Here is a 144179-nt window from a genome sequence, read left to right on the forward strand (position 1 = left end):
CACAACTCATTTGTTATAAGATATTAAATAGATCCTACTGGACTCCTTCCAAATTAGCAAGACTGAAACTCAGAAACAGTGACAGATGTTGGAGATGTAATAGAAAGGTGGGAACTCTGGTGCATATGTTATATGATTGTGACAAAACTAATGACGTGGAATGAAATAATTTCGTTCTTGAATAAGATGTTTGGTATACTGTTGATCAAAAACCCTACATTGTGTCTTTTGGGATTACTACCAGATAATGTTCAAATGTCAAAACGCCTAAAATCATGGTGTCGTTTAGCTATGATAACAGGGTGTAGGATAACTTTACGCCACTGGAAATCTCCCACCTTTTCCACTTTTAAGGAATGGATAGAGGTACTAAGCTCAATGGCAAGCTATGAGCGGGTCACCTATAGGGTGGCTGGGAAGGAAGATCTATTTAATGAAGTATGGGGCCCATTCCTAGCTCAGCTGCTGGATATGAAAGGATGACACTACCTACCTCAGCATAATTTTTATTATTTGGTTCAGGTACAGGATGTGTATACTGTATGTAGACTTCCTAGGGTGTTTTGTTTTTGTTTTGTTTTTTGTTTTGTGGATTTATGTTCTGTGTTGGCTGTCTGACTTGATTTGTATGTTGTTGCTGCACTCCAGACTCCTTTTTATTTTTGTTTGTTTGTTAAGAAAAAAAAAAAGACTGGGCAGATACTGAACAAGGACACACTGTATGGTTATTCATGTAACTATAATAATGTAACAGTTATTTCTTTGTAATTGTCTGACCAAAACATTAATAAAAAAAAAAAATAGCAATAGTTGTGATGATGATATGATAATAATAATAACAGTAATAATAATAGTACTAATAATAATGTGTGAGATCAAGAAAAGAAAAACAGGAAAGAACAACAATAATATCTTCATTTAAGGGAATAAGTAACCAAGAAAGCGAAAAATAAATAGATGTGTGTGTGTGTGTGTGTGTGTGTGTGTGTGTGTGTGTGTGTGTGTGTGTGTGTGTGTGTGTTAAATTGTGATGTGTTTTGGGATGTTAGGAATATGTGCGGCACTAGCCCAGGCCCATCAAGGACAGGAATGGGGACCATCTTTCTGTGAAAACTGTTATTTTGTTGTTATTGCGAGCAGTGATTTTTTTCCATAGAGATGTATTCTGAGAGAAGATTGGTCCAGTGGTTGATGTTTATTGAGTTTTTTGATTTCCACTTTAAGAGAATTGTTTTCTTGGCAGCAGTTAGAGAAATGAGCAAGCTGTTCTTGTATTTGTTTGGTATGGTGATTACTGAAGTGTCCCGTAGTAAGCAGAGCTGTGGGCCTCCTTCCTCAGTATGACGGCCTAACTCAGCGGGTTCTTCCGTTGCCGCCACGACAGGCACTGCCAACCTTCTGACCACAGCTCCTAGCAGCCGCCTCCACAATGGAGGCTTGAACCACTAACCACCTAAACATGAACCACTCAGACTCCATGTCCCCAACCTCCCCTGGAATGCACGAAAAAATATTTCGGAGGTGGGAGTTGAAGACCCCACAGACAGGGGCCTCGGCCAGACGTTCCCAGTTCACCTTCACTGCATGTTTGGGTTTACCAGGTCTGTCCGGCAGCTTCCTCCGCTATCTAATCCAATTCACCATTAGGTGGTGATCAGTTGACAGCTCGGCTCCTCTCTTCACCTGAATGTCCAAGACACATGGCCTCAGATGTGATGATACAACCACAAGGTCGATCATCGATCTTTGGCCTAGGGTGTTGATTTCCAGTTTAAGAGAATTGTTCTCTTGGCAGCAGTTAGAGAAATGAGCAAGCTGTTCTTGTATTTGTTTGGTATGGTGATTACTGAAGTGTCTCGTAGTAGGCAGAGCTGTGGGCCTCCTTCCTCAGCATGATGGCCTAACTCAGCGGGTTCTTCTGTTGCCGCCACGACAGGCACCGCCAACCTTCTGACCACAGCTCCTAGCAGCCGCCTCCACAATGGAGGCTTTAAATCATCGATCTTTGGCCTAGGGTGTTCTGGTACCAGGTACACTTACGAACCTCCCTTTGCTCGAACATGGTGTTCGTTACGGCCAGTCCATGACAGACATGACATAGAAGTCCAATAACACAACACCACTTGGGTTCAGATCAGGCAGGCTGTCTCTCCAGGTTTCTCCGTCATTGCCCATGTGAGCGTTGAAGTCCCCCAGGAGAACTATGGAGTCCCCAGCCAGCACCACTTGCAGGACACCGCCAAGAGACTCCAAGAAGGCCGGGTACTCGACGCTGCCGTTCGGTGTATACCCACAAACAACAGTCAGAGACCGTTTCCTAGTAACCCACAGTCACATCGAGGTGACCGTCTCGTTCTCCAGGGAGAACCCCAACACAGTGGCGCTCAGCTGGGGGGTTGTTAGTATCCCCACACCCACCCGTTGCCTCGCACCCTGAGCAACTCTGGAAAAAGCGAGAGTCCAGCCCCTCTCCAGGAGTTTGGTTCCAGAACCAGTGCTGTGCGTGGAGGTGAGCCCAACTATATCTAGTCGGTACTGCTCCTCCTCCTGCACCGGCTCCGGCTCCTTCCCCACCAGAGAGGTGACATTCCACATTCCCAAGAGTCCGTGAAGCCAGGGATCAGCATGCCAGGGGCCCCGCCCCTGCCTGCCACCCAACACACAATGCACCTGACCCTGAGGTCTATCCCTGTGGCTGGTGGGCCCACAGGGCCACTGCTCCATGTTACCTCTTCAGGCTAAGCCCAACTGGGCCCTATGGCCTAAGGCCCGGCCACCAGATGCTTGCTGGCAAGGTGAGGTAGTTTGTCACCTGTGTATGGACAGTAGGCCAGATGGTCTTCAAAGACATTGACCAAATCATATAAGAACCCCATATTGTTTCGTGTGTTCTGTACCAGTTACTGAGGCTTGGTTTAACTCAGCAATCTCAGTAAAAATTATTAGGTATACAATATGCTGCCTGTTAGGGTTATTATTGTCCAAAGAACAGCTGCATGGTCCTTTAAGCTCACAAGAATTGATCCTTTATGTAGCTGTTTCAAATAACTTTGCTTTATTGCTGAACTATCTCAAATCTCTGTTCTGCATCCATCCTTCAAAATACAGCAGTTTAATATGAACCTGTATTCTGCTGACTTACTGGGATGTCATTGAAGGCCAGTATGTATCCAGCCCTGGCACATGCCTTCAGCTAGTTCATCAGCAACAAACGCTCATCATACTGGTATGGAACACGAGCAGCATGAGGTAACAAGAGTCAGCAGCATGACCTCAGGGATGCTGTCAGGGTCAAGCAGCTGTTTGGCCATCAGGCTGCTGATAAGTTTGCTTATCATGGGTCTGAGCTGATGATGCAGCCAGTGAAAGGTTCAGCTTTGTCAAGAAATTTTCTTTTTTTCTTTCTTTTTTTTTGTTAAAGATATTTTTATGGGCATTTTTGCCTTTAATCAATAGGAAAGCTGAGCATGAAGTGGGGAGAGAAAGGGGGAATGACATGGAGCAAAGGGACGTGGGTTGGAATCGCACCTGGGCCGCTGCAGAAACAGCCTTGTACATGGGGCGCCTACTATATCCACTAAGTCACAGATGCCCCAAGAAATTTTCTTTTAATTAACCTTTTATAACTTTTCATTTTCTGTTCACTGGCTGCTGTAAATGCCACCAAAATGATATAGTCTTTATCTTTAATCATAATTAGTTAATAAATGCGTATTTGACACTCAGCTTACAAGTCTTTGTCGCATGTCATGACAGTTGTCTAAAATTAAAAATGGAAATTATAAATATTAAATCAGCAATCAGTCTATTCAAATGCATCTCATAAATGCAAATAAAACTAGACTTGCAAGTAGGTGCATATGGGTCACAGCACCTGCCACAACTCTGAACTTACTTGTCTGGAGGGCCCTCCTGCAGCGCTATGATGTGCTCCATCCATGAAGAATGTGTCTCTGCCAAAACTGTCTCCAGTTCCCAGTATCCTTTTATCTCTTTAAAAAACGGATAAAGAATGGGAACAGATATTCACAGAAAATAACAAAACTACCAATTCCTTATATTTTTGCTTGGAAAATAAACATGAGATACTTCTTGACCCCCGAGATTTTTTGAAAATAGATCAAGCTCTTGGTGCTGGAGGAACTGTAAAGAAGATCATGTTAATGATTTACATGTTTTCTTCTCGTGTTAAGGAAATGGTGGATGGTGGAACAACCCAAGCAGCTGTGGAGAACAAAATCTAGTGAGTCCCGTGTTGTTAGCTGCAGGGTCTGAGGAAAATGGACGGCAAGGCGGGGGTCTTTGTGATGGCTGTGCCAACAATATTTCCTTCAGAGGACTTTTGTCCCAGCAGGATCTCGAAAAAAACACCATTTTCAATAGACTTGACAACTGTTACAGTGTCTTTACAGGTCTCACTAAACAATTGATCAGACAGTTGCAGCTGATTCAGAACGCTGCTGCTTGAGTCCTCACTTAGATCAAGAAAGTGGATTACACCACTCTAGTTCTAAGGTCCTTACACTGGCTTACTCTCTGTCAGAGAATCGATTTCAAAATACCACTGTTGGTAAATGTACACTGAATGGTTTATGGACCATATATATTTCTGACCTTCTCCTACAGTATGAACCATCCAGACCTCTCACGTCTTCTGGGACAGGTCTGTTTTGTGTCCCTAGAGTCAAGAATAAACATGGAGAAGTAGAGTTTAGTTTTGATGCACCACATGAGGAACAAACTCCCAGAAAACTGCGGGTCTGCACCAACTCGTTTAAATTGAGGCCGATGACTTTTCAGTTTGCTGCTGCCTTTATATTTATCAATTTCTTACACTGCGCTGTAACTTTTATTCCTGTATTTTAAACCTGTCTTAGTCTTGTTTTTATCTTCTATTCTCTATTATTTACTGGTGTATTTAATTGTACGTCCTTTGCACTTTGTCTCGATGCTTTTGATGTTTAATGTAAAGCACTCTGAATTGCCTTGTTGGAGAAATGTAATATATAGATAAACTTGAAATGCCTTGGGAAGGCTCAGTACTTTGATCCACCTTTAGTGTGTATATATTATTATATATATTATATACATATTTATAGAGAGAAAGGTAATCCACAGCTGAGGACCCTGACACCCTTAAAGCCTTTGAAAACTAACAGGTAACCGCTGCAGGGTGCCAAGATTTGTGGCATGGTCACTTAACAAAGGCCCATACTGAATCTGCGCCTGCAGAACTCCACAGATTTCAGAAATATAGATGCAGCTTGTAAAACGCATGTTGTCAGTCTCCTACACCTTGTGCATGTGTGTGACAATAATGTGTTGTATTCAGTTAGCATTAAAATCAGAAATGTAAAAAATAAAATTAGTTAATAGACTTAATAGATTGTCAAATTGATTTTTGTTCTCTTTGCTCCATATTGAGCCTTCCATTTTAATGGCCATGTGTTTTATATTTTAAGTGTTTAAGATCAAATCAAATTTATAATTCAAAGTTTCTACTAAATCTACTAAGTAGTTCTTTTAGCCTGCTCGAGGTAATTTTTGGTTTTAATGTATTGTGTGAGTTTATTTTTGTTCAAAAACAATTGTTATAATAAATGTCTATCACATTATGAGCAAAAAACATTATGCAGAATTCTTCAGATTTACATTTTGGATCACCACTGAAAACAATGAAAAAATCTGCAGATTCTATTTTGGCATAGTAATAAGTCAGAACACTCATATTACTTCAGGACTGCAAAATTAGTAAATATTGCGGATTTTTGATGTGAAGGGTCACTAGTACGTCATTTCAACTACCTGTACCATCAAGGCTTTTGCTATAGCCATGAGCTAAACTCTTCACTCAAAGTGCTAGACTCCTGTACAAATGTATGAAAGAAGTCAGGCTTTATAAGGTCTCTAAGATTTGACTTAAATTCCACCTGATCTCCAGGAGTGCATTTGATCCTTTACTGTTTTACCACTGGTGTAGTCAGGTGCTATTTGACTTGAATCACAGGGTGACATTATGAGGAGCCAAGATGACACAGACAAGGTATTTAATAAATTAACATAATACAAGTGATCAAAACTTTTTACATAACTAAAAAAAAACAACGCCAAGGTCCTTTCATTGCAGGCACTGCCTGTATGTGATACAGAGAAGACCATCACATCCAGTCTCAGCTGCACCAGCCAGCAGTGTGTTACAAATTAGAAATGTGGCAGATTATTGACGTGAAACCCTTCTGCTGAGACAGTGATGGTTAACAAGAGATCCTCCTGAGGGGGCATCCTCCTGAGGGGGCATCCTCCTGAGGGGGCATCCTTCTGAGGGGGCATCCTCTGCAGCTCTGTCACTTCAACAGGTGTCTCAGCTGGTCCTGCAGGTTTTTAGAGTGCTCCACACTGGAAGAAGGAAAAGGAGTCAGTGCATGTTATCGGTTTGTGTTATGACTGACTGTTGAGACAGTGATGTCAGCTGTTTCTACTGAAACATAAACACAGCGTAGTATTTAGACTTACTTCTTCTGGATGGCCTCCTGCCTAAGGGACAGACAGACACTCTTTAATATTAACTTCCAATCTGAGCAAAAGTGACACACTGAGTTTTAATGTTTGTTCTCCAAGACAGCAGGTTGATACTCACTGGTATTGTAGATGTGTGGTGATAATGGACATTTTTCTCAGACTCTGGGAAACAGATGATAATGATGTTGTATTGTGCCACATTGTAGATCATACAAACAAGAGCAGATAAAGTTACCACTCCATTTAGTTGTCTCAAGCATGAATTAGGAGGCCTATATGACAAAATTTAATTTCTTTGTTGTGATGCTGTTTGAGAGATGTTCATTTAACTTGTTTTTGGTACTGTTGTCCTTCTCAACACTGAATAGTATATTCAATATTTTGTCCTCCTGTGGCATATTATACGATTAGAGGTACACCGGTCAGCCAAAATATTAAACCACTGACAGGTGAAGTGAAAAACTTTGATTATTTTCATTCCAATGCATTGTTCTGCTGGGAAATCTTTGGTTCTGGCATTCATGTGGATACCACCTGACATGTTCACCCAACTCAAACACCGTTGCTGACCAAGTACCCCCCCACACACACACACACGGCAACAGTACTCCCCAATGGCAGTAGCCCCCCAGCAGGATAATGCACCATGCCACACTGCAAACATCGTTCAGGAATGGCCCAAAGAATGTGACAGACCTCAAAGTGTCAACCTGGCTTCCAAATTCCCCAGATCCCAATCTGAATGAGCATCTGTGGCACGTGCCATTAACCCATCTCACAACCCAGTGGCCTAAATGGATCTGCCGCTAATGCACTGCTGCCAGACACCGCAGGACACTCCCAGAGGTCCTGTGTCCACGCCTTCAATGGTATATTAGTGGGTGGAACATGTCAGGTGGTATCCACATGAATGCCAGAACCAAAAGTTTCCCAGCAGAACAATTCATTGGAACAAAATAATCAAAGTTATTCACTTCAGCTGTCAGTGGTTTATTGTTCTGGCTGATCAGTGTATACTGTGATACTTACATCCTCAGAGTGCAGGATGGCGTCCTCCTGAATGACCATATTTCTTGCTGCTTGACCAAGAAGCTGGCAGAGACATTAGCAACAATATGGCATTTAGGGCTGCAACTGATTATTTCATTACCAATTAATCTGCCAATGATTTTCTCCTCATATTATCAGTAAACAATAAAACAGTACCCATCTTGATTCCCTTAAAGTGGACCACGCCTAAATTAAAAACATGTTATTTCCACCGCCGAGAAAAGTTCTATCAGTGTTTGTGAACATAAAAGCCAGAGACAAGGTAGTCTTTCTAAAATAGTTTTGTTTCATTGCGAATCTTTCGTCTGAACTGGGCTTAATGCGTCGTTCACCAGTTACTGTCTCCAGAACAGCTCCAGACCTTATGCTCTAAAGCCCTATTCGGACGGGATTAGTTTTACATAGGTACGTGGGGTAAAGTAATAATTACCAGAGATTTTAGTCCCGTCCGAATATGCCATGTCAGTAATCATTACCGCACGATGTCAGTAAAGATTACCGCGACTTTTACCTTCTGTAAAAGGGTCCCGGACAATTACCTCAGGTAATACTAATCCCATGCGAACAGACCAGCAGTAAATATGTGTGTTAGGGCTGTCAAAAAAAAAGTGAAGTTAGAAATATATTCGAATATATTTATTTTTTATAAGTTCAAACCTATATTTGATAATTTGAATATCATTAATAATTAATTTATGCTATCAATAATGTTGTATATCATGGCGAATCCCATTCGGGCGAAGATGGCTCGTGCACAAGCCGGGCCAGAGAGGGACGCAGTGACGGAGGGAGAGGTGCCGATGGAGGAGCCCGCTGCACCAACACCGCCCACTGCGCTGTCCGCGATGTGTGACCTATTCGGGGAGACATACAGGGAGAGTGCTGCACCTGCTGCCTCCCTGCCTACCCTTTTTGAAGAAGAGATGAAATGTTACCAGAATGAGACACCACTACGAGCCAACCAGGATCCACTATTGTGATGGAAAACTAAAGTATCAAACATTGCTGTGGCCTCGTGCCTACGACCGAATCACAGCCGTGACGATATACAGTACAACATCACTCCCTCCTGTGTGATATTGCTTTTATACAACAGTTCAACAACAGCTTAAACAGCAATGCTGAGTAAGGAAATGTTAACAAAAGGTGATGAAATAAATTATTTAAGTATGTTATGGAGCTCCGCGAAAAAAACAGTTCCCCCAGTCTGTTGCCAGGCAACGCAGCACACACGCCAGGAACTCACAAGTTAGCCTACTTAGTATTTACATTGATCTGCAGCTGTGTAACTTCGGCCAGTTCGGCTGATGAAACGCTGGCAAACCTGGATGTTGGCATGGTTTCAGCTGATTCAGCTTCCACTCTCCCTCATCCTCATCAGTACCTCATCAGATGATCATTGATAATTCCTGACTGTGTTCGCTTCATTTTTGCTCCTCTCCAGTTTGTCGAGGTCGGCTGATGTTACACAAACACACCTGGAGGTCTGCACAGAAGAGTCCTGGCTTTCCTTTTCCTCGTCCTCTCATGACGACCACTCATAATTTAATTCAAATGTAATTTTGGAGAAAATATCCATCTTCTTGGTGTAACTATAGTGTCAGTTTGCGTCAATGTAGCGAGTGTGACAGTTGGTTAATTAACGGTTGATTTATATTTATAACACCTGTGAGCGGAGTGATTTTACTGTTACAAGTCCCAGTGATGCACTCTACATCAGCACTCACGGAATGCCTCTCGTCCAATCAAATTACTCGGTCGGAACTAACCGTTGTATAATAATATTTTTGAGTTTTCTCAGACCACAGGAACAACAGACATGAATATTGAAAATGGGCGCAGCTCTCCTTTAATATCTCAGAAAAGAATGAAGCTGCAAATTCTCAAAACTGCAAAGCTGGAACCAGGGAATCTAACGATGATTCATGATTAATAAACTCATGATTAATAAATTCATGATTAACAAAGCAGTTTCTGTCAAAGACTACTCATTTGATTGACAACTTGATTGCGCTCCAATGGTCAATTGCAACAAAAACTGTAACACGACAGCTTCTGTCTATGAAGCAGCAATGTTCATGATAACGTTACGAAGGTGTTGTTTTCCATTAATAAAATTACGCCAGTTAACGTACATTTTAATGCCTTTGCTAAGTATTATGTTCCTTTATCGAGGAAGCTTCCTGCTACCCTGTATAAGCAGCAGCAAGCCAGCTAAAATAAAAACTACATGTCTATTTTCACAATAAAATCCCTTCTGGTGGAGTCAAGTGTTGAGTATACTAGCAAAGCTTTTATTTTGAATTTAAAATGACTTTTTCCGTTTGTTCTCTACGTATTCGCGTTAGTTAACTGGTTAGTAGTGCGAGTAACGTCACGCCTATTCTGATAAAGCTGGTAGCGACAAGTAATAAGTAAGTCGTTTCATTTACCTCCTGACTGCGGGATCCCTTCAGCACTTGGCGAGTCAGGGCGATCACATCCCCGCTACATGAGCCCACTTTATCGGACAACAATCCTTTGACAGACTGGCCAAACCGCGGCTGGCTTTCAGTTGACGCCATTTTCTGTTTTGTTTAGCGATGGTGTGCGGGAAGAGTCAAAATACATAGCAACGCGTCCACGAGAACGATGTTAAGACTTTTTCTGACTTCGTAATTCTTCATCCCGCAAAGCCAAAACAAATGAGCCTACTGTGCTTTGTGTTTTATTATCACATGACTCTATCATAAAAGGCCATTCTAGAAGATCACAGTTTGACTCATTGTAGAAATACCACAGACAAACACTGCACTATAGTAGAAGCACTAAGTGTAAATACCACAGTATAGCAAATAGGTACTGCAGTACAAGTAGTCAACTAAATACCCTAGTTTAACAAATATAAGATAACAAGTAGTCAGTAAAGTAAAAATGGCCCCTGTGCAAAAAATACTGTACTAGCCAAGTAGTCAATAAAGTATCGACACCACTGTAACAAATACTGCAATATATGTAAAGTCGTGTAGTCAGTCTTTTTCTTGAAGTACAAATACAGCATAAATATCATTAAAAACTCTTTTAATCTTAAAGTGAGGTACTTTAAATTGCTCCTTTCACAGTGTTGCATTATTGTGTATCATATTTTTGTATATCATATTACTGCATTGTATGTAAGCAGCTGTTTTGGGTGGAGCTCATTTAGATACTGTACAGTGGTTGAATCATGTTTACCACTGTATTGTATTTTAATTCCTTTGAATTTCAATTTCATTTATAAAGCCCAGTATCACAAATCACAATTTGCCTCAGAGGGCTTTACAGCATATGACATCCCTCTATCCTCACAGCGGATAAGGAAATACTCCCCCCAAAACCCTTTATCGAGGATTAAAAATGGTAGAAACCTCAGGAAGAGCAACTGAGGAGGGATCCCTCTTCCAGGACGGACAGACGTGCAATAGATGTTGTACAGAACAGATCAACATAATAAATTTACAGTAATCACTATGACAAAATGACACATACATTTTAACCAATCATGTGTTTTGTGTGTAAATTGTTCATGAACAAAGTAAGCACTAACACAGCTGTCAGATAAATGGAGTTGGGGGGATGTTAAGTTGCAGAATACTGAATACCGTATGTAAAGTACAAATACCTTAGAACTATGCTTCAGTACAGAAATATACTTGGTTACCTTCCACCACTACTGACTGCACTTTTATAGTGTATGTGATACGTGGACATGTGTCATCATGGTCTCACTGATTCAGTGAATCAGGTGTCATGTTATCTTGTTGAAATTGTCCCGGCCTAAAATATTTAGAGTCAAGGATGTGGCATTGAAGGAGTTGTATAAAAGCATGTCCCTGCAGCAGCTCAGGGCCTACCTCCAGAGCTCCTCTCTGTGATGCTTTGCCTTCCCTCTGTCAGGACCCTCCTCTGTGGATATGACTTGGTTTCTGTGTCTGTGTGTGTTTTTGGCCGTGGGCCTGGCTTTGTTAGCATTGCAGTTGAAGCTCAGGATGTCCACACATGGCCCCCAGGAGCCCCCCCACCTCCCAGCGTTACCCGTTATCGGCAGTCTGCTGAGTCTGCGGAGCCCACACCCTCCTCATGTGCTTTTCAAAAATCTGCAGGAAAAGTATGGACAGACGTACTCTCTGATGATGGGCTCCCACTGTGTCATCGTCGTCAACCAGCACCCACATGCCAAAGAGGTCCTGCTTAAGAAGGGAAAGATATTTGCAGGAAGGCCCAGATCTGTGGGTATACCTCTTCGTCAGTCTTCCTCTTTGCAGCATCAGCAGTCATTTATGTTTTCTTCCATTTTCATTCCATCCTGTGTGTGATGAAGGTAACCACAGATGTTCTGACCAGAGATGGGAAAGACATCGCATTTGGAGACTACAGTGCTACCTGGAGATTCCACAGGAAAATAGTCCATGGAGCTCTGTGCATGTTTGGAGAGGGCTCTGCCTCCATCCAGAAGATCAGTGAGTACAGTTCACTCTATACTCCAACATGATTCTTTTTATTTAACACGAGGCTTATAAACTGTACCCACCTGACACCAGGCAATTGTGGCTTAGGAGTCAGTCAGTTTCTCAGTACTGTCTGACTTTTTGTCTCTTCTTCTCAGCTCTAAGCCCCTTGGTTCCTATTGAAGACATAAATCAGTATGTTGCATACAGAAAATGTCAGTTGGCACGCACCCAGTTTGGAGAAGCAGGCTGGAGACCGACATGGAAGCTGAGCAATGTACTGCTGTGGATGGGGCAGCAGCAAAATGTAATTTAGCCACCTAAAAAAGTCGTAAAAAAAAAAAATCAATATGAGTTTATGTGTACGCTATATTATAGTAGTGTATGTGGTGTATTTTCACAGCTTTACCATGCTGTCAGACAGTGATTTGCAGCCTTTATACAGTATCTCTCTTTTAAAAGCCAGACTGCATTGAGAAAAACAGTAGTTATCATTGCTGAACATAGTAGATGCTGGTCTACCGCTGCCTTGATCAGTTATTTTGTTTGTGTTATTGTGTGATTTTGGTGTTTAAAGTGTTTAGTTTGGAAGTCACACAATAACACAAACTAACTAACTGATCGAAGCAGCAGTAGACCAGCGACCACTGTTTTCAACGAGATAACATTACTGTTTTTCTCAAAGGAGTCTGGTGGCTTTGACAAGAGACACATACATTTAACAGCTTTCCTGTCGTAACAGGCTGTCTGATGGAAAGGTAAAGCAGTGAAAATTTTCTCAATATAGCGCACACTTTATCTGATATAGATTTTTTTAGGTGGGTCTTAAAGGGCTAAAAGATGTTCTGTTGTTGACCCCTCTACAGCAGTAGCTACATTCTTCTCCAAACTGGGGATGTGCTGACCGACATCTACTGTATGTAATACACTGACTATAAAAAAGTAAACCACACAACCCAGCTTCAAAAATTCAAAGCTATTCCTTTAATGTTACACATAAAAAATCATATTTGTACTATTTTCAGCAGTGGATTAATCCACATTTGGTGCTCTGGTTAGTATTTGTGGCAGCAGGATGTTGTATGTGGGACTGAGTCAAAATAATTCAGTGTGTTTGTGTTCATGGTAATGAAGGAACATGTCACCCAGTGCAATTGTGGGGCTCCCTGATGTGTTTTTAAAAACAATGGAAGTCTATGGCACAGAGGAAGAAGACATATCAGGTTATAAGCATTGCAAACATGTCAGTAAGTGAAGACAATCTGTTGCCTGTGTTTTGTTAAGTCTATGCAGAGGCACAGTCTCTGTGCTCCATCCTGTCTGAGACAGCAGCTGCTGGACTGGCCCTGGATCTGTCCCCTGAGCTGACTCGCTCTGTCACCAACGTCATCTGTTCGCTCTGCTTCAACTCCTCCTACCATAGAGGAGACAAAGAGTTTGAGGCCATGCTGCGCTACAGTCAGGGAATTGTGGACACTGTGGCAAAGGACAGCCTGGTGGACATCTTCCCCTGGTTACAGGTAGACACCATGGACACAACACTAGAGCAGAATATGAAAGTGGCACAAATAGCCTACAGTCATCAACAAGAAGGCACAGGAGCACACAGGATATATACAGTACAAGAACACAATTAAAGGTGCATCATGACTACTCATCATCATCACTGTGTTTAATTAGTACTCTTATACTTAATTATTATCGAAGTTTGCAGTGTGCCAATAAAAGCAATCACTAGCTGCTGTCTTAATAGTATAAGACCACATTTCCCATGAATACCATAAAGCCTGGTATACACTGTGCAACTGTGGGCTGTCCCAAATTAAAGATGACCAATGTGAAATAAATGTGGCAATATCTTTGGTTGTGGCTCTAAAATGGTGGTCCTACATCACACAGTGAGAGAGGGTCAAGGATGGCCGTTTTCAAGGTCTGCGATCCCAGACAACCTGGGATAAAATTCTGACAGTGTCAGAAATTTAGGATGAGTATCACTATGGGACTTCTGTTATGACCTACGTCTAAGCATGAAATGACGCACTGATCAGCATGACAATGCTAAATGCTAGTAGATGCTAATAAATACACTGACATGCCAGGTTGGAATCATTTCCTCAGTCACGACCAAGTCCACATTCTCCTTCTCCTCCTCATCTTCAGACTTTTGTTCTTGCTTACTGGAGGAGGTACATCGTAACTTGCGATTCAGTAGGCGCTGTCATCATATAGTCTGCATACACCGAACTTGATGTCCTACCCGAGTTTATTAGATCCATGTTGCACAGTATAGCTGCACTAAACTTATTGCTTGCTAAAATCTCACAGTCATGTAACTTCTGTGCTAAAGGAACAGACCTCTCTAAGCTAGAACTTGGCTTTGAAAATAAAATTTTGCTTTGAAAAGGAAACATTGTCACCGAAAACAGTTCCACTGAAAAATAAAACACAGGCATTAAAACTGATTTTTTTTTCTTCTAATTTTGATATTTTTGGCATTGTGATGTGGTTTCATTTTTTTTCCCCCTCATGTCATTCTTTTTCAGGGACATTGTGTGACATTTTCGGTTGTTTATTGGCAAAAATCGATGTATTCATAAATATGTCATCATTGGTGTACTATTTCCTCCACCAATAATCTGACTTATTCTCGTAAAAGGAGAATTTCAGATTTGTTTGTACATTTTGCGGGTAAATCATTTGGGGGGTTCCATAACGTTTCTTGAGAATACATCCGCTAGCAAGGGACATACAGCCCTGCCGATGGCGTTTTCGTTGAGAGCCAGGCCAGCACTGTGTGACTGAGAAGCCAAAGGAGAGGAGCAGAGGCGCTTTGCTACTACCCCAGCACTACTGCAGCATAACAAAGTCTCACTCTTTGAGCAAAATGCTGGATCATGCATATGCAGCATCACGGGAGACGGAATCCTCGTTGCCAAGGAAGTGCAAAAGGCAATCATAAAAGCAACGTGACTGGCGATTTCAAAAAATGAGGATCAACAGCAAGAGGTGATTGCATTATCTTTCTCTGTCAGCAGCTCTCTCCACCTGGGAAAGGTGGACTAGTCAAAATGACGTTGTAGATATCTGTAACTGAATTACAACTAGTCAAAATGACGTTGTAGATATCTACAACTTCATTTTCACTAGTCAAAATGACGTTGTAGATATCTACAACGTCATTTTCACTAGTCAAAATGACGTTGTAGATATCCGCAACTGAATTACAACTAGTCAAAATAGCGTTGTAGATATCTACAACTGAATTATGACTAGTCAAAATGACGTTGTAGATATCTCAAACTGGAATTATAGATAGTCATAATGTAATTGTAGATATCTATAATGACAAATCCCATACACATGAATGGCAAAAATAGTTTGAATCTTACTAGTCAAAACTGAATTACAGATATCTGCAACTGTAGTTTTGACTAGTCTGAATGACATTATAGATATCTACGACGCCATTTTGACTAGTCATAATTCGAATTCAGGATATCTACAACGTCATTCTGACTATCTGAAACTCATTTTAAGATATCTAGAAAGGACCATGTAGATATCTTCAATTGATGATAATTAAAGATATCTTGAACTTGAATTATGACTAGTCAAAATTAAATTGTAGATATCTCAAACTGGAATTACAGATATCCACAATTCAGTTGCAGATATCCGCAATAACAATTGCAGATATCCGCAACTACATTGGAGATATCTATAATGACAAACCCCATACACATGAATGGCAAAAATAGTTTGAATCTTACCAGTCAAAACTGAATTACAGATATCTGTAACTGTAGTTTTGACTAGGCAAAATCTAATTACAGATATCGTGAATAAGAGTTTTGACTAGGTAAAATTATGTTGCAGATATCAGTAATGAATATCCAGTCTAGTGATTAAATGTTAAAACGGCTTGCCATAGACACAAGTGACTTTTCTCTTTTTTTTAACAACTTTTTTAAGTAAAATTGCTTAACATAGCATCTATGAATTGATGAATTGTCCATTTATTTTACCTTTATTTAATCATACAAGTCAACTTTGTTTTTCGTTGTTTGTTTCTGACCACCAAGCGACGTTCAAACCATCAATAAAAGAAGCTGCGCTCAGTGGGCGCTCCTTCTATATTAATAGGTCGGGCCTTTCAAACTACAAATATTTCACCATTCAATGTGAGAAATCAATGCTAACATTCAAAAATAGTTGACTGTTACCCTATTTCGTGTGTAAGTGTGCACAATGAAGAGACAAAAGTCAGTTTGACAAACTTTATTTTCAAATTTCCACAAATAATATCTGATGGCCAGTCCGCTTCTCCTGGCAGCGTGCAAGAGACAGAAAAGACAATGAGCACGTAACTTCAAGAAACAAATCCCAACTTCACCACTATATTATTTTTTAGCATTTCAGCTGTCTTTTAGCCATATTGAAGGCTCTGGGTCCGTCACTCTGCTTAATTTAGTGTTGTAACGGCCTGACCTCTGCGGTCCTCTTCGCTCACCCACACTTGAGCATCCATCCAGGCCGCATAGGTCAGGCCCGGCGGGACCATAGGTGAGTGGATCCCAAGTCTCGAGCCCTGACCTCGCCACTCACCAGTGACCTCTTCTAAAGGTCACAGAATAAACAACATAGCTATTTTCTGCCAATTTATTCCAGTTAGCTTACCTGAAACCTACTGCGTTGAGATGCTGTGTCCTGCGAGCTCAGTTCCACACAAAGACCGTGACAATACTATCCAGCAAAACATGTCACTTCCGTCATGCCAGGGGCACTTCTGGCAAGCCATAGGCTTGTGTCACGTCAGGGGCTTCTGCTCCGGAGCTGCAGCTGGATGCTACTCGGATGACATGGTTACATGAGCGTTTTCATAGCTTTTTGGTACACAGCAGCTACTGTTGTTGCAATACGCGTTTGAAACAGTGAGACGCTAGAGTGCACTATCCGTTTGAATGCAATATATGATTTCAATGTTAGATGGGAGAAATTCCTACACAGCGTGGCTTTCAGGGTTGTTGTTGGGTTTTTTTTCACTTTTTTTTCTTAAACTTATTCCACTCTTTTTGGGTGGGTAGGAGGTGCTTGAAGGGAGTGGCAAAAACTTTCATATAATCTGAATACTAAGGACAGCATGTCTCTTCAGCACCTACAGTTCTCCAAGAGTGACATGAGAAACATCTTAAGATTGTCAATGAAAAACACACCAGAGTGCAAAAAATACTTTAATGCCTGTGATTTATGTTGCAGTGGAACTTTTTTCACTGCCAGAGTTTCCTACTTTAAAGCCAAATTTTATTTTTGATGCCAAAACTTGCAGTCACGTTCTAGCTCCACACTCATCATGCTGTTGTGGGCTTGTGGGCACATGATTGTGTAAAATGAGTCTTGTTTGTTTACGGCAGTTATACTGATTCAATTGCAGTCTTTATTGTTTGATGGTAAAAAATATTGAACCGAAGCAAAAGGGGATATTTAAACCTAATGGGACCATTCAACTCTAGATTCAAAGGACTGAGGAAACAAAAGAAGAGAATAAGAATAACAAGATATTGTTTATAGAGATTCTATTGGTCATATTTCTATGAAAATGTTTACAGAACATATATGTATGTATATATATATATATATATATATATATATATATATATATATATGTGTGTGTATACACACACAGATATTATACTGTACATAATATAGCACACTGTATATATGATGTCTGTCTCTTTTTCACAGATTTTTCCTAATGCAGATCTGCATCTTCTAAAGCAGTGTGTTTCAATCAGAGACCAACTTCTACAAAAGAAATATGACGAACACAAGGTACAGTTGGCCTCCTGCTAATAATATGCAAGTGATGTCACTTGTCAGGTAAAGATGGGTAAGATGTAAGAGTTGTTGGGACCTGACCTCGTAACATGTCTCCAAGTATCAAATTGGATATTAAAAATAATTAATAGTGACAAATTACAAATTATCTGTGGTCCAGTGAGTCCAAACAGAGTTATATAGTTCCTGGAAATTAATATGTAACATGTATGTCAATAATAATTGGGAAAACAGAGACAGTGGCATGCTTTCAATTAATTCAGATGAGTTGGTAGTGTGTGCTTCTTTTACTTAACTTAGATCAAAGCTTTCGCAAAGTTTAAGTCAGTGCAGAACAGGTCAGCTGAATATACTAATATATATAACTTGTCTTTCTGTGTGTTCTAAGTTACAGACAAGCATATAGCTCAACAAACATGAAGGATAAGGTTTTCAACAAGAAGTTTGTGATTAAGGTTGATTAAGGTTAAGGGTTTTTTTTAATTCTATTTTATTTATTTTTTGCCAAGGGGAGTCCTCTGGAAATCAACAACTGATTCTGACCTTTTCCCAGCAAGTTTGTAACTGCTATTTTATATCATTACCTTGCTCCTTTCTTTAAAAATTCCATAAACAGGTGGATGCTGTATCAGACCATTGTTCTCTGTGCAGTTAGTATCTAACTCCAATGATGTAACTTTATCCATTTTAAAGGGATAGTTTGGATTTTTTGCAGTAGTGTTGTATGGGGTACTTATCCATAGTCAGTGCATTACAAATAGAGATTTGACATTAGATAACATCAACATACATATTACCCATCAATCATGACTGCTTCTCTGACAAAAAAAACAAACAAAAATGTAAGAAATTAATCATATAATTGAATAGTTTTTATGGTATATTTCTAGATTATGTAGTTTATGTAGAAAAAGAATATCATTTTGTTCTAGATAGCTACTGACTTTTTGTTTTTTAATTGAAAGAAAAAAGAAAACCATGACATAGGTGGGTTTGCCTTTTTGAGGACATACAGTATATAGCAAATGGCACCATTTTTAAATTGACAGTATTCTTTTTTTATCATATATCTTTAAACACAGGTATATTTCCATGGTGGCAATCTGAATAACTTGGAAGGGCCCACTCTCTCTACGGGCCCCTCCACCCCAGGGGCCCCCGTGCAGCCGCACTGCCTGCACTGTTTGTATTTATACCCCTGAGTAGGTGTCAGTTGGCATGCTCCCAGTTTGGAGAAGCAGGCTGGAGTCTGACACAGAAGCTAAGGAATGTGCTGCTGTGGATAGGAGTCAGCAGCAAAACATATTTTAGCTACCTAAAAAAGTCCCACCCAAACAAAAAATCAGTGCCAATTTAAGTGTACACTATGTTTAAAATAATTTCGCTGCTGTATCTTTCCCTCAGACAGTGATTTCTGATGGGAAACTGAAGCTGTTATTTTTTTTCTTTCTTCAAAGCCAGAATGGTTAGTTCGGATTCATCAAAATCACACTGATCGTGGCAGCGATAGACCAGCAGCTCTCATGTTCAGAGAATCAAAATTACTGCTTGTGTCGATGGAGTCTGGTGGCTTTGAAGAGAGCATTGATGGGGAACTGAAGCCATTAACAGCTTCCCCGTTGAAACAAGCTGTCTGACAGAAAGGTAAATCAGTGAGAATACGCTCAATATACAGTAGCGTACACTTAATCTGTTATAAATCTTTTTAGGTGGAACTTCATTTTTACATTTTGTTGCTGACCCCATCTACAGCAGTACACTGATTAGCTTCCGTTGTAGAACTCCTGCTGCTGCTCAGAACTGGGGGTATACCTACAGACATATACTGTAGGTAATACATTGACTATGGATAAGTACCCCATACAACCCCACTTCAAAAAATCTGAACCATCCCTTTAACACAACTTCATTGTGACAGTCATTTGAAGTTCTGTCTGCTAAATGCAAACCCCATCAAATACAGTATACTGTATACTATGAGTGTGTGAGTACTGTCCATTGAAATTGTGCCCTCTCTCAGGCAGACTACAGTGACCATGTGCAGAGAGACCTGCTGGACGCTCTGCTGAGAGCCAAACACAGCGCTGAGAACAACAACACAGCAGAGATCGGTGCAGAGTCTGTGGGCCTCAGTGATGACCACCTCCTCATGACTGTGGGTGACATCTTTGGAGCCGGTGTGGAAACCACCACCACCGTGCTCAAATGGGCTGTCATCTACCTCATCCATCACCCACAGGTAAGGCTGAAGCAACAGGAGTGTGCACGAGAGTTGGGGGGTTTGCCTTGAGTGTAAAAAGTTTTTTTTCCCTCCCTGATACTTTGTCTGTTTGGATGATAGGATGATCTTGCTATATTGTACTTAAACTTCTGCGACCCTGCATCCTCCTCATATGAGCACATTACATTTTGGGTTTGCTCCACCTTACACTTAAGTTTGCTTAATTTAGACCTGTTGTCCTCCTTCATGGACACTTTTATGTGCCATCCAGTGGTAGCAAAAGCGCAATACACTAATCCATGTTAAAACAAGATAGTAGCCATCTCTGCCAAGTCCATCTACAACCGATCCTGACACAAAAGTGGACAAGGTGCAAAACCTGATCAAATTTTATAGCTGAAACTTATTTGTGCTAAATAATGTTTGTAGTTTGATATGGCATTCAAATTTGACCAACTTTAGCAATAGTAACAGGCTAAGACCCTGTTAATTATGAAGGACTCGTTTGAGGACATTGGGACTTTATCATTGTATTGTGGCAGCATTTCTCAGAGGCAGATTAGGTGTGACAGACTCTTCTGTGTATTCCGTGTAGTGTTAATTCTGTTGACGAAAACTATGGTGAAAATTCTTCCGTCAACGACCTTTTTTCCATGACAAAAACGAGACGGTGATGAGCTAAAAATAGATCTTGAAAATAAAAACTAATTCAACAGTATATAATCAGCTGTGTGTGTTAGCTGCTGAACAGCAGTGGAGCAAGCAGCCACCGGCCTCTGGACTCCACAGCTGATCCCAGCAGGACTCCACTCAGACCAGGACTTGATAAAGTTTCTGGTTTGATGCTGTTTGACAGACAGGTAGGAGGCTCAGTTATGTGTGTGAGTATAGCTGTGCTGTAACTGAACAGACTGAACTCAGATCGGTTTTCTCTGACACAGATGAAAGTTTAGTTTTTAATTACCAACTCTGTGAGAGGACAAGAGTTTAAACCTCCAGATCAACATGTTGCAGATTATGAAAGAATTCATGCTTTAATTAAGTTATTTTCCTGCTTCTTAACAGTGAGATGGATGAGTCAGAGTTTACAATGAATCTGGGTACAAATCCTAGTTGTCTCGGATTAGTTATTTGTGGTGTCAAAGTTTTTAAGCATAAAAAGAGAGATGTTGAGCTTTTTAAATGATGATCAGTAAGTGTGTGCTCGTAAATCACCCCATAAACCTGTCAAAACTGCTGGAGAAATGACAGTTTGTAAGTGTGTAAAAATTGTTTGTAGTGGTAGAAAAAAAATGTCTAAATAAAATTTTTATACAACCTGTCACCTTGATTCTAATTTCTGATACATGAATTAGTCTTACTGGATTAGTTTAATGATTAAAAAAACCTAGAAAACATAATGACTAAAAGTAATCACTAAAATATAATGAATGAAGCATTTTGAGTTTACGACAACTAAAATTGGACTTAAACTAAAAATGACTAAAATTAATAATCATTTTTGTCTCAAGAGTAATTCAAAAATAGCTGTCAAAATAAACAACGACAGAGTTATAACACAGACAATTCACAAGGCTTTATGGTTATTATTATTTGCAATTTTACTTTTGCACAGTCATGTTCAGGCATTGAAATTAGCAGTTTTGAACCATTTCAGACTTGAACGGTGACCATAACCCACAGAGTATAAACTATTGAACAAATCTTGCATCATTTGTAATTTTATTTTTGCACAACAAATTTCAGGCATTGAAATAAACTGTTTTGTACTTTATCAAACACTTGTGGCTATTGAAAATAAAGCCAACTTCCCTCTATGAGGACATAATTTTTTTCAATTTCATCATTTTGTACTTCTTTACTAAAATCTAGAGACGCCAATGTGAGGTGCCTTGAGCTGCAGTTCCTCAGAAATCCACTAGATGCTACACTGACTGTTGAAATGAGGAGAAAAGTTTTTTGTTGTGCTCTGACCAGTTAAGTTCCTTCTGCTTATGCAAGTCTTGGTAATGGTTTTTGGAACAGTATTTTTTTTAACCACGTGACCTTTAATGACAGATATTTCAGTCTGTCACAGTCAGCAGTTGTGGCTGCCTTCCCTTATTGCTGAATTACAATTTTTCAGAGCCCAGTGACTGATGAAAAACATGATGTACGATCAGTCTGAATTAAAGTCATGTCTTCAGAAGCCTGTGGCTGATGTCACAGATGCTACATCCTCAACAGCGTTACCACAACATGTCTATGAAAGTCTAGTTATCAGTGACTACAGTGAAAGAAGCCACCATTGCCTCATCAGTAAAATCAGAAGACCACACAGTCTGCTCTAAAAGTGCAGCTTATAAGGGAAAGACATCTTCAGGGAACACTCACTTTTGTGAATATGAAGTATGAAGTGTGAAGTTCAGTCCTGATAGATGAATGTAAGGCACAGAACCACAATGCCAACGTGAACCTTTGTTACATGCCATACCCCTCCAATTTGTCCACTATCCCATTAAGATTGAAAATGTGAAAAAGTGATATTTCTAAAAAGTGTGTAATTTATCCAAATCCAATGAGTAAGAATGAAAAAACTATGACTCGTGTGAATGTGATTCTGTGAAAGCTTTTCAAAGAACATTGATATTTCTGACTCTGTGTGTGAGTGTGTGTTCAGGTGCAGAGGCGTATCCAGGAGGAGCTAGACAGTAAGGTTGGGGGGGACCGGAACCCGCAGCTCAGTGACAGAGGCAGTCTGCCCTACCTGGAGGCCACCATCAGGGAGGTATTACGGATCCGCCCTGTGGCCCCTCTGCTCATCCCCCATGTGGCCCTCAGTGACACCAGGTACACTCAACACATTAACTGTTATCCACTTCACACAGGAGGATGAAAACAATGCAGCTGATCTACACAATCAATACAGCACCATGTCATACTGACTGGTATAACATAACTTCAATGATTCTGGAGAATTTTGCTCACGATTTTATCTTCACAAAGACATTTGTTTTATGCACAACCATGCCACACTGTTCTTCTCTGTCTCTGTGTTTCTCTGTAGCATCGGGGATTTCACAGTGAGAAAAGGAACTCGAGTCATCATCAACCTGTGGTCTCTGCACCATGATGAGAAGGAGTGGAAAAACCCTGAGCTCTTTGACCCTGGTGAGAGGAAAGAGCTCTGCAATGTGCCATATTTTATCCTGGAAAATGATGCACTGAAATATAATTTCACCTAAAAAGCCTTTTTTCACATGTCTGCTCGCGAAAATCTGCCTTCGACAGATCATATAAAGGGATAGTTCTGATGTTTTTTAAGAGGGGTTGTATGGGGTCATCCATAGACAGTATATTACATACAGTAGATGTATTACATACAGTAGATGTCAGTTGGCACGCCCCCAATTTGGAGAAGCAGGCTGGAGTCTGACATCGAAAGCTGAGCAATCTACTGATGTGGATGGGGGGTCAGCAAAAAACAAACAAACAAAAAAAATAAACAGATTAAAGCCATTAAAAAAGCCCTAAAAAAATCAATATCAGTTTAAGTGTAAACTATATTGAGGATATTTTCGGTGCTTTACCTTGATGTCAGACAGTGATTTCCAACTGGATAATGAAGCTATTATATCATTCTTCAAAGCCAGGCTTCACTGAGAAAACAGTGATAAAGCATTACCAAAAACAGGAGCTGCTGGTCAACCACTGCCTCAAACTGTTAGTTAGTTAGTTAGTGTTATTGTGTGGCACTGGCGTTTTAAAGGTTTAGTTTAGATTCACCAAAGTCACACAATAATACGAACTAACTTATTGAAGCCATGGTAGACCAGCATTTCATGTGCTGAGCAAGCCAGAATGACTGTTTTTGTCAATGAAGTCTGGTGCCTTTCACCAGCGCACAGATGGGTAACTGACACTCTCAAAGGCTTCTCAGTCAGAACAGGCTGTCTAAGGGAAAAATAAAGTGGTAAAAATACTCTTAGTATTGCATAAACTTAAACTGATATTGATTTTTTTAGGGGACTAAAATATGTTTTGTTGCTGACCCCCATCCACAGCAGGACATTGCTTAGCGTCTATGTCAGACTCCAGCCTGCTTCTCCTAACTGAGGGCGTGCAAACTGGCATCTGCTGTGGATAATACAGTAATACAGACTATGGATTCCTTATTCCACCCCATACAACCCCACTGCAAAAAATCCGAACTATCCCTAGATGTCAGTTTTTTACTGAACTCAACAAAGAACTGGATTAATGATGATACAAACGAATAAGCAATCCTTCTTATTGTTATCAAGAAGACAGGATGTAGAACGTGAACATCAACTGTCCATTGGCTATTATCCATGTCAGCCAGTTTAATTACACTGGGATTTATGATCTAATTGCAGCAAAAACATATTTGAATCCTGAGAAAATCTAAACTCTGGGCAACATGCGCAATATGTTGAGGGACAAACCAAGCTGGCAGATGAGGAGTAGAAGCATTTACCCTCCATTCCCATTCCTTTAAACTCTCTTTCGTCAAAGTTTATATATTATATTTATAAATGTAAATATACACATTTATCTCTCTGACTTTTTGCAACATCATCACCAAGCAACTGAATATATCTGAACTCCAAAGGAAATGGCATCTAAACCTGCAAAGCAGAGCAAAAGGGACCCAATATCTAAGACTGATATAGCCACTAGCAACATTAGCAAGGCCACGCTAACCACCTTGCTAGAGAGTCATAAGGTGGATTTATGCTCAGAATTTAAGACCATCTCTGTCCTTGAATCTAAGATTGACCTGGTGCAATCGACCTCATCTGATCACGGGAAGCATATTGCGTCGTTGGAGTCTAACGCAGACTTGGTCAGTGAATGGCTGCTTTCTTTAAAGACTATGTGTGCAGAGTTAGCCTCCAGCAATGTTAGGCTCAAGGCCAAAGCAGTGTACCTGGAGGTCCCTAGCTGCCACAGCAGCATCCCCATCATTGGACTCCCAGGGTCGATCGAGGGCCCTTGACCAACCACCTTCGTCTCCACACTGCTACCCCAGCTTCTGAGGAAGCAATATGTTAAGGAATTATGAAATCTAGTGAAAAGTGCTTGGCGATCAATAGTCCACCAAATTGAGAATGGATTTCCATTTTTGGTGCTCACAGCTTTAATATATAACAATCAGCAGTAACTGCAATGTGTCTTTCCCTTAAGATTGTTGCTGCTGGGAATAATTCAAACCTCACCTCATGGGCATGTTGTTTCTGGATCTACAAGCTGTTGTTGTTCGAATTCCATTCACCTTCTTTATGTTGGGATAGGCCTCAATTTTATTAGTCTCAAATACTGGACTAAAAAAAACAAAAAGAGAGGCTAGATCTCTTTTTGAAATTTAGATGAACTGACCCTTTAACATCGCTCTGGTGCTCAGTTACTCTCCAATGGAACTTAGGGTTCTTAGGGATTGTTTGTTATTAATGAGGGAGAAAGGGGTGGTGCAAAAAGGGGGGCATGTCAAATAATTATTTAAGCACTGGGGAGGGACTAGTGGTTTTTTTTGTTTTGTTTTGGTTTTTTTTGCTTTGGGAAGGGATATTCAACTTAATATACAACAGAGCTGTACGTCTCACATATAATGTATCCTAAAATAAACTGTTTGCATGAGCTAACCAGCATGCACAACAAGAGTGTAAAACAAAGACTTTTTCCAACTCCAGGATTTCATCTTCAGCTTTTAACTTTTTACTTTCAAACCTCATAGAGTCACTCATAGAGCTAATGACTAATTTATGGTGGAGAGAGGGTCATACATTTTCCACTAGTCACTCAGGGGGGCTCAAGGAAAAATATTTGTAGCTTTAGGAAAGGTGACCCCCCCCCAAAAAAACAAAAAAAACAGAAACGAGCAGTCCCAATGTTTTACATCAGTTGAACCCTGACTGTGAGTCTTGTAGTTTTGCTTGTGTGTGTTGGTTCTGATCCCAAGTCATTTTTCTGCAGGTCGGTTCTTGAACACTGAAGGAACAGGTCTGATCATCCCATCACCCAGCTACCTGCCGTTTGGTGCTGGGATCAGGGTGTGCCTGGGTGAGGCCTTGGCCAAGATGGAGCTCTTCCTCTTCTTGTCGTGGATCCTACAGCGCTTCACCCTCTCTGTCCCACCTGGCCACCCTCTGCCCAGTCTGGAGGGCAAGTTTGGTGTGGTCCTCCAGCCAGCCAAATACAAGGTGAATGCCGTGCCTAGACCAGGCTGGGAGAGAAACAAGTGCCAGGCATGTTGAGACTGGCTGCATGGTCTCAACAACACTGGCTCACATTTGTGACCTGAGAGTCTGTGGGTTTTTTTCAGATAGCCAAGCATACATGATGCAGGCAGATGATCAAAGATGTAGCAGTGAAGTGGACATGTGACAACATCTCTTTATGTGCATGACATCTATTATTATTATTATTATTATTATATCTTCACAATTAAGGGCGTCACAATATACTGGTATTGATGATAATGGGGATATTTGAAAATGAAATACTGATATCATGTTAATAATGTACTAATATACACCGAGTAGCCACAACATTAAAACCACTGACAGGTGAAGTGAGTAACATTGATTATCTTATTGCGATGCAATGTTCTGCCTGGAAACCTCGTCACCTGCCTCTTGACACATACCATCCAGCTGAACATCACTGCAGACCAAATATACCCCCTCATGGTAACAGCAGTCCCTGATGACTCCTTGTGGCTCATTGGTTTATATGATTACATTGTGTATATAATCCAGTGCCTCTTACATAATTTCCATTTAGTTACAATCTTGCTTTGTCGCACTCCCTAGCACCATCTGGTTTCCTTTTCACTGTCCATTAAGTGTAATTGCTCTTTTTGTACGCTTTTGTACAGTTCTGGTTACAGATCCTCTCTCCATCTCCCTCATATTTTTAGTGTAATTATTTGCCAAATAAACGAGATTAATATACAAATAAACAGTTTGAGATTAATCTGACAGAAAGCATCATTCTTATTTTTTTAATTTGTTCATTGTTGTTTGCGTTGTTGTTTTTTAAATTTTCCATAGATATCCTGATGATATTGCTAGGGTGACCATATTTGATTTCCAAAAAAGAGGACACTCAGCCGGCCACGACATAGCCTACTTAAATGATAGTCACAGTTTACTCAAAGATGCCTTATAATTTTTATATATATAAAATTTATATATGGATAGAAAATTCAGTTATATTACAAAATAATATCTCAAAGACAGAAATTCAGATAGGCCCCTATAGGGGACACATACACACACTAGAGTGTGGCGATCCGAGCCCAACAGTACCCGACGGGTCGGCCGGGTTTGGTCAGAAATGTATAAATTGTATTCGGGCTCGGGTCGGATTCGGTCAGCTTTCAGTGAAAATGTAGTGTACATACTGAACATAACACACACACACACACACACACACACACACACACACATTGGCTGTTTGTTTCTACCTCTCTCCTTGCTGGAAGTCTCGGACCTCCAGCCGCCCGCCTCCGCCTTGATTAAACGCTGAAAATAAAATAAAAGAGGGAGACAGGTTTTTCCTATTTTATCTTATTTTGTTTTATTTCTCCCTCTCCTCTCGCTGGAAGCGTCGGACCTCCTGCCTCCCGCTCCCGTCTCAAACACGGAGGTCTCCCTCTCCGCAGCTGAGCACCCACGGCGCACGCCCGGCCTGTTAAATAGCCTGTAACCACTGTGTGACACAAACTCAGTGCTTTGGTCATTAAATAATGTCGGGCTCGGTTCGGGTTCGGACAGAAATATGCAGCCCGTGCCGCACTCTAACACACACACACACGCACACACACACACACAAACACAAGGAAAACCGGACACTATCATCAGTTTATAAAACCCCCCCGGACGCCCCGGACGGGAAGTGAAAAGTGGACATGTCCGGGCAAAAGAGGACGTTTGGTCAGCCTAAATGTTATCGTGAACTCTTTTGGCCACGATAGTAGTGAGAATCCGATATTGTGCCTGCCCTACTCACAATGTAATGCCTGGTTCACACTACACAGTATCAGCCCGCTTCTAGCCCAACGCAGTGACGTACGGTGTCGGCATGGCTCGTGCATGACAATCAGTGTTATCTGTCCTTTCATCTCGTGCAGTGTGTCATAGTAGACGACAACCAGTGCCGAGTCCTGGACGCCTCGAACAGTTCTTCTGCCTTTCTGATGCTTTAATAGACTTATTCCTGGTTCAGGCAGCTACTGAAGAATGTTATAATTTAGGTCGGCTGCTTCCCTTCCAAGTCTTCGTTTACCGTTATAATTCATGTTAATAATGCAGATTTCGGTCCCCTTTTGATATACTCTAAGTGATCAGAGACTTTATTATTTCTTTATTTGTTCTTAATTAATACTTAACTTTGTCGCTTTCTTTTGTTTCTCTTAATGCCAGGGGTCTAAGACAGAATTGTAAACGCAAAGCACTTTTTCTATTTGCCAAACATCTTAATACTGACTTTTGTTACTTTCAAGAGAGCCATTCAACAACTGCAGAGCACAATTTCTGGAAATCACAATGGGGTAATGATATCTGGTTTTCTCACGGCACAGAGCACTCCGCTGGAGTCAGCACTCTTTAAAACTTTTTCAGTGGATCTGTTCTACATTCAGATAGTGATTCTTTAGGTCACTATATTTGCCTTGTGCTTAAGTACCTTGATGCTACCTTAATTACTGTTAACATATATGGATATAACACCAAACCTGAGAATGATAAACTTCTTAATTCCATAGAGAGGCGACTTGATTTTTGGTTATCGAGATTCCCAAATTCTATCCTCTTAATTGGTGGCGATTTCAATATTGCCTTAGATAATGCTGCTGATAGATGGCCCCCAGGACAGCCCTCCTCCCTTAATTCAAATCTTAAAGCATTCATGCAGAAATTTGATGTTATAGATGTATGGAGGAGAGAAATTTCCAGATGAAAGAACCTTTTCATGGAGCAACAGGTCAGGCTCAAGACAATCTCGTATTGATTTCTGGTTATTATCCAACTTTGTTGAGAAAGATAAAATCACAGTTAATTTCCTTGCTACACCCTTAACTGATCATAGAGCAATTCATATTAATATCCAATTTTCTACTACAGACGATGCGCCACACAGATCTTCCTACTGGAAATTAAACAACTCTTTGTTAGAGCATGATACAGTTAAAACTAAAATCCGTAAATTGATTTCACATTTTTGGAACAAGGCTGAAAGCGAAAACTTGTACAGCACCAATTGGGAATTGTTCAAATTTGAATCGGGTAAATTTTTAAGACAATATGGTTCGTCAATTTCTAAATCTAAAAGAGCAGAGGAAGAAGAAGTTATAACAAAAATCACTTTATTCTTTCAAAGACCCCCTGATGAAATCTCTGAAGAGGATAGACTAAATTTTTTAGACCTTCAAAAGAAATTAGATGACATTTATCGTCGCAAGGCGGAAGGTGCATTTGTTAGATCCAGAAAGAGGTGGTTAGAAGAAGGGGAACAAAATTCAGCGTATTTTTTTAGGCTTGAAAAACTGCGCGCTAAAACCAACTCCATCCATCAATTGAATATAAATGGCACCATAACTGATAATGCTAAACTAATTTCAAACTATTGCTGTAATTTTTATAGCAACTTATACAGCTCTAAGTACAACCAAGAGCATGCCTCTTTATTTTTAGACTCAATTAAAGACTTACGAACGCTTGATACTGTGGATAAGAACCTTTGTGACACCCCTTTTACTGTAAAAGAAGTCTCTGATGCCATTGCTGCTCTTAAGAATAATAAATCGCCAGGCACTGATGGATTAACCACAGAATTTTATAAATCCTTTTCAACACATTTAGCCCCCTTTCTTCTACAGGTTTTTTTTAGAAAGTATAGGAAAAAATGCCCTTCCTCCTAGTCTCACACAAGGTCTTATAACTTTAATTCCAAAATCTAAAAAAGATGTGCTGTTTCTCAATAATTGGAGACCCATTTGTTTACTCAACAATGACTACAAAATTATTGCCCTTATTCTTGCCAAAAGAATTAAAGAGGTCTTAGACACAATAATAGATGAGACTCAGTCGGGCTTTATGAGAAATAGACACATATCTAACAATATTAGACTTGTCCTAGACATCCTTGACTATTCTGAGTTGATTTTTGATGAAAGTCTTATCCTCTTCCTCGATTTCTATAAGGCCTTCGACACGCTTGAACACCAATTCATCTTTCACTGCCTAAAGAAGTTAGGCTTTGGCGAATTTTTCTGCACGGCTATTAAGACTTTGTATGCCAATGGCAATAGCTCAATCAAAATGAAAAATGGTACGACCCCAAGATTTAACTTGAAACGAGGCATCCGCCAGGGTTGCCCCATCTCCCCTTACCTCTTCTTACTCTGTACTCAAATTCTTACAAACCATATTACTAACAGTGCTGTGCAAGGAATCTCCATAGCTGATAAAAATGTTATCATTAGCCAACTGGCGGATGACACTACTCTCTTCTTAAAAAATGCTAATCAAGTCCCTGTTGCTCTCCATGTAATTACTGATTTTTCTAAGGCCTCTGGCCTATGCCTTAATTTGCATAAATGTGAGCTATTAGCTATTAAAAACAGTAACGCAAACTCCATTTGTAATATTCCTGTCAAAGAAGAAGTCACCTATTTAGGGCTCTTGATTTCTAAAGACCAGAACCTGAGATGTAATCTGAACTTTGACCCAATCATTCAAAAAACAAAAGTTAAATTAAATCAGTTGTTGCAGAGGGACCTGTCCCTTAAAGGCAGAGTCCTTCTTACTAAAGCTGAAGGCATTTCACAGCTCACCTATGCAGCTCTCTCCATACATGTGGATAATAAAACCACCAAAAATGTTGACCGTTTACTCTTTGATTTTATCTGGAAAAATCGTACACATTATATTAAGAAGGGAGTTGTTATGAATGACTATGAACATGGGGGGCTTAACTTCCTAGATTTTGCTACTCTTAATAATACATTTAAAATAAACTGGGCTCGACACTTTCTTAAAAATCCCGCCTCAATCTGGAATTTCATTCCTCAGTACATCTTCTCTCGCTTTGGTGGTTTAAACTTTATTTTCAGTTGTAATTATAATGTAGACAAACTCCCTGTAAAATTGTCAGCTTTTCATAGGCAAGTTCTCCTATCCTGGTCCCTAATTTACAAACATAACTTCTCACCTCACAGGTACTTAATATGGAATAACAGAGACATTCTTTTCAAGAATAAATCACTTTTTATGGAAAGATGGGTTCAGAACAAAATTCTTCTGGTACGTCAGCTGTTTAATGAAGAGGGACTTTTGCTTTCCTATAGAGAATTTTTATCTAAATATGATTTTCCTGTTACTCCTAAGGAATTTGCTATAGTGTTTGACGCTATCCCCTCAGGTACTCTAATACTTTTTAGAAATCTTCCTAACCCTCTCCCCTCAGTCTCCGTACCTAATCCAATTGATTCTCATATAGGAAAAATCTGTTTTTCGACCCTTTCTCGTAATAACAATAGACATACAGTACAGGCCAAAAGTTTGGACACACCTTCTCATTCAATGCGTTTTCTTTATTTTCATGACTATTTACATTGTAGATTCTCACTGAAGGCATCAAAACTATGAATGAACACATGTGGAGTTATGTACTTAACAAAAAAAGGTGAAATAACTGAAAACATGTTTTATATTCTAGTTTCTTCAAAATAGCCACCCTTTGCTCTGATTACTGCTTTGCACACTCTTGGCATTCTCTCCATGAGCTTCAAGAGGTAGTCACCTGAAATGGTTTCCACTTCACAGGTGTGCCTTATCAGGGTTAATTAGTGGAATTTCTTGCTTTATCAATGGGGTTGGGACCATCAGTTGTGTTGTGCAGAAGTCAGGTTAATACACAGCCGACAGCCCTATTGAACAACTGTTAAAATTCATATTATGGCAAGAACCAATCAGCTAACTAAAGAAAAACGAGTGGCCATCATTACTTTAAGAAATGAAGGTCAGTCAGTCCGGAAAATTGCAAAAACTTTAAATGTGTCCCCAAGTGGAGTCGCGAAAACCATCAAGCGCTACAACGAAACTGGCACACATGAGGACCGACCCAGGAAAGGAAGACCAAGAGTCACCTCTGCTTCTGAGGATAAGTTCATCCGAGTCACCAGCCTCAGAAATCGCAAATTAACAGCAGCTCAGATCAGAGAGCAGATGAATGCCACACAGAGTTCTAGCAGCAGACCCATCTCTAGAACAACTGTTAAGAGGAGACTGCGCGAATCAGGCCTTCATGGTCAAATAGCTGCTAGGAAACCACTGCTAAGGAGAGGCAACAAGCAGAAGAGATTTGTTTGGGCCAAGAAACACAAGGAATGGACATTAGACCAGTGGAAATCTGTGCTTTGGTCTGATGAGTCCAAATTTGAGATCTTTGGTTCCAACCGCCGTGTCTTTGTGAGACGCAGAAAAGGTGAACGGATGGATTCCACATGCCTGATTCCCACTGTGAAGCATGGAGGAGGAGGTGTGATGGTGTGGGGGTGTTTTGCTGGTGACACTGTTGGGGATTTATTCAAAATTGAAGGCACACTGAACCAGCATGGCTACCACAGCATCCTGCAGCGACATGCCATCCCATCCGGTTTGCGTTTAGTTGGACGATCATTTATTTTTCAACAGGACAATGACCCCAAACACACCTCCAGGCTGTGCAAGGGCTATTTGACCAAGAAGGAGAGTGATGGAGTGCTGCGGCAGATGACCTGGCCTCCACAGTCACCGGACCTGAACCCAATCGAGATGGTTTGGGGTGAGCTGGACCGCAGAGTGAAGGCAAAGGGGCCAACAAGTGCTAAACACCTCTGGGAACTCCTTCAAGACTGTTGGAAAACCATTTCAGGTGACTACCTCTTGAAGCTCATGGAGAGAATGCCAAGAGTGTGCAAAGCAGTAATCAGAGCAAAGGGTGGCTATTTTGAAGAAACTAGAATATAAAACATGTTTTCCGTTATTTCACCTTTTTTTGTTAAGTACATAACTCCACATGTGTTCATTCATAGTTTTGATGCCTTCAGTGAGAATCTACAATGTAAATAGTCCTGAAAATAAAGAAAACTCATTGAATGAGAAGGTGTGTCCAAACTTTTGGCCTGTACTGTATATACGTGCTTTATTCCAGAAAGATGTTGTCTCTGTTCCGCATGTTATCACATATTGGAATCGTTTTGTGAATGATATTGATTGGAACAAGGTTTGGATGATTCCACACAAGTATCTCATCACCAATAAGGTGAAGGAAGTTTCCTCCAGAATTATTCATAAATACTATTCTGCAAACCACTACATGGCAAAATTCAAAAGGGACATAAATGCAGACTGTTCTTTCTGTGAGGACCACCCAGAGACTGTGTTGCACCTATTTTGGCATTGCCCTCATACAAAAAAACTTTGGAAAGATTTCAGCAGATTCATTATAGACTATGTCTCCAAAGACTTTACCTTATCTTGGGAAAATGTTGTTTTCTGTTTTTACAAGTGCTCTAAGAAAGAGGAAAAGGTTTTTTTCTTATAAACTTGTTAATAATTTTGGCTAAATTTTTTATTCACAAATGTAAATACAGCAGCAAAAAACCTAATTTTATTCATTTTCTCAAAGATGTCAAACAATACATACAGCTTATTGATAGCTCTGACAACAAAAAAGCTGTCAAGACCTTAAACATATGCTCTGCTCTAGATGTTTTTGTGTAATGTAAGGACATATGGACATATCCCCTGGCTACTCTGTTCTTGTTCACTGCTTGTATACTGTTCTTGTATACTTTACTGTGTTTTTCAATAAATCTTTTGGAAAAAAAAAAAAAAAAAAAAAGTCCTGGACGCCTCATGACTTTGCAACAGAAAGTCTAATGCCAGGTTCACACTACATGACATTTCTGTCCATTCTGACAGTCACTATGTCACATGAGGTGATTGTGGAGTCATAAATTTGTGCCATGACTTGGCTGACAGACATGACACACTACATGATGGGCCACACCAATTATCCGTAGTCGTCTTTCACAAAGTGTGTGATGTCATTGGGTTATTCTCGTCCTTTTATTATTATTATTACTATTATTTCAGTCACTGTGTCTGTTCATGTGCCAGCTGAAATGTTGTGGTAACGTAAAATAGCGCCACCATATGGCAGGAGCTACATTAGAAGTACTGTAGGCAAACACGCAAGTCACTGAATCCTCCACAAGTTCCTACAAATGTTTCACAATTAAAGCCTTTTTTTTTAAATGAAGGGATTCTCTAAACCTAAGTTAAAATGGGCTTTTAATTTGACACAGATACAGGAAATGTTGCGTTTAAAATGACAATGCGATGCATTAACTTTATCAAGGCCACTATTTTTTAATTTTCTTAATTTATGTCCGTCTTCATTATGAAGAAATAACATTGTTTGCTAGCTTGATGCTAATGGCAGTACTCAGCAACATCCCTAACTGCTCCTAAAAGAAGTGGTCCTCACTGTCAACTCTTTGTTGTTGGGTAACCGGTGCATTTGCTTGTCTACCATCTGATTATGAAAATGAGTTCCACCTTTGTAGTTCCTACTTGATGCATGTCTGTAAACTGTATGATAGTCCTGCCATTGTGAGATGAGGGGAAAAATGATTCATAATATTGCGGGCCATTCACAGGCAACAGCTCTGGTGGACATTCCTGCAGTCAAGTATTCAATAACATGCTCCCTTGAAACTTGGGACATCTGTAGCATCATGATGTGTGATCAAACTCCACATTTTAAGTGGCCTTTTATTGTGACCATCCCAAGGCACACCTGTGTAGTAATGATGTGGTTTAATCATCATCTTGATATGCCACACCTGTCAGGTAGATGGATTATCTTGAGAAGAAGTGCTCACTTACACAGATCTTAACTTATTTGTGACCAAAATTTACAGAAATATATCTACTGAGTGCATAAACAAGTCTAAGATCTTTAACTTAAACGTATCAAACATGAGAGCAAAAACTAAAGTGTTGACATTAGAAACAGGAAGGCAGGATATCTGTACCTTATCTCAAACATTACACTTGTTCTGTCATCAGGACATTCTAAAAGAGACTGTTGCACCATGGATGGATTTGGAAAATCAGACTGTTTCACCACATACTCCCAGAGATTAATCTCATCACTACAATAGATCAAGAGGACACAATGTAGCTCATAGATGATTTAATTTAAGTTTTACATACTTACTCATAGTGGAGCTTGTTTTTAGTGCTAGATGGTGGTTCCAAAACCTCTGGGTTGGGCCCCTCTAACGGGCCACCAGATAAATTGGAGGGGGCAGGAAAAGAGTGAAGAGGCAGAAAGGACTTTTCTCTTGCTTTTTTTGTGAAATATTAAATCTTTAGACATCTTCAAGTCTCAAACAGTTGTTTAAATGAAACCCTGTAAGAAGGGGAAACTGTGGCAGAACTGCTAACTGTTCATAAGCATCTGAAATATGGCAAGAGGCAAAGGTTGGGAACCACTTCATTTCAGTCTTTAGAAGTGCATCTTTTTTGTTTATTTTTGTTTTTAGCTAAAAACTTTATCTGTTGAGTAATTAGTAACTGCTGCTGTCAGATAAATATACAGTAGTATAATGTAGTATATAAATAAAGAAATATTTTGTGAAATATGGTGTAGAGTGGCAGTATAAAGTAGGCCTAAGTTAAAGCAGAAATATTCAAGTAGACTAAAGTAGAAGTACCTCAAAATTTCACCGACAGTAGGCTACCTGAGTAAGTGTAGGCCTAATTACATCCCACCATTGTATAATAGCTCAGGAGCAGATTATCAGACAATGGGCTCCTGGGCACGAATATGCAAAAGGCAAGACCCACACACTTTATAGTAGTTGTTTTTTTGCATCTCTTTGCAGTCGGAATGCATCTTTTTGTGGTTTTAAATCTCGTTGTAGTCATTTTGTGTCTCTTTTAGCTAACTTAATGTCTTCTTTGGTCTTTTTTGTGTCTCTTTGTGGCTGTTTTGCATTTCTTGTGGTCTTTTTTGAATCTATTTCTTTTCAGTCCATGTTCATTTTAGTGACATTTTGAGGACCAGGGGCCACCTTAAACTGGACCTGTTCATGCTCTGAGTTAGTAATGCTGTTTTCATTCACTAAAACCCCTCTCCCACTGCACTAAAAAACACACTAAAAACACCTGCTAACGTCTTTATTTGTAATGCAATGGGAATGGTTTTAATCAGCATTTATACCCGGGTCAAATGACTGCAGTAGTCACAGGTATTTATCGCCTCCTGCTCCGATCGGCATTCATGGGAACCCAACACCTGGGTGAAGGCACTAATTTCAGCCCTTTAAGTGGTAGGATGCAATGGTGCGCCATCACAAAACATCGTCCATCTTCGCCCAAGCAACGCTCAAACATCGATCAAAATTAGTCTGCACTGAGTTTTAAAGAGAGACTGAGTAAGTAAGAGATAAAAAGAAGTAACTACCTAACGTTAATGTTGTCTACTGTTTGCCTGTTCTCTGGCCTTTCTGTGACGTAGATGTGACGAGTGTTGGGGTCATTACTCCAAAAAGTAATGTATTGCACATTACACATTACTTGGGGAAAAAAGTAATCCCTTACTTTACTTGATTATTCCCTGGAGAAAGTAATTAGTTACAATACTCGTTACATTAACTAGTTACTCTGTAAAATTGCTTGAAATGCATTGTTGCGTAATTTGCCAGTTAACGATATAGTATTAAACCTTACATATGTGTAACAATCCTAATGTAGGTATACTTAACTAGATGGATATACCCAGAGTCGGCTTCATGAGGGGGCACCAGGGGGCAGTGTCCCCCACTTCATTCACTGTGCCCCCTCACTTGTATAACAGCATATGTTTTCTCCCATCAGTGTAATTGTAGCGATGACTGAAATCCATTATGCTATTAGGCTGTTGCACGAGGTGTAAGGCCAGAGCATCTTGTCCATTGCACAGCTGGTTCACAAGGTAGGCCCCTAAGCAGACTTCCCTCTTTCTCTCCTTAAGTATTTGCAGGGTTTCCGCCAGAGAAGGCGGAACTGGCTTGACCTCAACTCTTCAAAAACTAAGGAAGTGGTTGTCGACTTCCGCAATAACCCCACCATCATCCCCACCCTGTCAGTTAATAACCAACTGATAGAGAGGGTTGAGTCATACAGATACCTCGGGACAATAATTGATCACAGACTCACCTTTCAATCAAATAGTGAAACCATCTTTTCCAAATGTCAGCAGCGTCTCTTCTTCTTGAGAAAGCTTCGCAGACTCCAGGTTCATCAGTCAGTCCTGACAGCTTTTTACAAATGCTTCATTGAATCTGTAATCGCCTTCAACATATCAGCCTGGTTCGGTTCACTATCTAACATCCATCGCAACCCACTAAACAAAATCATAACAATGAGCAGTAAAATAATCGGACTGGAGCAGGAATCACTCATCAACATTTACAACAGAAGGGTTAAACTAAAAGGTACACACATAGCCTCAGATATCACTCACACACTGCACAGCCACTACAGTCTGCTACCTTCAGGCCAGAGATACAGATCACTTGCATTCAGGACTAAGAGAGCCATGTCAAGCTTTGTACCCACATCCATCCGGCTCATGAATGCCTGACCTATGTGTGTACAGTACAGGCCAAAAGTTTGGACACACCTTCTCATTCAATGCGTTTTCTTTATTTTCATGACTATTTACATTGTAGATTCTCACTGAAGGCATCAAAACTATGAATGAACACATGTGGAGTTATGTACTTAACAAAAAAGGTGAAATAACTGAAAACATGTTTTATATTCTAGTTTCTTCAAAATAGCCACCCTTTGCTCTGATTACTGCTTTGCACACTCTTGGCATTCTCTCCATGAGCTTCAAGAGGTAGTCACCTGAAATGGTTTCCACTTCACAGGTGTGCCTTATCAGGGTTAATTAGTGGAATTTCTTGCTTTATCAATGGGGTTGGGACCATCAGTTGTGTTGTGCAGAAGTCAGGTTAATACACAGCCGACAGCCCTATTGGACAACTGTTAAAATTCATATTATGGCAAGAACCAATCAGCTAACTAAAGAAAAACCAGTGGCCATCATTACTTTAAGAAATGAAGGTCAGTCAGTCTGGAAAATTGCAAAACTTTAAATGTGTCCCCAAGTGGAGTCGCAAAACCATCAAGCGCTACAACGAAACTGGCACACATGAGGACTGACCCAGGAAAGGAAGACCAAGAGTCACCTCTGCTTCTGAGGATAAGTTCATCCGAGTCACCAGCCTCAGAAATCGCAAGTTAACAGCAGCTCAGATCAGAGAGCAGATGAATGCCACACAGAGTTCTAGCAGCAGACCCATCTCTAGAACAACTGTTAAGAGGAGACTGCGAATCAGGCCTTCATGGTCAAATAGCTGCTAGGAAACCACTGCTAAGGAGAGGCAACAAGCAGAAGAGATTTGTTTGGGCCAAGAAACACAAGGAATGGACATTAGACCAGTGGAAATCTGTGCTTTGGTCTGATGAGTCCAAATTTGAGATCTTTGGTTCCAACCGCCGTGTCTTTGTGAGACGCAGAAAAGGTGAACGGATGGATTCCACATGCCTGGTTCCCACTGTGAAGCATGGAGGAGGAGGTGTGATGGTGTGGGGGTGTTTTGCTGGTGACACTGTTGGGGATTTATTCAAAATTGAAGGCACACTGAACCAGCATGGCTACCACAGCATCCTGCAGCGACATGCCATCCCATCCGGTTTGCGTTTAGTTGGACGATCATTTATTTTTCAACAGGACAATGACCCCAAACACACCTCCAGGCTGTGTAAGGGCTATTTGACCAAGAAGGAGAGTGATGGAGTGCTGCGGCAGATGACCTGGCCTCCACAGTCACCGGACCTGAACCCAATCGAGATGGTTTGGGGTGAGCTGGACCGCAGAGTGAAGGCAAAGGGGCCAACAAGTGCTAAACACCTCTGGGAACTCCTTCAAGACTGTTGGAAAACCATTTCAGGTGACTACCTCTTGAAGCTCATCGAGAGAATGCCAAGAGTGTGCAAAGCAGTAATCAGAGCAAAGGGTGGCTATTTTGAAGAAACTAGAATATAAAACATGTTTTCAGTTATTTCACCTTTTTTTGTTAAGTACATAACTCCACATGTGTTCATTCATAGTTTTGATGTCTTCAGTGAGAATCTACAATGTAAATAGTCATGAAAATAAAGAAAACGCATTGAATCAGAAGGTGTGTCCAAACTTTTGGCCTGTACTGTATATGTGTATGTATGTGTACATGTAATTTGTATGTATATATATGTACATGGCTCATGAATGCCTGATTTATGTATGTACATGGTTGTTTACACCACTCCTTTAACTTGACCATGGATTGCTTTTATTTATTTATTTACTATCCATATTTTTAACAATTGTTTTTATCATTACCTATTCATCATGTACTCATTGTGCTGGCAAGCTTTCTTCTCTCCAATTTTTGACTGTCAATTGATGGTTGATTGTTGGTATTTGCTGATTGCATGCGGTATATTATGTTGTGTTGCTGGTTATGTGAACTGTCCACGCACTGATGCTCTGCACAAATGAAGTTCCTAACGGATAAATAAAGTTCTTTGAATTGAAACTTATGATTACCATGACCTGGATGCATGACTGAGAATCTTCACCGACCAGGCAGGGAGTGGTTACCGTGTGTAAAGGTGTTATGATTATATTACTTGCCCACTGCCCCACAGTCATTTAGTTCATTTTTGTATATCAGCGCCACGTTCATCAAATAAAAAAAACCCTGAATTTGTAAAATACTAAGCGTGTTATCAATATTTAGTAGGATAACGGATGTTACAATTATAAACTGAAAGTGTGTGTCTGTGAGACTCAAGTTGCAGCACAGAGTAGCAGAGTGAGATGTCTGTCCTCGCTCCTGCTATCTGCTGTAAACACATGAAGCTGCTCCCATGTCTTCCTGGGTCTCGGTGCTTGTTTGCGGCAGAAACTCTCCCATCCTCTGGCTTGTCCCCACACCTGTGTTCGCCGCTGACTGGCTGGACACGGAGGACGACCCGTTGGCAACAGCCTGAAGCCCGTCGTCACTAACTCTTAAGTAGCTAAGGGGAAGATCTAATGATGAATTTATGTAACACAAGTAACGACTTAAGTGTTTGATTAGTAACTGTAATGTGATTACTGCATTTAGGGACAGTGGTGCCTTACACAACTCATTACTGGAAAAAGCCATTTTTGGCGGTAACGCCTTACACCCAGCACTGGATGTGACACACCAAAAAAAAAAAATACTCTGTTCTACTGGCAATGGGAAAGTACAATGGGAAAGGAGTCTATATAGTCTATTTTTGTGGGTTTACTTGTGTTTTAAAAACGTGTGCACACATGCTAATTTTGGTGGAAATGGGGTAGGATTCCAGTTGCCTCTACTTCTTTCATTTAGTGGTGGTGTTAGCGTTAGTGCTGTGAAAGGGTACATTATGCTGAATTTATCAAGCCAAACATGGAGGATGAGTGGAGTTTGCATTTAAAGCAAATTCAAGAGCGGGTTCAGTTGGGACAGGGGGACAGTTGAAATAGTGTCTTCTTAGCAAGTTAGAGAGCTACTATGTTTATGCCATTCACCATGCTCATACTCAGCACCTCTTCACCTTCAGCTTCATAGTTCAACTCATAGCCTACTTTATTCGCAGTTTTGAAATCTATAGATTTTTTTTGGCTCTTTTGTTATTTTTCTTCTACTAAACTAAACTGTTTTTAGTTCTACTAAATACAAAAAACATAATGTTGTAAAGCAGATTTTCTGGCCTATCAGTTCATGCTAGCGTTAGCTGTCTGAATCTGTTGGTAGCTAGCACAGGACTCCAAAGCATGTCTACTGTCTACTCTCCCTGGAACGGTTGAGAGAGTTACCCAGTGGTGATTGGGACAGTAGGCTACTTAGCCTATAGGTCATACCTTGTTACAAATGAACAAAAAGTAGACAAAAACAATACACAGGCTTTTCCTAATTAAATAAGACTCACTGTTAAGTCACTGAATGAATGTTTACTGCATGAACTACTTCTTCTTCTTCTTCTTCTTCTTCTTCTTCCTCTTTTATTTTTACAAAACAAAACAAAGCCAGTAGCCTACATAAACCTATAAGCTAAATGTAGCCTATGGTAACCACTATGACTTGGAGTACAGCCAAATTCCATGACTCAGTAATTTGCAGAAATATCATAATTTTAAAAATGATATTTTTTTCCAGAGAAATGTGTGAACAAGTGTCATTGTAAATATAAAGGTGTTAAAATTAAGACTGCATTTTTTTTCCAATTTTAATTGTGGTTTTAAGCCCAGAGCAAAGTGTCCAAACTGTCCCAGGGAGGCAAAATTTTGGGGAAAATGCACTCCTTGTACGTTTTACAAAATTGTGCCTTTCACATTTGGGTTGGGCTGTAAAAAAAAAAACTTGATTTTTTACTTGACATTTTTAGCAGACACCTGTATCCGTTTGATCCAAAAATGTCCCAACAGACCCTGCTCTTAACTAGGCCTATCTCTGCGGTTAATAGGCCTACTGATACTGATCTTATGGTAATACATATAGACCTAGTCAAACTACTTTTGTTTCATTCTTATTAAAGGCAGAAATGCAAGATACCCTTTTGTGATTTGTTGTTGATTTTTACATTGTCCCACATTTACCATGCAAAATATTATCAGCAAACCTCAAGCTTAGTGTGCTTGTGTCCCTTTGATTTTCACTCAAGCGATAATTCTTCTCTCTGTGGTGCATTTGTGTTTCATGTTGAGGCTGTTGAGCCAAGGTAAGATTTTGCAGGCCAACAAGTGTGTGCCTGCAGCTCCAGCTTCAGCTCCAGCTCCAGCAGTGTGAAGTGCTCCATGCCTCTATAGTGAGAAGCTATCACCATTCATACACCTGTTTTGTTGGGGTATGCTGATTGACACGCAGAGCCCGCCCCCTGCACTTGTCCTTTCATTGTAATTGGTTCAACACTGTTGTGTATGGAAATTCCCCCGCGCGACCCTTGGCTCGCACCTGACCAGCCGGGGAATGCGCGAGGCCACAGGCGGACAGAGACACAGCCGCCCTCCGTTGTGAATCACAAACGAGCTCTCTCACACCACCGTCGTCAGCTGCTTCCTTTAAGCGGCGGCTGGAGAGCACCGTCACTCCGCAGCAACTCCCGTGAAGACGGCGACAACATGCCGCGGTCTTTCTTAGTAAAGAAACAACACAGCGCCAAGAGAGCAAACTATGGCAGACTGGAGTCACACACTGACGGTAAGACTCTATACTGGACACAAAATGACTGTGTTTGGAAAGGAAAGGATTGAAAGTAACAAAGTAAGCTACAATATTACATCTGCACTTTGAAGCAAGGACACTTAACTTGAGCCAATTTATTTATTTTTGGACTATTAGGCTACTACAAAACACAAATATTTAAACAGCATAAAGTACTAATTTCACTTTTCAGAGGGAAATGACTGTCTTGTAGATTTTTTTTGTTAAAGCAGGATAACATTTACATAGCCTATGTTTACAGATCACCATGTTTTGCTGTAACTAAGAAAAAAATGTCACAAGGGGAGAGAAACAGATAAACAAACCAAAACCAAAAAAAGGCAGCATAAAAGAAAAACGAGTAAATAAAATAAATAAAATAAAGGAGAAAAAAATGGGTGGGTGTGGGGGACTCATCAGGGAGTTAAACATTGTTATTTAATGCGATGAATGGGATAAAATGACCGGTTAAGGGGGCAATAGCATTTTTAAGAAAGGGGGACAGATTATACATGTCTTAAACAGGACCGAGATTTGATTTTTAATCTGGAGAGACTTCTTTTCCATTTTTTTTAATTTTTTGACCCTCCCCTAAGCTACAAATACTTTTCCTTGAGCCTCCCCAAATGATTGGCCGAAAACGCATTACCCTCCCTCTACCGTACAGTAGATTAGTTAATAGATTTTCAAAACTAACCCTGAGGTTTAAAAGTTGAAGACAAAATCCTAGACTTGAGAAAAGCCTCAGTTTCTAACACTTGTCGTGCATGCTGGTTAGTACTTGCAGACATTTTATTTTTGGCCAAATTTTAAATGAGACTTAAAATAAAGGGATTTGAGCTCAGATTTGGTTATGTTTTTTTCCTAATGGAAGCATTCATTGCACATGATGTGTCCCAGCACCATCTGAAATTTGAAAATCAAACAATAATCTTTGTTTTTACAGTTTCTGTCTATGATGATTGCTGTAAATCTGCAGTCTTTAAAAATCTGCGGTAAAATAAATACAAAATGCAACACTTTAAATGTATATGCCGATCCCCTAAGCCAAAAAAAAAAAAAAAAAATATTGAGACTTGAGACTTGGGAGTGGTCCTTTATCCCACTAAATGTTTTAAACAAGCACAACCTTTCCGATTTATGTAAGGTAAATAATGCTGCATAAAGGAACATGACATTTTGTCTGGCCACAAACAAAATGTAGATTTGTGTTTAGCAGGTGCAAAATCCCCAGGCCCTTGAGAGACCAGAAGGGCCCCATTAAGCAGCCTCAAGAGCCTATGTAGCGGCTTTCCAGGCTCCTCCTGACAAATCCCTCCTTCAACCTTTGTATTTGTCCCAATACAGCCCTTAAAGCGAGCTTGAGCCTTCCCCCTCGCCATCCCAATGTACTGATAAACTTCCATTATTGCCATCTGCATAGAGCCGAGGAAGAAGAACTGGTAATACAAAAATCATATTTGATTAACAAGAAAATATATAATATTCTAAGCTGTAAAAACTTGGTGAACTTTGTTGGATTTTCGGCTTCTAGAAAAGTTAGTTTCAAATCTAAAGTTTTCTCTTTAGCATTAATGTCCATGACTAAATAAGCAACATTCAGTGGTAAAGTTTGGAAAAGAACTAAAATGTTCACATTTCCAACACTATAGAGTAGAGTAGAGATACTATAGAGTATAGACTCCAGCATCAGCAGAATCAATGCTGGATCAGTGTCATGTTAGATCATGTTCTGGGAGCATTAACACTCTTCCTAGTGCTGCACTCTTTGCTTCTCTGCTGCTGGCGTGTGTATACAAACAGTGATCACCTCATTCCCTGCTGGCACCGGACATCAGAACATCGGTCTCTTATGCTGGACAGACTTATTATATATAATTTTAATTTTTTATATAATTTTGGTCAGAATGAAAATTGGTTTGATGATATATTAAATGTCTAACGACGTTAGAATTTCACGTTGTGTGGATATTAATATTATGGTGTTTTGCAAACGTTGGGTTTTGTTATCTATACCTTATGACTAAATGTCGGTATTCTACGTGAAGATGTAGTTAGCATGAGACTTTTAGAAGATGGTGGATTTTGTAACTTTGGTAACAACACAACTTAAAACCAGTGTTAATTTTGTTGACAGAAACTATGACGAAAATTTTTTATCAACAGCTCGTTGTCATCTCGATTTCATCATGTAAAAAAACATGGCGAAATCAAGATGATGACAAGCTAAAAATAGATCTTCACAGTTAAGACTAAGACAAAATTTGTGTTACATTTTCGTTGATGAGACGAGATGTGATGAAAATATTGGTGGTGGACTATTGGACATTTTAAGCAGCTGTGCTTGCAATTATCTTCAAATGCTGCCTGAGTGTCAGGCTGGTAAACACCAGTAAATACACGGCACCAGAATGTTTCGCTAGCCAACAAAAACATTCATACCAGAGCAGCATCAGCTGTTAGTGTGTATTGTGACCTGTAATTCAGCAGTGAATAAGCAGCCATGTGTGTCTTGCTGTGGATGGTGGAGCTGTTGATTCTGTGGAGTTTGTTAATTACAGCTGTTGTGGCTGTTAGCAGTTAGCTCCGCCTGTTAGCTTATTGTTGCTCTGCTGAATGGCAGTGGAGCAAGCAGCCACTGACTGCTGGACTTCACATCTGCTCCTACAGGACTCCACTCCATCTGGACTTGAAAAGGTTTCTGGTTTGATGCTGTTTGACAGGCAGGTGAGTGTCTCAGTTATCTGTGAGTGTAGCTGTGCTCTAAGTAAACAGTCTGAACTCAGATCAGTTTTCTCAGGTGAAAGTTTAGTTATAATCACCAACTCTGTGAAAGGAGATACGTTTAAACCTCCAGACCAACATGTTACAGATTAAGAAAGAATTCAGACTTTAATTAAAGGGCCAGTGTGTAATATTTGGCATGGTTTATTGTCAAATCTGAATCTGAATATTCTACCCATTAATATGTTTATTTAAGTGTGTAATCGCTATAAAATAAAATTCGTTTGGTTTTCGTAGCCTTATAATTATGCTTTTATATATATATATATATGTATATAGCAAGGGCCTTGCTTTAGAGAGGTCGCAAGGGCCTTGCTTTAGAGAGGTCGCCATCTTGCGCCGCCATGTATGTAAGGCAGCCCGAGCGGACACTCCAGCCAGCCAGAGAACGCATTTCGCGTGTATAAATAAACCAACGAAGACAGCGGAAGGAAGGAAGAAGGAGGAGGAAACAGCAGAGAGTGTTAGTAGTTCGTCGATAGAGAGTAGTGAAAAGTTTTTTTAGTTATAAAGTTTGCGAATGGACCACACTTACCACGCAACAGGAGAGAATTACCCCCGAACTGTCATCTGTGAGGAAAAGAAGACGCAACTTCACTCCTTGTGATGCACTCTCTGCGGCGCTTTTCCTCCTGATGATATATCTCCCCAACGATGGCAGCAGTAGCACCGAATCCCATTCTGTGCAGCCAAATGGGAGCGGAGGATTCAGCCTCTCGTCTCGCCCGCTCAGCATCCAAGTCCCTCATCTGTATGCTCCGGCTCAAACAGGTATGGCTCTGGGTCTGTGTCTGCACAAGAAACTCTTCAAAATCGCGTTCAAAGTCGTCCATTGCAGCTACTATAGTCCGGAGATATTGTTAGGCTAAATAAACAGCTGAGCTCTGTTTTACCGGCTACGCTGTCAGTCAGTGTGCGGGCTGGAGATTGGTGGAGCAGAGAGGGGAGGGGGCACCCGCTTGGTATTGTAAACGAGAATGTGTGTATGGAGTGTGTGTGTTACGCTGGAGTTTTTGGAGCGCTCAAATAAACGGGCCTTTTTCCCAAACGCTACTCTGGTCTCCTGCTCGTGAGGGATGCATTACAATATCGTAACATGGTTTAGATTTCTAAATAAACATTCACCTCGTCGCTGGATAGACCTACTCCTGAAAAACTCGTGTTTGCGCAAGGCTTTTTGTCCCTATGAGGCCACCATCATTTACCCGACGGGAGGGGTGAGCGAGTGAGCCCTGCAATCTAGAATTTGACCACTGATGTCACTGTTTTCAACGGTTTTCAACCCATTTTACACAGTGGCCCTTTAAGTTATTTTCCTGCTTCTTAACAGTGAGATGGATGAGTCAGAGTTTACAATGAATTTGGGTACAAATCCTAGTTGTCTTAGATTAGTTATTTGTGGTGTCAAAGGTTTTGAGAACATAAATAGAGATGTTGAGCTGTTCAAATGATGATCAGTATGTGCATGCTCATAAATCACCCCTTAAACCTGTTAAAACTGCTGTAGAAATGACAGTTTGTAAGTGTGTAGAAATTGTTTGTAGTTGTTGAAGAAAACTGTCTTAATGAAATTCTTATACAACCTATCACCTTGACTCTAATTTCTGATACAGGGCTTGACGCAAACTTTTTTCCCAAGGAGCACATGTACTCCTAAGTTGAAAAAGTAAGGAACGCACAAAGAACTTTAGGGGCACAATGTTAATTTTTCAAATAATGTGTTTTCTGTAATGATGCAAATAGACATTTACAAGCAAAATTATTTAATGAATTTGTTTACAAAATGTACATAAAGGTAAAATCATCAAGTTTTGAAAAAGTATTGCAATTTAATTTTGTCTTTAATGTTATTATCTTATTATCTTTGCAAAATGATTATCTTATATAATGTTATTACTATCCTAAAACATTCTCCAGGTCCTCTGAAACTCTGCAGGACTTATTTCCACCCTGCCCAGCAGCGGTACTGTGGTGAACGGTCCTTAACTGTGGGGAGAACGGAGCAGGCTTCCCCGGAGGTCCACCGCTTTTCCCGGTCCCTCGTCTCCGCCACACTTTGACTTATTTCCACCCTGCCGACAGTGGGACTTATATTCATTGTGCCGACAGTGGCTTGGAAAACTGCCCATAACCGTGTCACACGGGGAAGAGGGAAGGCGGCTGGAGTTCCTCCAACATTTGCGGTTAGATTATCATATTTTTTTTATTGACAAAAATATAGGCTGCTTTGGCTGATTTATTTATGCGCACATGTGCCCCTAAATATTTTTTACAGTTCGCACACACCTATTTTTAGTCGCAAATGCGAGTGAAATGCTTGCACTGTTGAGCGCTGTGATACATGAATTAGCATAACTGGATTAGTTTAATGGTTAAAAACATATCAAAAACATAATAACTAAAAGTTGACTAAAACATTTAGAATTTTCATTGTCTAAAACTATGAAGGATAAAAATGACTAAAATGTGAGTTTAACGAATTAGCATTTTCATCTCAAGACTTAAACTGAATCTAAAACAGCTGTCAAAATTAACACTGGTCAAAACCAACAAAATATCACTCAATACGTTCACATGACATTAGAGAAAATGGATTTATTGTGTTAGTCCAACTAAAACCAAACTTTCAAAATACATGTAAACATTAGTCTGACTCAAATTGTACTAAATGGAATTTCTAAATCGGACTAACACACCCAGATAATGTGATTGGGACACAAATTACTCCCGCATATATACAGTCAATGGGACCCAAACTGGCCTAGGCACCCGGCGCATGCCAAATAGCATTAAATGTGTAACAGAAGAAGAAGCTGGTAACAACAGCCAAGTGGATTTGGACAGATGTGGAGACACAGTTCATGCTGTATCAGCTGGTTGTAAGAAATGTCAGGTGCACTGGTGTGACCAATGAAAATGTTTAGTTGCACTTGATTTTTGGTCGCATACACACTCTGGAGCCCTGTGAAGTCAACTAACTTATTCTAACTTCCAAAAAAGTGTGTTCATGTAGGAAGGTGATTGAGAAAATAGCTTGTCAGGGTCTTATAAGTTAAGCTCAGTTTAGGGTTAGGGTAAAAGGGAGATAAGCTCAATTCATATTTTATAGAGACACTCCCACTATAAACTGGGACTTGGGTTAAATTTGTGTGTGATAGTACACACTATCACAGTATCACACAGTGCTAGAATATTATACTCAAATAAAAGTATTGTTTCTTTATACTCTGGGCAGTAAAGAAAAAAGCTTATAATTCTACACTGTTCTTATATTAAAGAACACATTTAGGCTACAAATTAAATTGCATTAAATGTCTATGCATACACTCACTGGATACCCAACTTATGGCCCACGGGCCAAATCTGGCCCTTGATAGAGCGTTGAGTTGCCTGCTGACTTTTTTCTTGTTCACAATGAAAATAAGTAGATTCACACTGGGAATTTCTTTTTTTCAATTTTAAATGCAATAAGATGGCATGCATAAAAAACATCAAATTAAAGCTTGGTTGCTATAAAAAAAAATAAATAAATAAAGTGCCAGGGAGAGGATGTGACAAAGGGTCTGGGCTAAATCCTGAATGTCCTCAAGTCCTAGAAACACTCCTGCATACAGCAAACTTTGAAAAGTTAAAAATAGGCAATTCATTTTTTTTATTGATAAATATTATTAATGTTTGTTTATTAACTAGCCTCTGACCTCCTTTCATTTGGCAAACGTGGCTCCTGGGCACAAGAAGTGGAGTATCCCTGCATTAGTAGAACAACATCACACCACCAAGCCCAAACCAACAATAAGTTCCATTTTGAGATGCACTTTGCCTGTTCATATATTCATTTATTTATTATTCGTAACTGCTTATCCTGTACAGCATCATGGGGGTTGGAGACTATCCCATCTGACATTGGGCAAGAGGCAGGGTACACCCTGGACAGGTCGCCAGACTTTCACAGGGCTGACACCTAGAAACAGACAACCATTCACACCTCCTGACAATATAGAGTCACCAGTTAACCTAACCTGCACGTCTTTATACTGTGGGAGGAAGCTGGAGAACCCAGGCAACACGTCCTCTGTGGAGGAGACAGTTTGAAGACTCGGGAAGCCTGAGCCATATCCCTGGCAGAGATCTCTTCGATAGTTAAGAAGCTCCTCGGTAGTAAGGCACCAGGGGCCTGTATCACGAAGCGAGATCAACCTTTCCTGGGTTACCCAGACCTATCCTGGGTTGACTAACCCTAACAATGGCAATCAGGATAATCGGTATCATGACGCTGGATATCAACTCGGTAACTCAACCCAGGGTTGCTTTATCAAGAGCCGTGAACACGCACGCAGCGGACCAATCACAGTCATGAGAAAAGCGCAGCGTATTTCTCGTGAGGATCAGAGATTAATTCTACTAAAATATGAGGAGGAGAAAAGCAACATTAGAGAAAAGGCCAACACCATGGCAGCTGCAGGAGGAGGAAACATGTGTGGCAACGCATAACGGGATGAATAATATTTAGTTTTAGTTTAGATTAGTTTATTTGCACATTGGCTAATGTTAAAAACAAAGAATTTACAAGATTAAAAAAAAAAAGAAAAGTGCCGGAGAGATTAGAAGCCACTAAAAGCTTATCAAAGAAATTCCCCTGTCAAAACATCAATGAAATCACATAATAGACAAGAAAAAAAACGGGTGAGGAAAGAAGAAATAGAGGAGGAGAGAGGGAAAAATCAAGACAAAACAAGGTAGCAAATAAAATTATGTGTAGGTTAAATTACTCATCACTGGTTCAAGTAGCTGCAGTACCTGTACCTGTACATAAGACACTGATCACACCCTTGAATCCCATGAAATCAATGCTGCGCAGATGAACTGCGTGTATTACAATTATCGTCTAACATCATTGCGTCTGATAAATTGGTCTTCTTTGTCATAACGTTATGTATGCTACAATAAAGCTTGAAGCTGACGCCACAATTAAATCATATCAACACCAAACTGATTGTCTGAATACAATCATCCTGATATTGAGCTGTGTCAGAAATTAACAGCTGCGCAAAAATATACCTAGTCTCCCTCTTTAAGAAACAAAAAGGAAAATTCCTTGAAGTGTAGACATGATAGGCTACTTTCCACATTTCCAGCAGCAAAGCTGTCAATTAGACCCATTTTCTTTAACAGGGATCATTTCCTCCAACAAAAAAAAATGTTGGCACTAATTAATGGTGCTATTAAGTGTCCACAAATTATCAGTTTCTTTCTTATGAAGGGATGGGATGAAATTTTGACATCTTTCCACTCCTGTTTGAACAATCTTTTCATTGTCTGTTGTTGTTGCTTTCTTTTCTTTTTTAATGTTCAAAATAAACTTTCAAATCAAAATCAATCAAATTAATTAAACTTCCCGTCATGACTGGGCTGCATTTCTGTCAGCGGAGTCATTTTTTTCCCAACAGCTGATTGGCCAGTGGGTGGTGCTTTTTATAGGATCAGATTCAACCCTGAACTTACCCTGCTCCGGAGCAGGATAGCCGTTCAGAGTAAGTTACCATGGTGATCTACCCCGATAAGAACTGAACCAGCTTCGTGAGACCGAAAACCCAGGGTTAACCCTGAAGTTACCTCGCTAAGACATTAATCCTGCTTCGTGATACAGGCCCCCGGTGTGGATGAGATTTGCCCTTAGATGCTGAAGGCTCTGGATTTGTCATGCAATTTTTGAGCAATCTTGGCTGATACACTTCTTCAGTGCCAGAGGACATGTCAGGGACAGTGCCTGCAGAATGGCAGACTGGGGTAGTGGTTTCCATTTTAAAAAAGATGGGCTGGAGGGTGCAATGTTTCTTCTATATGCCTAACAATATAAATTACAAACATAACCACTGCTGCTGAATTTGTTTTTATTTGTATTCTATTTTTTTTAATGAAAGAAGGAGGAAGGGAGAGAGCTCCATCTTGTCTCTTTATAAACCAACGTTTAGCACTATGCACGCTTCATATCCATTTTAAATTCACACACCTGTGAGGAAAGCATATGAACAATACATTTTGTATTGTAATACACTTACCAGGTAAGTTCAGCACAACTTAAATAACAACAAACACCAGGTAGATGTCATCAGTGATGACAACAAGCAACGCTGGTCACAGATTCAGGATTCTTTTTTGCTGCCAGGAAAACAGTCCTGCAAAGTCAGTAGGTAGTCAGGAGATCTCCTCAAAGCCAGTTTCCTTCCTAATGCTCATGTATGGCATGTGAACGTTAGGAAGGAACAAAATCTGAACCTATCCTTTGAATGTACAGATATTACCAAAGCATACTGTAGGTGAGTTAATGTAGTTGATATTATAGCAAATGTATGTATGCGTATGTCTGTTCCACAGAGGCACCCTGCAGCATCCATGAAGACTCTCTACTGCACAGTTATATCCAACCTCCCCATCACTGTCCAGCCTCAAGCCCACAACTACAGCAGAGTGCCCAGTCTCTCTCCTTCTCCCGTCCTCTGTCTCTTAGAGCAGACAGTCTTCATCTTCCATCTTCTCCGAACACCTCCCCTGTCTCCTGTTTGCTCTTTCCAGAGACTCACAGCAGAAGCCCTGTAGATGCCTACAAACCAGCTGAGTCCTGCACCAACGTGAACCTGGAAATCCAGTGTATCACAGGAGACCACAGGAGAAGAGAGAGCCTCTTCCCCTCATCCCTCCCTCTCCTGTCCCTCTTCCCAGCCATCCCTCTCTGTGGCAGCAGCCAGGAGAGTTTTGAGTGTTTGGACTGTCATAAAGAGTACTTGAGCTTCTCGGGACAGGCCAAACACAAGCAGCTCCAGTGTGAGTGGAGCAGTAAGAAGTACTTCAGCTGTAAGTACTGTGAGAAGGAGTATGTCAGCCTGGGGGCACTCAAGATGCACATCAGGACACACACACTACCTTGTGTGTGTAAACTCTGTGGCAAGGCATTCTCCAGACCCTGGCTGCTTCAGGGACATATACGAACACACACAGGTCAGTGAAACACTCATACTCACACCATATAGGATGTCTTCAGCCAGCACATTAGAAAGTTTAAGAAAAAGGTCTTTTTTAAAGTGGCATTCCACCAATTTTACACACAGTGGTCAGTTTACTATTCATGGTCAGCACTAGTGATGTCATCAGGAGGTTACAGAACTGCTCTAACAGAAAGCCTGCATCACAACCTGTAGGTGTGACCTTTGAAAGTCATATGCATTCATGAGGAGATGCTATTTGTTGCGTTATGGAAAATGTAGGATCCAGGTGTTCTATACTTCCATGCCAGTGACAGCCATGGCCGGAAGCATTTTATTTAGGTTGTTTGTCCGTCTGTCCGTCCCATCCTTGTGAACATGATATGAATTTCTGGGTGTCACATGGAGGCACCAATTATGTAGGGAACAACAATAATAGGCCTCACCAAGGGGACACCATTAATGTTGTAAATTGGCTATCGGAAATAATTAACAATTATTAATAGTAATATAATTATGTTAAATAATGTGACTTAATTAACATTAAATCACCTCATGTGAGGAGAAAATGATAGCCAGTTAAAGATATCAGTCTCATAAAATACGCTAAACTATTAATTTGGAATTTTGATTAATGATTAAATAATAACCATAACCAAAATTAACAGTAAAGCCTGAAGGATTTTGGAGTTCTTGACACAGCAGAGGTTGACTATTAATTCACTTTTGTGCAACATTAAACAGACAGCAGGTATGATTCCAAAGAATTATGTTTATTCATAAAGTGAGTAAAGCAAAACCAAAACACACAAATTCTAACTAACAACTATATACAAGCTTGATGAGTATATGGGTGTGTGTGTGTGTGTGTGTGTGTGTGTGTGTGTGAGAGAGAGAGAGAGAGAGAGAGAGAGAGTGATCAAAGGGTATGATTCCAAAGAATTATATTTTTTCATAAAGTAGCAAAGCAAAACCAAACACACACATTCTAACTAACAAAGTATACAACATTGGTGTGTGTGTGTGTTGGTGTGTGTCAATCAAAGGGCCGTTTGGCCTACAAAACAAACTGGCTGTTAACAGAGAACTACAAGATGGCCGAATCAAAGCTGGCTTCAGATCGGGGGATGTGTTTGTCTGACCGTGTGGTCAGGACAAAGACAAAGGAAAAGAAGCAGGAACTTTGAGTTACCTCTTTGGGTGTAGCTCTGTTGAAAGCCTATTTGTTAATGAGTATATGTGAATGTGATTTGTGTTGCAAATGGTCTGGATTAGTGCAGAGATTGTTTAGGTGGGTGCAAGAATCTGTTTATGAACAGCATTAGCAAACTTAACACTTAGCTTTGGCGAAGCCAACTAACCAATGACCTAGCTGCAAACAATCACAACAATAACTCAATGACAGCATTAAATCACATACAAGTTAAACAGTCTTGCTTAGCCTGTAAAGCTATAATAAAGCTATGCCCAGTTGTTACGTTACCGATCCTTGAATGGATGGAAGAAAGAGTCGCTTTATGGTGTGCTGCTTTGTTAGCTGGCAGAGGAAGGCGGGAAAGAGCTGTGGTTCCATATCCAATCTTTGTTGTGTCCTTGTTCCAAAGGTGCAGATCCGAGGAAGCTGGTCGCTCAGGGTCCTTGCAGAGTTAGATGCTGGGGTGCTTACTCAACTTAGTTCTCCTTGTCGCTGGAAAGTTAGCTGCAAACCTTGTGTTTGCACCTTTAACTTCTCTGGTTCAGGTTTAGAGAGAGTCTGTGAGCAATGGTCTGAGCTTGTTGGCAGCCCAGGGTAAGAGGAGGCCTGTCTGGGCACCTCTGGGCTGGTCCACAGCTCAGTCACATGTCACTATAAAAGTCCTGTCCAATCAAGTTTTGAGACTTGTGTCTCACTGAGGTGTGAGGTGGGACTTCCTGGAGATGGATGTCAAATAGCTCTCTTTGTTTGAAGAACAAAGAGCATGCAGAGAAGAAAAGCCTTCACATGTCCAGTTTAGATTTTAACAAATGACAAATCATCTATGGTCCTGTGAATCCCAACAGACTCAATGATGAACTGATTATTTTTTGTTGATCACAGGTCAAAGGTCAAGGTCACTGTGACCTTGTATGTCTCAGTCTTGTGAACGCGATATCTCAAGAAAACTTTGAGGGAAATTCTTCAAAATTCGCACAAAGGTTGAGTTGGGCTTATGGATGATCTGTTTAGATTTTGGTGGTCAAGGGCAAAGGTCAAGGTTGCTGTGAACTTGTCTTTCTCATTCTCATGAACACAATATCTCAAGAATGCCTTGGTGGAATTTCTTCAAATTTGGCACAAACATTCACTTGAACTCAAGGATAAATGATTAGATTTTGGTGGTCAAAGGTCAAGTCTGTGTGACTTTATTGGTCTCATTCTTGTGAACATGATATCTCAAGAACACCTTGAGGGAATTTCTGTAAATTTGACACAAACACTGACTGAAGAATATACTTATTAGAATTCTGTGGTCAAAGGTCAAAGTTAGTGTGCCCACACAAATTTTTTGGCCATAACTCGAGAATTCATACTCTAATTATGACAACACTTCACACAAATGTCTAATAGGATAAAATGATGAACTGATGACATTTTATATCCAAAAGGTCAAAGGTCAACTTCACTGTGACATCATAATGTTCTGCATAAAACACTTTTCTGGCCATTATTCACTGTCATACAGTATCTCAGGAACAGAAGGGGAGATATTTGGTCAGATACTGAATTAGTGACACTAATCTTGGGTACCCACCTTGAAACTGTGCTGATTGTATAGATCTTCTGTGCTGCCTGGGGGAAGATGTGTGTGAAGCACCAGGGTTTCACAGACATGGATGTAAACTGTAAGAGAAACTTGACTGATATGCAGTGGCATACACCTGCAAGTTGGTATTTCTAGATTCATATAGACCCTCGATACTTTGTCAGTCTGAATGGGGTACTGTTGTAGTTGTGATTGGTTAGGGGGTTCATGGATTACCTGAAATAGAAATTGCAACTCACTGTGATCACTGACATGAATCTCTGTGTTCCTTCTGCAGGAGAGAAACCGTTCTCATGCCTACACTGTAGCAGAGCTTTTGCTGACCGATCCAACCTACGAGCTCACCTCCAAACCCACTCTGAAGTGAAAAAGTACCAGTGTACAAGCTGCTTCAAGACCTTCTCCAGGATCTCACTGTTAGCCAAGCACCAAGAGGCTGGCTGCCCGCTGTCCTGACAGCAACAGCCTGTTAACTTCAACCTGGCCCTAATACCCCATGTTACTGAGCTCATCCCCCTAATTGTTATCCAACATGCTTGATGTTTTGAGGTGGAATTACATTTTTATGCCCCATCACTGATGTCTCCAGTATAGGTTTCTAATTTTTAGTTATGTGTCGAATTTCAATTGTTGATATCACCACCACAATAGCACTAATGATGTTGTCCATTATCAGGCTTTAAACATAGATCTTACAGTAATTATTAATGTGTCATTTACTGTGACAGCAAGCAGGGATCGCTTTGTGTAGAGGGTTTGCAGAGAATATGTCTTGTCTGTGTTAGATTTGTTAGTGAAAGAAAATTACTGAGTCTTCAACTTGCTTTGTGTTTTCATAGAGGGCATCAAAGATGTTGTTTATTTGTAGGGATTTTACCAATGGATTTTGGATTACTGCAGAAAATAAGCTCTGTGGCAAATGTTTCTGATACTTACACATTTTGTTTAGCAAGATAATCTTCACATATGAACACCTCTTTCATAAATATTGAAGTGTTCCTGCACCACGGTATTCTCAATCCTCTCAGCTGTCATCAGAAACTTAAAGCAGAAAACAACTGCCCAATCTCATTTCTTAAAGACCCTGAGTTGTATCCCTCTGTAGATAGTCTCCACAGTACATGGAATAGTGTTGACTATGGCGTACGGCAGGTATGTGCACAAGCTTCATTGCTGGATCATAACCTCTTAACGCACAATCATAAATACAATTTTAGTGAGCAGTCTTGTAAAGTGAGCAATCAAAGGAACTAAATGGTCATTTTGGCCAACATCTGGATGAAAACATCGTCTATTTGGCCCTACACAAACAGTCACACTGGCTGCGTTCAGGTTCTAGATGTTAAGGCTGTTTTTCTTTTGCTATAAGCTCAAGAGAAAAATGAAAATGCAATCACTCACAATGTAGTCAGATGGATTACTGAGTTCAGAGGAGTATTGTGAATGGGCTACACCTTACAGTCAACCAAAAATAATTTTGAACTAAGTGGCTAAAACTTTAGAAGTACTGAAAAATCTGATGCTCTGTTAAAACTGCATTTTAGTGCATATGTTTGTGTTTAAAATGCTTGTTAAATCCTGACCCTTTTATGTCCTTGTTTCAGTTTGTGACAACATCAGGGAACAAATCAGAAGTCATCTTTGCACTGGAAGTGATAAATCCAGATTTAATTTCATTGAAAGCAAGCAGTTTCATATTAATTTTCAACAGATTTCCTTTTGTGTCTCCTACACAGCTAGCAAACGTACAGAATGCATTTCATATTAAACATTTGCAAAACCTTTTTGCTTGCTCGTGGTGTGCAATGTGTTGGTTAGCCTCTAGAGCAACACGGGGGCAGCTCATCAAAACATCGCTCTGCAGCACAAAGTCTCCTATCCTGCATTACATTAAAAGTTGAGCCTGTTTTCTGACACAGCCAGAGTTGATTTGCCACATCTTTTGAAACATCACCAGTCAAACGATACCTGAATATGCTGTTTTTTGCGCTGGTGGTCTGATCCTGGGCCGCTTGTCTGCTTGCCCAGCACACACTAACTTCTCAGTAGCACTAACACCCAACCCTGAGCCAATGAACAGTCTCGACAAATTCACACTGATAGCGAAACAGCTTGACTCTGTCGACTTGTCTCTGTCATTAAACCAAAAAAGTCAATAACTGTTAGGTTATGTTAGTCATGTCATGTCTAACAGTTTGCTTGGGCTGCTGTCTGCAGTTTAGTAAAAAGTTTTTCCACCAGCAGCAAAGGTACTGGAGTTTCTCTCACAACGCTACAAACACTTGACCTGCCCTACACCTGTAGTTAGAGTATAAGCACCTGTTGTTTGCTCATCAGAATGGCTTTGTTATGATGTAATGGAATGCTATGAACAGTAACTGTCTGTGGAACAAGGTCTAAATATTCCCAGCCACTCAGCCAGGTTCATTTTCAATACACACAGATGCTATTCTGACTCTCTGCAGGTCTATAAATACATGGAAAGCTTTTTATATTAGGCATGAGGGCAGCTCTCCATCTCAGTGTGTCAGTAATACAAGACAGCGCCACCAGATTTAGCTGCTGTCAAGACATGAGGCCTATTTTTAGCCTACGATATTAGGCCACCGGATACAGTAAAAAAAAAAAAAATCGTGCGTGTTTGTGTATGATAGATAGGGGGAAGTAAATGACACAATGGCAATCAGATTATGTTGGTATTTTCCACAGTGAATGTTTGAGTGTTTCCGTAAAGTCCCTCACCACAGGCCTCTGATGCCCTGCAGATGACTCTGTGTTACACTTGTTACCAAGACATCTGTCAGTGTGTGGAATAGTTTGTTTGTGTGTGCTAATAAGGTTTGAAGGATGAAGAAGGTCACATGCTGTGGAGAAGTCAGATGAGGGGAAGTAGAGGGAACTGTTAAGGTTGTGTTTAAGGCTTTATGAGTCAAAGTGTTATGAATGCTGACCATTAAAATGGCATTTGAACATATGCTTAGGTGTAGAATTGTAAATATTTAAGGTGTCTGGCTAAGCAAAGCCTGGCATTTATTTCTGTTTTTTAACATTCTTGGATTTTACCTGAAGTCTGCACTACAAAGCCAGTTCAACTTACCCAGGATAGCTTCTTGTTATCTGGTTTGACTAACCCTAACACTGGCCGTCTGGATAAATGGTATTACCTAGCTGGTTTTCAATCAGTTCAGTCAACTCTGGGTTTTGCTATCCAGCCATGGGTGTGTTCATGTGAAAGAGTATTTTTTGCTGTTTAGTTGGATGATGATGAAACTACTCTGAATGTCATATAAAACACTTTAAAGTGATTCTGCTACTAAAGTAAAGGGTGGAAAAGTAGTTTATGACTAATGAGGTCTATCTTATTGAAATGTGGCATTTATACTAACAGGAGCCAATTAGCAGTGTGGATTGTTTTACTAATAAAATTCTATGTTTTTTCCTAGTTCTTACCACATAGATGTCTCATGTTATTTTGAGCTGCAGTATAAACGTAGCAGCACTATCACTGCAGACTAATATAAACTTGCATAATTTCAAATAATGCCAGAATCATGTGTTTAGTGTTGTAAACGATCTTTCCATTTGTTAGAAGCTCTGATTTAAAACCAGTGGAAATAGAGCCCTGGAACAATTAAATGATTCTACTGACCTGTAACAGCATATAGGCTCCTCCTTTTTACCTCTGGACTTTTGTTCATGGATACTTTTTTCTTCAGTGATCTGATTAGTCAGAGGTCGGGATGTAGACAGCCTGTGATCAGATACCCTGAAGCTGACCTGCTCAGGTAAGCTGTTGATTTAAAGAGAACCAGCTTCGTAGTACTGAAAACCCAGAGTTAAACCCAAAGTTATCTTGCTAACTTCAAATCCTGCTTCGTAATACAGGGCTTAGGTAAATAAATGAGACTTGCTGTTTATGTCGCAAGTCAAGTCTTTAAAGGGATAGTTCAAATTTTTTGAAGTGGGGTTGTATTGGGTACTTATCCATGGTCAATATATAACATACAGTAGATGTTATGTGACACCCTCAGTTTGGAGAAGCAGGCTGGAGTCCAACATGGAAGCTAAGCAATGTACTGCTGTGGAGGGGGTTAGCAACAATGTATTTTTACCACCTAAAACAGTGCCACCTAAGAAAATCAGTATCAGTTTAAGTGTACGCTGTATTGAGAGTTTTTTTTATCACCTACCTTTCCATCAGAAAAGCTGTTAAGGGCTTCAGTTTCCTATCTATGTTCTCGTCAAAGCCACCAGACTCCATTGTCAAAAACAGTAATTTTACCTTGTTTAACTAGGGAGCTGCTGGTCTACCACTGCCTCGATCAGTTAGTTAGTTTGGGTTATTGTGTGACCTTGGTGAATTCAAGGTATGAACGGCTTCATTTTCCCATTGGAAATCACTGTCTGACATGAAGCTACAGCAGTGAAAATGCTCTCAATATAGCATACACTTAAACTGATATTGACTTATTTTTGTTACTGACCTCTCCACAGCAGTACATTGCTCAGCTTCATCCTGCTTCTACAAAGTAGAGACGCATAGACGGACATCTACTGTACATAATATATGGTCTGTGGACAGTGCCCCATACAGCCCCGCTTCCAAAAAAAGTAGACTATCCCTTTAAGGATTCAAGGCTCACTTGAGTGGTACAGCTGTCAACTCTTCAGCTCTGCTGGATATAACAACAAACGTGTCTGTTGTTCTTTAGTTACATGTAGATATTGGAGGAAAAACTACTGAAATGTGATGTCAGTACAGATATGCTCATTATGAACATTTTGCAACATTTCAGATACCTTAATTGAAAATGTCATCAAGGTGGCATTACAAACTAATTAGCATACATACATTTCCTTGCCATAACCAAAACATTATTCATTAAATATGAATGTCTACAATGAGTAGTGTGTACACCCTATTGCAAAATTGGGATTATTTTTGCAAGGAAACCTCTAATATAAATAATCCAAAAATGTCATGCCAGATTTTCGTGAGCCTGAGACATCACCTGAAAATGTTTGCAGATTGGGCCCTGCCCTGAAGACACCATTACAATATTGCTGCAGTGATCAAATGAACTGTTAAGTACACAACAAAATTCTCAGCCTTCTATCCCAGACCTGGCAAACAAAGTCTGCCCTTCCAAAACAACTGACATTTGTCATGGTCATAATTTTACTGAAAAGTATAATCCTTCATAGGCAGGACAGTAAAAAAACAAATAAACCTACACAGATATACTTTTTATCCTGCAAGTCCACACAAAACATGAAACAATGAAGCCTAAGACATCTTATTGTATTCCACATGGTGCACACTCAACAATACCATCATCAGCGTATGCTGTAAAGCCCTCTGAGGCAAATTGTGATTTGTGATACTGGGCTTTATAAATAAAATTGATTGATTAATTTATCAGTGTGTGAGGTCATGTTTATACAAGTGAAGTGAGAAAAGCATGGGTGACTTTTTTTCTGGGGAGGGAGAGAGAGGGAGGGCTGCTCTGGTGGTGTCAGGACAGACAGGAGAAGTGGAGCTGGATATATCCATGCACTCGCCGTGGAAAAGCAGTTCAGTGAGGTGCTAACTTTTCAAACTATGCCAAACCGAGCCATTACAGCCCCGCCTCTTTTTCCACCACAGCTGGAAGTGTTTGTGTGTGTGTGTGTGTGTGTGTGTGTGTGTGTGTGTGTGTGTGTGTGCGTGTGCGTGCATGCGTGTGTGTTGTGTGCCTGTGTGTCTTTGCAGTCATCTCTCTCTAAATATTGCAAGACCCCCATAATGTTTAATTTATCTATTAAAGGGTTAGTTTACCCAAATTGCAAAAGACACGTTCTCACCTCCTCTCCATGTAGATAGTTTTGGTTAGTAGATATCTGTCTGTGAAATTTCTGCATCACTCCAACACAGTGGAGGTGAATGGAATTCCATGTGCTCCCTGTGTATAATCAACAAATTCCATTCCTGGAGAGACTAATGTCAGACAGATAAATCCTGGACGAATTTAACCAAACCTACCTGCAGAGAGAGGTACCACTATGTGGGTGAGACCACTCCATTTAAAGGGATAGGTCACATTTTTGAAGTGGGGTTGTATGGGGTACTTATCCATAGAAAGTATATTCCATACAGTAGATGAAAGTTGGCGCGCCCCCAGGTTGAAGAAGCAGGCTGGAGTCCCACATGGATGTGTTCAGCAGTGTACTGCTGTGGAGGGGTCAGTAACAAATGTATTTTAGCCACCTAAAAATACCCACTTAAAATGAATAAATATCAGTTTAAATGTATGCTATATTGAGAGTATTTTTACCACTTTACCTTTTCGTCAGACAGGGTAGGCCGTTAACTGCCTCAGTTCCCCATCTATGCTCTCATAAAAGCTACCAGACTCCATTAACAAAAACAGTCATTTGAGCTCACTGAATACAGCTGCTGGTCCACTGCTGCTATGATCAGTTAGTTATTTTGTGTTATTGTGTGACTTTGTTGAATCCAAACTAACCCTTTTAAATGCCAAATTCACACAATAACACACACAAAATAATGGTTTTACTCAGAGGTAGACCAGCAGCTCCTGAGTTCAGCATTGTTAAATTACTGTTTTTCTTAATGGAGTCTGGCTTTGAAGAGAGCAATATAATAGTGAATTAATTTTACTGTTGGGTGTCACTCTCTGACAGCAAAGTGCAGCAGTGAAAATATTCAAAATACAGCCTACACTTAAACTGATACTTTTTATAGGGTTAGACTTTCTGGTGGGTGTGCTGACATCTACTGTATGTAATAACCTGACTATGTATGAGTACTCTATACAAACCCACTTAAAAAAATCCTAACAATCCCTTTATGAGTGCATTATTGGATTTTTGTTCATATGGACGGAGCTGAACAAACTTCCTTATAAAATCATTATGACAAATGGAAAAGTCAGTTCAGTACAGTACAGTACATCAACACTAAATTAGAAAATTATTAATAATGGCACAAATCTAATGATTTATTATTAACCAACCATTATAAAAATGACCATCTCTATTCAGTTACTATTCACAAGCCTTAGCTTGTTCATGACACATTTATTCCACAACCACAATTCTATCCAAACCACTTGACACATGTGACTCAGGCACACTGTTTAAGTGTATGACCTTATCATTGACCTTATACAACCTTGAATTGAAGAAGACAGAGCGTTATTGTATTGACTGCTATTTCAAGGATGGTGATATCTATTAAATAAAGCACAGTGCTGCCCATTAAAGGTGCAGTCTGCAATAAAAAAAAAAACAAAAAAAAAGTAGTACGCAGCCCAGCTCTGTAAATGGGAACTAACCAAAGTGGCTTGGACTGAGCAATATAACACTTCACCAGCTATTCTGCCTCTTTCATGTTGTTGCCCACAAGGAACGGAGCTACACCATGATGGTAATGAAATGTAAATAACATCAGAGATATTATGGGAGGGGTGTTTGTCTGGGTGTTGAGCTAAAATACCAACATTTTTCCTCCAGAATTACAGACTCCACCTTTTAAAGGTCCAGTTTATAGGATTTAGGGGAACATATTGGCAGAAATGTAATACAGTATATTATCTTTAGTGTAACATCACCTGAAAATAAGAATCATTGGGTTATTGTTACCTTACAATGAGCTGTTTATATCTACACAGGGAGTGGGTGTTGGTCTGCAGAGACTGCCATATTGTACTGCCATATTTTTACAGTAGCCCAGAACAGACAAACTAAACACTGGCTCTAACTAAGGACATTTGCATTTGTGCATCAACCACTGTAGTTAGCATTAGAAAAACAAAAAACCTTTTTATGTGAAACTGCTTTATTCAGTGTTTTGAATGGCTTAAATCACCTGGGGCCTCATGTACAAAGACTTGCGTGGATTTCCTACTGAAAAATGGCGAACGCTTAAATCCAGAAAACATCGTACACACAAAAACATCCAGATGTATGAATCTGTGCATATGCAGGAATCCAAGCACATTTCCACATTTTCAGTGGCTTCATGTTTACGTACACATATCTTGAGATGATTCCGTGTTTATGGAAAACCTTTAAAAAACAAAATCGGTTCCATCTTCATGTGGATATGGCCTAAAACAAAAGAATGAGTAAGACGGGGAAAAAGAAAAACGTCACAGAATGCGAATTGGAGATGCTACTCACTGAAGTGGAGGCACGCAAAAATGTACTTTTTGGCACGCTGTCCTCTGGCATCAATACTAAACACAAGAGGAGGGAGTGGGAGAGTGTGTGTGAGGCTGTCAATGCTGTGAAGTCAGACAAGCGCACACACGCAGAATTAAAAAAGAAGTGGTCCGACATCATGTGGACGTGAAGCGGACGATGGCTGCCCACTGCCAAAGTGTGGCCAAAACCGGCGGGGGGACAGGAGAGGAGGAGCTCACCCCGTTTGGATAGAGAGTCACCACAATTGTGGGTGACACTGCTCTCTCAGGGGTGGTGGAAGCACATGTGGGTTACTCAGATTACCCCCAGGGTAAATACCTATAAATTACACAATAGCTGCTACACAATAGCCTGCTCACAGCCCTATAAGATGTATGGTATTATTTGGTTTGAAATAAATCTTTTGAATTTAAATTTAAACATGCCTGTACATCAAAGATGTGTTAATTGTTCATGTGTCTCAATGTGCACATCACTCTGAGGACTAATTTTTTTCACATTTATTTATTATAACAGTTTTCCAGTATCACTTCTAAGTGTCACCAAAGGATCAACAGCTGTAGAAACATGCGCACGCCAGCCATGAAGTTGGCGTGAGGCACCGCACATTTCCGCAGTCATTTCACTCTTGATACATCTGAACTTTGCCATGGAAAAGGACGTACACCACATTTTTGTGCATACGCACCCTTTGTACATGAGGCCCCTGGTCCATTTGTTCTGGAGAGGAGGAGACCTCTGTGGCTCCTGATGAAAACCTCTTGAACGTCTGGATCTTAATTTATCAGAGAAAAATGGTGAGCATATATTAGCAGGTGCTAGGCTAATGGCCTGTCTCTGACATGCCAAAAAGCATGGAAAAACATTGATTTGTAACATGAACCTGCTTTATTATGTGTTTTTATCCGTTTAAATCACAAAGTCCATTTGTTTTGTAGAGGAAGAGACATCTGTGGACAACCCCCAGAACATCTGGATCTCTATCAGAAAAAATGGTGAGCATAGATTGGTAGGTGCTAGGCTAACAGCCCGTCTCTTACATCACTGGGTCTATTTGTTTTGAAGAGGAGCTCTGTGGATGATTAAGCTCCCACTAAAAACAGACAGTGAAGAGGCAGACGGGAAACGGGGAGACAGATGGGTATGACATGCAACAAAGGTCCCTACCAGGAATCAAACTGGTGACGTGGTTATACGGCATACAGTGTAAGCATTCACCTACCAAGGTCCTCCTGGTGCCCATTGTTAGACCACATATTAAAAATACAACATTAGTTTCTGTGTTTTTCTTTTTATTTAAGGGGAAAAGAAGAAAAATGCTACAAAACATCCCAATAGTGTTTTGACAAAATTCCAAGCAGTGCAACAGTTCTAAAACCAAGACATCATCGTCCTCATCATCATCATCATCATTTCCAGCAGCTGTGTCACTGCAAACACTTCTCATTGGTATTATTACTGTGTTTAGAAAGAATGCATATCAAATCAGACTGAAGGCAGACTTTGGATTTACACATTTCAAACATTCTGTCCCTTCCCACAAAAACACTACCTCAGTGAAACTCACATTAGACTGACAAGTCATGAGTGCTGGACTTTAAATTGCCTGTGTTTGTGGATATTTTTGAAAAGGTGATACCTATTTTTCCTGTGACATATATATAAATCTTTATTTTTGTAAAATTAGTAAGAAAATGTTAGCCATCTGTTTTCTTCAGTTTTTAGTCACTCCAGTGTTTGTGGGCTTGGCTTCTTTTCATGAGTAAAAAGTATCAACCTTCAGTTATTTCTGACTGGTTTTAGTAATGACGATGTCTGGAAAAATAAAGGTGGGGACGTGTGCTTGAATCAGAAAGTGTGTCTCAAATTGCATTCTTTCGTACTTAATACTTGATATTTTCACACTGCATATTATAGGAAAATACAGTGTACCACTGGCTCACTCAAAACAGTCCAAATGTTGAGTGTGGAATAATGGACACTTCTCACCCTCAATGGTCGCCATCTTTGAGACGTAGCGGAAGCTGTTTGTTATACATGTTTTATGCACTACGTACCGATACCGTTATCAAATAGAAGCTATTATCAGAAGACAGGCAGAATAGAAGACATTATCCTGTTTATGGTACTCCAAAAGAAACCAAGATACTGCTGCATGTTTGCACCTTAGGGGCCACCAATTACCTGCCGAGGTGTGGCTTCAACCAAGTGACGTCACAGAAATCTAAAAAAAATAATGGCGGGAGCATCTAACTTCTGGAGTGATGAAGAAACAGAGTTTTGTCTCTCAGTAATAAAAGAGGCTACGTATGTGTATCAACTGCTCCTCTGTCCTACATCGCGGTAGTGACTGTTGTGAAAGTAGCGGAGCTGTTGAGTGTGGTGGTGAGAGAGACAGACAGCAGATAGCTGTTAGCGATCGGAGCAGAGAAAATATTAGCAATTAAGTACAGTTAGTGTTTTATACTTCCTGTCGCTCTCATCTCCTATTGTCGGTTTCTTTTTGTTAACATCCAAGTGCTGTGCAAATAGACTGCAGAGATCAGTGACCGGGTAACAATCATTATTTACACACATACAATACAGGCCAAAAGTTTGGACACACCTTCTCATTCAATGCGTTTTCTTTATTTTCAGGACTATTTACATTGTAGATTCTCACTGAAGGCATCAAAACTATGAATGAACACATGTGGAGTTATGTACTTAACAAAAAAAGGTGAAATAACTGAAAACATGTTTTATATTCTAGTTTCTTCAAAATAGCCACCCTTTGCTCTGATTACTGCTTTGCACACTCTTGGCATTCTCTCCATGAGCTTCAAGAGGTAGTCACCTGAAATGGTTTTCCAACAGTCTTGAAGGAGTTCCCAGAGGTGTTTAACACTTGTTGGCCCCTTTTCCTTCACTCTGCGGTCCAGCTCACCCCAAACCATCTCGATTGGGTTCAGGTCCGGTGACTGTGGAGCCCAGGTCATCTGCCGCAGCACTCCATCACTCTCCTTCTTGGTCAAATAGCCCTTACACAGCCTGGAGGTGTGTTTGGGGTCATTGTCCTGTTGAAAAATAAATGATCCCCCACCCCCACACCATCACACCTCCTCCTCCATGCTTCACAGTGGGAACCAGGCATGTGGAATCCATCCGTTCACCTTTTCTGCGTCTCACAAAGACACGGCGGTTGGAACCAAAGATCTCAAATTTGGACTCATCAGACCAAAGCACAGATTTCCACTGGTCTAATGTCCATTCCTTGTGTTTCTTGGCCCAAACAAATCTCTTCTGCTTGTTGCCTCTCCTTAGCAGTGGTTTCCTAGCAGCTATTTGACCACGAAGGCCTGATTCGCGCAGTCTCCTCTTAACAGTTGTTCTAGAGATGGGTCTGCTGCTAGAACTCTGTGTGGCATTCATCTGCTCTCTGATCTGAGCTGCTGTTAACTTGCGATTTCTGAGGCTGGTGACTCGGATGAACTTATCCTCAGAAGCAGAGGTGACTCTTGGTCTTCCTTTCCTAGGTCAGTCCTCATGTGTGCCAGTTTCGTTGTAGCGCTTGATGGTTTTTGCGACTCCACTTGGGGACACATTTAAAGTTTTTGCAATTTTCCGGACTGACTGACCTTCATTTCTTAAAGTAATGATGGCCACTGGTTTTTCTTTAGTTAGCTGATTGGTTCTTGCCATAATATGAATTTTAACAGTTGTCCAATAGGGCTGTCGGCTGTGTATTAACCTGACTTCTGCACAACACAACTGATGGTCCCAACCCCATTGATAAAGCAAGAAATTCCACTAATTAACCCTGATAAGACACACCTGTGAAGTGGAAACCATTTCAGGTGACTACCTCTTGAAGCTCATGGAGAGAATGCCAAGAGTGTGCAAAGCAGTAATCAGAGCAAAGGGTGGCTATTTTGAAGAAACTAGAATATAAAACATGTTTTCAGTTATTTCACCTTTTTTTGTTAAGTACATAACTCCACATGTGTTCATTCATAGTTTTGATGCCTTCAGTGAGAATCTACAATGTAAATAGTCCTGAAAATAAAGAAAACGCATTGAATGAGAAGGTGTGTCCAAACTTTTGGCCTGTACTGTATGTAGGGAATATAAATAACAGCATTTTTCTGTGCTCATGTAAACATCATACCTAAATACTGTCTAATGATAACCTCGATAAGCCATCTACACAGGTTATTCATGTCCATGTAAACACACTCAATGTTTCTGCCCTTAGTCTCTGAGTCCAAGCAGAACCCTGGTGACATCACTATGATGTCATCAGGGTTATGTTGGCTCCTTCACCACAAGAAGTAAACTGAACTTTGTGTAAAATCTGTGGAGTGCCCCTTTAAAAGCAGCTGCTGGGGTGAGGTTGGGCTGCTTACACTGTTCAGGTTTCATCTGTTCATTCAACTGTAGATTGCTGAGGACAAACTACATATCAGAAAATCATTTGGTGTCATGGTGTTACACCATCTGACAATAAAATGTCTTCAAGTGGGTCCTATCCATCCCTGACACCTTGTTAGCTAGCTGGTGTCTTGGTACAAGCAGACTACAGTTGTACCAGTGAACTTGGAGGTTTTTGAATGAGTCTGGATTTTTCCTGACTATATAATAGTACAATACTCACATGTTAAATATATACTGAAAGAGTCCATGGTCTGTGTAATTGTTTTTCCTTTCCATACTACACATTCTACAGCAAATCAGCTCCACTACAGTGGGTCATATTAGAAATAGAGTGCTGCAGGGATGATGTTTTTATGTAAGCAGATGCAGAAATTAGCATTGCTCTGGTTCCCTCGATAAAAACTCAACATTTTTCCATTGGATTTTGGATCACTGCAGAAAATAAACTCTGTGGCATACAAACATTTATGATACTTACACGTTGTGTTCAGCAAGATAATCCTTGCATGTTTGTTTGTTTTTTTTTTTAATTTTTTGCCTTTAATGGACAGGACAGTTAAGTGTGAAAGGGGAGAGAGAGAGGGGATGACATGCAGCAAAGGGCCACGGGCTGGACTCGAACTCGGGCTGCTGCGGCAACAGCCTTGTACATGGGGCACCTGCTCTACTACTAAGCCACCGACGCCCCCACTTTATGGTTTTTGAAGCCTAAATGCAATTGCCAGTGGTAAAAAGCTAACGTTAGGCCACAAACAAACTACACCATGGTCACATGACTCTGCAACAAGGCTGTAAAGCTTAGCCACTTGTTAGAAACTGTTTTACTGTAAGACACATGAAGGCTTCACAATTTACGAGTGGGGTATTTACTGACGTATTTTATGTCGTAGAACAAAACATGGAAGTCTTTTAAGCATGTGTTAACCAAAGACCTTATTTCAGGCATCTTACCAAAAACACATCCAAAAAACTCATTGACTTTGGGTGCACTTGTAAATCCAATCTGACGCTTGTTGGGATTCACATGACCACAGATAATCTGTCATTTGTTCTTCAAACAAAAACAGCTATTTGACACCAATCTCCAGGATGTCCCACCTCACACCTCAGTGAGACACAAGTCTCAAAACTTGATTGGACAGGACTTTTACAGTGACATGTGACTCTGTGATGTCACAGGCATTTGTAGAAGGTCTGCTCCCTCAGACTTTTTATTTTGCTCTAGATGTACCAAGTCGCCCACACCTCTTTTCGGCTGGGCCGGGACCAGCCCAGATGCTCTCTTGCTTGTGAGATGCCGAGCAACTCACACCACCTCTGACCAACCCAGAGGCTATTGCCCCAAACCACTAAAGGGAGGGCAATTGCTCACAGACTCTCTTTTTCCTGGACCACGACTTGCCCATGCTCAAGACAGAGGCAAACCTGAACCAGAGAAGTTAGATTTGCAAGCACAAGGTTTGCAACTAACTTTATAGCAATAAGGAGAACCAACTTGAGTCAGCACACAGCATCTAACTCTGCAAAGACCCTGAGCGACCAGCTTCCTCGGAGTTTCAACTTTGGAACAAAGGACACAACAAAGATTGCATCTGGAACCGCAGCTCTTTCCCGCCTTCCTCTGCCAGCTAACAAAGCAGCACACCATAAAGCGACTCTTTCTTCCATCCATTCAAGGATTGGTAACATAACAACTGGGCATAGCTTTATTACAGCTTTACAGGCTAAGCATGACTGTTTAACTTGTATGTGATTTAATGCTGTCAATGAGTTATTGTTGTGATTGTTTGCAGTTAGGTCATTGGTTAGTTGGCTTCGCCAAAGCTAAGTGTTTAGTTTGCTAATGCTGTTCATAAACAGATTCTTGCACCCAACTAAACAATCTCTGCGCTAATCCAGGCCGTTTGCAACACAAATCACATTCACATATACTCACTAGCAAATAGGCTTTCAGCAGAACAGTTCCCGCTTCTTTTCCTTTGTCTTTGTCCTGACCACACGGTCAGACAAGACCTCCCCTGGTCTGAAGCCAGCTTTGATTCGGCCATCTTGTAGTTCTCTGTTATCAGTCATTTTTTTTGTAGGCCAAACAGCACTTTGATCACTCTCTCTCACTCACACACCCATAGACATATACTCACCAAGCTTGTATATAGTTGTTAGTTAGGATTTGTGTGTTTTGGTTTTGCTTTACTCACTTTATGAATAAATACAATTCTCTGGAATCATGCCTGCTGTCTGTTTAATGTTGCACAAGAGTGAATGAATAGTCAATCTCTGCTGCGTCAAGAACTCTGAAATCCGTCATGCTTTACTGTTAATTTTGGTTATGGTTATTATTTAATATCAAAATTAATAATAGTTTAGGGTATTTTATGAGACTGATATCTTTAACTGGCTATTATTTTCCCTTTCCGGGAATGGTGCCCCATGAGGTGATTTAATGTTAATTAAGTCACATTATTTAACATAATTACCAATTATTATTAATAATTATTTCTGATAGCCAATTTACAACATTAATGGTGTCCCCTTGGCCATTACTGTCATTCCCAACATAATTGGTGCCTCCATGTGACGCCCTAATTTATGTTCCCTTCATAATTGGTGCCTCCATGTGACGCCTAATTTATGTTCCCAACACGCTCTATGCTAAAATGAGAGCGCTAATAACCGAGTGATGCATTCCAACAGAGCTCTGAATTTACAAGGGTCCAGTTTGTGCCAGAGTGAACAGCATCTCCAACACACCCTTTGAGAAGAGGGAAAAATGCCAAAATGCAAACCAATTTCTGGGACTCATTCCTGCACTACTCTATTGAGATATTTGTGATTTTAGCAAAGTTAAAGGATATCTTACCGGCTCCCATGAGAAAAAAACATGGGAGGTACTTGCATTATTGTAACTTCTCTTTCCTTCTTTTTCCATGTCCATAACACTCACCAAGGCTCTCTTCTCTCTGCTAACTCTTTCATTGTACATTTGGCTTGTGAATATTGTCTACAGATAATCCTGACAAAATGTGAACCAATCCTATAACTCTTGTGAACCAGACAGTTTTCATGCACCTCCATGTTTGCATCAAATGTGGTTAAAAAAGTCTTTGTGACCCGTGTACAAAGCCTCCACAGTGTTCTTTCATCCAACAGACTGCTGTTATCTCTGTGTTGAGCTACTGTAATCTGTATGGCTGCCTTAAGACATCATCAGAAATGAGCAGTAACAGTTTCACAAAATATAAGAAGCAACAACACAAAAACAGGGATTAAAAGGAGATTATTTACAATTGCTGGGGAAACTGAGGCTCAGAAAGAAGCAGATAAACATGGAGTACACAAATCGTAACAAAAGTAGAATCTAAGAATCCTGCTACAGAGGTACGAAGGTAACAAACATTTATAAAAGACTGCTATTATAACATGAATATAAAAAAAACATAAACAGAAGAAATAGCTGTGTATGCTGAGGACTGAAATATAAAAATAGCTTTCATTTATGTGAAAGATTTCCATTTTTATATTTTGAGCAAGATATGCTTTTATATGAGAGGAATACTGACACAGGAAACATGAGTTGAGAGAACAATCTTTTCAATGTTCACATGCTAAAAGTACAAGCTATCTGTTTTTGGAACTTTCTGATGACTTTGAATTTCGAAGAGGAAGGGTTGGATTGTTTAAGACACACAGTCATTGTAACTGTTCCATAAGAATTCATCAATATGTAAAGGTGTGTTCAGGCTGAACCTGAGGCTGATTTTAGAGGTGGCACATCTGCTTTTGAAGTCAGTGCAAAAATGTGAGATCACATAGAAAGATCTGGGGGTTTTTTTAACTAGAATTTGTGGATGTACAGAGACAAGACACATAGGGAGGAGTCTGGTGGAAAATTACAGACAGAATTGAATCCTGATGAATTCTGACATTAGACAGAAGCTAGTGTCACGTAGCCAGAACTTTCTCCATAGTGCTTGAGAAAGGTCTGGAATCACCATATTACCATTCTGCCCTGGAGCATTACCGACCTGGTTTGTTTTTGTTTCTCTAAACCAATCACAATCATCCTGGGCAGCTGCGTTTGGTATAAGTATGAGTTTATTGGCACCGTTTATCAGCTCAGTGTTGAGTGTTAGTGATCATGCTAATCGGGCAGCCTATGTAATGGCAGAGTTGCTCCGCTGACAGTGGCAACAGAAAGTTTGCTGGTCCAGTGGGGAGTTGGGATGGTCCAAGATCAGACTCCTGGTACAAAAAAGGATTATATTCAGGTATCTGTTTGACTGGAGACGTTTTGAAAGATGTAGCAAATCAACTTCAACTGGTCGTGTCAGTAAAAAGATCAACATTGGGCATGATAGTCCAGCGAGAAACAGTCTGGGCTTTTCTGAGGTACGTTCACAGGCTGTTTTATTTGTTGTAGTTATTTTTTAACAATTCAGGCAAAGCAGGCATGCCTTATTATCCAAGTCTTCATCTTAACTTGCCATTTTCATCGTCTAGGTTGTTAGCTCGGAGGGTGTTATTATTTTCTGTAGGTAAGGGGATTTGGAACACGCAGAAAGCAGAAAGGAGGGAGAATGCCGGCCTAAATAACTGGCCAGTGGCAGGCTCGCAGTCTACATACAGTGAGTCTGACTACACACAAGCACGGGCATGCTGCCATGCATAATTTGCATAAGTACAGCTAATATCAATAAAATACAGGATTACAAATACACTCTAATAACCCATTAATGCAAAGAAAAATCGGCTTCACATTCAGTCCAAACACACCTTTAATTCTACTCTGACTCTGCTTTGATGCAGACAGAATTTTGAGATAATGTTGAGTTTCAGACGAAGTAATGACATTAACATCAAAGTTGTAATTACAACTTGGAAACTCTTATTCTTTATGTTCTGATATATCTGGCATGGCACTTAAAATATGCAAATGCCAGAAAACCAAACAAAAATGGACTCTAAAGGTAATTAAACCCAGTTTTAAATAATTTAAATCTACACAATTCAAAGCATTTTTAACCCTAACACAACCAACTCATCAGCTTATGTAAATAAACCTTTAACATTCACTACATGATTTATTTTTCTTCACATGGCCTTACTCCTCTGTAGAACTGCTCCTTTTGGGTGCATGTTGGCTCTGGTGGTGTATAAAGAGCATTCTCAGTCAATTCATATGATTTTGCCCATAAAAAGATTGTTGGAGGAAAGAAATGGCACATGCTACCCATTGAAATTAAGTATTCAGTCAACAAATATTTGAATGTTTTGCCACACAAACAAAACTATTTTTTATCAAATAACTTGGAACCCCAGACACCTTTTACAATTTGCAAGATCTCTGTCAACTTTTTTATAACAAAACACTCATTTTGTGATCAAATTTAACTGCAAAATCATAAACAAGAGTTAGGTTATACAAATAAAATTCAGACGATTATTGTAAAACTGAATGAATTAAAGTGCAAATGATGAATGCCTTCTTCTGTGGGAACACTACCAAAGTTCTGCCTTTAATTTTCTCCACAGCCAGTCTTGGTTTTAGTATGGCTCTCTATGCTCTGCATGTCTGGAGAGGGACTGCCATCTATTGGTCACATTACCATCTGTGTTAGACCAGTCCCATCCTCTCAGGTCCTGTGCAGGTCTCCTCTGTGTGAATGTGTGTTAACAGCAATTCAAGTTTGAAGATCAACATCATTGTCCCCTAAGGTTGCAGACACATCTGATGATCATGTCTGATAATAGTCCGATGGTTTGAAACATTTTCCAAAAATATATCTTTTTATACTCTTCTATCTTGGCCGATGGATCATAAAAATATTACTTGGAGTGAGGGTTGAAGAAGTAGATTGCAGTGAGATGGATGTCTGACCTCCATCCAGCACTTCCATCCTTTAATTTTTTTTTTTTTTTTTTACAACTAATATCTATATCTAGATCATTCTGGTAGAAAATAATGTTGATAAGTGCAAATATTAACATAAATAAAAAATAGGAACTTTCTGACTAAAGGTCAGGTCAGAAATTAAAGGTGGTAGTGAAGTGGGTGCTCTTATCGTAACCTTGGGACTGTTGGCATTCTTAGCTGTTACGGACATGATTGATTCATGGCGCACTTTGATGCAATAGCACATGAAGCAGTGTGTGAAGCGTCCTCTTTATGTCACTCCTGTTGTCTTCAGAGCAGCTGGGATGGACAGTAATGAAGAAGTTACAGCTGATTTGTATCAGATGTCTGCCTGTGAGGTTTTCTTTTGGTGTTGCCATGTCAGAATTCAAATACCAATTAATTATCTAAACATTTGGAACTAGTTCAGCATCACTGTAAACAGGACAGACCACCCACAGGTCTGGATGTCAACTGGCCTGGTCTGTCTCTGACAGCTCTGTTAACTTCATCATGTCCATATTTGGGCTCTCTCTGTCAATGAGGCCGCAACGTATTTGCAGCTCCTGACGCCAACTATTGCAGTCCACTGACACTGAGGCTGAAGTGCCCTAAATGTTGAATTCAATCTTTCACAACGGTTATAGATTAGTATAAAAAACTAGATTCTTCAAGATCAGAGGAAGGCAATCTGCAGCTCTGGAGCCACACACCTCCTTTAGCCTCTCTAGTGGCTTTGACAAGAAATTGCTGGTTTATGGAAATGAATAGCAGTTATTTTTTAATTTTTATTTATTGTTGTTGCAGGCCTCAAGTGATTCTTACATTGTCCAACTGTAAAAGTGTGTAGCCTATACACAGAATAAAAAACTTAGGGATGCACCGATGTTTAAAATGACAATTTGGGTGATTACCAATACCAATGTTGTTGTTGCTGCTGGTGTTGTTTTATGAAACAACATATAAAGTAACATTTGACATGAAAAACATTTTTTAAAAACTTCTTCAAAAGCATTTTTACTATTATAATATACTACTATAATATATCATAATTCCCTCTCTTATATCTATTTTATATCACTATGAAAATATCAACACATTTCTCCTTTAAACAGCTGTATTTATCCAAGTTTCTCAACAAAAACTACATTTTACATGATTACATTTAACACATAAGAATGTTATGATTTCCCTTCACCAAATACTCATTTTTAGTGAACAGAGCTTAAGCGCATCATGATGTAACTCAGTGCAACCTCTGTGAACTGTTAGTTGAGGCCACCAGCTGCTGACAGCTAACGTTAACTAGCTCTCCGCCTGCTGATTCTAGCACAGACTTGTTATTCACAACATTATCACAGAAACAATAGGATGTTTCCCCTGATGTGACTATAGTGAGTCTGCTGCGTACTTTTGTCCCGACAGCATCCTGGGGAAGATCTATGTTAGTCCAAAACACGTTTTCTTTCGTCCCCAGGATGAGGGGACGCCATTAGACTGGGGCCCTACTTTTTAGCCTGTGCAAAATGTATGTAAAATTACAGGAAAACATCAGCCACTGCTATCAGTGAATCCCATCTTATTTGCCAATAGACCGATGGAGGTTAACAAGGGGAATATAGGCTGATACTGGTGTGCAGCCACTAAATCGGTGCATCCCTAAAAAACATTTTGTCAACTTCAATTTGCTAAACCTCATTAGCAGTCGCTAGTCTTTATTCTCCCTAGCTAGGCTAGCCATGGATTCCAAATCCAAAAAAAGAGGCCTTGGAGAATTTAATAGTGTGTGGACAGATTTGCTTGCTTTCACCGTCAACACTGGCAGGTTCAAGTACCAAATGAAAAAATAGCACACTTTAGGCAAATTTAGTTATCAGGGGTGACAGAAATGGCTCTTTTGATAGTAAAGGTTGCTGACCCCTGACCAAAGTGAAGCTTTTAAAACAGTGTGTGTGTTTGGGTTATAGACTGTACTACTGAGAGGCAAGCTAAAAGGCCAGAAAGCAGATGTGGGTACCATTATGTCCATACCACACTGGGTGTCTGCATACTAAATGTTTATAGAAATATTGTGCTGATGCATTTTGTAATTGACTTGGCCTCTGGATGGTTATTTTCCATGCAGTGGCAAGCATAATGTGAAAGTGAGACCAGTTGCTGAGAGAGACAGAGGCCTTTAGTTTCACAGTGGTGTACTGTGGCAGTAGTGGATCAGAAAAGGTGAAGCTCAGTGAGAATAGTGAGCTAGGTGGGGTGTCCTCACCACTGAGATCCATCAGCCTCCAGACTAACTCATCTTTACCTCCACCTGCTGACAGAAGTCTGAGGAGTCATTTCAGTCCATCATTTAAGATATGTGTATTTTGTTTCTTTAGTGGTTTATTAGAAAAAAAATTCCATTGTGTGCATACAAAATTTAAATATAAAATCTTCAGCCTGTATAATGGATTTCTACTCATATCATGAGCATCCTGTTCAGTAACTTGAGGGGCAACTTTGGCATTTTCCAGCCTGGCCACTATGTTCCCGTGTTTTGAGTCAAAGTGCCTGATGTGGAAAAAAAAAACAAGAAGTTATAATGGACATACAGTGCTGGTTGCCCCATCTGTTTACATAACAGCTGTTGCGCAGCTGCCGGCTGCACCCCTCTCTGTCAATACTGGACCAATTTCAAAAATTGTTGATGACAGCAGTCACTAAGACACAAAAACATGAGAAAAAGTGATCCAGGTTGAAAAATGCAGAAGTTACTCTTTAACAGGAAGCTTGTTTTAGATAAACATAGCTATTTTTACTATGATACTTTCTATTTTAACTGTTATCATCTCTCTGCCAGTATCATATTTATACATAATGGCTTTATCCAGGTATCCTCAAATGTATCATACAGTAACATACATTTTACTTTAGCTACCCAACACTATTTATCATATTTTTTCTAAATATATAACAAGGACAACTGTCAGTCTGTGCCACAGACTGTATGAAAAAGATGAAGACGGTATGTATGAAAATATACCCTGGTGGCTGGCTGCAGTATAGGTCATAAACCCCGCCCCCTCCATGTCAGAGGATGGGACATGGGCCAAACAAAAACATTAAAGAACATGTAAAATATATTCTTACAAAAGATGATTTCTGTCATTTTAAGCACTTAAGCACTTATCATGCTGATGGTCAAGTGTTTGTTTTTCTGATAAAGTTTGGCTTTAATTATTTATTTGATGCTATGAAAAGGGGGTTTGACATTGTGATTGACAGCTATGTGTGCCGATCAGTGCGCTCACGACAATGGCGATGCTCATGATTGGTCAAACAGGAGTTAGGGTGTAAATTATACAGCACTGAGATTGCTACTGTGCAGACTCTGCCTCCAAATGACGTCACCAGCGCAAGATGGCATCGGCCATAACCAGGATATTTTGGCTTCAGTTTTTGGCTTCGTCCATCTATATATACAGTCTATGGTCTGTGTGTGCTGTCCAGAGTGCCTCTAAACAATGTAGAATGTGTAGCAAGTGCAATGTCAAGCTTGCACAGTGCAGGCAGAATATTCATACCACACTCAACCAGGTCACCACAGTGAAACTAGAAGGCCAGATAATGTTACTTGGTAATCAATGCAATTTTCACCTCTCCATGCATGATGGTGTGGTGCCATCTAAAGGGGGATCCTCACCTTGAACCTACTGACCATGACCATAAGAAGATGTCTTGGATATACCCATGCCGTGTGTTACCATGCAGCCACACCACAAGCAGCTCAGTCGTTCTTAAACCGCTAAGCAACATAACAAACCCTTCTGTGGTGTATACAGTCAGCGAGCCTGCCTTTCTAACTCATGTGACTTTTGTTTTGTCTGGTAAGTGCAAAATATGACACACCACACACACTACAGCTGTTGCATCCAATTGTGGAGATGAATAGAGGAGCTTTTGATTTGATTTACTTACATTTCATTTGCAAAATATTTCCTAATTAGCGTGCGTGCCAGTTACTGTATGTTAACTTATCAAACCAACTACATCACTGCAGAAGAATCTGTAGAATAAGTTACTCACAGTGAGCACCAGCAATCAGGACTTAATAACAAGTGACTAGTGGTCTGTGATGAGGGTTTTAGAGGTGGCAGGCTTCAGGATGTTTCACATTTTTCCATGGAGGTAGCCCTTCATGCTGTGGTGGTCCAGATGGCAGCTGTCAGATGAACTAAAGCAGTGAGTGGATGGACTGTTTGCAAACTGTAGGTTGGTATTTTAAACGTTGATACAGTCACTGGGTCTATTCCAAGCCCACAGGATGTTTTGTCTTCAAGTCATCAAATCAAAGTGAAGACATATCCTACTTCCATGCTGCAGCGAGGCAAACAGGCTGTACTGCACACCAGGAAGAAAGTCCTCAACGTGAGAGGGAAGTGAAGCCAGCTGGACATCTCTGTGATGTGGATCTCTGTAGAGACTGTGACCCTGGCTGGGTCAGGTGTGTCTGTTGGCTGGATGATGTTGGCCTTCTGAGCCGTGGAGGAACCACAATAGTGCAGAGGGAAGAGGGTAACAGCAGTCAGAGGAGTGAGAGGGATGGTGTGGTGTGATTAGTGTCAGTTTTCGGCCAGTGACAGTGCCAGAGCTGCCTGCAGTGCTGCTTCTTCATCAATGCTGTAGTCCTGACAAAATGCAAAAAACAACAGATACTAGTCACTGCAAAGCACAGAATGCAACCCTAATCTACAGGGTTCCCACACATCTATACCAATGAATTTTCAATATGTTTCCATAACCTTTCGAACATATTTAACCCCATTCTAATGACTCTAAGTAGTTTTGAGAATATGTTAGTACAGTATGTGTCGTGATGAGGTATTCTTCAGGTGTGGATCAGTGAGAAAGCTCCTGATGTGTTGATGTGATCATAGTCCATAGTGAAAATAATCCAAAAGTCCTCACAATGCTATGTGACAGAGGAGAACACTGTTGGAAAATGGATTTTGAATTTGTTTTCCCGTCCAGAAAAGCATCACTGATCCTTGATCATTATTGAACCACAATGGTGCAAATAGGCTCTAAATATTGAGTCCGTTTTTCTTTAGGCCCTCTGTGGTCTGCTACCTGGTTAGATTGAAGAGGTTTAAACTGTAATTTGTTCAGGCCATTTATATTCAGTTGATATTCCTATTCCCTGATCCAATTCCAACAGTGCTGACTCTAGACTAACCCTCTATTTCTATTGTGAAGTTTGGGGAAGTGCTTTCCAAAAGCAACACGTTGTCTGTTAATTAGGCCTTCTTATGTATTCTACAAAAAAACTTCAGCTAAGCTTCCAGTTTCTTTAACAAATGCCTGGTGATTTCCTCTGTTCTTATCCACCTGTTGTTCAGAGGGATCTTTGTCAGTCCTATATGTAGCTATATGTATATGTATATGTACATATATACAGTATATATTTGTATGTATGTATGTATGTATACACACACACACACACACACACATATATATTGTCTGGTCTGTAGTCTGTATTGTAATTGTATGATTTGAATGAATGTTCTTATTATGGATGATGATAAACAGAGAGCTATCACAGAAATCAGGGAGAGGCTGTTTAACTGCAAACAATGAGTGACTTCAGTTTTGTTAATTGACAAAAAAGTACATTTGTTGTATTATGATTATTGTGATAAAAATTAGGGCCGATTCCCCTTAAAAGTCGAAGATTTGAATTGTCTGTTGGAGACCCCACAGTAAACTGAGATTGCTTCAAATCAAGCAGTCATGTTTTTTATTCATTCATTTTTTTTTTTTGCTACTCAATGTGCTGTACAGTGTACTTGTGGCGATGTTCTCGTCCCTAGATTTTGTTGCGGAGTGAGCGCTCTTGACTTTCACGCTACTCTTTGGTACAGTCAGCTGTGGACATGATGCAATTGCACAGAGGAGGAAAAACTTTCCACTTTAAGGGTCCGAAATAACATTATCTTTTCTTTTCTGTTTGGAAGTACTGAATTTACAGCTCACCAATGCTTCATATGACACAGTCTCTAGTTTTTACGTTTGATATCTGTAAAATGTTGCATATTTCTGACCCGTCCTTAACGCAGTTAGCTTGTTTACATTATTACATGAATACCGCTGTCACACTGAACGAACATGGAAAAGAAATTGTCCAATATTCATATTTAACGTCAGATCTTATTCAACTGACATAATTGTTTCATGGTGAAATACCTTGCCCCTGCAGGATGATCTGATTGAACACATTAATTTAGTAGTACTCAACCAGTAAGCAAAAAAGTGAAATGAATAAAGCTCTATAAAACTAGATTCTGACAAAGGGGGCCCTCTTTGAACCTGGGCCTCAAGATCAGGTGGTAAAGCAGAACCTGGTATTCAGTACTGAAAGCAGCCCAAATAAAAGTCTGTACCTTCATAGTACTGTGGTAAACGCAGGAATCTTTGAGACTTATACCTCCAAACCCGAACAAATGAAACCAAAAGTATGTACATATATGGAGAGAAGCTAGACAATATGTTTTCTTACAGTACTGTTAAATTTATTATTTGATTTCCTCACAGCAGAAGTTGTGAGATATAGAGAATATGTGAAAAAACAAAATCATGACAGCATTGGACTTACAACAAAGGTGTCATAAGAGAACTTGTGTCTGTGGAGGAGGTGCTGGAGGAAGTTGGAGCTCTTATAGCTAGGGTCTCCCCACGGCATGGCTGAACACACTGGACACACCTGCAGACACAAACACACAGCAATAAGTAAACTGGACTGAACAGCAATTCAGTGTCTGACCGACTATCTACCCTTCTGTTCCTGAGATATGATGTTGAATAATGGCCAGAAAAATGTTTTATGAGGAACATTATGATGTCACAGTGAAGCTGACCTTTGACCTTTTGGATATAAAATGTCATCACTTCATTATTTGATATTATTAGACATTTGTATTAAGTTTTGTCATAATTCGCATATGAATTCTTTAGTCAACGCGGGGGGAGTGAAACACCAAGGCCAACTTTGTGCCAGTGGCTTAAAAACATGATGTGACAATTTATACTCACTGGTCGCGATATAGTCATTTTATACATCCCACATGGAACACCCTTATGTGTGTGCCTGCTCCTCTCTCTCTCTCTCTCTCTCTCTCTCTCTCTCTCTCTCTGTTTTGACTCAACTAACAAATATATGGAAGCACTGGAGGTATGTTTTGACAGATTCACTCATGACTAGCAGAAAAAATAGACTTGAGGCCACAGCACATCCTGTGTACACAGTCCAACTGCAAAATTATTTTGCAAGAGAGCAGCATGACACGCAACAAAGATCCCTGGCCAGACTCAAACTGGTGGTCAGCACCTTAAAAGCCCATCTTCACCTATTCTTAGATATGTAGTACATATACAGCTACCTACTGCTGTTTAAACCTCAATAACACTAGATGACAATGTTTAAGTTCTTTAGAACCTTCGTGGGTTTCCTGCAATGTTCCTGGTGTTTCTCAGACAGACTGGAAGCACTTCAGGGGATTTAACATCACCTGAGTCAGTCTAGATCACTGGTTCCCAACCTGGAGGTCCGACCTCCACTAGGGGTCAACGAAGCCTCAGGAGTGGTTGCGAGGTATATGGGGATGTAAGAAAACTTTTTAAAAAACATTTACAGTAGGACTATATCTCTGCATTACATTCATTTCTGTGAAGAAAACTAAATTAAATTTCTATTTCTAAAATTATTATTAGATTATTATTAAGGTATAAACTTGAAGGAAATGTCACAGGGTATAGGCACAGTGAAGACCTGAACACAAGCTGTATTCACAGAGCCTTCATTCTCTGCTAAACAGCCTTTTTATGCATTAGAAAAGTACACAGTTAAATAAACCAAAGAGCTAACAGAACAATGCAGTGCCAGGGAGAAGAAAACACTTAATTTGTTAAAAAAGAAGACTATTAAGTTTGTATGATTGTTAAAAACTAAAAAAATACACAATACAGAGAGAGGGTCTGTGTAAAAAATTCCTAAAATATAAGTAAAACTTATCTCTGATGCAGTATTCCAAGGGAACCTGTGAAAACAAGCGATTTGAATGAATTTTGAGAAAACTTCCTTCAGGTTAATTGTACAGTTTCAATTATTCTGAACTGTTATTGTTATGCATTGAATATAAAATGAAATATCCAAAGAGTATGTAATTTAGTCAGGGGTCGTCAATTCACTCAATGAAAGAAAAGGGGTCAAGGTTGGGAACCACTGATCTGGTGTATTAAAGAGTCATCTCTTACCACTTTATTAGGGTCATTACGATGGTTGTCCATACAGTGCTTCACCAGCTCCTGCTGGTCCAGGTTTCTGGCCCCACAGAATGGACACACAAACGTTGACCGGTTTGGAATATTGCTACACATGAGAAGACACACATACACATAGAGACACACACACACGAATAGCAGACATTAATTATCACAAGCTTGTAGTAGCTAAGTCAATCCTGTAATAATTCAAACTGATCTTGACATCTTGCTGACCTCTAACAACTCACAAGGTGCACTGTGTGTTCATGGAGGATATGTCAGATATTTGATGATTTGCAGATAGTAGGCGCCTCTACTAGGAGAGTCAGTGTACATGGAATGGACTATAAACAGTCTGTTCTAGACATCAGCAGCTTAGGTTATAAAGTCAAAGAGCCAGGTCCTGTGTCCTCCCACAGAGGCTTTCTTAAAATTCCAGTGTGCAGGATTTAGGGGGATATATTGACAAAAATATAATATAATATAATAACTGAATATAATATAATGAGTATAATAAGTTTTCTTTAGAGTACGATCATCTGAAAATAAGAAACATTCTGTTTTCATTACCTTAGAATGAGCTGTGTATAATTACATAGGGAGTGGGTCCTCTTTTATGGAGATCACTATGTTGCATCACCATGTTTCTACAATAGCCCAGAACAGACGAACAAAGCACTGGCTCTAGATAGGGCTGTTCACATGTTCACATTGACCACCATAGTTTGAAGCCCCTCGGCAACTATCCACCTCTGAGGATAATTCGGCTCACAGTAAAAACCTCTTTACCATCACCGGTTGCAATCCTCACAGCTAGACACTAGAGGTGTAACGATCCATCAATCTGGATCAATTTATCAATTCAGTGATCAAAGATTTAACATCATCGATGAAACTGCTTTATTATATTTACCAGTTTCAATAACCTTGGCTGTTTGATTTGGAGACAAAGAGACCTCTGTGGATAATTCAGCTCTCAGTAAAAACCTCCTGAACAATGAACACTGAAGGAATTCTGACCAGTAAAAAAGTTTCATCCGGTTGCAATCCTTGAGGATAACGCTATTTACTCAGGAATTTATTAGCAGTGTTAAAATATTTTGGATTTTGGAGAAAATATAGGTCAACAAACAGAGCACATGCTGTACATAAACAATTCCATTACGAGATAAAACAAATTGTAAAATTATCTGTCTGGATGAGCATCTCACTCTGCTAACTTCTCACTGCAGCAACATTAGCTGCTCTGTTTCAACAATGTTTGGCTGAAGAAAATGTGCATGTAGGCTGAAACTCAACCAAGATGTTGAGTAATAAAAATAATAACCTTCTGTCTCTCTGACAGAAAGTGTTTGGGCACTTTTCAGGTGGAGGGCTCAAAGAAACCAAGCTAATGTGAAAATACATTGTTTCTGTATGCAAGCTGTATTTTCAGACTGAGTCAGCTCAGCATGGATGTGGTCTGAGTGTATGTACCTTGGTATGGGTTGAGAGGTGGGCACCACAGGTACAAACTTAGGACAGTTGGCTATCTGTTCTTGTACTTTAGAACAGGAAGCAATGTGGGACCTCATCTTTACCAGAGCCACCTGACAACACACACACACACACACACACACACACACACACACACACACGCACGTTAGAACTGTAGAACAATAATAGAATTGCTCATTTAGTCACAGCAACTTCATTAGGGTTACTTGCCATTTCATAGAGGATCTAACTGACTCTGGTTGAGCAGCTGTTTTGTCCATACATCCACATCTTCAACACACTTTATATTAACATTAGAATATGAAATATTTGACTAACCTTCAAGCTGAACACACACACATGAAAACGATTAATCTCCATTCATCCTCCAACCTTCCACTGTCTTCGCTTTGTAAGGGGCCGTGCACACGCCACATCATTAACCGCCTGGAAACGTGGGGTTGGGCACTGTGTGCCACTCAAGAGCACAGAGGCAGGTTGCGTCTGAAGTTGCTAAGCGACCATAACAAGCACCAGCCTACTTCCATGAAATCCTGAGTGCAGAGCTAATTTTCTTCCAGGTGCTGTTTTTTAAGTGTGTAGGCTTAAAATTTTGTCCCTGGGACAGATGTAGAGCTCTGGCAGCCCTGCACTAAAATTATTAACTTCTTCTTTATATTTATAGACTGATATTTCAGTCTATAAATAGGAGGAGAAAGATATCTACCAGGTATGATTGGTGTTACCCATCAGATGACATGTGATGCACGCTGCTGCGTTCCAGAAGTTGAACTTAGTTTATATCACGGTACAACCGTTGTGCACTTGGACACACGTGTGCAGTGCGACTGCGTCGCTCTGGTGTTTGAGTATGCCTGCCGTGCATCTACATCAAAAACAATGGATTAGAGGGTGCAAAAAAAAGCAGCATGTGTACGGCCCCTAAAAAAATTTAAATCAACTGTAATGGTTTAGCACCTTAGGGTACACAGTGCTATCAATTAAATAAATAGCAAATGCTATTGTTTTACCATATATCCTGCAAAAACAAAATGAGAATTATATCTTCAATCTCTATATTGTAAATGAGTGAATATCAGCTGTACTTGGAGAGGCACAATATGATCATTTGCTGATGTACCTAATAATAAACATACACGCATAATGTAAAGTTGCAGCTATGATCATCTACCATGAATATGAATGGCCTACCTTCTTGTTACAGCCCCTGCAAGGTGCTTTGAATGAGGCCAGCTGCTTCTCCACACTGGACGAGCGCTCCACTTTCTTGGGGTCAAAGGGCACCCGACAGAGAGGGCAGAGGGGTGAGGTCACCTGAAGACATGGCTGCAGACACTCCCCACAGAACCTGGAACAGCAGACAGCAGTGGGGAAAGGTTAAGTTCTTCTTAAAGGGAACCACAGTGATTGCAATGATTTGTCCTGCTGGTCCAAGGAGCACATCTTTAAGGTCACCTCTGTCCCACAATGACGGGGATAAAGTGCTCAACAAGAAGATGAGCAGGCGGGTTTATTACTGTAAATGTGTATTTTACAATTTTCATTTACAGTAAGGTCCTCCTGTTGGTAATGAAAAATTTTCATCTCAAAGTTATTGGGGTCCACACTGATGTCTGACCAAGACTTTGTATTCTTTTAAGTTTTCTTTTTTAATAAGTTCAGAAATGTCTTGGATTGATGGTGGCACATTGGTGATGTGGTTAGCATTGTCGCCTCACAGCAACACGCTTCCTAGTTCGAAGCCCGGGGTGGAGTTTGCATGTTCTACCCGTGTCAGCATGGGTTTTCTCCGGGTGCTCCAGCTTCCTCCCACAGTCCAAAGACATGCAGATTAATTGGTGACTCTAAATTGCCTGTAGGTGTGACTGTGAGTGTGAGTGTCAGCCCTGTGATAGTCTGGCGACCTGTCCAGGGTGTACCCCTGCCTCTCGTCATATTATACATGCATGCTCATGAGGGCCCACCAACAGATGGAGACATGAAATATAATGCTTTTTAATGTATGTTATACATAGAAAAGCATTCTACATAGAAAGAGCCATTTATGTCTACATAGGGCATGTCCTCATCCATGGAGATTGCCTGAATGGACAAACCAAACACTGGCTCTAGATAGGACCATTTGCATTTTCACGTCAGCCACTATAGTTAGAAGTCCCTCCAGGATGAGCAGCATTGAAAAAACACAGATTTTTAATGTAACTAAATGAGGTCAGAACTATAAGACGTGGAGAGGCAGCCTTTGTTTATAATACTCGTTAACATCTTTTAACCATTACTTTCTTCTGAAATGTGTTTTTAACCGATAGTTGTTTTATCTTGTCTTAGCCTGCAGTTTGTACCTGAATTTTGTTTGAGTCTATTTATGTGTGATATCTATACTCCCATCGGTCTGAGAAATCAGCCATTCAGTCTGTCTCTTTATTATATTTTGCTTCTTTTTGTTGCTTTCTTCCTATATTGCTTTGTGTTTTTATTATGTTTGCTTATTGTATTGCTCTTGTTTTGTGCAATTAACTTATTACAATCTGTGCATTTGTAGCGGCACGGTGATGTGGTGGTTAGCACTGTCGCCTCACAGCAAGAAGGTTGCCGGTTCGATCCCGGGTGTGGAAGCCCTTCTGTGCGGAGTTTGCATGTTCTCCCAATGTCAGCGTGGGTTCTCTCCGGGCACTCTGGCTTCCTCCCACAGTCCAAAGACATGCAGACTGGGGACTAGGTTAATTGATAACTCTAAATTGTCTGTAGGTGTGAATGTGAGCGTGAATGGTTGTTTGTCCCTATGTGTCAGCCCTGCGATAGTCTGGCGACCTGTCCAGGGTGTACCCCACCTCTCACCCGATGTCAGCTGGGATAGGTTCCAGCCCCCCCGCGACCCTCAAGAGGATAAAGCGGTTAGAAGATGAATGAATGAATGAATGAATGTGTGCGTTTCTATTTACCAATACGTACTCTTACTTTGTGTTTTTTTTCTACAGTGAGACGAATAAAGGATTATCTTATCTTGTTTATATCATCTTTTTCCTTTTCTATCACAAAATGTTCAGTTGTCTTCAAAGTTTAGTACTTGGTTTTGAATTTTGAACTGTGTTATATAAATTATCAATATTATTAACATGATCATTCAGTGCTTTTACTGATTTTAATCACCCCATCCATTTGTTTCGGAAAGGAAGAGGCCTCTGCAGATAATTCAGCTCCTGGTGAAAACCTCTTGAGTCATCAGAGAAAAAGGTGAGCACACATCAACAGGTGCTGGGCTAACAGCCTGTATGCAACATGCCAAACAGCACAGAAGAAACACTGATTCGTGTTTTCAAGTTCAAATCTCCTGGTCTGTTTGTTTTGGAGAGGAAGAGACCTCTGTAGATATTTCAGCTCCTGATGAAAACTTCCTATACAAGCCTAGAATGGACAAGCCTATCCGCGATGAGCTGTGTTGGAAAAACACTGAACTGTAACATGAAACTGCTTTATTCAGTGTTTTTACTGGTTTAAATCCCTGGGTCTGTTTGATTGGAGAGGAAGGGGTCTCTGTGGATTATTCAGCTCCTGTTAAAAGCATCCTGAACAATGAGCACTACAGAAATTCCTATCAAGTGAAATTTCAGTTGGTTGCAATCTTCAATCCTCACCACTAGATGCCACTAAATCTCCATAAATCTGACACACTGAACCTTTAACACACAGTTGAGCTGAGTCTGTATGGGCCAGTGAAAGGAACGCATCAGCGTTTTCTTAAGGTTTATCCATCTCCATCAGCAGCAGAGGAGTAAAAATAGCTGCATTTTACCTTTAACTAGAAATAGAACTGAGGCTATCTGAGGTCTGCTCTGCTCTTTGTTGTTCCTTTCAGCTCTAACTGAGAAAGATCAGAAATACTCCTCTCTTATTTTATTAGATACAAAGTAATAAGCCTGTGATAATCAGGGTTGATAATGTCATGATGCCATCAGTTACACACTTCACAAGTCACCACTTACATGACTGCAAACGGTCACTGGTGTTTGATTAAAAGCAAACAAATACCCTTCACCTATTGCTCTCACTCAGTTTTTGACACAGTGTTTTGAGAACTGTTTACTTTGAATTGTAATAAAACAATGAAATATTTCACTGTAAAATACAGGTTTAGCTATATTTTCTGTTGATTAATTATATGATAATAAATGCCAGTGCACATTGTACTAAAAAACATCTCACAACCTGCAGTCTAACATAACAACTGGAAACAAGACTTCTGTATTGGCTAATTTATTCTTAATAAAACTATATTTACCAAGAAAAAAATAAAACTCACTTTGTGTTTTGTATCTTACAATTAAAAATACTGTGTTTTCTGAACAATCAAAGCACAATTAAGGACTGACATTCCTTTTCCAGTCCTTTCAATTAAAGGTCCAGTGTGAAGGATTTAGGGAAATTATACTTGCAGAGATGGAATACAATATAATAATTATGTTTGCTTTATTGTATAATCACCTGAAAATAATACTCATTGTGTTTTTGTTACCTCAGAAGGAGCCGTTTGTATTTTTTTTTGGAGATTGCCATGTTCACCACAATATTTCTACAGTGGCCAAGAACAGACAAAGCAAACACTGGCTCCAGATGGGGACATTTTCGAGTTGGCCACTGTAGTTACAAGCCCATCTGCAAACAAGCAGCATAGGATAAACACTGATTTGTAAGGTGAAACTGCTTTATTCAGTGTCTTTACTGGTTTAAATCGCCAGGCCGTTTATTTCAGAGAGGAAGAGACCTCTGTGGATAATTCAGCTCCTGGTGAAAACCTCCTAAACCTCTGGATCTTAAGTTAGCAGATAAAAAAGGTGAGCACACATTAGCATGTGGTGGATGAGCCACACGTCTCTGACATGGCAACAGCTTCGGAAAAAAAACCCCTGAGATGCTGCTTTATTCAGTGTTTTTACCAGTTTAAATCACCTGAGGGGTATTCCAGAAAGCAGGTTTAGTGAAAACTCAGAGTAAGTTAACCCTGAAATGAGGGAAACTCTGGGTTTTCAGTTCCAGAAAGAGAGGTAAATCAATCTCTGAGTCAATCACCATGGCAACTGAGTCTGTGAACCTAACCTGCTTGCTGGCAGGTTTTCTTCAATAAACCCTGAGTTTTTCTCTGTCTCCTCCCTCTTGCACGCTGTTTCATTTCCTCATTCATTCAGTCCGTGTCAAAGCTTGTATCGAAGCACGTTAATTAGCGGAGATTTACCGTCTGTCACAGTCTAAATCCTGCTGGATATTAGTTTGTTACTCAGGACTGTCTTAAGTTACTGAATTTATGCACATCAGTCATTTCTTTGGACATCGGTTTTTGTCTTTACATTCAAATATTACACAGCGAGAATTCACCCTCAGCTCAGAATCAAACCTCTGTCCTTTTTATATTCATTATTTTTTATAACACTGTGCACAAGGATCAGACTGTCAGTCTGTTAGAGCCGCTCTGAAATGTTTATTGCACATAATGTGTAGGTCTAATTATTTAAATTTTAAAAATTGGTATGAAGCTTTAGACACGTAGTATCAGTGACTAATGATCTCTATCACTGATGTCATTGGTCGCACTGATGGAACATAATTCCTATAGCCTAATATTGGGGATTATATGTTCATATTTCTGAGTGAGCAATGGTGCAGCGTTTCAGTGTCTTTAAATTTACTACATTTGTATCTGAAATAAAGTCACTGAATGCTGTTGAGTCAAGATACAAATAGATGTGCAACATTTTCAAATCTACTGTATTTTAACCTCAACGTCTTTTCAAGTGCAAATCACCAAACATATTATTACTGGGTCAGACTGTGAGTTTACAGTCATGTCTTTATGTCTTTGATCTATAGCCTAGCCTATATGTTTTAAATCTTCCTATTTTTCAGTTGCTGCCTCCTGTGTTTTCCCCCATCAGATCTGAACAAATATATTATTGTATATAGTTAATATAATGTAATGTATCTACAGCCTGATACAGATTCAGATTCCACCACTTTATCTTCATTAAGGAAATGTAAGTCTGATAAATGATGAATAAATGGACAACACTGAATAAAACTTTTTTATTAACTTTATGGTTAACTTACTTACACTTTCCTCGCTCTGACTCAGGCTCTTCTTTTAAAGATAAACGTGCACCGTCTGCTACACATGCATTAATATCTCTACATCCACTGGATTAAAACGCTGTCTTTTATTAACCTGTTGCCATGGTGAATTGTGGAGTCGGAGCTCCATTGATGATGGCTTTTTATTGTCGGCTTAGCTCAGAGAGAACATACTCAGAGTTGACTGAACTAACTCGAACCAGCTGTTCTGGAACCGGGAACTCAGAGTTTCCCATGTCAGGGTAAATCAACTCAGAGTTCAGGGTTAGACTCAGAGTTTGCTGAACCTCCTACCTGGAATACCCCTCTGGTCTGTTTGTTTTGGAGAGGAGACCTCTGCGGATAATTCAGCTTGCAGTGAAAACCTCCTAAAAACTTCTAGCTGGGAGAATTTTCAGACCACACTAGACTAGACCTTTAACTAAGCACAAAATTTTACAAACCCAGCTGAACTTTGACCTCTGTCCAGGGTTATCTGTGGCACACTGCCACAGTTTTATCACACAAAATCCTAAATGATGAAAATTCAATTTTGAAATTATAATTCCATTCATAACAGCTTCAGTGATCTGTGAACTGATGGAGAAACTGTACTGAAAGACAAAACAACAAATGTCTAAGAAATCCACAAGTAAATATGACCACACACACGTCAGGTGATGTGTAAAGGTAAAAAATAACACATGCAGCCTGATCAATGCTGCCTGTCTAAGGCTGATATTGATAACTGGAAGTTAAAAAAAGAGAGACAACATGTCATCTAATGTTGTTTTTTACATAACATTAATAAGCATTGGGGTGAAGTAAGGTAATGTGGATCATCAGGTAAAGCAGGACAAATAAGGTTTTACAACTTAGGCTCTTTAAATATTAGAAGCCAGTCACCAAACATGTTTCTGCATTGTTATTACAAATGTGCTTTACATGAAACAACCATTTTGACTGGTCTGAGATAACTGGGATAGGCAGAGCAAAGAGTAAAAAAAAAATCACTGGTCCTAGAACTTGGAAGATAAGCCATGTGGCATGTTAATCATCTCATTTTGGTAGTAAGAGTCCTGCAACATAGAGGTATAATAACAAAAATGGTTGCAGAATGTTACATTTTATTAAATGTTTTAATTATAATAAAACTATTTTCATAATACACTTAAGTTTTAATAGGCAAGGGTTTTCAGTGAGTATTTAAAGCATTCAGGTAAAATGGGACAAAATATTAAGCTAAAATAGGACATTTTTCTCAATGAAAGCAGATTGTTCTTAATCGACCAGGTGCCGTAAAATCATGACTTATGCTGTTGTGTGCCAACCTGTCATATTACAGATGTTTAAAATGTTTTTGTCATTTAAAAATATTTAAGATGATGAACTGAGTCCATGTTAGCCACAATAGTCCAAAATGAGCCATCATTATTATACACACACACATCCATTTTAGATAATATGGCACCAGGGAAACAGGCAGCAAAAGAACAGGGAAAACATGGCAGTAAAGATGGACATTTTTTTTTAAATTCATAGACACAGGTCACATGAATGATTTAATGATTAATGACTGAACTGATGAATGGATTTATCTAAACAAACAAGCAACTGTTTATGAAAGGGATATTTGGGAAGAATGTATCCAAGCCTCTCACATTTAAGATAATGCAATATCTGATACTACACAGACAACACATAACATGTCAAATTTTAAACAAAACTGACCCCTGCAGATCTCCTCTTTGTGTCAAATGCTAAGTGTCAGCTGGAACTTAAATGAATTATTTTTGGGACTGTTCTATAATAGCTAAGTTGTTGTCATGTATAGCAAGGGAGCCGAGTACAGTTCTGAAATGTAAAATTTGTAAAGATCCTGGACAGTTTTTATTGGGACTGACATCCAAAGCCAAGACAAGACATAGACTCTTGGAGATCTAAGCTGCTAAGTAAACGTGTTGTCCTAGCGAGGAAATATATACTGTTTAATTGGATCTAAGGAAAAAACACATCAGTGGATTGGAAAGGCCCTTCAGAAAGTCACCAAATAAATAATTTTTATGTAAACAAAAAAAGAATTAAGTATAAGGAGTACATGTGCATGTGTCTTTTTATGGTTAATGGGTGTATATATGGCTATAAGGGCATCATCACAACCCCCCATCCCCCTTTATTATATTTTATTTGACTTCCGTGTATTTACAATTCCTCCCTCAGTGTACTTTTTTTTGCTTGTTTGTTCTGGGGGTTTTATGTTTCGTTTTGTTTTTTGTTGCGTTTCTTTGTTGTTGCATTGTTTTGTTATTAGTTTACAATTTTACCTAAAGTATTCTTCACCTGTGTATTGTCTCACCAAGCTCAGGTCTTTCCAAAAATGTTGATGTTATAATACCTGAACATGTCATCAAAGTGACGCAGGGGCACGTGGTGTGTTTGGTATTTGGCAGCATACTTTCTTTATAGAAACATAGCAGAGAACCATAACAAGGTAACACTTCAGGAAGTCTTCAAAATATTAGTTGTTTTTCTTGGTTATCTATAAAAAAAAAGTGGCCCATATTACCTGAGTTCACGTGTAATCGTGTAATATATTACACGATGAAGACATTGTAAAGAAACTGGTCACTAGAAGAAGTTCTGGACGGGACATTGAGCAGTGTAAAAACTTGTCAGTGTTCTCTGATGGTCAAACCATGAAATCTGGACTCCGTTTCTAATATGGCATTTCTCATCAACTGTTATCGTAACCCGAGGATCATACCTGTAGTAATGGACAGAACATCAGTGAAGGTGTAGGCTATGACAGTGTTATTGTCTGCTTAGGCTGCTGACAGATGTTTTTTATGCTGAAAAACAAACTATAGAAGCCAAATGAACTCGACTGTTGGAGGAAACACATTATAGGCTGTGTGCTTTTCTAAAACCAAGCAGTATGTCACCGTAACTTACTGTGTGTCCACAGACAGCAATAACACGCATCCGAACAAAAAGTAGCTACTTTACGTGTGAGCACAGCTGGCGATGCTGACGGGTTTATGGTAGACCTCCAGGCAGATGGGACAGGAGAACTGGCTCTCGATGCCCTCAGCCGGGGCTGCCAAGGAGCCCGAGCCGCTGTTGGGCTGCTGCTGCTGGCGGAGTTGGGTGCTCGCCGAGACAAAGCTCCGAAACATCGCCATCATGGAGCCGGAGAGGATCTGTCGACAACAGCTCGCCGCCACACGGAGGAAGCTGCCCTAACTGCTGGTAGCTAGTGCATTAGCCGGACAGCAATTTGAATATATGTCGTACAAACATCGTGGCTTTCCAATCTGTTCCTTATAAAAAAATATCTTCAATAAACCGAGGCATTACTTTCCCTGCCTGGAGAAGACATGCCGGAGAAGTAAACATTGGGAGCAATGCCCGTTAGCGAGTGTCAGCGCTGTGCAGCGAGGATGACCTGGATAAAAAGCACCAATCTATAGACTCATGCAGTTCATGGGACGCTGTGTCCATGTGGTTGTCAGATTAGCGGTTTTGAAAAAACGTCAGTGAACGCTCGCGAACATCACGAGAGGCTACAACAAAAGCCCTCCGCGCGCTTTGCTTTGTGGAGGCTGGAGTCCTCCTCTTCATCTACTGACTGCTCTCTACATTTCTATAGAACTGCAATCCCAGAGGCCACCTCAGTGAGCGGCCCGGGCCAAAGAATAGCACCATTTATTAATTATTATCAGAGGAGCGGACAGATTTACTCAGCAAAGTATGGCCAACCAAGTGGGACAAATGTGTGTTATTCATATAGACTAAGACACTTTAAGGGGTAAAAAAACATTTAATTCATAAACCGAACAAATACAGACTACATTTCAAATGTTGTACACATACAAACATATTTCATTATTACATCTGATCCATGATCCTGTAATGCAAGGCCAAAACCATGGAATTAACGTTGGGGGGACCAAATTTGCCTGGGGGGCCCAGATTATATTTATTAATTTCCCATTTTTAAAACATTTGAAAGTAATGAAAAAGAGAGAGTTCCGTGCAACAGCTTCTGCTTGGGTACAAAATCAGAACACCCAGAAATGCAGTACACTGAACAAGGTTTTCATAGTCATGGAAAACCTGGAAATGTAATGGAATTTCACAGTCACATTTTCCAGTGTGGAATAAGCCATGGAATAAGTAAAAATCATTGAAAGTTTAGGAAAAGCCATGGCATTTTATTGTGTAATGAAATTGTTATAATTATCTTCCGTGAATAACCCCTCGCATTATACATAACAGCAAATTAAGTTTCTGCTGCTGTCGACATAATGTTTCTCTGATATGTGTTGATGTGTGACAACGTTTTGTTCATTTCTTCATTTTCTCCCTGCATTCCCACTCTCACTTCATGTATGACAGCTGGAGTTATGTTTGAATATTTGAATAGAGTTTGAATCTGATATGTTTGAAAAATGCCCAGCAATTAAGGCAAGAATTTTTTAAATCTTTTTATTATGGGTGGAAGGTCATGGAAAAGTTTTCAAATTCTGTCCATGAAAATGTGTGACAACTACGACTGTAATACTAGAAGCAGTAGTAATAATAATGAGTTGCACTCCCGGTGGCGCTGCTCTGCTGCGACCCGGGCTACCTCGTGCTGCTGTCTTATGTCTCTGTACCCTTTTAAATCAAATATCTTGGTGTCATCATTGATAACACACTAACCTGGAACACTCTGCAGCAAACTGCAGCAAACTGCAACAACGCTTGCATTTCTTGCATCGCTTACGATCTCATGGAGTGGACAAAAAGATCATGCTGATCTTCCGCGATCTTCGAGCCTAATCAGATATGGCATTACAGCTTGGTTTGGCAACCTCTCTGCCCAGCTGAGAAATAAGTTGTTGCGATTAATTCACACTGCGTGGAAAATTATTGGCATCAGAGAGCACTCATCCATGCAGAGCATTTACAACAGGCCACATTGTGCAAGGCAAACAAATTAATTGATGATGTGTCTCATGTCCTGCACTCAGAGTATGAGTTGTTACCTTCAGGATGAAGGTTCAGAGTTCCCCAGTGCAGATTTAATAGATTCAAAAACTCCTCTGTCCCTGCTTCTATTAAATTTGTTAACAGTGGCAGATAAAGCGAAGTAGCAAGCACTACTGCACTTTAGGGCTACTGTTTTAAATTGCTATATGCTGTTTATTTTATAACGTTTCTTTACTGTTTTTTAAGCTCCTATTTATTACTATGTTGTACTATTTATTGCCTGCTGCACTTTATCTATTGACTATGTTGTACTATTTATTTATTTTTCACCTGTTTTTATGTTGTGTTACCAGTGTGTTTTATGGCTGCAGCAGGGGTGAAAAAGCCCAAGACAAATGTCCCACTAGTGGGACAATAAAGTTAATCTTGATCTTGGGTCTTGTGGGGGGTACTACAAGAATATGGGGCACCAGGGACACTGCTACGAGCCATTTGGCTCCTGTATGACCAAAGTGAGAGCTGTGTCCGCATACTCGGCTTAAAGTCAGACTGGTTCTTGGTGGGTCTGCCAGGGTTATCCCTTGTCACTGATCCTGTTCGTGATTTTCACGGACAGGATCTTGAGGCGCGGTTGGGGGGAGGAAAAGGTCCAGTTTCGGAACATCGGAATTGCATCTCTGCTTTTTGCAGATGATGTGGTTCTACTGGCTTCATCCCACCGTGACCTCCAGCATGCACTGGGACGGTTTGCAGCCAAGTGTGAAGCGATCAGGATGAGAGTCAGCACCTCTAAATCTGAGGCCATGGTTCTCTGTCAGAAACCGATGGATTACCCGCTCCGGGTTTGGGGAGTTCCAGAACCTCGGGGTCTTGTTCATGAGTGAGGGTAGAATGGAGCGTGAGATGGATCGGTGGTTTGGTGTGGCACCTGCCATGATGTAGGCGCTGTGTCGGTCTGTCGTGGTGAAGAGGGACCTGAGCCAGAAGGCGAAGCTTTTGATTTACTGGTCCATCCAACCCTCACCTATGGCCATGAGCTCTGGGTAGTGACTGATAGAATGAGATCGCAGATACAAGCGGCCGAAATGAGTTTCCTCCATGGGGTGGCTGGGCTCAGCCTTAGAGATAGGGTTAGGAGCTCAGACATCCAGAGGGAGCTTGGAATAGAGCTGTTGCTCCTCCGCGTTTAAAGGAGTTAATTTAGGTGGTTCAGGCATCTGATCAGGATGCCTCCTGGGCACCTGCCACTGGAGATGTTTTGTGCACGTCCCACTGGTAGGAGGCCCCAGGGCAGATCCAGAGCATGTTTGTGGGATTACATGTCCCATCTGGCCTGGGAACGCCTTGGGGTCCCCCAGGAGGAGCTGGAAAGCATTGCTGAGGAGAGGGATGTCTGGGGTGCTTTGCCCAGCCTGCTGCCCCCATGACCCGACATGTCTTTATTTCTGATGATATGATAAACAGGATATGAGCAGCATCTTCTTGCAACTACATTTTATTTTTTTTTTCTTTATCATTGCTTCTCTACTGTAATTGAATCCCTGCTGACCCGCCTCCCTTTTATCCTGACTGCTGTGAAGGCATGCTCACTTCATCTTTTACCTTTGTGTAGTACAGGGATAGGCAGACTGTGGCTCTGGAGCTGCATGTGGCTCTTTTGCCCCTCTCTGGAGGCTCACTGTGGCTTTGACAAAAAATTATCTGGAAATGAACACCAATTTTTTGACATTCTAATTTCTTTTTCTGTTTTTCGTCGTCGTCCTCCGCTTATCCGGGTCCGGGTCGCGGGGGCAGCAGCCTCAGCAAAGAAGCCCAGACAGTCCTCTCCCCAGCCACTTCCGTCAGCTCTTCCGCGGGAACCCCGAGGCGTTCCCAGGCCAGCCGGGTGATGTAATCCCTCCAGCGTGTTCTGGGGCGGCCCCGAGGTCTCCTCCCGGTTGGACATGCCCGAAACACCTCCCAAGGGAGGCGTCCGGAAGGCATCCTTACCAGATGCCCGAACCACCTCAACTGGCTATTCTCGATGTGGAGGAGCAGCGGCTCTACTCCAAGTCCCTCCCGGATGTCTGAGCTCCTCACCCTATCCCTAAGGCTGAGCCCAGCCACCCTGCGGAGGAAACTCATTTCAGCCGCTTGCACTCGCGATCTCGTTCTTTCGGTCACTACCCAGAGCTCGTGACCATAGGTGAGGGTTGGAACGTAGATTGACCGGTAAATCGAGAGCTTCGCTTTCTGGCTAAGCTCCCTCTTCACCACAACGGACTGGTTAAGCGCCTGCATCACTGCTGACGCCGCCCCAATCCGTCTGTCAATCTCCTGCTCCATCCTACCCTCACTCGTGAACAAGACCCCGAGATACTTAAATTCCCCCACCTGAGGCAGGACCTCCCCCCTGACCCGGAGTGGGCAATCCACCCTTTTCCGGCTGACGACCATGGCCTCAGACTTGGAGGTGCTGATTCTCATCCCAGCCGCTTCACAGTCGGCTGCGAACCGCCCCACCGAGAGGTCCATAAAAGTTATGAACAGAACTGGTGACAAAGGGCAGTCCTGGCGGAGTCCAACCCTCACCGGGAACAGGTCTGACTTACTGCCAGCCACGCAAACCAGACTCATGCTCCTTTGGTACAGGGACTGGATGGCCCTTAGCAAGGGGCCACCAACCCCATACTCCCGGAGCACCCCCCACAGGATGCCTTTTTCTGTTTTTCCAGTCGTAAAAACATTTTCCAGTCGTGAAAATGAGGAGAATAAGAACAATACTTTAACATTCTAAAATGTGTAGCAGATGTCTGTGGCCTGCATGACGCCATTCCTTCTAAATTTTGCTGAACCTCAAAGCTGTGGCTAGAGTCTCCCTAGCTTAGTATATGGTAAATAGACTGCATTTATATAGTGCTTTTGCAGTCTTGGTGACTATTTAAAGCGCCGCACAACACAAGCCAGCCTTCATTCATTCAAACACACATTCATACACTAATGGCCAAGGCTACCATAGCAGCTCATCATTCACATGCCACCAGCTCATCATTCACATACACCTATTGGGAACAATTTGTGTTTCAGTATCTTGCCCAAGGATACTAAAAGATCTAGACCGCAGAAACAGAGGGATTGAACCACTGGATGAACGCTCTTTCTCCTGAGCCACTGCCGCCCTAGTTAGCTAAACTAGCGATGGATTCTAAAAAAGATAAAGTCTTGGACGACAATAAAGAATTTAATAGTGTGTTGACGGACATTTGTTGGCTTTCATGCTGCAAAGTTTAAGTACCAAATAATAATAATAATAATAAATAACCCAGTGCAGAGGAGCCACCTTGTAATAAAACACATCAATGAATGCTTATTTAGACCTATTAGAAATGTTGATAGGCTAATTTAGACTTACTGGGCTGTGTTACCTTCACTAAGGCTCAAAAATGTGTTGCAGCTCCAGACAGAATTTTGGGCTGAAAATGGCTCTTTTGACAGCAAAGGCCGCTAGCCCATTGGTATAGTGCATGTGAAAAAGAGTGGGCTTAGCTCAGTGCTCACACAGAGATGGTGTCGTCATAGTTAATCTCCCAAATCTCAGCTGGAAGAAGACTTACCATCAGTGTTGGTGACTCTACTTTGAAAGAACAGCTTCACAAGCTACCAAAACTTCACACAGGAGGAAGTTAAACTACAGAGATAACAGACCACGTGCATAATGAGTTTCATGGTTCTGTCTCATTTCTAATTGGTGCAATTTGAGATGTTACAATTACCTCTTGTTAGGCTACAATTGCCCCCTGTCTCCCCTAACTCAGCCACATTGTGATGATACATACAGGATGGACATTGTATACAAAACCAAAGTTGACATTCCTTGTACTCTCCTGTTGATAGTGGGGTTTCTATTTATTGTTATCAACTTTTTATTGTTGTTTTAACATATATAACAAACAACAGTCACAATAATACACAACAGTGTCCCCCACCCCTGGCGGCAACTGGTTCGCATTAATTGGCCACAGTATATCAAGTGAGAGAGAAAAGTAAATTAATAAGGAAAATAACAATAATAATAATAACAACCATCATAATAATTATTATAACAATAATAGTACATAATTTACATTAAAATGAAAAGATAAAGAGGAAAGGAATATATGAAAGGAATATACGTATATATTTAATTAAAGATAAAGATAGAAGTAAATAGGTTATGTGGACTATGACCCAGTGGATGTGCACAAAAGATCTTTCACTTTGTCAATAAGGGAGGCCCAGGCATCAATAGTTGACTGTTTGGCACTATGCATTTTTGCTTGGTGGTTTGCACATAGAGTTTAAGAGTGAATAAATTGTAGATACTTAACCTCTAGTTCGACCTCCCACATCTAGCAAAGAATGGAGTGGATGAGCTGTAAAAGCTACACGCCACAGAATCCCATAGTTTCGCATTGCTAATCTGAGCCGAAGGTAAAAGAAATATGAACGTCTAGGGACATTGTACATAGTACACAAATCATTAAAAGATCTTACGTCGTCATCCCATACATCTGACAAGGTATCAATACCACTTGTAGACAATTGTGAGAACTGAAAAGGGGCTTCTCCTCTATTAAGACTGAAATTATTAAATATGGGACTATGAGTGTGCCATTTTAGGTCTGAGTACAATACCAGGTCCTGGTGTTTCTTTTTTTGTTTGTTTTGTTAATATGACCTGTGAACAAGTGGCCACTTTTTGCGATAAACTCAACTGAGTCAATTTTTTGCTAGCATGTGACTTTTTTTGTATTACTGTATAACATGTAACGTTATACACTGCAAATTTTAGTCATTTGTATTGAAAACGTAGTTTGAACTACTTTTTCTATTGGTTCAAACTAGAGCAAAAGTAGCGTGAACTGCTTTTTATACGTAGACTTAAACTAGATGTCTTGGCTAGCTTTGCTGTAGTTTAACTTAGAGAGTGGAGTAATTGGTAGCTCCAAAGCTATGCTTTCAAAGTAGTTTCTCCAACACTGATGTTCATTTGATGTTTGTTTTTATTGGGTGTGAATGCTGGAAGCATATTCAACTTTTAAAGCCAGCACTGCAGTGTAGCGTCAGCTATTCAGCATGCAGCATTCTCTAGTTTTTATTTAGTATGTCTAGTTTTCATTCGTTGTCCCGACCCACACTCCTTACCAGTTGGTGGCGGTAAAGTCCCGTGAAACATGTAGGCAAAACATCAAGAAGAAGAGTCTGTACGTCATCAAAAAGAGCCACAAGTCCATCCATGGGAAACACCACCACGAGACTGTTATCACACAGTTGTTATCGAAATAAAGTCAGTAGAATAAATATTTAAGTTAACGGCATAACAGCGTAACATATCGCAGAAACGCGAGGCTGTATGTATCGACTTTATCTAAACGCTGCTTGGCATTTCAAGCTAACTCATTAGATAGCAGCTTAGAGCTGCGTCACTGATCTACGAATTTTAAGTTAGACACAACGATAAGTCTAACCAACAGCTCGTATCCTTGTAAACTCTAAGAAGGGATCTGATTCAGTAGTAACCACTGTCTGAGCCTGTTAGCCATCTTCACTATGTGCCAGGTGGATGAAGACTACCACGATCAGCTGGAGCGCGTGGACGTGCCCAGGTAGGTAATCACATCAGTGTGTACATGGTGGTACATATGTGTTGCATATTCAAGGTACACATTATAAACTTTACTGTAAATGTGCCGGCACGCGGCATCTTTGAAACTGACATGTAGTCATCTTCACCCTGGAGACAGCTAAGAGAGTCATGTGTCATCAGCACGGCAGACATGTCCAATATGAAAACATCTACTTGTCAAAGATCTATCAGAAGTATCTTTGTTTAGTAACGTTATTTCACTAGATTAAAAACGGCCATGTGTTGTTGCTTTGTATCATTGGATATATGTATTAGTTATACCAAAAATAAGTATACTTGAAGTTCATTTTCTCAAGTATACTTAAGTAAACTTTTTTTTTTTTAATATTTTTTAGGGCATTTGTTGCCTTTAATTGACAGGAGGACAGTGAAGTGTGAAGGGGAGAGAAAGAGAGAGAGAGAGAGAGAGAGAGAGAGAGAGAGACATGCAGCAAAGGGCCACAGACTGAACTCAAACCCAGGCCGCTGCAGCAACAGCCTTGTACATGGGGCGCCTGCTCTGCCACTAAGCCATCAACGCCCCTGATTAAGTAAACTTTAAGTGTACTTCACAAGTATACTTTACTTATATCAGTGTACTAGTAGTATACTCACACATGTACTAGTAAGTATACTTGTATACTAAAAGTGTCCTAATTTGGCCCACTTTTAAGTATACTTAAGTAAATTCTGAGTATACTTGAACTATATGTAAGTAAACGCTGAGCATACTTAAAAGTATGCTATGAGTGAACTTGTAGTGTAGTACTCATACTTATACTTGAATAGTACTGTTCGTATACTTAAAGTATACCATTCATATATTCAGATTATTCTTTGTGTATACTTAAAGTACACTACTCCTATACTTAGATTATACTTCAGTAGTAGTAGTCTTAATTTTAAATTTTATATATTTTATTATGTGCCCCAGCGGTTGGGGCCACCAGTCCACGCTACATATTTGGTCCGGACTGGGACTTGAGCAGGCAACCCTACGGTTCCCAACCCAAGTACCTATGGACTGAGCTACTGCTGCCCCGTTATACTTCACATGTACCATTCATATAGGCATCTCAAATAATACTTTGTGTATACTTAAAGTACACAATTCAAATACTTACTTTATACTATTCTAATACTAAAGGTATACTACTGTTATACTTGAATTGCACTATTTTTATACTTACTCAAATTATACTTTGCATATACTTACAAGTACATTGCACCTATACTTACATTATACTACACTTACACTTCAAGGTATACCACCGCTGCTCAAAGTATACTATTCTTATACTTAAATTATATTATTCCTATATGTACAGTACACTAACCTTATACTCACATTTTACTTTTCGTATACCCAAAGTATACTCCTCTTACTCAGTGTACTACTCTTATGTTTACCACACACAAAGGTGTACAGTAATTCATGAAAGTATACTTTGTAGAATACTGTAAATAAACATACTGTAATACTAGTCCACAAGTCTGATTATTTACCTTGAAGACACTCAAGTAGATGTAGAAAGACATCTCGGGCCTTTTCATTATTCAAAACAATAAACTTTATTTTCCTGAACTAAAGAACTGAACTTGGGACTTTTTTTCATCTGAACATATATACTTTCCCATATATACAAACACACTTTTGAAAAAAAAACAACAACTTCATTTTAAGTGCAGACAGGGCTTCTATATACTTTCTATACAAGTATAGGCTAAATATACTTGCATGTAAGTAAAAGTATAGGCAAAGTATACTTAAACTTTTTCTGTGTACTTGTCAGTATAAACTAAGTATACTTTTGTTTAGTATATCCCTGATAGTACATTCAAAGTAAACTGAAAGTATACTAACTTAAGTTTTAGTTTAAAAAAAGGTATACTTATAGTATACTTAAGTAAAATACTTATGGAGTCACCCAGACAAGCAGCCTGTCAAAACCATACCCTCAAGCTCTATTCACTGCCTTGGTCATTTGATTAAATGCTCAGTGTACCACTCACATACAAAATCAACTTAGGCAGGTCCTGCAGTATTACATTGCATTGCTGTGTAACTATACACACAATACTCCACATGTCAAACGTACACTAAAAGAGTTATTTGTTGTAGGAGAAAAATGGCCAGTTGGAGAAAATCTATTTCAGCGACCAACTACTCTTCAACACAATTGCATATGAAAGAATCCAAATCACCACCTGGGACAGTTGGTATTATTCCAGCTCAGTAGTTAATGAAGCTGATATTGTCTGCTGTATGCACTGGACATAATGTTAGCTTGGATGCAGTTACATACATTATGTGAGACCCTCTCTATTACTGTTGTAATGTAGTATGTGGTATTCTAATCACACTTAACCTCCACAGTACATTTAGACATTTTTGCAGTACATATGACAGCACACAAAAAAATGAGGCTGAGGGTCTTTCAACATCTGTAGGAAACTTCTGCAGATGTTCTACCAGCCAGTTGTCTAGCATTCTCTTCTGCGCTCTGGTGTGCTGGGGTGGCAGCATTAAGAAGATGAGTGCTACTCGACTGGACAGGCGGGTGAGGTGAGCTCGTTCTGTAGTTGGCACACAGTTGTCCATTATGGATGATCCCCATCATCCTCTGCACTGCACACTCACTAAGCAGAGGAGTATATTCAGTGGCAGACTTTTCTCCCAGTCCTGCTCAACAGACAGAGTGAGGAAGTCTTTTGTCCCCCAGGCCATAAGGCTATTCATCTCCTCCCAGCAACAGCAGGTTGGAACGGATTGAACTGAATGAATACTCACTTGCTCCCCTGTCTTTAGGCTGCTGGACTGTCACTCAGTTACTGGTTATATTAACTTTGCCCAATTTGCATATACATTTTCTTTAGATATTTACACCCTATTTGTGTTTGTATTTGGAATTCTGAAACATTGCAAGATCCCGCGAATAACGTTAATTCCAATAGGAATGCCGCTGCTGCTAAATGAATGTAGTGGAAACACTGTATCTATCTATCTATCTATCTATCTATTCTATTTTATCTAATCTCATTTTATCTAATCTATCCATCTAAAATATTAAGATATGCACATGAGTTTTTAAGATGTCTGCTGTTCCTCAATTTATTTTAGTGTTTCTAAGAAATGTGTCAAATGCAAAGAGGGGACAGCAGCAGTGGTCATTAGAGCTGGAGATACGTACTGCAGGTAAGACACACAACACTCCTGCTTTACTGCCGTCTACTTTAAAACTGCTGGGTAATGACTTTGCTCATATCATGTCTCTGTCTGTGTTAGGGGCTGTTTCAGGGAATACTTCATTCATAAGTTCAGAGCCATGCTGGGCAAAAACAGGGTCATTTACCCTGGGGAGAAGGTAAGCTGTGTGCTTACCTTGTACACTTTATTCTTTGAATTATAACTCGTGTTCTCTCATGATACCACATGACAAAATTAACTTGACTTGTTTTTGTTTGTCACAGAATAATTACAATGAACTGAAAAGGTGGGATGCATATATCTGAGTGTCTTCTCTGGTTGTAGGTGTTGCTGGCTGTATCTGGAGGTCCTTCCTCCTGTTCAATGCTAAGTCAAGTCCAAGAGGTACCCGTTTGTCTTATTGTCCCTCTGTCACAATGAAAGCATCTTTTAACAGAGTCATTCTATCATTTAATGTTTAAATCAGAGAAATAATCCCATTGTTTAGTTAGACTGTCCTACTGGAAAAGAAACTACAATGATCCAAATGTCTCCGGTGCTGCAAAGTTTTACTACACATGCTTCTTGTTGAATGACAGTTGTATCCATGCCAAAACTTATGTATGTTCTGACTGAGAGCTGGCTACTTGTGTGATTCAACTTAAGAGCTGTTAGTAATTTTACCCTGCTTGCTTTAGGTCTCAAGGATGGCAGGGTCTGTCTGTCTGTCTGTCAGGTTGTGTGTCAAGCACTTGCCTTCAGAGCCAAAATAACAACAACAAATGGATTATTTTTACTAAGAATCCTGACCCAATTTCCCCAACGTTAAATTACATAAAAGATGGTGGATTGCTGTTTAAAAGCCGGCTGTATAATTGTAATTTCTTGGGTTTCTGGATGACCATGTGGATCCAATATAACCCTGTTTCCTTGTTTTTGTGTTGATATTATTCATGCAACTGAAAACCTTTTCTTCAATCCAGGGTTTGAGTCAGAATGCTCACAAGAAGTTGAGATTCTTACCTGGCATTGTCTACATTGACGGTAAATATATTGAAAGTGTGACAATTAAAGGGATAGTTCAGATTTTTTAAACTGGAATTGTATGGGGTACTTATCCCTAGTGAGTGTATCACCTACAGTAGATGTCAACCCCTAAGTTGGAAAAATGGCAGAAATGAAAGCTAATCAATGTACTGTTGTGGATGGGGGTCAGCAGCAAATCGTATTTTAGCCACCTAAAAATTTCTAACTGATTAAGTGTATGCTATATTGAGAGTTTTTTGGCTTTCTTTATCTTTCCATCAGAATTCCCATTCTTAGAAGGGTAAAACATAACGGCTTCAGTTCCCCAACTATGCTCTCTTTAAAGCCACCAGACTTTACAGACAAAAACAATCAGTACGTTTACATGCACAGTTATGTCGAAATACAGTTATAGCTCGACTAGGCCATTTAATTGGACTGCTGTCCTTGTCCCAGTATACAAGCACAGAAGGAGAATCAATTAATTGTCCGACTTCACTTCGATAGGTAGTGACATGCCCCTGTTCAACTCAACTTTTTTCCGGTTGACCTATTATGTCAAAGACCAAACAATTGACAAACAAGTTTGCTGCGGTTAATTAATGGTGAACTGTTACCATGGTGGACAACTTTACAGCTCAGTACATTCTGGCACTGGATGCAGATTTTGCCATGTTGTTATGGGCTTCTTGTTCTGTCGCATATTTGATGCTATTCGAATTCTGGGTCAAAGCCCAGGGCGGAAACTGTGGAGCATGCGCAGAGCGCCTAGGCAAGTTTGGGTCTGATTGACCATATACATGCAGGAGGAATTTGACTCACAATCTCATTATTTAGGTGTGTTAGTCCAACTTTGAGAAATTCATTTTAGAATGATTTCAGTCAGACTTACATGTTTACATGCATTTTAAAAGTGCGGTTTTAGTTGGACTAACACAATAAATCAATTTTCCCTAATGTCATGTAAACATACTGACTGTATTACCTATGTTCTATGTCTGTCAGTACACCCCCAAATGGAGAAGTGGCAGGAGTGCCAAAACGAAAGCTAAGCAATGTACTGTTCTGGATGGAGGTCAGCAACGAAATGTATTTTAGCCATCTAAAAAAAATCCCACCTAAAAAAATTTTTTAAATCAGATTAGGTATATGTTTTATTGACAGTCAATGCTTACCTCTCCGTCAGACAGCTCATTCTGACAGGGAAACCATAGCAGCTTCAGTTCCAGATCTATGCTCTCATCAAAGCCAGTAACAGTAATTTTAGCTTGCTGAACATGAGAGCTGCTAGTCTACTGCTGCTTTGTGTTATTGTGTGACTTTGGTGAATCCAAACTAACCACTTAAAATGCCAAAGTCACACAAAAATACAAAAAAATAACTGATTGAGGTAGCGGTAGACCAGCATCTCCTGTGGCAGTGTTAAATCACTGTTTTTCAGTGATTGATATCACGGCTTCAGTTCTGTGTTGGAAATGGTTGTCTGATGGAAAAGTAAGGTGGTGAAAATACTCTAAATATACCGCGTACACTTAAACTGATATTGATTGTTTTATGTTAGATTTTTTTTAGGTGGTTAAAATATTTTTGTTGCAGACCCCTCCACAGCAGTACATTGCTTAGCCTCTGTGGCTGTATTACAGCCTGCTTCTCCCAACTGGGGGCATACCAACTAACATCTACTGTAGGTAATACATTGACTATGGATAAGTACCTCATGCAACCCCACTTCAAAAACATTTAAACTATCCCTATAAATTGACTGTAATAATTTTCATGTATGTCAGGAGGAATTCTGTTCTTTCAGAAATGATTCCGGCCAAAACGCTTTACAGTGATCGTGTGTATGTATGTTCCCAGAGGGCGGTGCTGTAGGTCAATCTATGGAGGAAAGACAGAGGACAGTGGCTGAGCTGCAGGCTGTGTTCAAAGCTACTGGTTTCCCCTTCCACATAGTGCCTCTGGAACAGGTCAGTGTGGACACAGAAGGGGTCTGTAACACCACTTAACATGCAATCTACTAAATCCAGGCTGAGTTTAAAGTCCCTTTCAAACATGCACTTTGTTATCTAAATTTGACTACAGTTTTACATGTCAGTGTCATGTCTGAGTAAATGTCACTTTTACATAAAAGTCCAACAGCAATCTGCTAAGTTTGAACCTGTAACACTTTAACACATTATAAGTCTGAACTAAGTGCTGTCACACTGACTAACAAATCAGAGGTTTTACTGAATGTGTCCGCTAACCTCCTCTCAGGTTCTGAATCTTCCCAGCTCAGTCGTGGTGACGGCCCCATCACCTTCTGAGCGACCAGCCAGTGCCTACAAGGCAGCTGTGGATCACTTCATTCAGAGCGACAGCAGAAGCTGTTTGGCACAACAGGAACAGGAGGAAACATCAGTACCCGTTGTTCTGGAGTCCCATACACACTCCCTGCAGCAGCTGATTGGCTCTGCTAAAACACTGACAGCTAGTGAAGACCTGCTCAACACATTAAGGTCAGACAGAGGAGTGTGTACTTCTACAGAATTTGACTCTCTGAAGGACAACAGGGAGTCACTCTCTTCTCCATTGTTTTAAAAATTTATTTCAATTTGTGTGTACTTCCCATAGGAATATAATTTACTCCCTTCTGAAATGAAACCACATGGTCAGTAACAAGTGCTTGAATACAGATGGGAGGCCAAGAGAGCAGTGGTTTGGGTGCAGAGAAAATCAAATATAAATTTGGCATTGGCCTTACCAATGATCATTATTATGGTGATTAAAACATAAAGTCAGGTTGGAGAGGTGCAGTGTGTATGTTTAGATTTGCAAACCTCACTGTGTTTTCTTGTTAAAGGCAGCATGTGCTGGTGCACACAGCTCGGACTGAAGGCTACAGTAAACTGATGCTGGGAGACAACTGCACCAGACTGGCTGTTAAACTGCTCACCAGTATATCACTGGGCAGAGGAGCACAACTGGCTCAGGACACGGTGCGTAGGTGTGGATGTGTGTACACATGATACACAGAGAGGGAAGAACGCTCTATTTACTGTTAAGTCACATTCAGCCTGATCCAGAGAGTTGTGTTTCCTTTTTGATAATCATTATCAAAGTGGGGGCCCCAGCCCCCCTCAGGGGCCTCAAAGGTGGCCTTGGCAAATTGAAGGGAAGATGAGGAAAAATGCGAAGAAAATAATAATAATAAATATAGCCGCAAGCGTCAGTTCCGGGGTTCAAGCCAGCATGGACATTTAAAACTTGAAAGCTGGGTAGAATCAAGACCTTTGACAGTTTAGGACACCTGCATTAAGGATTACCACAGGTTTTATGACAATCAGACAGATGCTCGTTCATTTATGACCAAATCTCTACTGGGCCACACTCCTCTTTGGAAACTCTGTTGTTTCCTATTAGTCAACTGCAGAAACATTTTGGGGACATGCTTTAATGGCTTAATTTAAAATGTCTACTGAGTTTGTTGATGTTTGAACAAACCCTGACTGATTTATGGCCAAATTTTGTGAAAGGCCATTGCACGTTTTTGGAACTTGTGGTAACCCCTATTGACTGATTTCAAAACTATTTAATACACGTGGTTCATATTTATTATTCAACATACCCTGCAAGTTTGTAATGATTGGACAATCAATTTCTGCTTTATAGTCTGAATTGTATTATTGCATGCCCATTTTTTGCATTTGTGGTGCCCCCTAGTGGACACATAATGAAACTTTCAGGATATGTTCCTTATACCTGTTAAAGGGATAGTGCACCCAAAAATGAAAATTCAGCCATTATCTACTCACCCCTATGCCGATGGAGGCCCTGGTCTGTGGAATGCTCTCCCTGACACCTTGTGGGTACCACAGTCCACTGACTGTTTTAAAAAAGGTCTTAAGACATTTCTTTCTTTTTTGGTCCCCCTTAGATGTTTTTGTTTAAATCCTTTTAAATAACTGCTCATCTTGTTTTTTTTTCTCCTCCATTCCTTTTTTTTAATCTTTCTTTGTTTTCAACTTGTAGCACTTTGAGATCTTTTGATGAAAAGGGCATTATAAATAAAATGTATTATTATTGTTATTATTATTATTATTATTATTACTGGTGAAGTTTTAGAGTCCTCACATCCCTTGCGGAGATCGGCGGGGGGAGTGGCTAGCACACCTAATGGCTGACAGCGCCCCAGACGTCCAAGAACACAAAATTGAATCCACAAAGTATCTCCATACTGCTCATCCATAGTGATCCAAGTGTGCTGCAGCCCCGACATAAAAAGTTGTTTGGAAAAACGTCATATGAACTCTGTTTTTAGCCTCACTGTAGCCTGTAGCTCTGACTGCTTCTCTGTGCTCCGCGTTCACGTGTGTGCGCGCTCAGGGTGATCGGTGATCTCTGAAGAGCAGCAGTCTCATCAGTACTGATGTCCAGATTCTCAAGTGCAGGCATCGCCAATTCTCAGTCTGAGCAGCAAAGACTTTCCTCATCCGTTGGCATTGCTTTGCATTTGAAACAACTACACCACCAGGTTTCCAGTGCTCGACTCCAGTATTCTGCGGCTGGCTGAGGCTCATGAGCTGCGGCGGCTGCTTCGTCCAGTAGCCTGAGTTCCGTCCATATACTTGGGCTCAAACAAATACGGCTCAACAAAGAAATGCTGTTCCTCCTCAGTTTCAAAGTCTTCAGACATGTTGGGCTGTCCTTTGCTAAAAGACTGTAGTGCAAATTATCTTTCAGCTCTGTGGTTACGTTGTCTCCCCCTGCGGTGCACGTGTCATGTGATGTAAACACGGGTGAGCAAAGCTCATGCTTTCGCTGGTCTCACCCTGAGCGCACACACAGGAACCCGGAGCACAGAGAAGCAGTCAGAGCTACAGGCTACAGTGAGGCTAAAAACAGAGTTCATATGACGTTTTTCGAAACAGCTTTTTATGTTGGGGCTGCAGCACACTTGGATCACTATGGATGAGCAGTATGGAGATACTCTGTGGATTCAGTTTTGTGTTCTTGGACGTTAGTCTGGGGCGCTGTCAGCCATTAGGTGTGCTAGCCGCTCCCCCCGTCGATCTCCGCAAGGGATGTGAGCACTCTAAAACTTCACCAGGGACTCCGTCGGCATATGGGTGAGTAGATAGTGGCTGAATTTTCATTTTTGGGTGCACTATCCCTTTAAGATATTGCTTGCAAGGTTTGTGATGATTGGCCCAAATGTTGTGGAATCATTTTGTGAGCCACGCCCCCTTTAAAGATCATTGGTCAATATCTTTCAAATGCAGTGAGATATCAATAACAGTTAAAGCAAGGTTGATAAAATTCTGGAGGAAAAAAACGCACATCATTCTGCTGATTTCAGGTATATTGTCAAATATTTTGGTGACATTTGGTTAAAATGAGAAGAAATAGAAAATGTTGTATGGCTGATTATGAGAACAACTTTTTGCATGTGTAGCACCCCCTGTTGGTTGATTTGAATCAAACTTTTACATTATGATTCAGTTACTTATGTTAACATTTCCTACAATTTTTGTCATGAATGGCTCAACGGTTAAAGGGATAGTGCATCCAAAAATGAAAATTCAGCCATTATCCACTCACCCATATGCTGATGGAGGATCAGGTGAAGTTTTAGAGTCCTCACAACACTTGCGGAGATCCAACGGGAGAGGGGGTAGCAACACCACAACGCTTACAGCGCCCCAGATTCAAACATCCAAAAACACATAATTGAAACCATAAAATATCTCCATACTGCTCGTCTGTAGTGATCCAAGTGTTCTGAAGCCCCAACATAAATAGTTGTTTGGAAATATGTCATTTGAACTCTGTTTTTATCCTCACTGTAGCCTGTAGCTCTAACTGCCTCTCTCTACACCGCGTTCACGTGTGTGTGCTTGCGCAAGAGTGTGAGACATGGGCACGCGTTCATATGTGTACACATGCTTTTGCTGGTCATGCTGGATGATACCCCCTCTCCCCTTGGATCTCCGCAAGTGTTGTGAGGACTCTAAAATTTCACCTGAGGCTCCATCAGCAGATGGGTGAGTAGATAATGGCTGAATTTTCATTTTTGGGTGCACTATCCCTTTAAGGAATAAAATCAATTAATGTGTGAGCCGCGCCCCTTCTAAAGTTCATTGGTCAGTATCATCAAAACGCAATAATATGTCAAAAAGCTGTTGATAGATTTTGAAGAGCTTCATCCCATGATGATTCACAGAAAAGTTGGTACAAATCAGACCTTCGCATTAGGAGATGTCAAAAATGTGTTTTTCAAAAAATCAATATGGTGGACAGTCTAGTTCAGTGAACCTTGAGGGTTCTAGAGACTTTCGTAGAATCTATTCACCTGAACATGTGTGTTACATTTCAAGTCAGTCTGACATACGGTGCGAGGGTGGTGGCCTTTCAAAACAAAATTTTTTGGAACCTTCATTATAGCACCCCCATCTGGCCTATTAGCATTTTATTTCATGAGCACCGTTTGCACACAACTTCCAATCTTTTGTGAAAATTTCATGTCTCTACGATGTACCATCTCACGGGAATTTGTGAAAATATTTCTGAACAATTATAATATAATAATAATAAAAATAATGATAAAATAGGGTTTCAGGCCTTCGGGCTTGAACCTCTAAAAATGAAAAGTGGATTGAATAATCATCTCTATTATTGTAATGTATAATTTATAATAATAACACATTGAAATCTTAGTTGCCAAGCCAATCTGTCTAATTGCCTGCCAGTTAAAACTTAATTCAATATGTCATAAGCTGTCAGTACTGACCTGCACCTGCCACAAGGCTGTTGTCCTCCTGAAATTTAGCTAGCTAGCTTGCTTGCTAGCATCTGGACAGCTTGTGCTAACCAAGTAGCAGTGGTGGGCAGGCTACTTGGAAAATGTAGTGAGCTACGCTACCACCTACTCTACATCAAAGTAAATTTCACTATCATAGCCTGCTACTTGCAAAGCTACTTTTATTTGACTTTGTCAAATCAGCGTTATCCCAGTGATAAGAAAAAATGTCAGCTAAACAAATAGGCTGGCAAAAAGTGTTTAGTTGAACTGTTTATTATAAAATAACAGACTTAAAGTAAAACGTTATTTCTTTTTTCTTTTTTTTTCTTAAGACTTTGTGACATTTGAACATGTCCCCTAATAACATGACATCATCAGTCGACCCTTTGCCCTCTCTTTCACTTTCCTCTTTCTGCTTAAAACATTTTTCTATCTTGGCCTCTTTCAGTAGGCTATCTGACTCCGTCACTAATTCAAAAACAGAATTCCAGAATATATTTTTCAGTCAATAACACTGTAATAAATCCAAGACAGTAATATAATCAATAAAAATAACAGACCTAAATGAAAACTTTCCTTTTTTGAGACATAAAAACATGAACATGTTCCACAAATAACACATGACATCAGTATGTCACTCTCTCTCCTCTTCTTAAAACCGTTCTCTCTCTCTAGCTCTTTTTTGACCTTTGTTGTGTCTATTTCTCTAGTGTCCACTGCAAATCCAGTAAATAAACTGCTAAAAAATTAAGGGAACACTTAAATCACACATCAAATCCTGATGAAGGAATTATTCAAGTTGAAAATCTTTACTGGTGTACATTGTATAAATTGTTGAGAACAAAATGACATGACAACGATCAGTGGCAAGCAAAATCATCAACCCTCCTTACAGCCCAACTCTGCCAACTGTATGGGGGCGTGGATTTTTTTCATATCTTTTACCCGTTTACATTTTATTAAGGCTTAAAGTTATGCATAATCAAGGGTGGGCTGCTTTGAGTAACAGGCTGCCTGTCAATAGTGTCCTCGTGTCCTCAGTTTCTCAGTCAGATCCACCCCTCACTCCTCCACAGCTCTAGCCTCTTGCCCAAATATGGTCACTTCTGGCTCCAAAAAAAAAAAACAAAAAACCCCAAGATGGCGATGGCTACAAACCAATGGGTGATGTCATGGTAGCTACATCCATTATTTATACAGTCTATGGTGCTAACTCACAAAAATTATGTCTTTGAAAAGGAATCTGCCCAGCTTTCAAAAGCTCAGTTGCAAAAAATCACTCAAGCTCATAGCTACGTAAAACTTGCAAGTATGAGGTAGCATACAAAAAGTGACCAACTAACAAGCAATATTGAATCTAATGGAATTATTGAATATTTGAAATACAAATGTAGCTGTTGTTGTATTAATAAAAGTAAGGATATATATTCAGGAGCTGTTTTTTTTTTTTGTTTTTTTTGTTTTTTTTTTTGTTTGGGAAGTTAGGGAACCCCTGCTTTCTTTTATATTAGATGTAAAAATCTAACTTAAACAAATAATGTTGATATTGTGTTTGTGTTAACAGGGTTTCTCAGACTCCAGGTATGGTGACATCATATTAGTGAGGCCAATGAGGGACTACTCCGCTAAAGAAATAGCCTACTACAACCGAATGTTCAATGTGCTCTCTGTTTTCATACCGAGCCTGGACACTAAGGTGAGATCAAGACACAGTAACAATGGGCCTGCACACCGCAGACACAACAAACTGATGTCACAATCAAACACAGAATTTGCTAATAAACACAAGTCACATCTTGTAAAAGCACATTAGCCTCCAAACAATAATTCCATACCATTACCATTTAAAAAAGAAAAAAGAAAATGGTGGGTGTCAGACTTAAAGAGATTTTAAGAACACACACAAATAAAGAAAAACATTACAAGAACATTAATACATAGGGAGTGAGATGTGGTTATTGCTACACACTCGCAGTGTATTATCTAAGGTCAGCAGAGTCAAAGTCCAGCCTGCATTATTATATAGTCCATTTCTTCCAACGTGAAACAAATAGGTCCCTTGTGCAATTCACATCCGCTGTCATTCTCTCCATCCTGCAAATTGTGATGTCTATCCACATGTTCAAAGTTGGGCTCTCCTGTGAAAGCCATTTTTTCGTAAGGGCCCTTTTGCATGCCACTAACAAAATACTAAACAGATATTTGCCTCTCTTTGGCTATTTTTCGGGCATGAGCCCAAATTTTTATTTTTTTTTTTTTTTCCACTTTTCAGAGGCAGGTGACTTCCAAAAATTTCTTGTATTGCATTATATGCCCTTCCAATAAGTTTTACTAACATGACAATGATTTGCATTTGTATTTCCACAATTTCTCCAGCAAGCTGGGGAATTACCTTCATAGTGAAATTTTGGTAGGGTTTAATAAAGTATCTTATCAGGCTTTTCCAGCCGAACTCTGTGAGCTGCTACATTTCCACTGATATGCCCATGTTGTTATCCACTCTTCCTCGGTTATATCTATTCCTCTCTCCATTTCCCGTTTTGTTTTAATATATGGGGTTGAGTGTGTTTTCATGTTTATAAGGCCTTTATATAGACCCAAAATAGTACCTCTATCTTTATTTGAACCATATGCCCTTTCAAATAGGTCTAACAGCTGTTTGGTTAATTCTGCCACACATTTTATCTTGTCACTGACAAAATGTCAGTGACAAGATGTTGCAAGTAACGATAAAAATCCTGTGCTTCTAATGAATGTTTCTCTCTAATCCTTTCAAAACTAAGTAGTGTACCTTCCTTCATTATCTTACGTAAGGCCCTCAATCCTTTATATGTCCAATCCTTGAATCTAGTATCTAATTTATTTGGAGCAAAATGTGTATCATATGTACACCACTTAAAGCCACAGTGTGTAGGAATTTCTCCAATCTAACGTTGAAATCGTATATTGCATTCAAACAGATCACTTTTTCAAACGCGTATGGCGGTAGCCGCTGTGTACCAAAAAGCTATGATAACATTGATGAAACCATGTCATCCAATACTTCATGACATGTGTGACATGCAGCAAATGGCCACAAGCCAGAGTCAAACCCGCGACCGCTGCAACGAGGCATTGCCTCTGTACATGGGGCGCCGGCACTATCCACTACGCTACCTTGATTCCCTTTTGTGCTTTAATAAAACTGTTTGATAAGCAGACATTAACTTTGATTCTCGCAGTGGGTTTATTATATAATGCCTGTATTGTTTTAATTATTGTTTCATGTAGGCCAAATCTATGTAGAACTCAATAAAGAAAGCTCCAATTCACTCACTTCAGTCTGAATCGAATGCCTTTTCCACATCAATACTGATTACCATTGCTGCTATTTTATTCTTTTGAATGTGGTTAATAATTTGTAATGTCTGTCGTATATTATCTTACGTTTGGCTCTCTCGGATAAAACCTGAATGGTCATTATGTATCAAATTAGGTAAAAACTTTTCTAATCATCTAGCCAGGATAAGGAAGTGAACAGCCTACAATCTATATTAAGGACTGATATTGGTCTATATGACCCCCATTCCAATTTATTTTTATTTTCTTTTGGAATGGCAGATATTATTGCTTCTTTCCAACTGGGCAGTGTTTGTGCCTTCTCTAGGACCCAATTCAGTGTAGGAAGCATCACTGGTATTAGCTCTTCTTTTAGCTCCTTATACCATTCTGCTGTTTAGCCATCTGATCCTGGTGATTTATTTGAGTTTTTAATTCCTTTTCTGTTATGTCCTCAATCATTATTTTATTCTGTTCTTCATTTAACACTGGTAACTCCAAAGAGTCCAAAAAACTGTCTATTTCAGCTACGCTGCGTGGTCACTTAAATCTATTGTTCCAAGTGTTATTATATATTTATATATATAATATATATAAGTGTTTATTTTGTCTTTGTCTTTTCTGAATGTTATAAAATAATCTGTTCTGGTGTATAATGAGTGGGATGAGGAGTAATAAGTATAATCCCTTTGATTAGGATGTAAGTCTCTCCATATATCGATTAAACCTTCTCAAATAATGTATTGATTTTCTTAATTAGTGACTTTGTATTCTGTGCTTTTCCATTAGAGGTGTCTAGTTTTGGCTGTAAGTGTATATTTTAGATCTCCCCCACAGATTAGAAGGCCTACTGTCTGTGATATCATCATATCAACCATTTTCTTAAGGAGATGGATGTAGCTTCCATGTGGCGCATACACATTTAACAACGTAGTTGGGTTCCTCTTACTAAGATAAATTGTCCCTCCTTATCACTTATCTCAGATATTTTTTCAAAGTGTAGTTTGCCTGATAGAAGGATAGCAACTCTTCTCCTTCGTCCAGATTTATAAGATGAGGAAAAAACATTTGTGAAACCCATTCTTTTTAATTTCTCATGTTCCTTACAGTCTAGGTGGGTTTCCTGTACGTACACTATTTGTGCTTATTCTTTCCTCATTTTGGTTAGAATCTTAATGTGTTTAATTGGATTCATCAGATCATTTACATTATAAGAAATTACTTTTACCTTGCCACTAGTCATACTCTGACTGTCTGTTGTATGTTTTTGAAATAGCAAAACCAAGTGCAATCAATACACTCTCTGAAAATACATTAACTAACATTACATAAACATTAGAGCTATATAGAACGACAGCTGCAGAAAGAATCCTTAGTTGTATTTGAACAAAGAAAAAATAGAAAACAGATATGTTGACTTCCAACTGTGGGGTCTCTGATATGACCCTAAATAAGCCCGGATGAAAGGGGGGCTTCGAGGGGGGGGGCCTCTCTCACCTGTTGGTGGGAAAGGCCCTTCCTTTGCCATCTGGCCAATGTCCATTCTTTTAGTAGCATAGGTAAAACACCCGACCGTTTTCATTGTCTCTATTGCCACACGCAGTTCGTATTCAGGCTCTTAGTGTTCTGCAGTCATTTCTGCTGTTGGCGTCTGAACGGTTGGAGTCTTTCCTTGTCATCCCTGGTCCGGTCCTTATTCACCTGGCCCCTCGTTTTTCTCTCTGTGTGCCACGTTAAACATCGGATCTGCTCCAAAAAAGTCTCCGGGTGTTTGATGACTACCACTAGGAATCCCCTCTTTGCCATGTCGTCAGTTGCCTCCTCCACCGAACCATATAGCACAGTTCCCTCCGGGTAAAAGGCTCTCATCTTTACTGGGAACGGGGTTTGGAACCGGATTTTCTTCTCTTTTAGCACGGATTTCACCTCAGCATATTCCCTGTGCAGCTTTACAACCTCAGGTGCATTATCCTCCATGGTTATCCTCCATGGCGCTAGCAGCGCAGAGGATAACCAGACCTCCGTCAGAGGTCCAGACCTCTGTCAATTTACTGCTGTGGAAGGGTCAGCAACAAAAAAGTCCCACTTAAAAGTTTAAATTTAAGTCTACATGATATTGGTAGTATTTTCACCGCTTTACCTTTCCATCAGATAGCCCATTCTGATGGGGAAACCATTGATGACTTCAGTTTCCCATATATGCCCTCGTCAAAGCGACCAGACTTCATTGATAAAAACATTAATTTTAGCTTGCTGAGCATTAGAGCTGCTGGTCTACTGCTGCGTCAATCAGTTAGTTTGTTTGTGTTTTCGTGTAACTTTGGTGAATTTGAACTAACCCTTTAAAATGCAAAAGTCACACAATAACACAACCTAACTAACTGATCGAGAAAGTGGTAGACCAGCAGCTCCTGTGTTCAGCAATGTTAATTCACAGTTTTTCTCGATGGAGTCTGGCTTTGAAGAGAGAGATAGAACCACTTCATTTTCAAGATGGAAATCACTGCCTGACATTAAGTTAAAGCGGTGAAAATATTCTAATTATAGCTAATTATAGAGCACACTTAAACTGATATTGATTTTTATAGGTGGGACTTTTTAGGTGGTTAAAAAACATTTTGTTTTGTTCACCCCTCCACAGCAGTGGATTACTAAGTTTACATGTTGGACTCCAGCCTGCTTCTCCAAACTGGGGTTGTGCCAAATGACATCTACTGTATGTAATATACTGACTATGGATAATTACTCCATATAGCCCCACTTCAAAAAATCTGAACTATCCCTTTAAAGACGTAACTATGTCCGTGTTATTACATGAACAAGTCTTCTGTGATTTCATAAACTTGTCAACTTGTGTTCAGTATGTGTTTGTGTTTGTCCCGCAGACAGCAGACAAGGCCAGCATCCAGCGTCTAACAGAGAGCTTTGTCACTAAACTGCAGGCAGACTTCCCCTCTACTGTCAGCACCATCTACAGGTCAGTAAGAGGAACAAATATAATGTATGTAAGCATGTATTTGGCAGAAAGTACTTAATCCCCCAATCCAAAAGGGATCCCTTACAGACTCGTTGACTCAAGCCCTAAGCCCTTACAGACCTAGGACCAATTCCATTTCTTCCCCTAAGCCCTTGTTCCCCTTGGTTTTGCGTGTTCACGTGAGGGGAAGTGGTGTCCCAATTCTCCGTCAGGTTAGCTCTTAACTTGATGGAATGCTGCTGAAATAGAATTGGTCCTAGGTCTGTAAGGGCTTAGGGCTTGAGTCAACGAGTCTGTAAGGGATTCATTTGGGATTGGGGGAATGAGAGCAGCCTGCTTTTTCTAACTATTAGCAAGATAAAATCAGTATAGTTTTTTTCCACATACACCATCATTTATAGCCTGCTGTGTGTCCTGTAGGACCAGTGAGAAGCTGCAGACAGCATGTAAGAGCTCCACAGCCAACCACTGTGACAGATGTTTGCTGTGTATGTGCACCCTGGATACTGCTGCTGGTGAGCGTTGTGTGAAATGGATAGCTGCAAGAAATTAGTTAATTTTATCTTTATTAAATATTGGCAGTAACTTCATAAGTGAGTTCATACACGAAACAAAAATAGAAACGCAATACTTTTATTTTGCACTCATTTTTCATTAGTTTAAATTTAAGATCTAAGACTTTTTGATGCACACAAAAGACTTAGTTGTGTCAATGTGCTGAAAAAGAATCAGTTCTCCTTTTTAAAGATAACCCATCCACCTGATAGGTGTGGCATATCAAGATGCTGATTAAACAGCATCATTACTACACAAGTGTGTCTTGGGATGGTCAGTTTGATCACACAACACAATGACACAGATGTCACAAGGTTTTAGGCAGCGTGCCATTGGTATCAAATCACTGCACATTTGTTCCTTGAAACGGTACTATACATAACAAGCTGTAGTGAGCATTTATAGATATACAGTACTAAGGGTTCCCACAGTCATCAAATCCTTCAAAAAGTTATAAATTAGAAAACCTATTTTTTAGTCTGGAAATGGTTTAGAATTAACATGAGTGTGGCTCTAATCGCATACCTCTGCTAGTACACTTCAGTGTAGTATACTATGTATACTACGTACTTCTTTCGTAGTGGACTAATTTCAACAGGGTAGTGTTGTCTCAAATCATGAATTGCCATTTTGCACTTAATGGAAGTGATAACAACTTTTTTTCAACCGCCTCTTCTTCTTCTTCATCTTATTTTTAAACAGAGAATTGCAAACAGACCTTTATCGAAAACATTTGCCTGCTATCTCTGCCCACACATAAACCAAACTTACGCCACAATGTCAATGCTGATTAAATGTGCCACCATAGCTAGGAGCAAGTTAGCTAGTTAGTGAATGCTAATGTTAGCATTCAAATTATTGTTGTACCAAATCATTATTTTTATTTTTTATTTTTTTATTTATTTTTTTATTTGAAGGGGCAGTGCAAGTTAATGAACGTCATATACAGAGTGCAAAGACGTAAACAAGCCAGATTGTAGCCATAGGCTAATTTCCATCTGTTGTCCCCTGGCAGATGTTCCCTAAAATTACAAAATATAAGCATAGTAAAAACACATCATCCCATTATTAAATAATCATTATTACAAAAGTCATTGCATTCATTACATTAGTTAATACATCCAACAAAGTGCCGACGTGCCTCAATACAACCATAACAGGGTGCAGTCAGTGTAAATAACGTGCAAATAGCAGTATTTCACGGTAAAGTGCAAAGTGCATCTGTCCTGAGTTTCAGCCGGCCGGAAATACGTTCAGCTTATTATCTATTACATACTAGTAGGCTATGATGATAATAAGAGTATACAGATGAGTGAGTTATAATCACCGATATTCTATATCTAATGGGAGCTATGTTACTAATAATTGCAGCTAGTGATATTTATTTCTTGCCCTGGTTATTATGTCTAAAAAGCTATACTAATAATTGCTACTAATAGTTAGATAATTACTATGACTCCTGGCTTATGATTAATTAGCTATGTTGATAATAGTTCAGCTAGTGATTGTTAAAAATGTGTACAGGTCTGGTTTGATAACATCCAATCTTTTAGCTCCAGTTTGAAGGAGTTATATGAGGGGCACTCTCTGACTGTGAGTGGTAGGCTGTTCCATAGTTTCCCACCTGTGACAGACAGGACTGTCTGGCCAAAAGTGGTTCGCCTGTAAGGGACTGCACAGTCTCCTCTCACTACAGCTCTCGTTACCCTGGCTGCAGATTGAGTGTTTGAGCGTTTTATGAATTCCTTCAGTGGAGGAGGGGCCAGGTCATGTAGTGTTTTGTACACCAGACATGCTCGTTTAAAATCAACCAGGTGACTGAAACTCAGCAGATCATACTTGTGTAAAATATTACAGGTGTGATATGTTGACGGTTTTTTATCAAATATTTTCAGGGCTTTATTATAAAGTGACTCGGCTGCCTTAAGTGTTGTTACACCAGTGAAGGACCAGCTTGTGAGGCAGTACTCTAAGCGTGAGAGGATCACTGAGGATAAAAACATCCGAGCTGCAGTGTCCGTCAGGTTGTTTCTTATTTGCTTGAAATTTTGAAGATGAAACTGAAGATGAAAAGGATTTAGAGAGAGTTTTCACATGTTTTTTAAATGATAAACAGGGATCAAGAGTGACTCCGAGGTATCTGAATTCATTCACTAAACTGAGCTCCTCGCCATTTAGTAACACGTTTGAATTTGTTATTTCTAGATGACGCTTACTCAACGTCATACAGACTATTTTTTTGGAGTTCAGCAGGAGGCAAGATTTAATTAGCCATTCTTGAATACAGGTCAAGGCGCATGTGAGGGAATTAAAGACCTCGGAGCTTGTTTTTGCCTCCCTGAGGATCACTACATCATCAGCATACATTATGGTGTGTACCTTCTGGTATTGATTAGGCAGGTCATTAATAAACAAAGAAAATAAAATCGGCCCAAGGACTGACCCCTGTGGGACCCCGATACGGCACTCTAGGCTGGTTGACTTGACACCATCAACAGTTACGTATTGTTTCCTCTCAGATAAATATGAGGCAAACCAGTGCATAGCGTGTTCTGAAAAATTAAACCGAGTTAGTCTGGACAGTAGGACCTGATGATTCACGGAGTCAAAAGCTTTTTTTAGATCTAGGAACACAGCCCCCACGAGTGCATTACAATCCAGCATACTTTTAACCGTCTCTAAAAACGTGCATATGGCCGTTTCAGTTGAGTGATGGGTACGGAAACCGAATTGCATGGGGTGCAATGGAGTGTCACCCAGATTGAGATGTTTTATTAATTGCTTGTTAACCCATTTCTCAGCTACTTTGGATACTATCGGCAAGATACTTATTGGCCGATAGTTTGATGCGTCTGTTTTATTCCCGGACTTAAAGATTGGGGCTATTGCCGCCACTTTCCAGACTGCCGGGACATATGCATGTTTGAAGGACAAGTTGATAAGGTGGGTAATGGGGCGGACCAGAGAGTCTTTATGTTGTTTTAAGAAGGTAGTACTAAGCCCAAAAGCATCCTTTGCATTACTGTTTTTAAGACCAGAGATCAGATCGGCTACATCATAGTCAGTTAATTCAGTGATGGTGAAGACAGGACTGTTGCTGTTCAGAGGGCTGTTGGTGCAATCAGGAGAGGAAAACAGTTCGGCAATCTGATTAACAGATTCAACAAAAAAATTGTTGAAGCTGTTTGCCAGGCTGATTGGTTCCCTGACTAAGTTGTTATTTATGATAAGTTCTAGTTTTTTATTATCTGATTTTAGGTGTTGTCCTGTTAATTTATTAATAGTTTGCCAAACCAATTTTCCGTTACCATTTGCATTTGCGATGATTTTCAAAAAGAAGTCAGCTTTGGACTTCCTCAGAGACTGGGTCACTTTGTTTCGCAAAGATGTAAATTTTATTCGGTCAGTGGTCAAGCCAGTTTTTAGTGATTGCTTTAACGCTTCGTCTCGCTTGCACATCAGCCTCCTGCAGTCCTCATTTACCCATGGTAGTGAGTGTTTTCTTTTTTTCTTATGCCTCCCTCTAGAGGTGAAGTGCCCCATGACCTCTTTGACTGAGCCATTGAACAGATGACAAGCAGAGGTTACATTATCACAAGACAAGACATCGGCCCAGTTATAGTTATGGAGAGCTGCAGCTAAATTTTGCTGTTGGTTCCTAGGTATAAAATTGTAAAGGGGTGTGGAATTTGTAGGTTTTGAGAAGGGGCGATGTCGTTGTTTTGTGAGCTTCCTCGTGAAGAGGATGGCATTGTGATCAGAGAGGCCAGTCAAGAGGTTGTAGTTTTTTGGGATTCTATCAGGGCAAGTTGTAAATAATAAGTCTATTCTTGTTCTAGAGTGGTTTGTTAACCTGGTAGGCTGTTCAATTAACTGGGTGAAGTGATGGTGGTCCGTGATTTGTTTGAGAGCCTTCCTGTCTTTCTTTACATCCCAGTTTACAGACCCAACAAACATTACTGATGGCTTCTATTCAACAAAAGTATTGGTAGATAGTGCAAAAATCACGTATAGCTAACAGGGTCATTGTTGTCTCTAGCTGCCAAAAGTTGAGAAGGTTGTGATGAGCTTCATCTACATTAAAGAGATGCCGACTGTTGAGGATGTAAAGTGTCCATCATTCCACACTCAACCTCTGGACCATTTTGAGAGTGCCAGTAGTACACTGCACTGAATTCACTTAGTGCACTTGAAAGTGTTTAGTACAGAAGTATGTGATTTGAGACACACTGAATGTTTAGGAAATGTTTTGAATATATATTGTTTTGGCTATTGTTTAAAATAAGTTCAGAAAAATCCCAAAACATGTCTAACCTTGCACTAAATATGTTTCTTGTATTACTAATTTAAAATCTGATGCTGCCCTGTGTGACCAATAAAGCATAATAACATCTCAACCTCTCAATCTACATCTCTAAATGATGCTGGTTACTGTTTCTTCTGATGGATAGCTAATGTTAGCTTGAGTGGAAAGCTGCTGCAGTACAGTCATTCCATCTCCAACTAAATCTCAGCCTGTAGATCAAACACTTGGTTATTGACAGGTTGGTTATTTACAGACAACACTGAGCCCAACCATACCTGCTGATTCAAACATCCATAATGTGTAGTTGTCAGGATAATCGATGTCTGGCCACTGTGTTGGGTTACTGATCAACTTGGACGAGGGAAGCCTTAAGACATGTGACGATGATCAACCATGGTTTATCAAGGTATTGTGAACGCTCAGGTTGCAAAATTATTTTTAGATATGTCTATAAATATGGTTGTTTCACAAGAAATAAACACACACAGACATGTCAGAATGATAATCCAAATACTGCTGTATTTGTAGCAAGTTGACAGCAGGAATGTCTAATGAGTGAGTAGAATTAGCAAGTGCTTATCTGCAAATGCCAGGGAAGTGCATGTTAAAAATGTTTAGCTATATCACTATATTGGCAGATCCATTTTAAACTACTTAAAGGGAAATTTCGGTTCATTTCAACCCGTCTCCTATCGTCCTAAATTTGATTCAAGTGACTAGTGACATACAGATAATAGTTAGCATGTTAGCCGTTAGCCTAGATACAGCCGTAGCATCAGACCTGTTAAAACGTAAGTGAACAGGCATCCCTTCAAGTGCAAGATTAGTCCACTAAACAAGCTTTTTTCCACAAAGACCGCCTCATATCGTTAGGATATCGTTAGGATCTAGGAGGAGCTAGAGGGATAAACAAACACGGCAGCACACCGGTAAGGTAAGACAACACGTTTACATGTCGTTTTCTATATGTTCTCTGACATTTATCCTAACGATATGAGGCGGTCTTTGTGGAAAAAAGCTTGTTTAGTGGACTAACTTTGCACTTAAAGGGATGCCCATTTTCTTACGTTTTAACAGGTCGCTTCGGCTGTATCTAGGCTTATGGCTAACATGCTAACTATTATCTGTATGTTACTAGTCACTTGAACCAAATTTAGGACGATAGGAGACGGGCTGAAACAAACCAAAATTTCCCTTTAAGTAAAGTCATGGAAATGGGGTCAAATATAATGGAAAAGTTAATGAAAAGTTTTGAAAAGACATTTGTAAAAATGTGTGGGAACCCTGAGTATATAACCGATACAAGCATTCTTTATCCCATGTGAAAAATGTCCTTAATGACAGCTAAGCGTCTCTCTCTTGTCTTTCTCTCACTTTTTTTCAGAGAATGCTTCAGCCTTCAAGACCACACTGATCTCAGAGCAACTCTCCCAGACTAAATCTCCAGGAGCTACTACTGCTGAGATCCAGAGGCAAAACCAAGGTACTGTACACTTCCATTCACCTCCAGACTGCAGCCAGTGTGTCTCTATGGTGTGCTAATGTGGGGTCCTTTCCAACAGGTTATGGAGACAATTAAGAAATATGATCAGATGTCAGCAGCACAGTGAGACAGGTTAGCATTAAAGCTTCCTGTCAGTTCAAAATGTAGTAAGATTTAGATGCTTAAGCACTGTATTGGTATGTGGACAGAAATTTGTTTGAAACATTATAGTTTCCATGTTGGGAGAAAGGACCAAAGAAAGAAACCAACAGTGTTTTAATGTACTGATTGATTTTAGTTCCCTGCCCACCATAGCAAGTGAGCGGAATCTGCCTGTATTGAAACAGGCAATCTCACAGACTGGGAGCCTTATAAATGTAAAGAGAGTTAATTTTATATCATAGACACAATAGGATATTTGTGTGATTTATACAGCTGCCTATGTAGATGATGCTTCACACAATGTGACAAAATCAAAAAGTCACAATCAGTCAGTGTGGACTGATACATTTAATAAAATGGAAGTTTATCTGTGAAACGTGTGAGGGAAGGACATTGTTTTCAGTGTGGATTGACTATAGGCATTTAAACCAGTTTCCTGTCTTTTTACTAAAGCTTTAGTGCAGCCAAAATCAACTGCTGCCACTGGACAGTGTTGCTCCTCTGGTGGAAGAGAGGATTGTGGGAAAGAAGGTGGAGGCTGCTGTTCATCTGCCAGGTAATTGTTTAGTGATTTTATTTCTCTTGATTAACATCATGTTGTCATCAAATAAGGGATCAATAAGGGTGAAGAATTTCGGGGGATAAAATGTAGGAAAAGGGCTCAAGGTGACAGATTTGTTTATAAAAATGCAACACTAATGATACAGATGTCTCATACACCAGACATGAACCTGCCCATTCTCTCATCCTCTCTCTCTCTCTCTTCTTCTCCTCCTCCTACTCTCTCTCCCTCTCAAATTCTTGGGTATTACACATGTACCCAGTAATGAGTTGAAATGCATTTATAGGACCTTCAGCACCCCTACTTCCCACATACGTGATATATGATACCTTTGTTGTTGTTTTATGACAGGGTACCAGAGACAAGCCATCTGAAGAGCCTGTTGTGTTACAGCTGTCAGCTCACCATCAAAGACATGGTGAGGAGGGGTGGGTGATATGGCCCTAAAATAATATGATATTTTGGGGTATTTTTGCAATGATGATATTCTTGATGCTATGACAAATTATTTAAAAAAAATATTATTATTAATTTAAGAACATAGCATTGCAACAAAACAAGTGATACAGTTTTACATGTCAACAGTTTGCCTTCAAATATTCAGTAAAAAGTAGAAAAATGATCCCTCATTACTTGAGTTTGTTAACAATAGCAGTAACTCACAGTGAGATTCAGATTCTGTATACAATATTTATAGTTAAACAAAATAAAATCTACCACAAATTACACATTTAAACAGAAAAAATACAAAAAATGTACCCTGGGATATAAACTAAGCAAAAAAGTAAGGAAATTTGTGTTTGGTAGATTATTTCTTTGTTGTAACAATGTTTCTTGGCAATAAATCTTATACCGTTGGAAAGCCTGTTTATTTCCCTTTTAAATGGTGCCACATTTGTAAGGAACATGCATTTGTGGGATGAGCAGCAGAGCTGAGTCTGTGGGATGCCCCCATGAAAAATTTGCCAAATCTTCTCTGCCAATGCCAAACAGCTTTTTTTTTTTTTTTTTTTGCTACTGACGCTTGTTTGGTGGATTGGATGATTGAAGTCTGAAGAAACAAGACATATTGGCAATTTAACAATTTATCCATCTAACAAACAGGAGCCTCAGTAGTGTGTGGAAGAACCATACACAGTCACAACAGCCTGGCACCTCCTCCTCATGGTGGTCACTGGCCTGGTCACACACTGCTGTGGGATGGCATCCCATTCTTCAACCAGCATTTGTCACGAGTCAGCCAATGTTCAATGGGGTTGAGGTCAGGACTGCTGGCAGGCCATTCCTTCCTCTCCACTCCCAAATTCTGGTGGTAGTCTCTGATAAACCCCCGCTCTGTGGGGGTGAGCATTGTCATCTTAGAGGATAGAGTTTGGTCCCAGACTGTGGAGCAATGGGATTGCCACTGGTTGCTGAATTTCATCTCGATATCTCTGCATTGAGATTGCCTCCAATGATGACAAGCCTCATTTTTCCAGTGAGGGAGATGCCGCCCCACACCATCACACTCCCTCCACCAAAAGATATTACTCCATCGGTGCAGCAATCAGCAAAGTGCTGTCTGCGTCTCCTCCACACTTTGACCCCATGATCCAACTGTCATAGGCAGAATCTGGACATTGCTGAACATGATGTTCCTCCACATGTTCAGGTGGCAGTGCACGTGTTGCCGACAGCAGCGCAAATGGGCCTGATGGTGAAGGGCAGTCATGGCAGGCCTCCTGGCAGCCCTATGAGACCGGAGATTGGCTGTGTGCAGTCTTTCTGGATTGTGTGGTATCGTCCTGCAAACTTTGACTGTAGATCTGTAGAAGACTGCCCAGGGTTCTTAAGTGCTGACAGTATGAGGAAACGGTCTTCTTTGGGTGCCGTCTTCTTCGGATGCCCACTTTGTGGCCTGTCTCTGACATACCCCGTCATATGGAACTTGGCCTTCAGTTTGCAGATGATACTAGGGCTCACTCCAAATAATGGCGCAACTTGGTTTTTGCGCAACAACAGCTTGAAGTTGTCCTATTGCACGGGCCCTATCCAGATCAATCAAACGTGGCATGCCGATTCTTGGAGCAGACACCAACTGACCACTGTAGCAGGGCCCATGTTCACCTGGGAGTACCAGAAGCTTAAAACAAGAGTCAATAGCAACAGCAAAAAAGAACTGTTTGGGACAGGCAGAGAAGATTTGGCAAATTTTTCATGGGAGCAACCCTCATACTTACCTCTGCTGCTCATCCCGCAAATGCATGTTCCTTACAAATGTGGCACCATTTAAAAGGGCTTTCCAATGGTATAATATTTATTGCCAAGAAGTATTGTTGCAACAAAGAAATAATCTACCAAACACAAAGTTCCTTACTTTTTGTGCTTAGTTTATATATATATAAATAAACAGGTGATTTCCTTCTCTTTTAGTAAAATCCTTAATGACTGAGTTGTTTTCTTTTTCCACCTGGACCTTTATGCTCTGCCATTTCTCCTCTAATCATCACACTGTAACCTGTGACAGGCTGTTATGCTACCATAACTACTGCACATTCACATATATGTAGTTTTTTGTCAAGCCATGAGTGTTTAGGTTTACATTACCAAAGGTTTATGACAAAATCACTTAACGACACTGCCAGAGGAGCCGCTGAATGAGTTCCCTCTAAGCACTAAGTCAATAAAAGAGTCTGAGAAGTCGGGGGCTATTCGTAAAACATTCAGGATGCCACAGTTTGTTCCACACCACTGAAATCTGCTCCTTATCTTGGAACCACCACGGTGTCAGTTGTAATTTCCCTTTCAGCCATGCTTGTTGCTGCCGTGGGTAACAGCATGACATCAATATGTCAACAAGTCGAAATATTGCAAGTATCTGGATATGAATTATTCATATCATATTAAAAATTATACCGGTATTATCATGAACAAGATGATATGGAACAGCCCTACTGATGAGTGAACCCATGTGCAGGAACATACTGTCTGGATCTTCCGATATCCAAACACAATCTAAACCCTGTATTTTTTGTTAACCACTTGATCCAAAATCTACAGATTATAAGCTTCTGAGTTTTATAAAAGAAATTTGAAAATAAAAGCTCCGTCTCATATAGTATGTTGTCTTGTGTTTTTCAAAGACACAGTGAAATAAGAGCATACGTAAAGGCATTTCATTAGCTGTACTGCCCCTGACGCTGTCCTCTGTCCTGTCCCTTTGTCTTTGTTTCCATCACAGTCTTCAGTGGAATGTCTGCCACAGTACATCCTGTCAGAGGCTCAGCGGAGGCACAGGAGGTAGAGATAATTTGATTTAAAACATCAGTTTTCATTGTTGATTCTCTGTACTACTTTACATTATTGCTGATTGGTTATTAAACATATAACTGTGCTTTTCTCAGGACAGAAACATCCTCATATTTTGACTTGTGTTGTGTTGTGCAGGTCTCAAATGAGAGAGGAGATCAATGAGTTTCTGCTGGGGGATCATGATGATGGTGATCAAGGCGATTAGAGGGAGAAGTGATGCTCAATGTTTACCTCCAGCTCTCCACTCTGGAAAAAAACTGAATTATGCTCATTTCATACTGCAGGGAGTGGAGGACTTTCAAATATAAATGACATGTATAGAATTTTTACAACACCAGCCTTCTATTATCTATGTCTCATTATCCTGTAGGCTGTGTTTTTTAACAGTGATTAGACACACACACACACACACACACACACACACACACACACACACACACACACAGGATAGATTCAAACCTAGCACATGGACCAAGCACACATGCTGTCAGAGATGGAACATAATAAAGTGTCTATTTTTTACCACTCTTCATGTACAGTTCTGTATTCATTCATTTATTCTCTTGTCATTTTGGAAATCAGAGGCTGGTGTGAAATTTCTAGCTCTTCCAATTTTGTGTGATCCTGATTGCACAATGCATCTGTGTCAAAAGGGGCTGTAGAGCTGCAGTAAGTGAGCAAAAGAAGAGCCAGACTGAGGCAACCTCCAGGATCCACGCTATCACTGTGAAGAGAGAAGAGGGGTGGTGTCAGGACAGGAGCGCACGTTGAGAAGCACAAACAGCCCCCAAAAGGTCACATGTGACTGATTTACAGATAATCTAACAGAAACACACAGGATATTCCATTAAAATGAAGACGTGCAGTGTTTTATGCACATGCTGATAAAGAAATCAGTGTAATGCTCAACCAATCTTTTATTTCTAACTTCAAGACTATACATTTCTCAAATACAGTACAATTTTTAGGTGCTTGAGTATTTCAGTTTTGTTTGACTTAATGTTTTGTATATAGTTGTTGATATGTACAAAGCGATTTTAACCAGGCTTGACAAAGTTCCATCTAAAAGAATCAATAACACTTTAAATGTACGCTATATAGAGAGTACTTTCAAAGCTTTACCTTTCGGTCAGACAGCCCCTTCCAACAGTTCCGCATCTATGCTCTTGTCAAAGCCACCAGATTCCATTGAGAAAAACACTCATTTTACCTCACTGAACACAGGAGCTGCTGGTCTAGGGCAGCTTCAAACAGTTTGTTTGTTTGTGTTATTGTGTAACTTTGGTTAATCCCAACTAACCTCTTTAAACACCAAAGTCACACAATAACACAAATGTCTGTTGGAGACAGTGGTAAACCAGCAGCTCCTGTGTTCAGCATTGTTAAATTACTGTTTTTCTCAATGGAGTCTGGCTTTGAAGAGAGCGGTCTAAAGGCTTCATTTTCATGTTGGAAATCACTATCTGACATCAAGGAAAAGGAATGAAAATATTTTCAAATGCATCCTGATGCATCCCAGACAAGCACTACACTATCAGTGCAGGATGTGGTGGTTGTTTTGTTGACAGTGCACTGATTTTCTGTAACTTACTCGTTTTATGTTGGGTTGGAAGAATTGTTGTGTGACCATCCATCGATTTGCCCCATGAAGGAGACATGATGAATTCTGCTGACTGATATTTCCAGCTGCACTGACCGCTAATGTGACTAGTAGTGAGCATGCAACAGAGCAGCGAGCAAAAGAGTGGACATAATAACTGTGCGTGGGGCAGTAACCACATCTGAACACAAGTGGTCACCCGGAGACAGCACAGGTGTGAACAGTGATGTGTCTCAGCTGTCGACCTGTGATCGAATGACCTAAAACATGTTACTACCAGGTTCACACAGGGCCATATTTACTTCAAATAAAATAGGAAAAGCCCCCTTATTAGCAAGTTAGATTTTCTTTTAAAATATGGCCACATATTTAACAGGTTATTACGATTACAAATGCAGCTCCATTAATAAAACCTGAGATGTAATATTACAAGGAAGAGCTGTTTTATAAGGCAGTTTACAATTTACAATGCAGTTTCCCAGCAAAAGAAATAAACTATATCAATAAGTGTCTTTAACTGTATTTGAAAGACTCATTTTAATTATTTTAATGAGAATCGCCACTGTTTGTGCAGACAAAATATTACCAGCTGCTCTCATATAGCCCTGCCAACAAATAGCATTTTGATTTGAGACGAACAACTTTCTGAGTACACTTTTGCGATTCTGGTGCCCTGGATACTTTTGTATGTGAATCAGTCCTGCCTTTTTCACCCCAATGAGACACAGAAGTGTGTCCCTATTCGTGGAATGGGTTTAACAACATTGTTTGTTCCCGTGCATACGATGTTTTTGTCCACTAACCTTGTACAGGGGGACGTTGAGGTTGGGGTTCAACCAGAGTTGCCTGTTGAGGGGGTTGATGCCATCCTAGGCAATGATGTAGTGGGAGCACGTACTGCATATGGCCTGATGAGCAGTCAAGGATGTGAGGGTCTTATGGACAGAGGGATGTTGTATGCTGTAAAGCCCTGTGAGGCAAATTGTGATTTGTGATATTGGGCTTTATAAATAAAATTGATTGATTGAAGGATGCCCAACGTGGCATCTGCTGAAAAGCATCAGGTTTTTGATGCACCAAATGAGACAGCATCTTCAGTTTGCACAGTGACAAGGTCCATGACTGCCTCTGTTATTGAGGTGAAATCTGATATAGGCAAAGGCAATGTCAAATATGCTTTGTCCTTACCTGTTGACCTCTTGTCTGTATCCCATACAGAACTAGTGGAGGCACAAAAGTTGAATACCTCTTTGAGGTAACTGGTTGACTATGTGGTGCCATGTCTGAGTGTCTTCTCGGTGTTAAGGGTACCGTTGACACTGTTGTCAGTGTCGGTTCCTGCCTTAGCTCCACTTCACAAAATACAGCTGGTTTCAAGTTTGGTGTCTGGTGAAGTCGCAGTTGGTGTTCAGCCTAAGTTTCCAGTTGAGGGGGTTCACATGATCCTAGGTAACAATTTAGCTGTAGACCAAGTGGGTAACATGGCTTTTCTCATTACTCAGGAAAAAGAGAAAAAAATTAGTCAAAAACAATCTTGTTTTTCTGTTTTAAAACCAGAATAGAAAAATGGGAAAACAGAACAACAGAAATCACACGTTTTGTAGTTGTTGTTTTTTTTGTTTTAAAATTAAAACAGAAGAACGTGAAAATTAAGTTTTTTATTTCTTTGTTTTGTTATTGTGGTATCTGGATAAATTCGGGGAATGCTGGGAGATCTGTGGAGGAACTTTTGAACTTCGCAGAGGAGCGCTCCATTCTAGGGTTGCACCGAAATGAAAATTTGTGGCCAAAGCCGAAGCTGAATAATATTAAATGCTTGGCCGAATACCAAGTACCGAATACCGAATATTGTTGTTTAGTTTTTCATTAGTTTTTGCAGATGAACCCTCTCCAGATTAGTGTTGTCACGGTACCAAAATTGGATCCCACTGTATGATACCAGTGAAAATATCAGGGTTCTGAGTAGTATCACGATACCACAGCGAAAATGAGGCAGATGTGCCTTTTGTCATTTATAAAAAGATAAATCACTTTTCTATAATACATCACTGATATTTCCATGGAATAAATTACTTATTGACTTATTCATACTTCAAAAACAGCATCAATAAGTGATTAACATAGGGGGGATTGAAATAAAATAAATAAATAAAATAAGAATCAACCAGCCACCCTCCTCCCCTTCATAAGTAAAGAACAGTCCCTAAAGTGCGGTGAGGTTTGTGGGCCGTGAAAGGCTCGTTTCTCCTCTGTCACGTACCTGTGTTCGGCTGGCTCGGCTGTTCAGGTACTTCTGGGCAGTCCAGACGCCAAGAAGAGGATATTATTGGAGCCGACTTCTCCATCGCCAGTAAGCCGATGGCCGCCGTATTTGACAGGAATACATTAGCTTACTGTCTGTGTCTGTGACCCCCGTTCAACCCACAATCGGTGGGATTCGCCTTTCGTTTCTGCTGCTGGTTGAAATCTGTAGGCTGCTCGCACAGCTTGCTGAATGATTTAAGCCTATTTGGCTCGCTCAAAACTATTTTTAGTCGCAAATGCGAGTGTGGTGACGGGCAGATTGCCACACTGCTGACACTTTACTCGGCCTGTCATGGCATGCTGTTTGATTGCGTTATCAAACCACACCACTATTATTCAGCCTTGCTTTTAACTTATTCCACCGAATACTGAATGTGTGTTTTTTTGCAATATTCGGCCAAATATATTCGGTTACCAAATATTCGGTGCATCCCGACTCCATTCTCAACAACTTGTAGCCTAGTTATGGCCGCACTCCGGCCTTATGCAGACCTGATCTGTGAACTTTTTAAGAATGGCAAGAAACATGTAGAAATCAGTGACATTATATATATCTCTATATATCTATATATAGGTATATAGAGATATATATAGTACAGGCCAAAAGTTTGGACACACCTTCTCATTCAATATGTTTTCTTTATTTTCATGACTATTTACATTGTAGATTCTCACTGAAAGCATCAAAACTATGAATGAACACATGTGGAGTTATGTACTTCACAAAAAAAGGTGAAATAACTGAAAACATGTTTTATATTCTAGTTTCTTCAAAATAGCCACCCTTTGCTCTGATTACTGCTTTGCACACTCTTGGCATTCTCTCCATGAGCTTCAAGAGGTAGTCACCTGAAATGGTTTTCCAACAGTCTTGAAGGAGTTCCCAGAGGTGTTTAGCACTTGTTGGCCCCTTTGCCTTCACTCTGCGGTCCAGCTCACCCCAAACCATCTCGATTGGGTTCAGGTCCGGTGACTGTGGAGGCCAGGTCATCTGCCGCAGCACTCCATCACTCTCCTTCTTGGTCATATAGCCCTTACACTGCCTGGAGGTGTGTTTGGGGTCATTGTCCTGTTGAAAAATAAATGATTGTCCAACTAAACGCAAACCGGATGGGATGGCATGTCGCTGCAGGATGCTGTGGTAGCCATGCTGATTGAGTGTGCCTTCAATTTTGAATAAATCCCCAACAGTGTCACCAGCAAAACACCCCCACACCATCACACCTCCTCCTCCATGCTTCACAGTGGGAACCAGGCATGTGGAATCCATTCGTTCACCTTTTCTGAGTCTCACAAAGACACGGCGGTTGGAACCAAAGATCTCAAATTTGGACTCATCAGACCAAAGCACATCCATTCCTTGTGTTTCTTGGCCCAAACAAATCTCTTCTGCTTGTTGCCTCTCCTTAGCAGTGGTTTCCTAGCAGCTTCTCCTCTTAACAGTTGTTCTAGAGATGGGTCTGCTGCTAGAACTCTGTGTGGCATTCATCTGGTCTCTGATCTGAGCTGCTGTTAACTTGCCATTTCTGAGGCTGGTGACTCGGATGAACTTGTCCTCAGAAGCAGAGGTGACTCTTGGTCTTCCTTTCCTGGGTCGGTCCTCATGTGTGCCAGTTTCGTTGTAGCGCTTGATGGTTTTTGCGACTCCACTTGGGGACACATTTAAAGTTTTTGCAATTTTCCGGACTGACTGACCTTCATTTCTTAAAGTAATGATGGCCACTGGTTTTTCTTTAGTTAGCTGATTGGTTCTTGCCATAATATGAATTTTAACAGTTGTCCAATAGGGCTGTCGGCTGTGTATTAACCTGACTTCTGCACAACACAACTGATGGTCCCAACCCCATTGATAAAGCAAGAAATTCCACTAATTAACCCTGATAAGGCACACCTGTGAAGTGGAAACCATTTCAGGTGACTACCTCTTGAAGCTCATGGAGAGAATGCCAAGAGTGTGCAAAGCAGTAATCAGAGCAAAGGGTGGCTATTTTGAAGAAACTAGAATATAAAACATGTTTTCAGTTATTTCACCTTTTTTTGTTAAGTACATAACTCCACGTGTTCATTCATAGTTTTGATGCCTTCAGTGAGAATCTACAATGTAAATAGTCACGAAAATAAAGAAAACGCATTGAATGAGAAGGTGTGTCCAAACTTTTGGCCTGTACTGTATATATATACACACACACACATATGTATGTATATATATATATATATATATATATATGTATATGTATATATGTATACCAATACCAATACCAATATATACGTAAGCTTCTATGTTCCCTGCTTACACAAAAAGGGTTCTATGTTTCCCGCTTGGTTGAGCAGGCAATATAGAACTCGGGAAACATAGAACCTTTTTTGTGTAAGCGGGGAACACAGAACCTTTTTTGCAGGGTTAAGCGGGGAACATAGAACCCAGGAAATATAGAACCCTGGAAAGATAGAACCCTGGAAACATAGATACGCTCCCGTTAGGTGAGCGGTTATGTCAGTCGGAGGCCTCCACATGGGGAATACAGACAGGACAGGAGAAAACTCCGACCAATCATTGCATTCGGTTTGAATGCAATGATTGGTTGGAGTTTTCTTAGAACCATATGAGAATGGTATAATTATGAGTTTTTATCTCTGGTGGAATTCATTTCAAAAGACCCTTCATGATGGATACAAACAAGGATACGTGTACCCGGCCCGGAGAGTTACCGGGGCCCCGCCCTGGAGCCAGGCCTGGGGTTGGGGCCCGTGGGCGAGCGCCTGGTGGTCGGGCCTTCGCCCATGGGGTCCGGCCGGGCCCAGCCCGAACCGGCTGCATGGGCTCGTCCCCCTGCAGGCCCACCACCCGCAGAGGGATCCAGAAGGGTTCGGTGCTATGTGGATTGGGCAGCAGACCAAGGCGGGGGCCTTGGCGGTCCAATCCTCGGTTACAGAAGTTAGCTCTTGGGACATGGAATGTCACCTCTCTGGCGAGGAAGGAGCCGGAGCTTGTGGAAGAGGTTGAGCGCTACCGGCTAGATATAGTCGGCCTCACCTCGACACATAGTTCCTGGTCTGGAACCCTAGTCCTTGAGAGGGGTTGGACTCTCTCCTTCGCTGGAGTTGCTCCGGGTGAGAGGCGGAGAGCTGGGGTGGGCTTTCTGATAGCCCCCAGATTCTCTGCCTGTATGGTGGGGTTTACCCCGGTAGACGAAAGGGTTGCTTCCCTGCGCCTGACTGTTGTCTGTGCTTATGCACTGAACAACAGTTCAGAGTACCCACCCTTTTTGGAGTCCCTGGGACGGGTGCTGGACAGTGCCCCGACCGGGGACTCCATTGTTCTGCTGGGGGACTTCAACGCTCACGTGGGCAATGACAGCAGGACCTGGAGGGGCGTGATTGGGAGGAACGGCCTGCCCGATCTGAACCCGAGTGGTGTTCAGTTATTGGACTTCTGTGCGGGTCGCAGTTTGGCCATAACTAACACCATGTTCAAACATAAGGATGTCCATCGGTGCACGTGGCACCAGGACAGCCTAGGTCGCAGGTCAATGATCGACTTTGTAGTCGTATCATTTGACCTGCGGCCATATGTTCTGGACACTCAGGTGAAGAGAGGAGCAGAGCTGTCAACTGATCACCACCTGGTGTTGAGTTGGATCAGATGGCAGGCCCAAACGAACAGTGAGGGTCTGCTGGGAACGCCTGGCGGAAGAACCTGTCCAGATGATCTTCAACTCCCACCTCCGGGAGAGCTTCGACCGCGTCCCGAGGGCAGAGGGGGACATTGAGTCCGAATGGGCCTTGTTCCACTCTGCCAATGTCGAAGCAGCGGCTGCGAGCTGTGGCCGCAAGGTTGCTGGGGCCAGTCGCGGTGGTAATCCCCGAGCCTGCTGGTGGACACCAGAAGTGAGGGGAGCCGTCTGGCTGAAGAAGGATGCCTACAGGGCATGGTTGGTCTGTGGGTCTCCGGAAGCAGCTGACGGGTACCGGCGGGCCAAGCGGAGCGCAGCGGCGGCAGTCGTGGAGGCAAAAACTCGGGCGTGGGAGGAGTTCGGTGAGGCCATGGAGGAAGACTATCGATCGGCTCCAAAGAGGTTCTGGCAAACCGTCCGGCGCCTCAGGGGGGGAAGGCAGCAACTTGCTCACACTGTTTACAGTGGGGGCGGGGAGCTGCTGACATCAACTGGGGACATTGTCGGGCGGTGGAAGGAATACTTTGAGGAGCTCCTCAATCCCACCAACACGTATTCCAGTAAGAAAACAGAGACGGGGGTCTCGGGGGCGGGTCGTCCAATTTCTGGGGCAGAAGTTGCTGAGGTAGTGAAACAACTCCGAGGTGGAGGAGCCCTGGGGGTGGATGAGATTCGTCCTGGATATCTCAAGGCTCTGAATGTTGTAGGGCTGTCCTGGCTGACACGCCTCAGCAACATTGCGTGGACATCGGGGGCAATGCCTCTGGAGTGGCAGACCGGGGTGGTGGTCTCCATTTTCAAGAAAGGGGACCAGAGGGTGTGTTCCAACTACAGGGGGATCACACTCCACAGCCTACCCGATAAGGTCTACTCCAGGGTGCTGGAGAAGAGGGTCCGGTCGATAGTTGAACCTCAGATTGAGGAGGAGCAATGTGGTTTTCGTCCTGGATGCGGAACCGTGGACCAGCTCTTTACCCTCGCCAGGGTGCTGGAGGGGGCATGGGAGTTTGCCCAACCAGTCCACATGTGTTTTGTGGATTTGGAGAAGGCTTATGACCGTGTCCCCAGGGGCATCCTGTGGGGGGTGCTCCGGGAGTATGGGGTTGGTGGCCCCTTGCTAAGGGCCATCCAGTCCCTGTACCAAAGGAGCATGAGTCTGGTTCGCGTGGCTGGCAGTAAGTCGGACCTGTTCCCGGTGAGGGTTGGACTCCGCCAGGGCTGCCCTTTGTCACCGGTTCTGTTCATAACTTTTATGGACAGAATTTCTAGGCGCAGCCGAGTGGTGGAGGGTGTCAGGTTCGGTGACGGGAGGATCTCGTCCCTGCTTTTTGCGGATGACGTGGTCCTCCTAGCTCCATCGAACAGTGACCTCCAGCTCTCGCTGGGGCGGTTCGCAGCCGAGTGTGAAGCGGCTGGGATGAGAATCAGCACCTCCAAGTCCGAGGCCATGGTCGTCAGCCGGAAAAGGGTGGATTGCCCACTCCAGGTCAGGGGGGAGGTCCTTCCTCAGGTGGAGGAGTTTAAGTATCTCGGGATCTTGTTCACAAGTGAGAGTAGGATGGAGCGGGAGATTGACAGGCGGATTGGAGCGGCGTCAGCAGTGATGCAGGTGCTTAACCGGTCCGTTGTGGTGAAGGGGGAACTTAGCCAGAAAGCGAAGCTCTCAATTTACCGGTCGATCTATGTTCCAACCCTCACCTATGGTCACGAGCTCTGGGTAGTAACCGAAAGAATGAGATCGCGAGTGCAAGCGGCCGAAATGATTTTCCTCCGCAGGGTGGCTGGGCTCAGCCTTAGGGATAGGGTGAGGAGCTCAGACATCCGGGAGGGACTCGGAGTAGAGCCGCTGCTCCTCCACATCGAGAGGAGCCAGCTGAGGTGGTTTGGGCATCTGGCAAGGATGCCTTCCGGACGCCTCCCTTGGGAGGTGTTTCAGGCATGTCCAACTGGGAGGAGACCTCGGGGCCGCCCCAGAACACGCTGGAGGGATTACATCACCCGGCTGGCCTGGGAACGCCTCGGGGTTCCCGCGGAAGAGCTGACGGAAGTGGCTGGGGAGAGGACTGTCTGGGCTTCTTTGCTGAGGCTGCTGCCCCCGCGACCCGGACCCGGATAAGCGGAGGACGACGAGTACGAGTACGGAATTCACTTACATTTTAGTGTGCCATCAGCTTATTAATAGCATTTTAACCTTAACAAAGAAAAGTGTAAAATTTCCAGAAAGGTAAGTGTTGCTTTTAGTGCATGACATGTAATCTGTGTGCCCATGAAGCCTGCACCCCAAGAGTGCCACACACCTGTCACCACAGACGTATATTTGTTTTATGGTGCAGATTAAGGTCGATTTCATCAGTCTATGGCGGTATAGTCATCTGCTTAAAAAATCCAGTAATATGTCCTGTTGTGACAAACAGAAAGATTTCAAAGAGGGTTTGGGGGGTTCTCCCCTTTTGAAATTCACACGGTGAAATCCTATTTTCATGCAATTTCTTACAGAAATAGATAAATTCAAGGACTTTCAATGACCTGTGTACAGGGCTAGAGTGGGACAAAAAAAATGCATACATTTATGTATCTTATTTGTACTTGCACATATTTTATTAAAAATTGAAATGATAAATCTTGTAGAGTTTCTTTAGCAACTGCTTTCACCATAAGCATTGTGTACTCCGGGGTGGTTACACCCCGCCTTTCCGAAACCCCACCTTTCCAAAAATAGACCTCCATTCTTCGTAATGGCTGGGTTTGGGAACAACACCCGCAGTTCGTCAACAGGTGCCTCCAATCAGCCGCACACTCAATCACAGATCCGCTCCGACCAGCCTCCCCCTGCAACTACAGCTCCACTCAGCTTATCATGGCTAGGCCTACATCATTGCTTCTAGCTGGTGATATACTGTGCTAAGGCTTTAAAATTGTAGCCGTGGGTATATGCTCATTATATCACAGCTAAGAAACAATCAGATTGACTGATTTCACCTTTCCGTTTTATAAATGCATTTAATGTATTTACTCTGACCAGAAGCCAGATTATCACTAGCGTTCAAATGCGGCCAGGAGTGCGGCCGGTAGTGGGGATTTCAGCACTACGGACAGTGCACGTGAAAAACTTGACAAGCATCTCCTTTTAAATGTGTTTGCTGCTAGTGAAATTATAGGCCTACATAATCAATGAAGATGGTGACACATATTCAATAAAAAACAATGAGTTGAATGTTAATTTCAAGCTTTTGTAGTACAGTGAATTTCAGAATTGTGCAAGTGCAGCAGTGTTTGATGCAGGAAACTCGATATGGACATGAAAATCAGTTTTGGAGTGGGGGTGGTTCGGAACGGCGGTCTTTCGGAATGGAGGGCTGTCCCCCTCCGGGGCCATCTACTACCACCAAGATGTATATGAAAAGTGAATGAGCACATTGATTTTCTAGCCTTGGTACTCTCTTCCAGGGCACGTAGGGTACTACTGAGATTTATTTTAATTTTGGTAACAGCGTAGTGTGTGCGTATGGCATTTCACCAATTATAGTGGGCCGCCATGGCCAAAAATGCCAGGGCCATTTTTTTGTCCCAGTCCAGCTTTATACCTCCAGGGTTTCCGCAAATTATCACGACATTATGATCTCACGATCCGACAATTCAAGCCGCTTGCGTGCGTGCCACTAAAGTTCCAGTGGACACTGACGCCCAGCACAGGACGGAGCGAGTCTGTGCTGCGGCCGAATCGCGCATGCGACGGATCCAGTGGACATCCAGTATGTGGTCCGGGCGCTACCGAAGACATCAAACTACCAGTGAGCCGACTTACCTTTCAAATTTAGTCAAGCGTCTCTCAGTTCATTTGAAAAGTCACGTCCTCCCTGGCGCGTGAAACGGCCCCTAGTTGGCTGACTGTGAGACTAGAGCTGCCCAATCAAAGCGCCAATATGGATTGCGCACCAATCAGAGAGTAGTTTTCCACGGAAATCTGACAAAATCCATTTGGGTGCACTCCATTTCACTCAACTGGTATACCGGTCAGGCGGAATCTGCCCCTCTCCTCTCCCCTCTCTGAAGTCTGGCTGCAAACTTCAACTCCGCCCACCTGGCGCGTTGGCTGTTTGAAATTAATTTAAAAATACTCAGCTGCCAGTCTGTTTTCCAGCGTTCATCGCTGGTGTGAGAATTGGTTGGGCAGAGTGAGACCGTGAGATGGAAGGTGAATGCGTGTGTCACATGAGGTATGTTGTGACATTACAACAATAAAAGCCATAGTTATTTTCAACCAAACCATGGAGATTTTTTTCTTTTTCCAAAAATGCACATCCTTTTGTTGCCTAAACCTAAGGAAATGGGAAATGTCCTTTTGATATGTAATGAGACTATTATGTGTCCATGTCAGGGACCAAGCAGTGAGGCAATGAAAGAAAACAGGTTTTTATTTACCAAAAAGATGCAAAAACAATGCAAACCAAGAACTTAATAACTAGGCCTATAAAAGAGGTCAACATAGTACAACTATAGCCAAAATAACTGCAACAAAAGAAGGTATTAACTGAACAAACTGACCTCACAAAATGGAACATGAGGGAACATATATAGTGGCTTGCTAATGCAAAAAGGAGAAAACAAAATGGACCTGTAATAAGAACTAATACAAAGGAAAAAGCTAACTAAACTTTAATCTCCCCTCTGACGTGGCAGTAGATGGTTTTGCTTAATGAGCTGGCCACAGAATTAAGTGGCTCTCTGCCCTTAGCCACGCCTTTGCTTCTCCAGCAAGAGACCTCCCACCAGCATGGTAAAGAAGAACAAAAATGATTAATATAACAGAAAATTACTTAATTTAACCCTACAATGTGAAAATGTGTGCACTCCATTCAAACAGTATATGGCTGAAAGTAAACAAGAAGATAATAAATCAAATAAACTCTTTTAAATTTGGATATGAATTGTTTGGGGGTGGTTGCCTGCAAATAAAATTAACCAGTGTACTTAAAGTAGTGAGGTGTATGTGTGAACAATATTATCACTTCTGGCTGTTACTTTGTGTGGCTTTGGCCATCACAGTCCAAAAAGTATAAAGCGTTCCCTAATACTGTGTGTATTCAACCACTCTGTGATATGTATGTGGGCAGACAAAGCTGAGTTGTTGTGGGTGGGAAGTAAACTCAAGTCACTCTGCAGGCACATTTCGAAAAGAAGAGTTTGCCAAGACTAAAAAGGGCAAGACTAGGTTTAGAGCAAATGCAGTTCCCACCATCGTTGCATATTGTGCTGTGGTCAAAAAGAGGAGGGCCCCTGCGCCACTGTGCATGCCTGGACCTATGACGTCACTGGCCCTCACGCTGCAGCACTCCTGACATAAGGCATGTAGCATCACTGCAGTATGAGTTCTTCAAATGTTGTTCCATATGTTATTCAATATACAATGCAGTGTAGTACACCTGAGGTATGATTTCTGATTGCTGGAGTACTGAAACATAGCTTGTTATGTTTTCAGCCTCACCAAGGTCCACTCAGCACTGATTTGCAGCATCCCCCATTACACAGCAGTCCTGCAGCATCACTGCTCTTCAACCACCCAACACTCCTACAGTAGGTCACATATATATAAATATATTTAGCATGATTACTTTTTATGATACTTGTAGTATAAGGCTTTTAGTATTGTACCTTGGTATGTGTCTTTTTTTTTTGCTTGTTTGTGATATTCATGGAGAGGATTTCGAGGCGCAGCCGGGGAGAGGAAGGGGTCTGGTCTGGGAACCTGAGAATTTGATCAATCAATCAATCAATCAATCAATTTTATTTATAAAGCCCAACATCACAAATCACAATTTGCTTCAGAGGGCTTTGCAGCATACAGCACCGCTCTGTCCTTTGGACCCTCACAGCAGATAAGGAAATACTCCCCAAAAATATCTTTAATAGGGAAAAAAAATGGTAGAATTACGTCTCTGCTTTTTGCAGATGATGTGGTTCTGTTGGCTTCATCACACTGTGACCTCCAGCAGGCACTGGGGTGGTTTTCAGCGGTTGGAATGAGAGTTAGCATCTCCAAATCTGAGGACCTAGTCCTCTGCCGGAAAACAGTGGATTGCCCTCTCTGGGATGCGAATGAGTTACTGCCCCACTAACTTGGGGTCTTGTTGGCAGATTGGTGTGGCATCTGCAGTGATGCGGGCACTGCGTCGGACTGTCGTGGTGAAGAGGGAGCTGAGTAGAGAGGCTAAGCTTTTGACTTACAAGTCCATCTATGCAGTGCTTAATTTGTAAAATTAGAAGTAGGGGAACACTTTGGGCCTCTGAGAGAACAGTGTTCCCCCACTCCCAAAAGTGGGGAAACACTTCTTTAAGTGGCACCCGAGCCGCCTCACTGCGCAACTCCGAATGGAATGGTTGTGACATCTAGTGTTGTCACGGTACCAAAATTGGGACCCATGGTGCGATACCAGTGAAAGTATCACGGTTCTGAGTAGTATCACGATACCACAGCAAAAATTAGGCAGATGTGCCTTTTGTCATTTATAAAAAGATAAATCACTTTTCTATAATACATCAATGATATTTCAATGGAATAAATTACTTACTGACTTATTCATACTTCAAAAACAGCATCAATAAGTGATTAACATAGGGGGGGGATTGAAATAAAACAAATAAATAAAATAAAAATCAACCAGCCACCCTCCTCCCCTGACAAGTAAAGAACAGTCCCTCCATAAGTAAAGAACAGTCCCTAAAGTGCGGTGAGGTTTGTGGACTGTTACCTGCCACAGAGAGAAATGTGAACGGCTCATTTCTCCTCTGACACGCCACATACCTGTGTGCCGCCACGGCTCGGTTGTCCAGGTACTGCTGGGCAGTCATGATGCTCTGAGTTGAGCTGCTGCTCAATCTCACTGAAAGTGGTCAGTTGAAGTGGTTTGGGCATGTGATTAGAATGCCTCCTGTTAAAGGTGTCCTACTGGTAGGAGGCACCGGGGTAGACCCAGAACACGTTGGAGGGATGGTATATCTCATCTGGCCTGGGAACACCTTGGGATCCTCCAGGAGGAGCTGGAAAGCGTCACTGGGGAGAGGGATGTCTCCCAGCCCTAGAGAAGCGATGGATGGATGGATGGATGGATGGATGGATGGTGTTTCATTTTTCACAATCACTTACCCTGTGTTTTCAAACTCACTCAGACCCTACAACTTTCCTCTCACTTTGCCAATAATGCAAAATCACCTGAGTCAACAGAATCACCAAAGCTGCAAAGGAGCCGTACACATGCTGCATCTTTAACAGCCTTTAAAACACGAGATCAGGCACTGGGCTCTACTTTTTCGTGCAAGCTTTCAAGAGCTCGGCAGCAGGTTGCGTCTGAGGTTGCTAAGCAACCTCAACAAGCACGGAACCGTAGCCTGTTTACCTGAAATCCTGAGTGCAGAGCGTAGGCCTATCGTCCGTGGGACAGATGAAAAGCTTTGGCGGCCCTGCACCAAAATGATTGACTCACAGAAGAAGGGACAGATATCTGACGGCTGTTATTGGTTGTTCCTCGTCACATGACACGTGGTGCACACTGCTGCGCTCCAAAAGTTGAACTCGGTTTCCCATCCACCTGATCCATTAAGAGTCATTTTCATCTCATCTGTCCACAAAACCTTTATAAAATCTGTCTTCAGGTATTTCTTGGCCCAAACTGACCCAGACAAGATGGCACCAGTGCAGGGCGCCGCTGCGAGAGCTCTTCTTTGTCTTCTGTAGTTTGTTGATTGTGTCTAATGTGTTGATCCTTGAGACACTTGCCTCCATTGGATACAACCGTGAATCACTTTTACCAATTCGTAATAAAGTTTCCGGGTTTCCATATGTGATTCCTGAACTGAGATGTGAAGATTTTGCACTGTGTCCTACCCGCCACCATGGGAGCGAGCGGCTCCGCCAGAATGACGGTCACCTGGGTGATAAGATACCCCAGCGCGAGGGAGGCCGACGTGGCGACTGGTGGACCCACCGGCAGGGCTGTTTCAAGACACTCTGGGGGCCATAGGCAAGATGCACCTTGGAGACCCCCCCAATACCAGTGAAAGTACGGTACCAGTGAAAGTATCATGGTTCTGAGTAGTACCACGATACCACAGCAAAAATGAGGCAGATGTGCCTTTTGTCATTTATAAAAAAGATAAATCACTTTTCTATAATACATCAATGATATTTCACTGGAATAAATTACTTACTGACTTATTCATACTTCAAAAACAGCATCAGTAAGTGATTAACATAGGGGGGATCAAAATAAAAATAAATAAATAAATAAAATAAAAATCAACCAGCCACCCTCCTCCCCTGACAAGTCCCTTCATAAGTAAAGAACAGTCCCTAAAGTGCGGTGAGGTCTGTGGACCGTTACCTGTCACAAAGAGTAATGCAAAGGGCTCATTTCTCCTCTGACACATCACACCTGCGTGCCACCACGGCTCGGCTGTTCAGGTATTTCTGGGCAGTCGTGAAATCAACAAAGAAGAAATTATTGGACCTGGAGCCGGACTTCCCTGTTGCCGGTAAGCCTTATCTTGCAGCGTATTTGACAGGAATATGGCGTCTGTGACCCCCGTTCAACCCACAACTGGCAGGATTCGCCTTTTGTTTCTGCTGCTGGTTGAAATCTGTACTTGCATAGCGTGCTGAATGATTTGTTTTGCTTGCTTGCGCCGTTGCGCATGGACACTCACCCTCTTGCGATTGGACTTTGAACTTATCCCACAGCAGTGGTACCATGAGGTACCGTAGTACTACGGTACTCCAACAATGCTAGCGCGGGTGGCAACCAATCATGCGGGACATGGTCTCAATTTGCGTGACGTGTGAAAAGAGACAGAAATGCTGTGCAGTCCCACGCAATGCGGGACGTCTGGTCACCCTACTTCAACTGCCACTCGCAAGCAGCAGCTA

The 144179-nt window shown here is 40.8% G+C and overlaps 4 protein-coding genes and 1 long non-coding RNA gene across 6 annotated transcripts; 2 read left to right on the plus strand and 3 right to left on the minus strand.

Moving 5' to 3' along the window:
* Nucleotides 1-6012: 6012 nt before the first annotated feature.
* On the minus strand, nt 6013-11031 carry borcs7 (BLOC-1 related complex subunit 7). The gene is made up of 5 exons (XM_049601295.1): nt 10002-11031; nt 7549-7611; nt 6638-6681; nt 6514-6534; nt 6013-6396 (listed from the first exon to the last, which is right to left on the minus strand). The coding sequence occupies exons 1-5, from the start codon at nt 10131-10133 to the stop codon at nt 6345-6347; spliced, it is 312 nt and encodes a 103-aa protein (XP_049457252.1). The 5' UTR covers nt 10134-11031; the 3' UTR covers nt 6013-6344.
* A 392-nt stretch (nt 11032-11423) lies between these two features.
* LOC125904031 (steroid 17-alpha-hydroxylase/17,20 lyase) lies at nt 11424-58715 on the plus strand. The gene is made up of 13 exons (XM_049601297.1): nt 11424-11816; nt 11909-12047; nt 13320-13555; nt 17778-17864; nt 19891-20109; nt 22751-22920; nt 23138-23241; nt 26065-26291; nt 29787-29808; nt 39920-39925; nt 42368-42457; nt 51620-52240; nt 55285-58715. The coding sequence occupies exons 1-13, from the start codon at nt 11502-11504 to the stop codon at nt 55461-55463; spliced, it is 2415 nt and encodes an 804-aa protein (XP_049457254.1). The 5' UTR covers nt 11424-11501; the 3' UTR covers nt 55464-58715.
* Nucleotides 58716-70888: 12173 nt separating this feature from the next.
* Nucleotides 70889-92928, minus strand: LOC125904013 (E3 ubiquitin-protein ligase RNF166). 2 transcript variants are annotated; one of them, XR_007451348.1, is made up of 7 exons: nt 92419-92928; nt 84505-84661; nt 83293-83405; nt 81808-81922; nt 81566-81590; nt 80150-80257; nt 70889-78185 (listed from the first exon to the last, which is right to left on the minus strand). XR_007451348.1 is itself a non-coding variant. In XM_049601273.1 (6 exons), exons 1-6 carry the CDS (start codon nt 92595-92597, stop codon nt 78120-78122), a joined length of 738 nt encoding a protein of 245 aa, XP_049457230.1. In that variant the 5' UTR covers nt 92598-92921; the 3' UTR covers nt 70889-78119. The 2 variants fall into 2 exon arrangements, 1 of the variants encoding a protein (XP_049457230.1); XM_049601273.1 differs by lacking the exon at nt 81566-81590 and having other exon boundaries at nt 92419-92921.
* A 6693-nt stretch (nt 92929-99621) lies between these two features.
* On the plus strand, nt 99622-128106 carry ctu2 (cytosolic thiouridylase subunit 2 homolog (S. pombe)). Its single transcript, XM_049601220.1, has 16 exons — nt 99622-100010; nt 103152-103226; nt 103317-103395; nt 103563-103622; nt 104201-104261; nt 106104-106213; nt 106503-106744; nt 107089-107224; nt 112592-112723; nt 117231-117322; nt 117743-117837; nt 123568-123666; nt 124282-124384; nt 124742-124808; nt 127611-127669; nt 127817-128106. The coding sequence occupies exons 1-16, from the start codon at nt 99955-99957 to the stop codon at nt 127884-127886; spliced, it is 1536 nt and encodes a 511-aa protein (XP_049457177.1). The 5' UTR covers nt 99622-99954; the 3' UTR covers nt 127887-128106.
* Nucleotides 128076-130593, minus strand: LOC125904054 (uncharacterized). The gene is made up of 3 exons (XR_007451371.1): nt 130470-130593; nt 130085-130251; nt 128076-128405 (listed from the first exon to the last, which is right to left on the minus strand). It is a non-coding gene; the product is annotated as an uncharacterized LOC125904054 (long non-coding RNA).
* Nucleotides 130594-144179: the final 13586 nt, after the last annotated feature.

This window comes from Epinephelus fuscoguttatus, linkage group LG16 (assembly GCF_011397635.1).
Source record: "Epinephelus fuscoguttatus linkage group LG16, E.fuscoguttatus.final_Chr_v1".
In the NCBI taxonomy this organism is placed as follows: domain Eukaryota; kingdom Metazoa; phylum Chordata; class Actinopteri; order Perciformes; family Serranidae; genus Epinephelus; species Epinephelus fuscoguttatus.

Coding starts and splice junctions, on each gene's coding strand:
- ctu2 (XM_049601220.1), top strand. CDS start 99,955: ATGTGCCAGGTGGATGAAGACTACCACGATCAGCTGGAGCGCGTGGAC. Junction 103,623..104,200: donor TGCTAAGTCAAGTCCAAGAG/GTACCCGTTTGT, acceptor TCTTCAATCCAG/GGTTTGAGTCAGAATGCTCA. Junction 127,670..127,816: donor GCTCAGCGGAGGCACAGGAG/GTAGAGATAATT, acceptor TGTGTTGTGCAG/GTCTCAAATGAGAGAGGAGA.
- LOC125904013 (XM_049601273.1), bottom strand. CDS start 92,597: ATGATGGCGATGTTTCGGAGCTTTGTCTCGGCGAGCACCCAACTCCGC. Junction 83,406..84,504: donor GCAGGGGCTGTAACAAGAAG/GTAGGCCATTCA, acceptor GTGTGTTGTCAG/GTGGCTCTGGTAAAGATGAG. Junction 81,923..83,292: donor ACCTCTCAACCCATACCAAG/GTACATACACTC, acceptor TCTCATGTGTAG/CAATATTCCAAACCGGTCAA.
- borcs7 (XM_049601295.1), bottom strand. CDS start 10,133: ATGGCGTCAACTGAAAGCCAGCCGCGGTTTGGCCAGTCTGTCAAAGGA. Junction 7,612..10,001: donor AGGGATCCCGCAGTCAGGAG/GTAAATGAAACG, acceptor TGTCTCTGCCAG/CTTCTTGGTCAAGCAGCAAG. Junction 6,682..7,548: donor CCATCCTGCACTCTGAGGAT/GTAAGTATCACA, acceptor TCTGTTTCCCAG/AGTCTGAGAAAAATGTCCAT.
- LOC125904031 (XM_049601297.1), top strand. CDS start 11,502: ATGACTTGGTTTCTGTGTCTGTGTGTGTTTTTGGCCGTGGGCCTGGCT. Junction 26,292..29,786: donor TCCAGCCAGCCAAATACAAG/GTGAATGCCGTG, acceptor CTTTATTTTTAG/ACTCAATTAAAGACTTACGA. Junction 42,458..51,619: donor ACTGGAGTCACACACTGACG/GTAAGACTCTAT, acceptor TCTGTTCCACAG/AGGCACCCTGCAGCATCCAT.